Below are 144,179 nucleotides of genomic sequence, written 5' to 3' on the forward strand. Positions count from 1 at the left end.
ACAGAAGCTGTTGGGAAATAAAGTCCAAGGTTTCAGACTCACTATAGTATTAGGTGATCAACAGAAACCACAAGTTTTGTGATCCCTGCCACATTGCGACCAGTTAGATTTGCAAGCCATATCCAGCGGACTGTAACCCAACCTTCTTTGTCATCACCAGCTGTGGATTGCAAATGACTTTGGGAGCTTGTTATTACTGGTTGAATGGCTATAAAAAGTGAGTTGAGACATGATGAGTGGTCAGTCTCTCTAAATAAAAAAACAAAGCATTGGGGAAGTGTACTGAAATATGCGTTCCACCCAACGTGAAGGTGTAAGTGGGGGAGGGGAAGCTGGGATGTTTGCAATTTGAAGCAAAACATTCAGGAGCAGATGGGGAGAGGTTGTAAGAATCCCTGTGTGAATGCTTTGTCACCTAATTCTGCTGCACATAACCTTGCCTTTCACCTGGACACAGTTCATCCAAGGTTAGCACTTCTCAGGTGTCAGATATAAAATAATCAGAGTCAGCCAACTCTCACAGGAATTTAAAAAAACTAGATGCCCAAGAAATGAAAGATCTTGATATGGTATCTGGAGAACTGAAATTTTACAAGTAATTGACATCTCACATTTGGATACTCAATTTTTAATGGAACATTTATCTTAAAATTCAGGGAGCTTCAGATCCATTGTCTTTTCTTCTAGCGTTTGACATGTATCAAACATGAAATCTCAAAAGCTGTTAACTGTCAGTGTCAATTACTAATATGCTTGCATATTATATCACACAACAGTGAGAATTAATATTATTAAGTGTTATCAAGTACTAAATACTGTGGTGATGGTGGTTCGGTAATGCATTTACATTTTATACCAACTACTGAATTTTTAATAATTGGCAAGTAATAGTATTTAGTATTTACCATTGTCTACAACAAATATTATGTCTTGTCAGGCAGAAGCATCAAATATTTGGCAGTTCTAGAGAATGGTCAGTGCTAGACTGACATAGAACAAGTAACAAAGAATTGTACGGCATTTTTAAAAAACACATGTAAAAAAACAAGTGGAGTTTCGATTGTACCACCATAACCACCATCCTGAGTTGTTCTTGGACCATACCCTATGGATACTTTGACCCTAATAGATCATGAATATTTCTGAGGTGTCAACAAATATTTCAAAATTTGGAATGAAGTAACTATTTTCAGATCTGCACTAAAACTAATAAGATACAACTAATCTCTCTTCATGTACAGCCTTTAATTGTTTCAAAAAGCTTCCCAAGGCTAGACAATAACACTGTGAAAATTAATTTGTTGCTCTGTTGATGCTCAGTGAAATGACCCAAAACCAGCATCAGCACTAAACTGTTTGTAAACCAGGTTCCTTTGAAGAGTGCATCCTCAGTCGTGGTTGTGAAAGCAAATGGCCGCCAAGATAGATCAATGCATAGCTTACTGCAAACCCACTTTACTAGTTGTTTGATAAATCAGCATAGCCCACTGAGACTCAAGGGCTAGGGGCAAATACAGTATTTCCATCTGTGTCATTTATGAGGTTCCTTTCTCCATTTATATTCGTTGGTTTAGAGAAGTGTTTCTCAACCTTGGCAACTTGAAGATGTGTGGACTTCAACTCCCAAATTTCCAAATTTTGGGAGTTGAACTCCACACATCTTCAAGCTGCCAAGGTTGAGAAACGCTGGTTAAGAGCCTGAGCTTCTTGCAAACCATTAGCCCAGAGCCAAAGACTGGGGACACTCTGCGGTGTGACTAAGACCACACAGGTGAGGACAAGCAAAACAAGAAGAGTTATCATGGCCTGTTGTTAAAGGCATTGCAGGTTGGATTTCAGTTTTAAGGCAGCTTGTTATCGTGAGGTTATAGAGACAATATCCACCCTGAACACGCTCAGGGAAAAGTGACAGAGCTAAACAAAGTAGAGAAAGAAAGAGCATAACCATTATATCCTTTCCACAAAGTATTATCCAGATATTATCATCCCCTTCCAATGGCTACAGCAGCTCTTAAGGGACATATCATCAGCTGGAGGAGGCAAGGAAATAAGATCAGTACCTTTCCTTTATCATTTTGCAGAAATAATTGCTACACATTATGCAGCACTTAACAAATTGCTCTATTTTTGGGAAATCACTATTTTTAAGGCCAATTGCAGGATGATTAAGGGCTTGAAACTCAACCCAAAACTTCCCTCCAAGTGTGTCAAAGGCTACAAGAAAAAAAGCTAAATATACCACAAGAATCTACTCCCATTTTCTGAACAGTCATGAGAAAAGTTGGCTAAAGCCTGATATACTGGTGGTCAGTCATACTCGTTTTTTCTTTCTTCTTCTTCTTCTTTTCCCCTTTTCCCTTGGAGTAGTCAGAAGGGCCCACCTTATCATATGATAATTTAATTGCCCCAAGGTGTGAAACTTACCACTTCAGAGAAGTGTTGTTGGAGGCATGCAGGGAAGCAATGTGTTTACTACAGCTTGAGACAATTGTGTGAGCTGACTTCATTTAAAGTTGCTAGGCAAGTTGCTAGGCCTCACGGGCATATCTGAGAAACTGCAAGCATTTCCTAAAAGGGGCCATTATCAGTAGGGTATGTTTCACTCCCTCTTGGCCTTCCATAATACTCAGCTAGTCATATTTCCATTCATTCCCTTAAGTCTCTTTTCTGTGACTACCACCTCTGTTCAGCTTGAAAAACTTAGTCATTGAGTTCAGAGTCCCACTTGCAGACTGAGCAAGTTAATACCACATGAACAGCTTTAAGTCATCCATTTTATTGCATTTCCCAATTCATTCTTGGATCCTCGATGGAATCCAAACTTGCTGTGACAATCCAGAAAAACATTATTGGAGAAATCTCATGAACAGACAGCTTAATCAAGCCCCATTTCCTCTGAATTCAGGAAGACCAACTTCTGAATAAATATGACTCTCATCAGTCTTTCTGTAAAATAGCACTAACAGTTTCACATGGGTAAATATAGAAATAGAAATTAAAGATTAAGAGGGCAGTTCCATGAAGGGTTGATACAGGTATTGGTACAACATCTTCAACATTCTGATTGCAAAAGAACAAAAAAGGGAAACAGCATCAGAAAATCAGCCATTATCTTTGAGAAGGGCTGCAGCTTTTCTTTGAAGATGCATCTGTGCAGGATAGCTGTTATTTTCAGTAGTACTAAAAAGGAGCTTTTTAGTTGTATACTTGTTGGGTTTTATCAAATGAACATCTGCAGGTGATCGAAGCAATATTTTCCCTGTTTTGAGGGGGAACGCTGTATCTTTCTCCTGCTTTTGTCATCCATCTCACAAATAGCTGTCATGGAAGAAAAAGGAAACTGGGTTGGGGGAATTGAATAAAAATCACAGTGGTAAGAATATTCAATCGTATTCTTTCTTCTGAAGCCACCCAGAGTTGTTTTGGGAGTTGGGTGGCCTAGAAATTAGACAAATGAAGGAATAAATTCCCAAAGAGTACCTTCCTGGTAGGGAAACAAAAATGATTTAGACTTTTAAGATAGTTAAGGAGAGGGAGGTAGAGACTGTATGATTATGACTTGGGAAAAGGGTCTCCCCCATCCCACCCCCACTTGCGTTTGTCTCACCACTCTAGATCAGCTTTTCCAATCTGCTGCCTAGGTTGGAATTGCTTTTGCTGTTGTTTATGAAGCCAATTCAGTGGCCTGCTAGAACCACTGAAATGGAGCAGAGCTTAACGCAGCTTAGAAGCTGGCACAGAAAAAGAAAATTATCTTAGGTAGCTTCAGTGAGCATGCCAGAGAAACACAGGTTATTGCTCTTACACATTCAGCCCTCCCAAGCATAAAGACTCACAAGCTTAGGCACATTAGGTTAAGATAAGTAAAAAGAAGCTTACTGACTTTATTCTTTGTTGCTTCTGCTACATCCATCTTGGTGGAAAAGATGAAATTCCTTTGTTCTTCTTTTCTTTCTAATTACATAGTTTGCTCTAAACTCTCAGCTGCCAAGAGGTATGTGAAAAGAAGGGGCAGAATCCCTCATCAAGGCCCAAGTGCATGACCCTGATGAAGAGAGCAGCATCCATGCTACCTCTCCCTGGGTGGAGAAAGGGCAAAAGAGAGAAAAAGGAAGCAGGAGTGGCAACAAACAGCTTCCTCTGAGTTGCATTGTGGGACAACTTAATTCACATGCAAAATGAGGCATGCTAGATTTGCCAGAACCTCCAAGAGTTTACTGCTTGTTTCTTTGCTTTAGCAACCTCCCATTCAACAATATCTGAACCAGGATAGCAGGCTGAGCACTCTACAAACACATCCTCTTGTGTTCACCCTCCACACTCACCTGGATGTCAGGACACACAAAGGCACCCTCCATCTCAATGCGGCTGAGTATTTTTAGTCCTGATTTATGAGGGTCATTGCCATGTTTCTTCCAAGTCCAGCAGCCATCAAGCTCTTTGCCACCACTCCCAGTTTGGCATCATAGCCTGTCATCTTTGGGCAGCCAAATCTTCTGGCTTCACTGCCCCAAACCTCAAGTCACAACTTTTCTAATTGGTATTTTGAGATGCGGAGATCAGAGGCTTGATTGGCAGGAACTCCTGCTATCATCCACCTCCTGGATCCACGGTTCTTTCTCCTCCCTTAGCTCTGATGGCACCAGAGGCTTTCTTCAGGCAGAGGGGCTCTTTGCAACTTGCCTTGCCCCAAACTAAGGCAGAGGCCAGGGATGGGACAGCACTCGCTGCAGTCCAGGTTCTGAGCTCCAGTTTTGGTCAGTTGGAGGAGCACAGGTTGAACATGATTGCAGGCCGCTGTGAGAAAGACAGTTTGGGGAGTGTTTGGGGGAGAGAGGGTTTACACGGAACTGCCTGCTATTCTGAGAAGACTCTGGGTCTTGTAGGAAGAGGCTAATTTCTTGAATTGCTGGAAAGGACCAATAAAAAACATCTATTTAGTACAGAAGAAGCCAAACATCAGACATGGAGAGGAACCTGTAGTTGTTAAGGCTATTTGGAACAGTTGCTACGTTGCTAAGTTGGGAGGAATGAAAGAAAGGGGAAGGGATGCCATGGTCATCCTCAATTTGTCCCTCCCTGTTATAGTGAAGATGTGGGATAAAAGCCTGACTTTTTCTTTAAACGCAAAAAAAATTCGTATTTTTGACTAGGGCACTGTGACTTGCTAGCTTCTTGACCTGACTATGTAATCTGGGGCAGAGAATGTGGAACCAAAAACATTTCCAGATTCTCACAGTTCAAGCCAGTACCATCAAACTTATTTATACTTAGGGCTTGCCTATAAGGCAAAGTATTAGTGGGGCAAATCATCTATCCTGGGAAAGCATATTCCATCAGTACTTGCCCAACACTTGCAACAGGTGATGACAAATGGTCAAGGCAAGGGCAGAAAAACAAACAGGTTTATCGCTTTTGTTTTGCTTTTTTTTCTTCCTGCTCTTACACCTTTGAGATGGAGAACCAAGAACCCTTCAGGTGTGCTGAACCAAAACACCAAGCTGCCCCACCACAACATCTAGAAGCCCCATTCCTGACATGTAGCAACCTTTCTACAGCATGAGGCCATTGCTCTGCCATATGTGAGATGGGCAGCTATATAAATTGAATAAATAAATGAAATAAATAAGTGGGCTCCAACAGCGTCCAACATTTCAGAGGCACCAACTTTCTTCAAATATTTTGTCTTGCTTTGTTTTGTTTCGTTTTCTCTAGGCTTCAGATTATGTATCTGTAAGAAACAAAGCATATGGGACACACATACACACACACAGCTCCTTTGTGGAAACCAAAGATCAAGGATGATTATGCAGAAAAAGTGTCCTTTTGTTTATTTACCATAGTATTGAAAAATACATTCTAAATATGGTTCAGTTTCTGAAGACCGATTTTTATCAAGCAATCGACAGGCTTCTGGGGTTGTAATTATACACTGTTCTAGGTGATAAAAAAGGAAAGTTGATTTTTAGAGGTGAGAATCACATGTTTGTTTGCCATCAGCATGATCAGGATTTACAGATTTCTCTCAATATATTCTCTCCCCATCCCTTTCCTGGGAGTTTAGTTATCCAGCCTGGAATTAACTCATTCACTCCCTGCTATAGAGAGAAGGTGTATCGCCTATCAACTCTCTCTCTCTGTTTCTTACGGAGACCAGGCTGGGTGCTCCGCTGAGTAGACTCTGTGTCAGGAAATCAGCAGCTGCTCATATATCACGTTAGTCATTAGTGGAAGATCATTCTGGACCTTTGCCCACAGCACCTTGCTGTGGCAGGAAAAGGGCTATAAAATGCTAGGCCCTGTCAGCTGTTGTCATCTAGGTGAGAATTTATCTGGTCTTGGGGTGCCCTCTGACTGATTATGAATAATGAATGAAGCTCTATGCCACGCTGAAGCATTAATAAGACTGGGAGAAATTCTACACAGGAAGGAAATAGCACCTGGGCTGGTCAAGTCAGAGGCAGTGGCAATGTTTCCCAGGATTCTAATCCAGGGAAGAAAAGGAGGTCGTCTTTATCACAAAATTCATAGGATTAGAGTGTTTCTGGCTTTGTCGATCGGTAGTCACTATCAAATCATTTTTACTGCATGGATGAAAGTATCTATTTTGTAAACGTAGAAATTCTAGCTCAGACTGTTAGTTCACACATTACTTTAGTTCATATTTTCCTGTCAAAGGTGTCATCCATTCACAAAAACAACAGAGTATTTTTGTTAATGAATTATGGCCACAGGAACTTCCATCAATGCTTATGCACAAAAAGGTGCCCCAAGAAGTTGCTGAAGCTGAGGTCCATGAAATATGGTAGGAATGGGCAGCTTTTGGGACCCAAATCATATGTGATAGTAGATGGTTAAAGGCTGCACATACATATTCATTAGCTTGTTGCATGATGTGGGAAACCTTATCTCCCTCCTGGTGATCCTGTTTCAGCAATGGGGACTAAGCAGCTTTGAAGAGGGTGGCCACAAGGGAGGAGGAACCTCTATCCTAGTGATAACCAGATTACCATTTTTGTTGGATTTACCAAGTTAGAGAAGGCTAGTATAAGACATTGTAGTTTTATTATTATAATCTTAGGTAATTTCATTTGCACTTATAAACTTAGATAATTTCACTTGCAGAGTGATATAGCAGATAGAGGGTCATTTAAGGATTACGAGAAGATACAGCAAAAACCTGTATAAGGATGCTGGCAACAGCAAAGTGCACTGAATTACAGCCATGGACCTGACAGAAAAAGCTGTGAATCCACAGATGCAACTTCCCTCCTATGTTCCAGCTACAGAACAGAAAAGTGAGAGAGCCATATCAACCCTGGAGCTGACACACTTAAATTCCCAGCACATCCCAAAGTCCACAGAATTCTTTTGGATCTCCTATTTCCAAAGCTCATCCTGGAAAAGGTCTATCTATGTGATCACTGACAGTCAACACCCATTTGATGGCACCAATCGATCAATTCCCAAAACAGAGAAAAGTCAACCTCAGAGGAGTCTTTCTCAGAGTCTAGCCTCCCAGCTGTCCCAGAAATCTGTGCATACTTTAACTACCCAACATCAGAGAAGCAAAACAAGAATACAAAACATGGAAGAACTAGGCTTTCCCTGGAGTTCCTAGGATAAGTTAGTATGAAAGTTAGTATGAAAGACTGAATCAGTCTTCTCCAACTTAGCACCTCCCATGTGTTGCATTACATCTCACAGAATCTTCACCCAGCATGGTTTACATAGAAGATGGCACTGTATTTGGGAAAGTTCTTCTAAATGAAGTAGGCAATGTATACATATAGAAAGCAATTTCCTTTTTTTCTTCCATCCACTCAATTATGTTGATGGCAGAGTAGCCAAACTAACGAGGACAAAAGAAGAAAATCAGTTGAGAACTTTACTCTCTCCTCTCATAAAGGTACTTCCAGACAATCAGAAATCTTCTGATTTCAGTTAAAAGTGCATCCAGGATTGATCTGGCTTGTTCTGACTTGTTTTGACTGGCTTATAGGGAGGGAGGATGGGAGAACAGTAAATGAATTGCTGGTAATTCAAGCAAGCTCTATTGCCATCAAATGTTCTTATTTAATAGGCATTTTGGCTACCCATCAGGCAGGCCCCTTCCAATGACACCACAGATGTGCTCTGTTGTAGTAGAAATAACTGGAGAATTGCACACAGGTCAAACACAACTAACTTTTTTGTATCAGCCAGAAAAGAATGCTGATATAACTCCAATCAACAAACAGGTTTTCAAACTACATGAGCTGAAATAGACCAAAAAGTTGTTAATAACATACAGGATTAAAAAATACACTGGCTACTGAAAAGCAACATAGACTAGTTTTTTCCTCAACTGACTGTCATGTTTTTACTCTATAGTAGCATTTATTGTAACAAAAAGTGTATTATAAAACCATGCTATCATCTATGATATCCTTTCAAATGGTCTAATTTTGTCCTTTGGGAACTAGGGAAGCATAAATAGCATTCATCATCATTATAATTTTCTGCCAGAAGCTCTACACATCTTTAACGCCTTTTGGGGGGCTGGGGAACGAAGTATGTCTCAATAGCAAACTGCCAGGAAGTTTGCATAGGTTATCATCCCCAAATACCTGAAAACCCAGAGTTTTCTTTTAAAAAAATCTTCCATCCATTCAAAAGTTCTAAAAATATCCAGCTACTAATACTGCTATTAATAAAGCTACTGTGTTTCCATTTCTGTGTGTGCCTGTGTGCTTGTAATAGATTGACATATTAAAGTTGTTTAGATTTGATTTCAGTTACTAAAACATTTTCTACACGTTGGTAGAACTGTGTACTATTGTATTTGAGCTGAAATATAAACTGACGGACATCTGCCGAAGAAAGCTAAACAAATTTTATTAACGTCTTCCCAAATGGCAAAGCTTTTAAAATTGTTTTCAACTGTTATTTGAAAACCTTTCAAATTGTATTCCACCAGAAATTATCGTATTTTTAAATTTTGTTTTTCCAGCTTTCATCATTGCCAAGTATTGAAGAGTATTATTCATGTTTCAGCAGTTTAAGCCATATTACTTTAGCTTAACTGAGTGGTCTTATCAATAAAAATGCCAGCTGGACAAAATTTGGGGACAGAAATCCTAGGGTCCAAGTTAGGAGAATAACAAAAATGCCTGTTAGCTTACTAGAGTTTGGACACATATACAATGTTTAAAAGATCTAATCCTATACCTGCTTGTCTGCTAATTATATTTTATTTTTTTCAGTGCTTTTTAAAACAACTTAGCTGTGTACATAACCTATATCCCCACTTCAGCCTTTGTTGCTTCTATGCAAGATAAGGAAACAAGATTCCAAAAAATGATAGTCATATCTCCTCAACAAGAAATCAATATAGTGCAAAAGTGATGGCTTCTATAGATTCATTATAGATCGTTCTTTATGTTGATGCCTTGTTTAATGTGCACAAACCTCATTGAGTTGGAATCCCTTGATCAAAGAGAGGTTATGCATGTGAAAGCCAATACATTTGTATTGGCTTTTATTCTTCCCATTTACAACCCTTAATAAAATTATTTGAAAAAAGAGTTATGCATGGGAGACCATGCATATCAATATTCCTGTGAGTTAAAATGTATGGTCTCTGCATGAAGGATAGTAAATACATAAACGTAAGATGAACTGGGAGTCAAAACAGGTTGTTCCGGCAATATGAGTATGAGAACAAGTATAAGCAGTGTATCATCTCCTCCAGTTGAAATCTCCTATTTCAAAACTAGCACAAATACAAGATGGTAAGTAGTTTTTGCTATTCATATTCATATTTTGGAAGCCTAGTACACGGTAAGCTTCTGAGACAAACTATCCATTTTCTAGTTATATGTTCTTCCTAGGAAGAAGGTATCTCAGTGATTAACATCACTATTTATGATGTGCAAGGAGTTTCCATATATAGTATATGATCGATCTGTGGAAGAATTCAAACTTTTGATACTCCCAGAACAGCCTACAGTGGCGTATAATGTAAGCGTGAGATGTATCTAAATAATGTGCTGCCTTATGGGGTCTGTATGAAGGCTTAGGAATAACACACTGAATTATATAAATTGCATAAAATCCTTTCTAGATTGACCTGCAAGTATCTTCTTTTATTGCTAGAAGAAAAAGTCCTCTTTTTTTCCATATCATTGGCTATAAGAACCAGGCTTTTTTCCATTTTTTCATCAGTAGATTTCAATAAGTATGCACTATAGATACTAATTAATTTTAGAAACCCATATACAGGTAGTCCTCATTTAGTGACAATTGGGACTGGCAATTTGGTCATTAACCAAAGCACTCTCTAAGTGGAACCATGACTGTGCTTATGATCTGACCTCAGCTTTCATTTGCTTTACAAACCTGTGAAGGTCATAAATGTGAGGATTGGTCACAAAGTTACTTTTTCATCACTGTCGTAACTGCGAATGGTCTCTAAACAAGGCAGTCGCTAAATGAGGACTACCTGTAGATTAACTTTAGCAAACACTAAGGTAAAGAACTGGACCACTGGCTCATCTAGCTCAGTACCACATCTTCTATGTTGCTTGGCAGCAAATCTCTAGGTTTTTAGACAGAAGTTTCTCTAACAGGATTAACATGCACACACCCTGCAACAACTCAGTCTCCACATTAGCATTCCAGGAGAAGCATGGAACTGGGAACCTATTCTGTTTTTAAATTATTAAGACTTATTATAATTGTGTTCTGAGAGCAAAGAGCAGCATACAAACTGCTCCTCTCCCTTTTTTTTTTGTAATTGTCACAACAATCCTGTGAGGTTGTAATAAACAAAAAGTCATCCATGAATATTGGTGAATTGAGATTTGAAGCCAGGTCTCCTTGATCTTTGCCTACTCTGTAATCTACTGATAGACAACCTACTGCCTTCCAGATGTTTTACATTACAATTCAACCAGCATAACTAAGAGTTAGCATTCTAGGCATTCCTACTTCAACTATTCCAATCTGTTATCTTCTTAATATACAGTTTGGACTTTTTAAGAAAAGACATAACACCTCTTACCCTGTGGGGCAAAAAATCTTTTTGCATGGTAAGACTTCTCTGTGCAGAAGAAATGGACAGCAACAGATCTCAGGGGGCGAGGGTAGGCAATCCACCATCTGTGAGTCACACATATCCCCCCAACCAATATTGGTGGGAGTGGGGGTGTCTACAGGTACAATTTGACACCTAAGTAGCTATTTGTCATGGCATAACTGTTGCCCCATTTTTGGTAAATTAAGCCATAAAACAGATAAATCACCCCAGACCTCAACAAAGAAAAAGGAGATGAATGTTTCATCCTACCCACCATTCCCACACCTCACATGGCTCAATCAGAAGCCATTAAAATGAAGTGTCCCTCTTCCATAAGGGAGAAAAAGTGCTCATTCTTCCCTTAGGTCCAGCTACCAACTGAGGAGTAAGAATCCTAAAGAAAGGACTGTGTGATATGTAATATAAAGCCTCATTACTGTTCAAACCCAACATTCCTCAGAATTTAGAATCATTAACAACCTTAGCACTTCCTAATATTTGGATTTATGAGATCCAAGAAGGGGGGAAATGAAAATTTTACATGTTTTAATTCACAGATCTTTTCTAGAGAACCTGACCCCCCAAAATGGATTTATTTCCAGCTACTTTTGTTTTCCTTGAGGGACCTTTGAAATGCTATATTGCTACTTTTCATGTTTTTTATTTGCCCTTTGGAACAATAAAAGCTCAAAGGTTCATAAATATGCATTCTGTAAATGTATTATGCTGACAAAGTGTTGCTCAGATAGCTGTTTTCGCCTTCAGGGAATGAATAAGTTTACAGCATGCTTAAACAACAGAGGAAAGGAGGAAGGGGAATGGGAAGAGAGCTGCGTCAGCGTTGGGGCAGAAAATGGAACAAAAAGGTATCTAGGCTATCTACTGAAGAACCAGAAATAAAGTAGGAATGTTGATGTCAAGGTGCAATAATGAGAAAGGGGAGCCAAAAGCATTATCTACTAATGGGCTGGTGCTACGAATGATTCTCCTCCAAAAAGCCCTGCACAGCTAAATCATGGTAAAAATGCCCTAACTTAAAATCTCTAATTTCTGTTCAGCAAGCTTACAAGGGGGCTCCCATTCTCCCAGTGGGTAAACAGGATTTCTGGCAGTTCAGCCTTTATTAGTACCAATCCCCATGAACCTGAATATAGTTTGCTGTTCTTGTTTTTACTGTTTTGTCCCTCGTGAATTTGGTCAACTGGTTCTCAATACAGGAGACATTTGAATGGATGAGAAGAAGAAAGTATTTTCTCTGCCCCCCACCGCCCTTCTCCCATCATGTTCCATCCACTCTTAAAAGATCCCACCAAGAAAATATAGACCACAACCTCCACTGTGCCCTGCTGTCTCCTACGGTAACTCTTCTTTTCAGCATTTTCTTCTTTCTCACAAATCTTCAGTCTTGTTTATCTGCCTTGCTATTCATTTTGATTAGCTGGGAGATAACAAATACATTGTTGTGGGCAAACATTTGGGATGTCATTACTGCAAGGCCATTGGCAAAATCGTGTAACTCACGACATCCAATAGAATTCCAGCGTAGAGGGAAGAGGAAGAAAAGTTGCCCAAGAAAAACAACATTGGACTTACTGGGAAGGCCTCTTTTCTACAGTGGAAATAGAGGGAATGCTTCAAGGACTTGGTTAGATGCTTTGGGAAAGGGTAGGCATGGGGCCTGTTAGGGACTCTGAGGACTTTGGATGGTGATGGTTCTGATTCTTTCAGGCCTCAGGTCTTGCAGAGTTTCCTCAGGCAGGATGTAGAGGGAAAGAAATGGTCTTGAGGGCCAGGAGGAAGAACTGCTACCAAGGCAAAGGTCAGATAAGAGAGACTTAAGCCTGGGCTAAGGAAATAACTTGAGAAGCTGTCTCAAACAAGCGCTCCCCTACTTCACACAAAGACAAAGGGAGGGAGGGGGGCAGCACATTCAGACTTGCAGGATTCTGTTGCTATGGCTGTTAGAATGAAAGTGGCTATGACCTACAGTATATGACATTAGTTCCTTAGTCTGGTCTGCCTTGTAGGGCTAACCCAGGATTGCATTTCTTATTGTTCCCAACTAGTGCAGGTGATGGGAGATACCCTCTGATAAATCTAGATGGCTGGGAAATCTCATATGCAAGGGTGACACTGTATTTCAAAATTAGCAGTGTCTCAATACTTTTAACAAGTCCATAAAGCAGGCCAGTAATATTACAGAAAGGATATTATGATAGAAAATGGCTTTTCTGAGAATAGTTATATATCCAATTCTAAATGTTTATACTAAAATCTAAGTCTTCTAAATGTACATATTAAAGTATAAGTCTTATCTGTAAACAGACACAATATTGCTTTTCTAGTAAATCCAAGGCTAAGGTACATTTTGCATTTGGGGCTGGTGTAGTGCTTAAGGTGTTGGATTCAGAGTAGGGAGACTGGGTTCTAGCCCACCCTCAGCCACAGATTTGGGCCAACCTAGCTCACAAGATTATTGTTATGGGAAAAAAACAGGAGGAGGGAGCATTGTATACCCTGCTTTGAGCTCCTGTACAAAAAAGGCGAGATATAAGTCTAATAAACAAACTAGCTAGCTAGTAAACCTGCTCAGTTCTTACTGGGACTGTCACAGTATATAACACTATACACGTATACTTAAAAACACAGATCCAGATCTGGAATAAGGCTTCAGTTCCAGTGAATTAGCTTAAACATTCTTCCTTGAGAGACATGCATAAGATACCACTGTCCCTTGTTCAGGTTTGGTTAGTTGAGTTTTGTGATGTTTATTTTTGGCAAAAAAGCAACAGAGGGACAGCAACAGATCTTTTTTCATCTTTCTATTCCACTGCCTCTTAGTTGTTAAAAAAACAATGTGACTTTTTACAAAGCTTCTGACTTCTGTATATTTTGATTTCAACACTGTTTTTAGCCTGCAGCTGGCTGCACCAAGCATTGCATTTGAGAAAAGAATACCTGTTCCATTCACATATATCAATCAGATGCTATCAAACAAATGGAAATGTGTCCAAGCTTGAAGTTATTTTCTGATCACTTCTAGATAATAGTATGTGAGCTAGACAAAACCTTATATATCTCTAATCTGTTTCTTTCTGTTTGCTTCTGCATATGCCATCGTATTTAAAGGTTATTCCAGGTTTTTTTAAATGTATTTATGTATTTATCTGATTTATTTACTGTAGCTGCCCATCTCAGGTTCATGACTCTGGGTGGCTCACAACATTAAAACAAATAACATATATATAAATATTAAAATAAAACAAGAAATAAAACACACAGCAGCCAGATAATCATAAAAAGCCCCCAACATTTTCATATGTTGAACATAAGAACTCCACATGATTATTTACAGACACTTGGTTGCAAATTTAGAGGAGTGAATTTTGCACTGTATTTGGCAATACATTATAATTTTGAAAACACTGTAGCACATCTTGAGGATGATTAAGACATTGCCATAAATCAAATTCATATGTATACTCTCCCATCTATACACTGTCACACCAACCAGCTTTACAGCAACATCACCAATCCTTGTCTTGAACTGAAATTCAGACAGAACAATCAAAACTTTAATAAAGGGGTACATTAATAAAATAACAACACTGAACAAACAACTGATTCTATGTTAAATCTATTGAAAAAAGGTCATGCTCTGCCTTGAAAATTGACAGACTTGAGAGACTGTGGCAGGAAGGAAACAAACTGAAATGTAAATTAAAAGAAAGGAAGAAGGAGAAATTAACTAATGCCTTTCACATATTGGTCATTCCATTTACACTGAATTCTATTATGCCAAATTCCATCTTTCTCCCACAGATTTATCTCCAGCGAATCCAGCTGAAGATAAGAGTGGTGATTTAACAAGTAATTCTAAAGTAGAACTTAAATTTAGCAAGTAATAAAATCCAGTGTTCATGAGATTTGCTCACCAGGCAGAAAAGAAAGTACATGTATCTTTGCTAGCATGGCACTCAAAAAGATGCATGTTTCCAAAGTCCTCACTCCCCAGGTTTGCAAGTTGCAGCATGTGTCAAAGGAAAATCTGCTTGGCAAAACCAGATCAGACTGCACTTACGGGAACATTAGCCAGGCTTCCTACTGTTCACTCCCCAGAGCTTTATTTCAACTTAAAAAGAAATGCTGGGACATACCCTACTCCTAATAAGATGCATAAACATTAGATGAATAAACAAATACCAACTAAAGTCAGATGATGGGCAGTCTATCTGAGACACAAAAGAAAGACAAGACTGGGACTCAGTCAGTATTTGCCTTTGCACAGTTGGTGTAAGATTGGAATTCAAGTTGCAATATTAGGCATAAACCAGTGTAACAACTGCCAGCAAAAGACCTCCGATGGCTTGCTGCAACACTACCTTTCCTTTTCCTTCTTACTGGAGAATAAGGAGATGAAGAAGCCTTCTCTGGGCTGCACAATATCCAACTGTGAGGGCTTCCAAAGTGTTTTTTCCACATATGTGCACATACACACACAAACAGACATAAGTACCACCAGAGGAAAAGGAGAAAAGAATACTGTCCTAACCTTCTGCATGACATTATACTACTGTAGCATTTGTGGGAACAAACTAAAGCAGTATGATCGACACACTGCTTTAATTCCTCAATTCCTGTTTGCAAAGCTTGCATTGGGTAAGTTGCATGTCTATTTTTTTCCCCTAAAATAATGCTGGCACTGGGAATGGGGTTAGGACTGGGACTGCCATGCATAGAAAGGGAGATTAACACCTTGGTCTGAATGGAAATCACCTTCTCCCCTATCAAAGCTGTTGTTAGCTTCAATAGGAAAGTACTGCTAATAGGTGCAGTTAAGATTGTAGAATTGTAGCAATATTGCTTCCAATGGAAGAATTAAGAATATCATCAATCATCATCATCATCCATGATCACATAATATGTAATATAATAGAAACAGGCCCCAAAACATTACCATGCAGGAACAGATGGAAATAACATACAAATAAATATGGTCTCTCTTCTGCCAATCTTGCCTAGCAAAGCCCATCTGACAATCATGTTCCTCCCTTTTTATCCATTGATACGGTTTTTTTCATCTATTTAAGTGTTTCTTAATCAAAAGAAAGGTTTCCACATAGCTCCAGACATCAAAAGAGTACTTTTTCCCCTTTACTATACTTTTCTCTTTTTTGAAAGCTATTACAGTATCAAAGACTTATTCTGTGTGGAATCTAAGGTGAATCTCTAAAATAATCCTTCTGGGATACAGATGAAAAATGCAGCATACCTGTTGGCCAGAAATATCTAATGCAATCAATTTCAAGAGGGGGAAGGGAGGAAAAAGAAAAAAGCTCTAACACTTCCCTGATGCAGAAACTGGCAGCTGTCGCAGGTGGTTTTCCAAGTTGGTTGGGCTTTCTGGACTGATAATCTTGCTTCTGTTGAAAAGTTCCTGCTGAGTGCAACATAACAATACCTTCTTAAAATCTTGTCACAGCTGATCAGCAAGGCCTAGAAGGAAGTGATCTCTCATTGCTCAGAATATTTTAGAGCCAAACCAGGTAAGAGTTTGAAAGGATGTCAGATGAAAATAGCAGAAGTGTAATAACAATTACCAGGACAAGGTTGTCTGATAAGGACACATGGAAAGGTTTTTGTTGGACACAGGATCTCCGTGTGTCCAAGCCAGTAATTTGAGCCTTCATGCCCAAATCCTTGCATGTGGTTGTCATCACTAAATATTGGATAACAGAGTCATTTTCCTCCCAGTGACATTTGGGACCCCTCAGGGTATTTCCTTCATTAGCACAGATCGGGTGATTGGCAGATTCCCTTCCTAGATGCCTCTTAGCTGCTCAGAGTCATTGGGAGTCAGGTAGCATACAAATTAAATAATAAATAAATATAAAAATATAAAAATAAAATAAACTCCCCTTTGTACAAATTGAGAAAGAACAGGGAGTGGTGTATGTGTGCCTCTATAAATGTGTACTTGATAGCACTGATTTGGGAGTTGAATGGGTTGGGTGGTGGTGTGCAGGAGAAGGAAAGGTAATTATTCAAACCAGAAGGCTGCATCTATTCCCAGATGGCAAGCTTTTGGCTTGTTTCTTGAATATAGCACCTATTAACTTGTTATAGCTTTATCTTTTGCAAAGCAAAGGTGGGAAATACTGATCAGGTAGGCAGGAATAGCTCAGAGTTCTCTATGAATAAAACCTGTGCCTTTTTAATGATGGGATGGGATTAGCTTTCATTCATACATAATGTTCCAATTTGCACGCAGCACTTAAACATGTTTTAGTGCAAGGGCCAGGAGGCACATTTGGAATTTTGAGAACCTGCCATGGGAGCTTTTGCAGAATGGTTGCCATGGAGGATGTGGTGAGCCACGAAATACCCTGTATACAGGCTGAAGGTGGCGAGGCAGGATCCAACAGTGCTCAGGTCAAAAAGAATTGTCATGTAAACATGCAGGTGCTTCCCTATCTCTATGCTTTGTTCTCTACTGGTAATTTCTGAATATCCCTGAGTACATTAAAGACCAAAATAGTATTAGTAATAACTTGGAAACCACAAGCAAACAGTCTTGCAGAATGAAAGGCATCTCTTCCAGGCTGGAAGCAACATTTGTTTCATTGACTCCTTAGACTAAATTCAAACTGATGGATTACAAAGCATAGGAGGATCCTTTCCAGGGAAGCTTTCCACCATTTTTCTGTTTTTCTTTTTTTTCATCTTACGCTATTCTGTGATGGAATCCTTAGGTTCTTAACAGAACACTGAGATATGAGCTTAGTGATATAGGAATAGGTGGCTATCAACAAAAGGCTTAAGACCATTTCTCCTCCTACTCTTACAAAGTTCAAAAAAAACAAAATATTGCATGGAGTCTGTGTCAGTCTTGTTAGTATTCTTTGTTACTTGCCAGAGTTGGTAGGGAACATGGAAACTTGGCCTAGGGATTCTGAGAGTGCTGTCCCCATGCATTTCAAGGGTCCCAGATACTCTCATTGATTTCAGGTATTGTGCAAAGCTCTGTGTTTTAGACCCTGGTTTGTTGACTAAACCCTGATCGGCTGGGTTCACAAATTGCACTAAGCCCCAAATCACAGTAGCTAAATTCTACTGGTTTGTGAGCCCAGCCACCCTTTTCTTAATCTCATGGGATGCTTTCTGTTCTAGACATACAAGGTCATTGGTTCACTACCCCCTGGTTTCGATCTGCAATAAGCAGAAATACTTTTATGTAGTGAAAATCTAAACTGACTGTGAAGAGACAAAAACAGATACGCCTGTTAAACAGTATAAGAATAGGTGAGAGGTTTTAAACAAAAAGTGACAGATAGGAATCAGCAGAACAAAACAAATATTTGTCATAATGTATGTTACAACTGCACCACACCCTGTAATAAAATGATAAATTCACTTTTAATGTACAGTGTTTATTAGCAATAAATCTCTGGAAAATGACTGTCAGACATATATACAGCTTAAGAAGAAACGTTCCTGTATCAGTTTTTGAATGAAACTAGTGTTTTAAATGGCCGTTGCTGAATATTGGCTCGTTCTGATCCTAATTATTATTTCCTTTAGATTGGGCTAAAGAACCTGTAACGCTCCAGTTTCCTGTTAGACTCTCACAACATCCCCAACTAGTATGGAGCAAGGCCATACTGAGGTCCACAGATTTCCACTTCTGACATAAATGAGAGGCAGCTCTTAGGAAAAAGGAAAGCAATACATTCAATGATTAGCTGGGACTATGGAATTTGGGCTGGAAATATAGTGGAAAAAATAAACCTAACAAACAAAATGGAGCATAAATGTAACAAATAAAATGGAGACTGCAGTCCTTCACCCCCCCCTGCCCCCTCCTTTAGATATTACAAGGGTTAAACCCAGTTCCTCTCTTTGTCTAATCCCATCAGATCCAAATTGGCCCTGCCTGCCCCAGACAAAGTCCCCTGCAATTCCATCTAGACCAAAGAATAGAAGCCTCCTCACCAGCTCACAGCACAGCCCAAGGGCAGCCCTTACAAAGAAATTGCAACCTAGAGAAATATCAACCTTCCATCTTCTTACATACCAATGCAGACAAACAATCAAGCAGTAAACAGCAGCCTAATCATGGAACTACCAAGGAGAGAACAACAGCCCCACCAACACTGTCAGGGCAAACTACTGTATATAAACAGAGACCCACTCCCTTCTAGCCCTGAAGATGTTGCCTAGTCAGGCAACGAAACATCTGCAAGCAAACCACCAAGTTCAGAGAGCACCAAGGATTCCACACTTTCCTCTTCTGATCGGCTGGTGACTCCAGCACTCCAGCTCCTTCACAATGAACTTCCCCAGCTATGCTGCCCTCCTGAAAGGCCCGCTTTGCCTAACAGCAGAACTCCCCCCAGGTACACTGACAAAAATCATTGCAATAAACATGGTTCTTCTCCTCAGTGTTGTGCTCCTTGCGTTGGCAAAATTCTACAACAGGAAAAAATCTGAACAACCACTAGATCACAGCAAAGAGAGACAGAATCTATCTAGGGGTTAGACAGATTTTTGTACCCCAGAGATGGCCCAGAGTCCCTCTTGTGAAGGGGAAGATGGGCAGTGGCAAAATTTGAAATACATACATACATACATACATGGTTTAAGGAAGCAGAGTCATTAGATCAAGGTTGGATTTTTGGTCATTCATAATGGACCTACTCAAGTAATTTTCACCTCTTAAAACTAGATGGGAGACTCAGGGCTACCATGTCTAAATTAGATCTGCAATCCATTTAGTTCTACTGCTGCTGGCAGTAAATGAAAACAAACCGGTGAAATAAAAAATTCAGTCTGGTCCAGCCATTCAAACAAACCCTTAGCTGACTGCTGCAAGAAATAAAATGTTTACTATGGGAGTCTTTACTAGGATTGGCTGTACAGGGGATTCTTAATCCTGTGCTTAAAGTTATAATTAGGAAAAGGACAATCTGAACAGATGGTGTTGTTTAATATACTCATTAACAATGTGAAAACAGAGGGTGAACAATTTGCAAGTGACATAATTATTTAGGATAGATATAATTAGAAGCAAATGGGCCTTTAAGGCCAAATAAATGGTTGAATTCATAATGGCCAGTGGTAGTGGGATGGGAGAATCTGTATTGATCAATTCAAGGTGGTAGACATAAAATCAAGGAGTTGAACCACTTTCATACAGGGAGTGGTGGGCCCAAAGTGGCTGTATTGAAATCTAAGTAGAAATGCTAGCATGTAGCTCCTGAGCCAGGAGAGGTTTTATGTGTTTTGCTTTGAGTGATTTATTTTGTTTTTTGAGGGCAAGGTTTATGATGCCTTGGCATAGTAATGTTGCATAAAAACAACCAGTTTAAACATGAGATGTGTGTATTTAAAATATATGATGTCAAATTTTAACCAGACCCAACTTCAGACTCTAGGCACAACACAGTAGGAATCAAAGGATAAATAGATCTTGGAGACAGATTATTTAAAGAGATATAAATCAACACAGGGAATTTTTGAAGCTGCAGATTGTAAATGAGCAGAAGGATCTGTAAGAAAGACTTATTTATGATGAGATTAACATTCTTGGAGTTCATTAGGCGGGTCAAGACACTTATAATTGGAATAAAATCAATGTAAGTCAGTTGCAAGTAGATGCATTTCTCAGAACAACCTGTATATCAGCTGATACAATTTGCTGTGTAAATACTATTTCATCAACTGGAAAAATTGATTGGTTGAATGACTGCAGAAGTTTATACCAGGAAAGGATAGGCTATTTACTGTTGAAGGCCTGGCTCCATCACAAATCATCTGTTAGAAGATGGTTAAGCCTTAAACAAGGAGTAGGTGGGGCAGAGTTAGAAATGGGTGAAAACTAAGCCTCTTTTTAGAGGAGTAACTGTCACAGGCCCTATACGTGGAGGGACCCAGAGCCAAAATAGGGTTCTATGTTCGATTGAATGTATTGACATTCTGAATTCAAAAAACTAAACTAAGGAGTTAAAATTAAAATATAATCCTAAGAGTTATTATGGTATTTTAAATTTTCCCACATGCTTCTATTTATTGGGCCATTTACTTAAAAAATTAAGAAAAAATATTACATTGACATAGAATAGATTCATTTCTCTGATACTAGCTTTTTCTTCAACTACTTCCACCTCTCTCTCTCTCTCTCTCTCTCTCTCTTTTTCATGACACTGTTTTAGGCCTACCATAGCTGGGTTGTGGAAATCTGATGCAACATGAGAAGGCAGCAAAAACCTGAATATTCTGTATGCTGCCATTTACTGATTCTGCAGCCTAGATACTATGAGACCTATGCCCTCTTCTCTCTCTTTCTCCTCCTGCCACACCCAAGGAGAAAGCTCCACACCGCAGGGAATCATTAATCAGTGATCTGAGTTGCGAAAGGCTTTTGAAATTAAAGGAAATTAAAATGAGGTCCACATAAGCCCCTGAAGCACAAATTACTCTCCCCTGCTTGAAACAATGCAAAAAAAAAAAAAAAAAAGCCATTGCCTGCAGGATTCTCAAGAAAAATCTGATCCAGAGGCAGCTGTTACTGAGATAGCAAAAATCCACTTGGCAAAGCTCTAGCATCTACAAGAATGATCTGAAAAACTTTACTGGGCATGGACATTTGAAATGTTTTTTCTGACATGCTATTTTGATGGGGAATAAAGAAAAAAATTATTGAAGATGGTTCTGCGTTCACATATGTGGTAGCTTCCATTCAAACATTCCTGTATTCACACAAAAACCTCTCAAGGATGAAGAATGAGGTCACCATTCCCAAAGAACACATCCAGTAATGAGGGGGATATTGTCTTGCCAGTCAGTCATCTAGCCCAGTCCTTAAAACTGGAAATCGATAACTAAGGCATTCCTATTAGATTGTTGTTTAGCTTGGTCAGTAAGGATATGAAGTAGAACAAACGATGAGAAGAGTAAGACTAGGCTCTACTTGAAGACCTTGAGACCTGGGACTTAAGATAGAACTAGATGCTACTGAAGAGCTGGTTTTGGAATCAAAGCACCACATGAGATAGATGCCAAGAGTTCTGATAGTAGACTGAAATTCACCATTATCTGGGGTAACTTCAAACAATATGAAAAACTCCAGCTGGTATACAAACTGAGCAAAATATCCCATGTATTTGGTAATTTGAATCCTAACCATTTACCTGTAGATATACTGTATTTCCCCGTCTAACAATTATTTGAGAATGTTTTAAAATAAGACACAATGAAGTGTTTCTTTTGTATGTCCTGTTGCAGAGTAAAAATAATGCCAAGATGTTTTCTAAGAGGAACAGTCTTCCTACTATGTACATAAATCTTTGAAAAAAATAATGGATCTCCAAGGACTCTTTAATAGATTAAATGTCAAGAACCAAAGACTGTATTTTGACTTTGCTAGTATACGAAATTATACTGAATAGAAAAAGGGAATAATTGTGATCTCTGAAAAATGCAATTTTACTGCCATTGCAAAAAGCCTAAGCGTTGTACTGAAAGAACTATATACAGCATTAAAAGTAAACACATATACATACATATTGCATACACAGAGACATATGGAAATAACTGTAAATTAACTGTCTACTTGAACTTTAATTTTAGGATTTGAGCTTGAAACAAAAGAGTTTGTACAATTCTTGGATAATTGTGTGGAATCTTGCTGTCTTTCAGATCACTGTGGGACCTGCTTCTCCTCACTTGTGCCACACAGTGACCGAGTTTTAAAAAGTACAGAATATGCACTAAACAAATGGTATTGCGGAATGGCATTCCAGAACCAAGGTGCCATCACACTGAAGAATCTTTCCCCAATAGTCATCTGCCATAGCCCAAAGGGTATGGGCACATGTTATAATCATTATAGGTACTAAGGCTGTTCTTGCTTCAAAAATGATTTGGAAAAAGTGCTTCAGCATTTCTCTGCTACTAGTTAAAGCAGCCACATCTTTTTTTCAGACTTCTGCATGAAAATATATTATTGCTTTAAGCAAGCAATTCATGCAGATGTCTGGATAAAGATATGTCTGCTTTAGTGAATAACACAGAGGTGCTGTCATGAGTGCCGTTGAGCTGAAGACATCAGCGCAATGGCACACATGACAATAGCAAGGAAACAGGGGAAGGGGCTCAAGATAAGTAGCCATCAACTCACAAAGACTGAAGGACAAGAAACAATGGCTAAACGGATCGCGAGGCACACCCAAGCTGTTAGCGCTAACGCAACGGAGATCGCCCAGCTGACAGCAATCAACGGAGGAATAGAGAAACCGATGATGGGCGATCCCGGAACGCCAGCGGGGCCTCGCAACCCCTCACCTACCGGCAGGACAACGTGTTGGACAAAGGGGGGTGACATAACCGCGAGTGAGGGGGCGCTGACCGGCGCGGGGTATTTAAACCCCGCACCGGCGCGCTCCTGTCACTCTCAGCTTTTTTCCTATACTGTACCTACACCGTGAATAAATCAGAGCCTGTTCCACAGAACCAGTGTCTGAGCATTATTCAGAGGTAGGCAGCGCATGACATAAAGCTGAGAGTCATAAACTCAGCCTCGCCGAGCCCCACCGGACGACAACGAGCCGCGGGAGGAGTAGACAGCGAGAAGACCAGGAAGATGAGGCCGGCGCGACGCGGACAAGGAGGGCGAGCCGCACGGCAAGAAGCAGAGGAGGACCGACCGAGGCCAGAGGCACCGCGGACTCCCGGAGCCATGGACGCCCACCCGACCCAACCCGAGCCTCAGCTCCAACCCCAAGGGGAGATGGCGACGGAGGCAACCCGACCACGGGAAGGAGCAACATACCTTCCGAAACCAGCGGAGAACCCCGCGCCCCACATCGCACCCCAGCAACGGGCGTGGAGCGACAGCCCAACGGCGGTAAGCACGGAGGAGGACGATGGAGACACCCAGCAGACGGCGGAGGAAGCGGACCAACGGCCGAGAGAGACTGAACCCCACCGGCAACCCACCCCCGCCGACACACCGACGGAACCGGCCCCAGCGGCGGCGCGGATCGTGGACGAGGAAGCACGAGCTGGTCTCGCGGCCATGCAGACCCAACTGGAGGAACTCCGGACCATGCTTCAGTCGCTCATGCCCCCCGCGCCGCCCAACGACGTCCCCGCACAGGTCCGCACCCCGAGCGAAGCGCCGAACCCCCACGGGCCAAATGAAGGTCAACAGATGGCCCAGGCGGACGACACCACAGGCCGGGAAGCGAGAGGAAGGGCCGCACAAAACGCCCGGGCCCCAAAGGACTTCCCCATCTTCTTTGAGGCGAACCCCGCGAAACTGTCGTTCTTTATCACGAACGCCAGGGAGTTCATGGGGAGGCACAGACACTCCTACGACTCCGAAGCGGACAAAATCGCTGCCGTGGCGATCAAATTACAAGACCGGGCGGCGGACTGGTACGTCCAACTGTACGAGTCCAGCTCCCCCGCCCTCGCCAACTTCCCCGCCTTCATCAAGGAGATGAGAAGCTACTTCGAAGACCCACTAGCCAAAGTGAGGGCGAAGAGCGCACTCCAAAGACTTAAACAGGGCACACGCACTGTCCCAGACTATGCCCTCGAGTTCAAAGCCCTCGCGGGGAAGGTCAGCGACTGGTCCGAGACCACCCTGCTGGAAATGTTCAAAAGGGGGCTCAACCGTGACGTACTGCAATGGGCCCTCTACCGCGACGACCCAGAAACTCTACACGGGTGGATCCACCTCGCGGGGAAAGCCGAACACGCGCACCGCACCTTCCTCATGACAACTACGGAAGACGCGAACTACAGCTGCAAAAAGGTACCCGCACCACACGTGGGGACGGCCGGCCCCACATACCCAAAGAAGAAATTTAATCGGGAGCCCTGCGGGAGGTGTGGAAAACTTGGGCACAAGACGGCGGATTGCTTCGCCAACCGACTGCTGACCAGTGCGCCTAAACCCACCCCGAAAGCTAGCCCCAAACCACCTAACCTGGTGCCGCCCCCTCACCGCCGAATGACCGTAGCCACAGCGACACCAGAGGAAGGCTGGGACGCCTACTGGGGGGAAGAGGACAACGTAGACCCAGACCAGCCGGCGGGAAAAGCTCCCCGCCTGCCCTGAAACGCGTTGCGGGGCAGGCGGTGGGACAGCAGCGCGGACCACCTCGACGGAACGGCGAAAGCTCCGTGATAATGGCGGCAATTAAACTCTCTGCCGGCAACGGAGCCACCACGGCTGCGGCACTAGTGGACTCGGGGTGCTCAAAAAACCTCATCCACCCCGACTTAGTCGCCAAACTCAACCTCCGCTGCTTCCCCCTCCCCACGCCGCTGGCATTCCACCAGCTAGACGGCTCTACAGCGGGAGGGAAACCAGCTACGATGCAAACCGAGCCGGTCACCCTGCAAATGGGCACTCACACCGAACGCACATCATTCGTCGTCACCCACATCGGACGGCCCATTGCAGTCCTGGGAATGCCATGGCTCGCGACAAACAACCCGCGCATCAACTGGGAGACCCGCACCTTCACATTTGGCGACGGCAAGTATCGGGCACCAGTTCCAGCAGGCAGAACCAACCCCACTGTGGGACGAGCAGAGGCGACTACACAGGACAACGCCGCTACCACAGCAGACCTACCGGAACAATACGCCGACTTCTCCGAGGTCTTCGGAGAGGCGGAAGCTGACCAACTACCCCCCCACCGCAAGACGGATTGCCGGATCGACCCAAGCTGTTAGCGCTAACGCAACGGAGATCGCCCAGCTGACAGCAATCAACGGAGGAATAGAGAAACCGATGATGGGCGATCCCGGAACGCCAGCGGGGCCTCGCAACCCCTCACCTACCGGCAGGACAACATGTTGGACAAAGGGGGGTGACGTAACCGCGAGTGAGGGGGCGCTGACCGGCGCGGGGTATTTAAACCCCGCACCGGCGCGCTCCTGTCACTCTCAGCTTTTTTCCTATACTGTACCTACACCGTGAATAAATCAGAGCCTGTTCCACAGAACCAGTGTCTGAGCATTATTCAGAGGTAGGCAGCGCATGACAGGTGCTTATGATCTAAAAATCTTCTTCCAAATTATTTTTGAAGCAAGCAAGCAAGCTTTACAGGTATGTCCAGTCCCCCTCCCACATTTTCAGTTCATTAATCACTATTTTGTAATGTGTACATAACAGGGAGTTACACTCATAGAGGCATTCCACATGCAACACTTTGCCTTAACCTGTTTAGAAGGGGCTTAGATGCATTTGTAAAGAATAGGTCACTTACAAAAAAAGATAGCTGAATCTCTCTCTGAGTCATTAACAGATCTAAAAGGTAGTAAATTTATGGATGTATATGAAGCTTTATTAGCCTCATTTCCACGTCTGTTTGCTTGAATAGGTTTCAATCAACTGAAAAGTCAGGTATTGATTATAGAGCTTAAGTGTACAGTCCCATCCTCACGTATCTGATATTATGATTTATTGGAATCACTGCAACTTACTATATAGAAACGTATCTCATTTGTTGGCTCCTTTCTGCTTTACCTAGACAAATACGCATAACTATAAATGCTTGTTTTTAGAATATGTTACATTTTTTTTTATTTTTCTAGAAAAAGTTAATTGCAAAACCATGTATTTTCCACTGGTCATTCTAAATCAGGGTTCCGCAAGAGGTCACTAGGAGTTCCCTGGGAGATCATGATGTATTTAGAAAATTATTTCAGATTCAGGCAACTTCACATTAAAGAAGTAAGTTTCATTCTTCATTTTTAGTTTAAGAACACTGTTAATGCATATATACAGACCTACACATGAAATGAATAATTTTGTGACTTCTGGGCTATATTTGAGCCTGAATGTGCAGGGGCTCCCCGAGGCCTGAAAAATATTTCAAGGATTCCTGCAGGGTCAAAAGGTTGAGAAAGGCTGTTTTAAAACATGATATTTAGGGAGACCATATGGAACATTTCTTATTCCTATGGTAGATGGGATACAGCCAGGACATCAGCAGATGAAAGTTTGACTTATTTAGTATTAATGTTACTGCCATTGTTAATTAGGCCACTCTTCAAATTAGTCATATGTAACAAATAACTGCAGAAGCTACAGTGCTTGCAGAATTGGGATTTGATTTACAAGGTTAGCAATCAGGCTGACAATTGAAATCAAACTGCACATTAGTTTCTCCGCATTCTAGGCAAGTGGGTCAATTCCTCCGATTGGTTATCTCAAGAGGGAAGTAAAGAACAGTGGAGGAAGAACTTATTGTGGCATAGTACACCTGTGCTAGCTATTGGATCAATAGCCTCTATCAGCAGGACTCTACTTAATGAAGCCTGAACTGGGTGTCGTAAGTCTGCTAACAGCTGTAAGTTAACACCAATTCCAATAGAAGCAGCCATTGAGTCCAAATAATTGCTTCATTTCTTTTCCTACTAAAGAGATTTATGAAGATATTGTACAATGTGCATAAGACAAGTGGGCATCAGACTCTCAGAAGTTTAGGGAGAAACTCAGGTCATCTGAAGGACAGCAAAATAGAGCGCAAGGACAAGAGCTGATGTAGCTAACTATTTTACTTTCCATACGGATAGCCAATAATTTTACAATCATGCTGATTTCATGAACCATAAGTATGGCTCATTTATGCCTAGTTTTAAGACTCACTTACCTAAGAAGTTGGAAGGTGTCTGTGGGAACAGCCGTGTGTGTGTGTCTGTGTTTGTGTGTTTGTGTGTGTGAGACAGATGTTATCTAGAACTCACAGGGCATTCTGTAGAAATAGTGATTGGAAGATCCAAAGTCAATTCTGTTATCAGCACTGCAAAAAATAACAACAAAGAAATAAAAAATCACACACACATCCTTATTTCAAACTTGAATGGAATTGTAGCTATATTCCTCTGATTTCTGCAAGATACACGACAAAATTGGGAATATAGACTTAACAGAGTTTCAGCTCATAGTTTAGTTACTTGTTGATAATTTCTGAATATTCTAATACTTACCTGATTATGTGTTAAAAACAGCAAGTATTTTTAACAAGGATTTAAGATCTCTATTGGTGTTTGCTTTTAAAGAACTATTTCTGAAGGAATTCTCACTGACTAATCTTAGCCCAACATTTATACTACAAGAAGATGTAATACTGTATGCTTACTTGCAAAACGGTGAAGAGTTAGAAAATGGATGTAAATGCAACAGCTGAGCTTGAACTATATATTACAAAACTAGCATGATGCTGCTGCTTTGGCCACAACTGTCTCCTCATAATTGGATGTGATGAAACATCTCCATAAAGTCTATTGGAAGTCATTTGGAAAGCCCACCATCAAAATCTACCCAGGTTAAAACAAGAGTTAACTATATAATGTAAATCCAGTAAGAAATCTAGAATAATCTGTTCTGTGTAATAGTCTCTATTTAAAATCTTTAACTACCACCAGTCTTTATTATTTTTCCTTGCTCTGATCTTACTGATTCTTGTTGCTTAACTCTAAACTTAACTTGGCCTCCTTTGTATGTCTTCTAATTTATACTTTGTTTACAAGAGGTGTTTGCTTGGTCTCACTGTTATTTTTAAAGATGGCACAGAACTGTTACCATATTTAAATATAGTAGTGGCACAGAGCAAACACCACTTGAAAATAAAGATGGTTGCTTGTGTGTATGAGCAAAATTTGCAGTTTGCAAAACGGTTAAGTTCTTTCTGGCACCACGCTGTTCTTCTGAAGCCATATTGATAAGGCCATAGGAAGATATTTTATCAGTATCTACATTATTTTTCTTAGTCAAATCCACTGAAATGTGCAGCCAAGGACATACACTGAACTTCTTTCAGATTCCAAAATGCTGGAAGGGGCATTTCCCTGCTTTATCCTTTGAAACTCATTTGCTTGTATTTCTATGCAGCAACTGACTGAAATAATTGTATAAACAATGAAGTTGCATAAGGGAAGTAACTGAAAATCTACAAAACCACCAATTAAACAGGGAAGCAGTTGGGAAACTGGTTGTGTGCAGGTTTACTCAGCAAATGCAACCAGCACAATTTTCATTTATTTCCTTTAGAGCAGCTCCTCTAATTAAGCACTGAAGCTTTCTCACTCAGAGACACACAGAATGTTAACTATATTGTGTTATATATCCACACTTCAATTTGGGAGTGATGTCCCCTCAGCCTGATTTCATCTAGTTGTCCCCAAATCATATCCATGTTATACTAAAAATGATAAATTAAGTTTATTGTGGTTTTTGGTTACTCTATTTCCCAAAGGTATAAAAATAGTAACTGCTAGGAGACAGAACAGTTGGATCTTCGATTTTATGCAGCACAGGCCAGTTTTATGTTGTTATCCTAATTCCATTATGGACTAACATTTGGCAAATGCGTATTAGGAAAGTTAGTGATCTGTCCTTTCCAAAAGAACTAGACAGACATATTCATGTTGTTGTTGTTGTTTATTCGTTTAGTCGCTTCCGACTCTTCGTGACTTCATGGACCAGCCCACGCCAGAGCTTCCTGTCAGTCGTCAACACCCCCAGCTCCCCCAGGGACGAGTCCGTCACCTCTAGAATATCATCCATCCATCTTGCCCTTGGTCGGCCCCTCTTCCTTTTGCCTTCCACTCTCCCTAGCATCAGCATCTTCTCCAGGGTGTCCTGTCTTCTCATTATGTGGCCAAAGTATTTCAGTTTTGCCTTTAATATCATTCCCTCAAGTGAGCAGTCTGGCTTGATTTCCTGGAGGATGGACTGGTTGGATCTTCTTGCAGTCCAAGGCACTCTCAGAATTTTCCTCCAACACCACAGTTCAAAAGCATCGATCTTCCTTCGCTCAGCCTTCCTTATGGTCCAGCTCTCGCAGCCATATGTTACTACAGGGAACACCATTGCTTTAACTATGCGGGCCTTTGTTGTCAGTGTGATGTCTCTGCTCTTAACTATTTTATCGAGATTTGTCATTGCTCTTCTTCCAAGGATTAAGCGTCTTCTGATTTCCTGACTGCAGTCAGCATCTGCAGTAATCTTTGCACCTAGGAATACAAAGTCTTTCACTGCTTCTACATTTTCTCCCTCTATTTGCCAGTTATCAATCAAGCTGGTTGCCATAATCTTGGTTTTTTTGAGGTTTAGCTGCAAACCAGCTTTTGCACTTTCTTCTTTCACCTTCATCATAAGGCTCCTCAGTTCCTCTTCACTTTCAGCCATCAAAGTGGTATCATCTGCATATCTGAGATTGTTAATGTTTCTTCCAGAGATTTTAACTCCAGCCTTGGATTCCTCAAGGCCAGCTTGTCGCATGATGTGTTCTGCATACAAGTTGAATAGGTAGGGTGAGAGTATACAGCCCTGCCGTACTCCTTTCCCAATCTTAAACCAGTCTGTTGTTCTGTGGTCTGTTCTTACTGTTGCTACTTGGTCGTTATACAGATTCTTCAGGAGGCATACAAGATGACTTGGTATCCCCATACCACTAAGAACTTGCCACAATTTGTTATGGTCCACACAGTCAAAGGCTTTAGAATAGTCAATAAAACAGAAATAGATGTTTTTCTGAAACTCCCTGGCTTTTTCCATTATCCAGCGGATGTTGGCAATTTGGTCTCTAGTTCCTCTGCCTTTTCTAAACCCAGCTTGTACGTCTGGCAATTCTCGCTCCATGAACTGCTGAAGTCTACCTTGCAGGATCTTGAGCATTACCTTACTGGCATGTGAAATGAGTGCCACTGTTCGATAGTTTGAACATTCTTTAGTGTTTCCCTTTTTTGGTATGGGGATATAAGTTGATTTTTTCCAGTCTGATGGCCATTCTTGTGTTTTCCAAATTTGCTGGCATATAGCATGCATTACCTTGACAGCATCATCTTGCAAGATTTTGAACAGTTCAGCTGGGATGCTGTCGTCTCCTGTTGCCTTGTTATTAGCAATGCTTCTTAAGGCCCACTCAACCTCACTCTTCAGGATGTCTGGCTCTAGCTCACCGACCACACTGTCAAAGCTATCCCCGATATTGTTATCCTTCCTATACAGGTTTTCTGTATATTCTTGCCACCTTTTCTTGATCTCTTCTTCTTCTGTTAGGTCCTTGCCATCTTTTTTTTTGATCATACCCATTTTTGCCTGGAATTTACCTCCAATGTTTCTAATTTTCTGGAAGAGGTCTCTTGTCCTTCCTATTCTATTGTCTTCTTCCACTTCCGCGCATTGCTTGTTTAAGACATATTCATGGCCCATGGCAATTCAACAATTGGAAATTTAGCTGTTATGCTATTATTTTTAAGTGGCTTTTTTCTAAAGAAGGTAATTCATTTTAGTTGCACTTCCATAGGGATTTTTTTCCCCCCAAAACAGGACACCATACCACTTGATTGACCTCCTTTTAAAACTCGACCAGGTATCAAATGGGACTGAAAGCAGGGGCTGGAAGAACCATTTTGCCCATATTCTGGAAATTATGGATTTACAAACTGCTATTGGTGCTTCCAACAATTTCAATCCACCCTCCATTATGAGAGTGTGACCTTGCATTTTCCCTTACCCCACCTTTGGCTCAGATGGAAGCCAATGTGGGTTCACTTGTATCCATGAAAGCTGTTGAAGTCACTAGCATGGAATACGTGCCAAAAAAAAAATGGTATCTGGAGCAATGTTGGCTGGGGGGTGGGGATTATATGGAACATTTCTAATATGGCAAGAAGCCAACAGTCATTTATAAATAACATGACTGTGTAGGCAGTTAGCAATATTTTGATGCTGTTTACGAGCTACAATGCTGAAGGATTATTTTACAGCACAAACAGGCCATCCATGTAAACAGTACCCCACAGAGTAGGATCATGTATAGAGGATGTGTGAATGACAGCATACATGTATATGTTGCATGACACAACCTTTTGCTTCTCTGTTCTACTGTATGCACTTTTCAGTATACAGAACCACATACAAAAAATTATTTTCTTGTGCTAGAGGCATATAGCATTAATATTCAGCAACTGTTAAGATTATAGAAACAGAAATTTAAATATACAAGGGGTTGGGTTATTTCATCTTCATTAATGCCAATCTGTTTTCTAAAAACTGCAAATAAAAATGCTTAATTTTCACATCATCAAATCAACACAGGCATTCTAATAAATACAGAAAATAAATATAGGTGGGTTTATTTTACCATATATTTAATCTATGTATTTCATAAAGATATTGTACAACATAGAACTCCAAACATTGAGTACAATCCTTGTGCAAGAGTAGATTTAGAAAGCAAACACAACACACAAATATTCATAAAGCCACAAATATCACACTACCACTGGATATAAAACTGAGACAAATTATGCATATTTTGTTCTGTTTTGTTTAGTATAGAATACATTCATTTTAAAGAAGCAACTTAACACAAACAGCAGTTTGGTTAAAATAAATATAGCAAATGTATTACAGTATCTATCCATATGTGGAATCTAAAAATATATGTATTTTCTTATAGTGCAGAAGTAAAATTAAGGCATTTGTTATCTAGCAATTGCTAAGTACATAAAAGAGTTTAGCCTGGACACAGGTGGGCTAAACTACTAGACAGCAGCAGAACAATACAGAAATATGCTCTTTGCTGCCATTTAGTGATTGTCCAGATATTTGCAGCCCAGATGAAGTAACCCAATGATGGAGGAGTAAATTGTTCTCCTGGTTCTTAGCAGGGAGCCCTGTTGGTCCTTGACTAGAACAGACGATGCAGCTACTAAGAATGAAGGCCCAGGGCAGAAATGCCACAGCTAGCCACCCTACCTTATTCTGTCAGGAACTTGACTTCTTTTTTGCCTCTTATTCAAGTTACCACTTTCCATTACTTCGGTGAGATCAAATATGTGATTGTCATACCCCACACACACCCCTCCCCCAAAATCAAGATATTATTAAGAAATCTATTTTATATTCCAAAGCATCATTAATAGTTCAAGGAGGTTGTTTAACGGCTCCTACTCTGCTCTAGCACTGTTTTGATGGTTCCTTCTTCTCTTAGCAAGGCATTGATCGTGATCCAATGATGGCATTGGAAGCTCCTCCACTGCCAGTCTTGAATATGTAATTCATCTATGGAGGCTTCCTTAGCCTAGGAAGCTTCTCCTCCCCAACTTCCCCAACCAATATGGCCGCTGGGTATGCTGGCTGTGGACAATGGGAGTTGTAGTCCAACTTGTTTGAAAACAGCTGTTCCCATATCAGAATGTTCTGTATGGAGCTAGTGCCCTATGAATAGGACCTTCACTATTTATTGCAATGCATGAATGGGATTTCTGTGTCACTGCACAGTGACTTGATTCCTGAGAAAGGGATGGTACTAGGAAGGAGAAAATATTATCTTGATCTTTGGTATAGCAAATGGTTTTGCCAGTACTGTAGCGGGATCAGGGGCAAGCCTGCTCTTCTTAATAAGGCTTAAACTTATCCACTACCTCTGATGCTAACAGCAGATATATGAAATCTGTAACTTTTTCTACTTATGCAATTAATTTCAGTACTCATTCATCATACTTTATTATCAGTATCAGATAGATTTTTACAAATATGTCTTTGGTTTACATTGGCATTAACTTCATAATTATTCCCAACATTTATTTTTAGAAACAACTCCCTCAAAGCATTTTGTATAAGGTAGTCATACGCACACACATACACATATGCATGCACACTACAATTAGTGCCATTAGGAGAAAATTCAGTAAACCTTTTTTCAAATAAGCATGCCAGAAGGCCACATGAAGATTATGTCACTTTGTTAAATGCTACAGCTTCTTCCCTTCAATGGTGACAGAGAAAATATAGACTTAAAGAATTCTGAAGTATTTTTGCACAGTAAAGTGTGAATGTGGTGGTGGGAACAAGGGGTTGGGATATTATTTTATTTAGTTTTTTAAGCAAATATTATGTTAGCCTCATCCCTAGGAAAATATGTAAAGAATCTTACAGACATCTTTCATTTTCCTTTGAAATCTTCCTGTGAAAGCAGACATGCACTAAGGGAAAATACATAATTTCAAGCTGCTCCCTCACAGCTTATACGACTATATCTTGTAGTACAGTTTTAACTCTATTCCAAAAATTACTGGACATAGAATTTAAAGTCACATTAACATAAGCTGATGCAACAAAAAACATGTTTCATACCTGTCCAATTAGTGACCACCAATCCTAGTTATTCCCACCAATCATATATAAAAAATCTTGATTAAAAAATCAGTTTTCTATCTAGGATAGAACAGCAGGAACAGGGGGATGGACAATGTTGCTAAGCTTTTAAAAGACAGCTGGGTATGTATCTTATGTTTTATTTTAGAGCATTGCAAGGTGGACAGATCAGGGCTGGCTGTAATCATGAAATTACACATAGTTTTATGGTCATGAATGTGACTGAAATAAAAGGTGAACTGGTACTAATCTGTTGAGATTAATATTCACAAAGCAAGTTTGCAAGGCTTCCTCATTACCTCTTTCTTATGATATTCTAGACATCAACTCTATATGTTCCTCTAATCTCAAAATGTCTGCCGCATGCTAGGATTATGAGAATTGCAGCGTGTCATCTGGGGGACATTATTTTAGGGAAGGCTTCTTTATAATTTTCAAAATGTTAAACAATCAGACCTTTATCTGCACAAGCAGTTGCAGTTATAATATTCTTCCCTTTCATAATGACATGCCATTTATTGTTTTATTGATCAATTTCATTTTAGGACATTCTAAAGGCTAATACAAACTTCACCAATTTGATTTTTTTTTTTAAGTTCAAGCCAACTATTTTCAGAAACAAAAATAATGTTTCCTAATAAAGTGAGATGCAAAACATTACTGTCCTTTAAATTAATAAAAGATTTTCAAACCAGATGATTCCACTGTAATAGATAAATCATATCAAATCCTGCCTAGGGGTGGATTATCTATTGCCATGAGGCTTAATCCTAGAACAGTCATAATATACTCCTATCATTAGGCTCCAATGACATAAACACACACAATAACCTCCATTCAGCATTAGGAGTCACAGCATACGGAGACATTATCATATGTAGGCAATCTGAAGGATCCTCCAAATGACAGCCATTTATTTTAAGTCTCCCTTATAATTTAAATAACTTGGGTCATTTCCCCACTTACAACAGTTTCTGTGACTTGTACCATCTTCTATAGCCATCCAAGCAACAGAGTGCCAAAATAATAGTAATAAGGACAGGTTTTATATCACTTCAGCAATGGCTGGGTGTTACTATGAACAAACTACATTTCACAACTTGGGAAGTGGCCTTGATTCGTCCAATGTGTGCATGTTGTAGAAAGTATTGTTCTTCTAAGCAAACTTCTTTTAAACCCAATCTCTTAGATTCTTGGAGTCATCTATGCCAGTGCAATTAACATACACAACTATTCAGCCCAAAGTTAAGTACTCTATCAGTGCACTGATTTTATGTGTTTAGCACTCTAATACTGACTTGAAAACTAATTTATAACTGGAGCTTGCTTTTGGTAGCTACAGATTTGGAGAGTGATCCCACCTAGCAACAAGAGCCTTAGGGCAGTAGAACAAGCTGACTTGGGAAGTTGTTAAGTGCTCTTTTCTGAAAGGCATTTAAGCCATCTGTCTGGGACACAGCAGAGGCAACCTGCGATACAAATCAAGCAGGGAACTGGACCAGGTGATCGTCAAGGTCCCATCCAACCTTATGATTGATTCTGACTCCTAGACATTGTGCAAATCCTCTCAACTGTTGAAATCAAGGTTAGGGATTGGGGTTACAATACTGCACAAGACTAGATAACAAACAGTTTGACAGGATTTCTTCTCCTTTTTTCCCCCCAGTGTTGGACAATCTGCCAAAAAAACAGAAAAAGAAAAACCCACTTTTTCACATTCAAAAACTGCATTAAAGCTCAATGGCAAATAAATATACATTTTCTTGACAAGCAAAACTGTAACAATTATTTTTTAAAAATTCTATTAATAGCCCAGGAAAGGGGTAGAAATAAAACCAACAATAAATTTACTAATGAATAATAAATTCAGTAATTATGCTGATTCATCATATCCATATCCATAAATTATTACAAAAGTCAAAGAACAGAATTTAAAGTTTTGCTTGTAGCAATTAAACAGTTAAGTTCATATGCAAATTTGCAACTCAGATATGTTGGACAAAAATTGAAAATATATAAAAATGTTTGCCCTTTATTCAATAATTATATAATATATAAATGAAATTGCAATTGCCCTAAGTTGTAAGCATAATTTACTTATTAAAACCATTTCATACTTTATATCTTAAAAATATAAGTAGCCTTTACTTATAAGTTCGGTAACAAAAGTGTTAACACATTCTTGGCACATAAGTCATAAGTCATACTAAATTTTGTCCAGCAATAGACAAAAGTAAGAAAAATGGGAAGAAAGCACATCAATGCTTGAACTTCCCCAGCTTGTTTTTGTTCTTCCTATGGGGCAAGTCTTTTAGCTGGTAGCTGTGTGGGCGTGCATGCGTTTTGCTACATCATAAACATAGGTTATATCCGGTCGTTTCTCTGGATCTGGGTTGATGCAGATATTAACTAATTGTCGGAGCTAGAAAAAAGAAGAAAACAGCATATGAAGAACAAAATATTAAAAATAAAAAAAATGCACCTGCAGGCAGAATTATGAGAACCCCTTTCTACTACAAGTTCCACTGCCAGTTATAAATGCTGGAAAAGTAAAATAGCACAGCAGTAACTGTTAAAGAACTGCTTTCTTATAAGCACAGTAGTCTTTAAATCACTGCATTTCCTTACTATATAATTCTTTACATACTTTTAGTCACAGTACTATCAACAATAATTTTGCAGGACTCCAGACTGTATTTAATGGGACAAATCTCATATCTGAGTGCAAGATTCATACAATGGCCATACTGCACTGAAGGGTGCCTAATGATGATTCCATGATGGATTTTCACTAACCTTAAAGTTGGAAACATAAACTGAATTATCTTTTCAGTGCCTCTGGGGAGAGCTGTACACTAACTGGGTAATGCCTGCATGGGGTGGAAATATTCTCATGGTTTCTAAAATTTGCTAAGCAGAAAGGGCAGATACATGATTTAGGTGAACATTATAAAATGAATACTTTAGGCTATAAATCTATTATACCTAATACCCCTGAAGTCAACACAAAACACTGTTAACTATTTGGTCTAATATGTGATGATAGTATCTAGTCTTGAGTTTTATTTTAGGTATGTAAAAATGGTACAAAATATTTCCACAGAATGGATACTTTTTTCCTGTCTTCTGTTTTCAGTATAATAAAGAAACAAGGGAAGTATGCAACTCATGATTAGAATACATATTCAGTAAATAAATAACTTTAAAAAGATAGCAATATTAAAACAAACCATATAGAAACAGTAACGTTTATTTACTTAATTGTTCATCCGCTAGGATTTGCAGGCCACCTCAGTCCTAAACCATAGGAGGCTTACAATATAATAAAATACAATAGAACAATCAAATTTTAATCTAATAATAAAACATAATTTCCTTCAACGACATCAATAAATCACCAGACAACACAGGAGCATTTTAATAGTACTCTTGAATATCAATAGAAAATAGCCATCCTAACTTTGGGCAGTAGACTGTTTTAGAGAGAGATGGCCATTAGCAGAGAAGACCCACTTCTGGCACCCACTCTGTATCTCCCAGAGCATAAACAAGGTCAGCAGCATACCATCCCAGCCAGTCCATATTTGGAGCAGACAGTCCCAGATACACCCAGGATCCAAGACTCATAGAGCTTTATAGACAATAACCAGCATCACAATCATAATCATAATCATAACAGATATGCTGCCTGTTTCCCTTGACTTGCATCTGGAAGCAAACTGCAACCAATGTTATCCAGACTCAAAGGCTCTTACCTATAAACAGACAGTTGCACTGTGCAGCTGTAGCTTCTGAGTGGCTTTTATTTATTTATTTCTCATATTTAGCCACCGCCCATCTCCCCCAAAAGAGGGACTCTGGGCGGTTTACAATAAAATCCCACATAAAACAATTATAATAAAACACAATAAATAAATAAAATCCAAGAGAAATGTAAAATCCAGGCTGGTGGGAGGGACTCTAGGGTGCGAGCCATCCCCAAGAATGGCTATTCACTTTCCCGCCCCAGGCGAGATGGCAAAACCAGGTCTTCAGGGCCTTCCGGAAGGTCAGGAGAGAAGGGGCCTGCCTCACCTCCGGGAGCAAGATATTCCAGAGAGCGGGGGCCACCACAGAGAAGGCCCGCTTCCTGGACCCTGCCACATGAAATTCTCTTATGGACGGGGTCAGTAACATGCCCTCTCTGGATGATCAGGTGGGGTGGGCTGATGGAATGGGGATGAGATGGTCCCTCAGGTAACCTGGCCCCGTGCCATGTAGGGCTTTAAAGGTAATAACCAACACCTTGAATTGGACCTGGAAGCAAACTGGCACCCAGTGCAGTTCGCGCAGCAATGGTGTTATATGTGCCCACCTAGGTGCACCAAAAATAGCCTGTATGGCTGCATTTTGGAACAGCTGAAGCTTTTGGATACTCTTCAGGGGTAGCCCCATGTAGAGCACATTGTAGTAGTCTATACGGGAGATAACCAGGGCGTGAGTGACTGTTTGGAGGGCTTCACGATCCAGGAACGGGCGTAACTGGCGCACAACCTGAAGTTGCGCAAAGACCCTCCTGGCCACGACTGCCACCTGCTCTTTGAGCAGGAGTCGTGAGTCCAGGAGAACCCCCAGATTACGCACTGAGTCTGCCTGGGGCAGTGCCACCCCATCCAGAACTAAAGATGACAATTTCCCGGAAGATGAAGCCCCATCAACCCACAGCCACTCCGTCTTACCAGGGTTCAGTTGAAGCCTGTTGTTCCCCATCCAGACCCCCACAGCCCCCAGGCACCGAGAAAGGGCAGTCACTACATCACTTACCTCACCCAGGATAGAGATGTATAACTGGGTATTATCAGCATACTGATGATACCTCAACCTGTGGTGACGGATGATCTCACCCAGTGGTTTCATGTAGATGTTAAACAAGAGAGGAGAGAGAACCAAACCCTGCGGCACCCCACAATGGAGGGGTCGAGGGTCGGATCTCTCCTCTATCACCACCGACTGGGACCGGCCCCGGAGGAAGGAGGTGAACCAGCGCAGAACTATGCCGCCCACCCCCAACTCCCTGAGCCGTCTCAAAAGGATACCATGGTCGATGGTATCGAAAGCCGCTGAGAGGTCAAGGAGAGCAAGGATGGATGCACTGCCTCCATCCCGCTCCCACCAGAGATCATCCATAAATGCAACCAATGCAGTTTCTGTCCCATATCCTGGCCTGAAACCTGACTGAAAGGGGTCCAGATAATCCGTTTCCTCCAGGACCCTCTGGAGCTGCAGTGCCACCACCTTCTCAACCACCTTCCCTAAAAAGGGGAGGTGGGAGACTGGACGAAAATTGTCCAGCACAGTTGGGTCCAGAGATGGCTTCTTGAGGAGGGGGCACACCAGTGCCTCCTCAAAGGCGACCGGGAACACCCCCTCACTCAAGGATGTATTTACCATCACTTGGACCCAACCACACATCACCTCCCGAGCTGCCTTCACCAGCCAGGAGGGGCATGGATCTAAATAACAGGTGGTGGCATTCACAATCCGGAGGATCCTGTCCACTTCCTTGGGTCCAACCGGATCAAACTGCTCCCAGATAACAAGGCTAAAATGTTCCCTCGGTATCTCCACTTTCAAGTACTACCCCATATAGATAAAATTACAGTCGTTCAAGCATGAAAATGACAAGGGTGTGAACAACTGCTGCCAATGCATCAATAACAAACATGCATGCCACAACACCATTTCTATTAAATTGGTTCACAAAGTTCTTAGCAGTAACTCTTCAAGCACTGCAAAGATGGGGTCTGAGTTCTGTAAGTTCAGTAGGACTGACAAAAATCTCTGCTTTTCAGTTAGTTCTCAAAGCCAGGCAAGCAAAGGAGTTAACTTACTGCTTAGAATAATGTGATTCAATTAGTTGAGCTAGCTCCAGAAAGACAGTAATGTTTTTTGCATTTCCACAGGACTTTGCTTAAAGAAACAGGATACACACTATGGACTTCCTCAAGCAGCCATATTAAAGGAGTGTGTGAATATGTGCAAGAGAGAAAAAGCAAAATAATTATTTAAAGTGTAAGTCATTAAATATTCACTAATGAAAATACTGTATGTCAGCAACATCTGTAATCAAACTTTCAATTACAGTTGAAGGGAATGAATATGTGCACAGACACACATCACTTAATCCTGTATTCTGACCAACATGTTATCTATGCTGATTAACTGGCACAGAAGAAAGAAAGAGAAGAGATATAATCCTGTTCTGAATATCGACTCTGGGTTTGATAACAAAACCAAAGGCTGAGCTGTTTCTTTAAAATTGGAGTAGAATCAGCCTTTGGGCAGGTATCATGTATTTTCACAGTTGTAATTGGGAAGAATGGCCAGCAGATTTGATTTAAATCTTTCTAAGTATTATCTCTGAAAGCCTTGCCAGGGTACAAGCATTCCCGCTGTACTCCCTGAATGCCCACTATGACCTTGAAGCACAAGAAGGCACATGGAAAGACCATGACTTCTTGCCCAATAGCCCAGTAGCATGACAAACAAATCTACACTGTTCTAAGAAACTGCCAAAGAGCTATTCTATTAACATGGAGCTAATGGCATCATTCATGCCTGGCAGAGCTCAGAAACAGTAATGTGAACTGGAGAAGTCAGGATGGCCGCTCATTGCCCTTAACTTTTTCTGTGAACTTTGCTCAGTGACAGTATTTTGCCTGAAGCTTAGCGTGATAGTGGGACAATTCTCTTTTTTCCTTTAACAGGTTTGTCAGTCTCCAAGAGAGTTAAGAGGAGGAGAGAAAGTGAGAAAATGTCTCCTAGGTCACAAAACGGGACTAAAGTACCCCAGCCATGACACTACCAAAGCGGATTTGGAAACCTGTGCAGGTGAAGTACTCCAGTTAAAGCAAGAAGAATGCATGCATGCTCATTCCAGTGAGGGTGTAGGATGGTGTTTCTCAACCTTGGTGGCTTTAAGATGTATGGACTTCAACTCCCAGTGCTGGCTCGGGAATTCTGGGAGTTGAGGTTCTTACATCTTAAAGTCACCAAGGCTGAGAAACACTGGTGTAGGGTGTACTCTACTCAATGTATTACTCACTATGAAGTAGGGATTAAAGTGAAAAGAAAGGGCTCAGTGGAAGCACTGTCAAATGACATTTGTGGGGATGGATTCCCACAGGAGAGTTGACAGGAGCCTCCCAGAAAGCGATCTCACGGTTGTGTGGTAGATAGTTCAGAATGTCGGCCTTCTGCACTGAAGCAGTATAAATATACTTAATTGTATGGAATTTAAGTTCTATCAGTTTTTCCCCTGAATTTTAAAATTTTAATAAAAATCCTAAGGTTATATATTCTTTACTTTTCCAAAAAAGCTCAAATCGAACTTTTCTAATCCCCCTATGGCTGCATTGCCCTCTTTTTCCTTTGTTGTTGGATTTGTCTGAAACCTTTAGTGTGTGCTATTAGGAACTGTAGTAGGATTTCTGGTCTGACACAGGCAGGGAAGAAGTGTAAGTTTGCTGGTGATACATTGATTTGACTGATAAGTCTGAATCTCCCACTGATGGTTTTGGAGTATTTTCTAGATATAATAGAAATTACCCTAATTCTGAACGGATGCCTCTGATAGCTACTGTTTTGTCAGAATCAGCTTTTTTGCTGTGGTTTCAGTGGCATCCAGAGGCAATATGGAAGTATTTAGAAATAAATCTCAAATGATATAAACTGAATTTAAAAATACTATCATTTGTACATATTTTTATAAAGAAGCCTTATTGAAATAGAGTAACTGAAGTGAACACACTTTTAAAGTGAATGTTTTGCCACAGATATTTTATATAACACTTGGCATTCCTTTATATTAGAAGTATTTTAAGAAATTTAATGCCCTATTCTGGAGGTTTATTTTAGAAAATTTCTCATTTCTTACTTTATTTGAACAAGTATTTTACCTTCAGGACTTCTATTCCAAAGACTTAGAAATATGGACTGCATATACAGTTTGGTCTAGTGGTTAAGGTGCTGGGCTAGAAACCAGGAGTCTCTGAGTTCTAGTCCTGCCTTAGGCCTGAAAGTTGGCTGAGTGACCTCGGGCCAGTTACTCTCTCTCAGCCCAACCCACCTCACATGGTTGTTGTTGTGGGGAAAATAGGAGGAGGAAGGAATATTAGGTATGTTCGCCGCCTTGGGTTATTTGTAAAAATAATAAAGGCGGGATAGAAAATAAAATAATAAATATACTAATTTAGGAGAGCCAAAAAACTGCAGCAGCTAATCCAGTCAGTCGCCAGAACTCAAAAACTGACTCGAAGGCACCAAACCTTCCTCCCCAAATTTATATCCTTAATTTCCCATTTTTCTTACTGTTAAAAATTGATTTAAATGTTAATAATTTAATTGTATAATATTACAAGAATGCATATCTAAGGCTAGTTTTGTTTAGTAAAGAGATGTATCTTTTTGTGGTCTCAATTTTCCCTTTCTGTTTGCATATAATAAATAAAAAAGAGAAAGGAATTATAAATAAAACTGCCGATATCATATAAAAATCTATTTGTGAACTGCATTTAAATACTTTATACACTTGCAATCAAAATATAAAATGCCCTCATTTTTCCTCCTCCAGGAAATGGAGTTTTTGCATACTTAATCAATGCAATCAGATGGAATTGTAGTAAGTGTTAAATACCAGGAAGAAACTTATTTTAGATGGTCTCACATTAACTATATTCCATTCTGATTTATATTTCATATTTTGCTTTGGAAATTGAGCCAATGCTAAATGCTAAAAAGGCATTGAAAATAACGGATTGAAAATAAAGTTCATAGTACTGTAAGTCCCACTTAAAACTGGAGGAGGTTTTGATTGTCATATCTTAAAACGGACTTTTTGGAGTTGGAAAAATATCAAAAAGGGCAATAATCCAGATACTATTCCACCATTCTTCATCCTTTTGTAGAGGGAATGCATATTATTCATCTTACATAATAATGTAATTCTTGACCAATGAATTTCAATTGTGGAATAGCTGGAACCAAGAAAGCACAGATCAAGATTTTCAGCCTATTTGCAACTGGGCAATTTGTAAGAAGGCCAATCTTTAGTCATTAGCAGTATTACAAATAAATATAGATACAATTGGAAGAAGCTGAAATTTTTCTTTTCTGTGAACTTCTCTTCCTCTCCCTGATGATATATGTGTGGTGTGGGCCATTTCCTACAAGGATCCCCAATATCAAGTTAGCCCTCATGTGCTCTTTCTCCTTGTCCCCCTCTCACACACATACACATATTCCTTGATCTGTCTCCAACTTGCTAAATATTTAAATAATTATAGGTCTCACCTATGCCCCATAAACATGGATAGAAAATTAGAATGATGGGCAGTTACAATTCATGCTTTGACTGGATTTGTGCCTGCATGCCCAGAAAAAGGTCAAAGATAATCTAGGTAGCAAGACACATGCTACAAGAAGAAAGACCAGAAAAAGCAGCCTATATGATAACAGCCTAAGAACAGCATAAAGGAAATACGCAAACTTTGGGGGAAGCAAACTTACTATCTTTTTTTTTCCTACTGTATATCATCATTAATGGAAAAATAAAAAAGGCTCCTAAGACAAGGCTGTCAGAGTTCTCTGCTAGTGAAATTCTCATTAATGAGTTGACCTTGAGATATAGCGCATATCCCTATACTAGTTTTTGGATGGTATCTATTCATTTGCAGTCAAAGCCAGTCAGTGCGCTTACTAGAATTATAGAGAGACAAATGGTATATATAAGATTACTGCCCAGAACACAGATTTGTAAAACACTGGTTTGTCAATTTCTATCCTTCCTCCTCCAATCAAATATTTTTAACAACAAAAAATGAAAAACAACATGCAATCTTTGAATCCTATACAGTAATTAGGTAGTTTCAGTATACTGAAATGAGACCTCTCTTTTCATCAATTGGGAGCACTCCAACTGTTCAGATATTTAAAGAAAAATGAAAATTAAATGCAGTTGGCATAAGAGGTCTAAGGAAGCAATGGAACTGTTCACAGAAATGGCTTCAGATAAGGAAAGAAGTAACATTAGCACATCATATTGTTTTGGCATGTGAAAATGAGTGTGTGAACAGGAGTATACATGAGAATAAGAAATAAAAATGGACACCAAAAATTTTACCAACCAAAATCCTCACTTAGGAAGTATAAATTGGTTTAAATGCTGAAAACTAACATATACATTGGTTCAAATGTATCGAATAGAATAAATCTGTACTGCATCTACCCACCAAAAATGGAAGTACATTAAAACAGATTTTGTGATTAATTTTTTTCTTTTCTTTATCTAAAAGCCTTGTGTCAAAATAGGCAGAGGTTGATGCAAAGTAATTTACACCATCACCAAATGCATGTAAGTATGTGTGTACTTCTTTGTTCTGTGATTCCTTAATTCTGCTGCTCAGCTGGGTGAACTTTTCAATCTAGAGAAAATTTAGTCTAAATTTTCTAGAAGTTTTTTGGATGGTGTGGGAGTGTAATAAAACACACTTCAGCTTATGTCTTCCTCTTTAATATAGAAACTGTGCAAAACATAGAACATTAAAATGTACAGTTAATGAAGATCATAACTATAGTCCTTTTTTAAAAAAAAGAGTTTTGTTCTAAGTACAATTTTGGAACAAAGAACTGTTCAGAGTAACAGTACATCCTCTATTACTGAATCATTCACTTCATCAGGAAATTATTTCCATACCTATAATATATCAGAGTTTTCATTTTTCTAAATATTACTGTATAGAAATAGGATTTTTAAAACAAAGGCTGTGAAAATAAAGTCCTTGTTTCTGAAAGAGGGGGAAATGCAGCATGATTTGTTTTACAGTTCCCCCTCTCCAATCTGTATAATAATAATAATAATAATAATAATAATAATAATAATAATAGTAATAGTAATAGTAATAGTAATAATGATTTCCTTTTCTGAAAGCAAGGCTTCCATCAGGCCTGGACTTTGATATCTGCCCCTTGGCTGAGAATCTATATATCCAACTTCACACTTAGCTGCAGTGAAGTAGCCCTCCAGGCAGGCCGACTTCAACGAACCACTAGTGGTATCATCATTAAAATCCTGCTGAAGGTCACCATGGCAACCGCCTGCTGAGGCTTCACTGCTGCACGCGGCATCTCCTAATCAGCTACCATGTGAAATGCAAATTCAGACAGTCTGAAAATTAGTCAAGAAGAATAGAGGATGAGGATGCAGGTACGTGAAATATTCATGTGCTTCGTGGAAAAAGGAAGACAGCATGAATGACACAACAAAGAACGGCCCCTGACATTCTTGCTATCATTTTGCATTATTGTTCACACCCTACTGTATTTCTAGGCCTCCGGTTCTGAAATTGCCTATATGAAATGCCATATTTATATTCTGCACAATTGTCATAATTAAAAATGGCCACTGAAAAAAGAGTTAATTGGAAAAGCTACATTAAGTCTATGCTGCACACACCAACAGAGACCATCACATTCACTTCGTCTTCCTAATCATCTTTAAAAACAAATACACAGAATTCCATAGTCAAATTCTCCATGTAATAAAACTACAAATATCATGCAAGGATTTTTAAAGAGACCCTAACTTCATGGACCACAGTCTAATTAATAACTAAAACCTTGAAAAGCAATGAGATTCAGGGTTTGGAGCTACATTATTCCCCAATTCTGTAAACACTGTAAAATTTTACAGTTTACAAAATATGAGGATTTTATATGCATTTCTATGTAAAGTTTAATTTACTTGTTCTATTATTTTACTTTGTCCTATATTTCAAAAAATAGTTCCATACATGATACAAGAATTACACAAACACACAGTCACCTATGTATTAGATACAAGAGACATGAACATGTCTACCTCATACCAGCTTAGATCACGTAACAGAAATATTAAGCCTTTCTTTATTGTGTTGTGGGTGTGGATGTGAAATGCTCAGTATCTAAATCAAAACAAATAAACAGCAGTAGAGGTATGCCACAATGTGTATACAGTAGATTCTTATCCTATGACTTTGGGGGCATGACTCTTCCTCTCAAAGGCACAGCACGCTGATGGACAAGAATCCCTGTAAATAATAGAAGCATATTTTTCCCTCTCCTCTGCAGTTACATATGGATATACAAACATGTACTGCATTGATTGTCACAGAAAGGGAAAGCATTTCCATTGTCTGTCAGTTTTGTCCAAACAGCCAAAATTGCTAGAGAGAAAATACCATAGGTACCGTTTTGTTGCAGCCTGATGTGGTAGTTCCATGTACATCTTCGAATCTGAACTCAGAAAACAGAACAATAAATAGGGTTATGGTGATTCCTCTATACATAAGTTCATGAAGAAGTACACCATGTTGGAAATGTGCCTTGCATCTGGAATACAGTTTGTGATATAAAAATGAGCTTTCCAAGTTTTTTGTATGTGTGCTTTTTGTGGGTTAAGGGATCACACATACTGCAAAATTGTTACTGGGCTACAAAAGGTATTTCAAAGGATTGATTTGCAAAACATTAAAACAGCCAATGTGAGTATTTCAAACAGTGTCTTCAACTGTCTTCACATGCCTCTGCATGCACAGCCACATTCCTTTGTTCATTGTTCCACTGAGACAACCAGGGTAAGCCTTTAAAACAGCCATGCTGAGCCTTTCAGAGGACACAGTTGCTTTAACACTTCAAGAAATTCTTGCCTGCAACAATGCACTTGATGGTGTTCATAAAGCACCCCTCTCAATAGCACAGCTCTAGTCATTACTCCTGAACAGAGCGTAACTACTTTTTCATCACATCCATGTTGGTACTTAGATCACAGTAAACTGAGGGAGAGTCTTATTGTTTCACAAAGTTTTCAAAAGGGTAAATAAGAACTCCACAGGATATATCATTCAGAAGACATGCCATATAGCTGAAAATCAGAAATTCATGTTGTTCACTGTGGTGTAACCAATATAAGCAAAGAGGATTCGGGGTTAACTGCACTCAGTTTAAGCAATTGTCCCCTTATAGCTTGATTTTTAATGCCTTGCACAGAGCTGCAACTATGAAGAAGGCACAAGCAGAAGATACAAAAAGTACTATGTACAACACTACAGCAGTTCTTTCAGAACTATGGCACATTCAAGGTTCACATTTGCAGCCATATTTAAACAGTAGAAATTTTTTTTGAAAGGAAGTTCTGCTTGCAGGAAGTCCTCTCGCGCGAAGTACTAAAATGAACGAGAGCTGTGCAAGAATATCCCAGCTGTACGAAACTGCATGACAGATCCCAGGAGAAACAAGATGCTGTTAAAAAGTAAAGCAAGTTCAAACAGCCCATCAAAAAGGAAGTTACTTACTTCTTCTGAGTAGTGGTCTGATGGAAGGGGTGGATAGTCACATTGTTCTATCTTTTTACATAAGGAATACAAGTTCATTTTGTCACCATAGAAGGGGCTTTGCAATGCAGCCATCTGTATGGAGTGACAGAAAGGATATACTTTTACACTGGTGTGGCAGAGAGGACACAAATACAGAAGCTTGGTGTTTTTTTTTAATCCTGTTTAAATTTGAGGCAGATACTTGTTTTCTCCCTATCCTATTCATTTGAGTCACCTACCTTTTAAATCTGACATTCAGCATACTGGATTAGGTTCTTTCTATAGCATTACACTCAGCTAACATTCCTCTTGCATAAATTAATTGAAATTTCTTCTGAACTCAGAAGATTATTCACAAAATTTGATTAATATAATATTGTCCCTATACAAAAACCAAGAACCATTTAGAAACACCTATACCTTGAAATTTTAATCAGGAATCAGAGGAACTTTGGTAGAATTCACCTAGCTCACAAAGGCTCTGAGTTTGTTTTTCTCTGATAAATTTTCTGCTCACTTTGACACAACTTGTAGCAAGAAAAACTATTTTTTAATATGAAAGGAGTTTTTAAAACAATTTGAATATGGTATGATACTCTGTGTTACAAATTTTCAATGGGCAGGTAGAATTATATTCAAAACCAGAAGGTGTTTTCTGCATCTTACATGCATTTGTTCTAAATTTTATATAAATACCCTTCTTTAAAAGTTACGAGAGCTATGAATAAATATAATCCAAGATATAACCAATAATAAACAGTAAACATGAATGGGAAAATATTATTTAGAATGGGGATGGGGATATATATAAATATTATTGTATGCTCAACTTTCTTCTGTTTGTAGCCCATTTTTTGCCTAAAATCTTGGTCAGCTTTCAACTGGTAAGGACATTTCTGAAGGTTGTAAAGCCATCAACTGATATATACCAAAATATATTAAGAAGGTATGTAGTCATCCATTAATTTAAAAATTACTTTTCTAGAACCATCAAGAAACTGAAAACACCATGAATCTGTTAAAGAAATTATACATTTACTACTCTCTTTGTTTGCATTTGGCTCGCTAAACTGTAGTGTCATAGAAATGTTGTGGACACCTTACTAAGTTCTTAATGGAATATGGAAAAAGACAGCATCTAATTTTAAGGCAGAAGGTAATTTGATTTGATATTCAGAAATCACTTTGCTCTCCACAGGAGGGAGGGGGTACAATTCTGCAAAGAACTGCTTGCTTTACACCCCCCCCCGAAACTAAACATATGCACTGTAAGTGCATGTTCAAGTTATATTTCTAGTGTTTTTCTAATAAAAAATGTAATCTATTGGAGCAGCCCATTTTGCAAACACAATTCTGGTTTTAAATGCACCCCCAAACTTCATATATTTGGTACAATTGTTTTAAAAATTCTTTCACAATGTTGGAACTATTATCATTAGTGTCTCCACTGCTTATTTCAAGATGTTATTGCTTGGCTTTTCAAAAGCAAACAAAAAGTGCAGCAATACTGCTGAGCTTCAAGAGATTTGTACAGAAATGTTCACATTGCCTTTGAAAGCCTTCAAATCTCTGAACCACAGCAGCATGAGCACTGCTCAGAGGGCAGTACTGCCCCAAAGTCAGTCACCCTTTTCTACATGTGCTAATAAGTTTGATTTTGGAAGGACAATGTGTACATTCCCCAGACAGGCAAAGTGTGTGTGAAACACGCTAGTCCATGCTGAGATACTCAGTGAGCTTCAGCAGGGACAGGACAAGCTGAAAATGGCTCTCATCTGTCTTGTGCTCTTTGAGACAGAGCATTAACTCCTTCACTACCAAAAAGGGGTACCGGTAGAAAGGCAAGAAAATGTGGAAAATAAAAAATAAAAAATTAATTTTATAGCAAGAGTATCAGAGTTGCATACATTAACTGGGTATCATAATTGCTGAAAACCAGGAGTTTAAGGCTCTCAGGGAAAACAACATTTTCCAATTGCTTTTCTGCCATAACATTAAATCTTGAAACAACATAATTCAGGCAGCGTATTTTCTTTCAGTGCAATCCAAAACAAAATTAGAAAGTTTTGCCACACAATCAGCACATATGCACAACTGCAAAATAAACACAGAGACAGTCAGCTTTGTACAAAACACGTTCATTAAAAGTAGTTCTGTTTCAATGCTTTAAAAAAGGGAAAGAATGAAGGTAAAAAAGAGAAAAAGCTGAATGTCCCCTAAGGAGTTAAAACAGGACTACTATATTTTCATGCATCTCCTGCTTTGACAGATGAAAAATGTCAACTGTCCTGTTTTTATTTTCAAGCTTTTGCACTATTCATCTGGTTCATTAGTGCATCTTGCTGTTGCCCCTGACAGCTGCTCGCCCTCTCTCCCAGCAGCTGAATTTTTCAGGCTAATTTGATCCTCCACACTGAGGCGATCGCTAGAATGATTGACTTGCTCCCTGACCTCCAGGGTCTGACTCTCCTGATTAGTATTCTAGGGGTGTCTGAGGGACGAAAGCCCACTGTCTGTCTTCAGGGCTGGTGGCAATGCTCTCCCCCACCACCTCTCCCACTCACTCCCATTTTGGGGGGGGGGGAACTGTAAGCCACCAACCTACGACCCTGTAAGGATGCAATTACTGTGCTGAACAATAAAGAAAATGTGTAATATCTACTTTTTCATGTAAAGGTCCATGTAACGAAAGCATGGCAAGTTGATTTTAATTAGTAAAGTCTACCTTGTTGCATATCAATTAACACAGGGTGATTAGAGTGTTTTGGATGTTTTTTTTAATCATTTCCAGAATATTTGAAAGTCTAATTTTCTGACTGTAAAATGAACCTTCAACAACAACAACAAAAATGCAAGTAGTTAAGGAAAGGAGAGAGAGAGAGCTTTAACAAACTGTAAAACAAGCCTTCTCCAAGCTGGTGTCTTCCAGATGTGTTGTGACTTCAACATCCAGAATTCCCAAGCAGCAACTCCAGGAATTGTATTCTGAACACATCTGGAAGGCAGCAGGTTGAGGAAATGATAACTCATAGAACAGCAGAAAATGGAAAGCAAACTCAATTTTAGATTCAGTTAAAGTCCAACTAAACTGTCGGATATTAATATTCAAATAAAACATTAACCAAAGAATGGTTTACTGGGAAGCTATGTAATCTTTTAGGAAAATCTCATGCACATGGCTACAAATTTTCCTACTGCTAATTTGAAAAGAATATAAACCTATGGAACTAATATAAGTTAATCAGAAATCATTAAATTCATTTTGTGTTGAATATATCGAGCAAGTCAAGAGTAAATTTAAACATTCAATCTGTACCATAATTAAGTTGCAATATTCATGCTTTTCAATCCCACTGCTGTTATTGTAGCTACATTGAATAAAGTCTTATTGTTCTGTGGACTGCCCTACAATTACTTAATTTTTATTACAAAACTAAGGGGCCACAAGTTCCTGCTCTTTACAGAAACAATGGCTGAATGGATTTTGAGTGAGTAAAAACTGAGGGAGTGAAATAAAATTATAACCACTTATAACATTAATACTGTAATAATTAAAATGCAGTATCATATTTATCATTTTGCTGCATAATATGCCATTAATATGCTCCAATCCTTAATTTGTTTGCTAAATTGCAAATCTAAAGAGTGAACAGCATCCTATTCTTAAGGCAAGTAAAAAAATTAAATTCTTTAAAACTTGATCTTACTACATAATTATAATTCTCTGTCAAAAAAAGTAGGTAACATAACTGTAAGAAAGGAAAGAATAATGTAAATACAAATCTTAGTTACTAATTTCACAAATAGCACAGTTATACAAATAGCAGCATCACAGAAAAATGAGATTTTTAAAAAATCCTAATTTAAGATATATAAATCTCCAAAGGAATTATCTCATTAAGTTTTTATTTGATTATTGAACATGCCTTAGTAAATAGTCCAAACTATATATTAAACAGAATATGCACCCATATTATATTTCACTAAAAACCTTATTTCAATGTTAAATTCTACCTATTCTCATGTCACATAGCTAGATTTATTTTACATCAAAAAAGGATGAAAGCTTTAGGACAAAGTTATTTTTGTAACATTTCTTCTTCACACTATTTTAAAAATGCATTTTATATATATATATATATATATATATATATATATATATATATATATATATATATTCACAAAGTTATTTTTGTAACATTTCTTCTTCACACTGTTTTAAAAATGCATTATATATATATATATATATATATATATATATATATATATTCACAATACCAAATACAAAAGAGAATTTGAATATCAACTTGTTCCAATGGGTTTCCCTGTAGGTGCTAGAAAAGTTGCTTTAATTGACATAATGCAGAGGGATCGATTTAAAACAAAACCATAGTATAATTTTAAGAATTCAATCATCAAGTGGTAGCTGAGAGAAGCAATTATATACAGGGCTAAACTAGACCAGGTATCCTTTCTTTCTGTCTCTTACCCTACATAAATGTATGAGCCTGAGAGGGGAGAATTATTTTAGCACTGTTTTTTTTTTAAGGAAAGTGCTTGTCACAGTATATAAACAGTCAGAAAATTCTAATATTGTAGTTTTTTTCTTGATAGAGAGCTTTAGTGAGTTCTGCTGAATCACAATGCAAGTGGTTTCCCACTTCAACTTGCGTCTGAACTACAGAAGCTTTTCTAGAGAGCATTTAAGTAGAAGATTTGCAAGATTTACCTTATCAGTAAGGTAAAACTTTTAGAGGTTAGTTATAGACATCCAGAAGCATTTGGTAGAATTTGGTTATCTTACTGATCTCTGTATAATTAACATTTTACAGGCTAGAATTCCGGCTAGAATTCCAACTAAAATATCTGTTCCTAGTATTATTTTTCTTCAGAAACTTTAGCTCTGTATTAAAGTATTAATGATATTTTTTTTAAAAATCATATGGCATAGCAGTTCGGTGGTCATGCTGCTTTTTCTTGCTGGGAAATCCTTGTGAGGTCCAGCAGCCAGATGTGTAAGCTATTTAACCAGGACAAGTCACGTTGCCCAGGGTGCACCATGAGGAGGTAGTCTACATTGCACTGAGTTGGGCTGAGAGAAAGTGACTGGCCAAGGTCACCCAGCCAGCTTTCATGCCTAAGGCAGGACTAGAACTCACAGACTCCTGGTTTCTAGCCCAGAACCTTAACCACTTGATCAAACTGGCTCTCAATGATCTTGTGTTTAATCAACTATAAACAAATGGATAGCCCCGATATACCATATAAAAAGGACAGAATACCAGTTTCCCAAGTTATAATCAGACTTAGCAAGTCTTTATAAGATTCTATACTTTAAGATTCAGAAAAGAAATATTTCATAATTAATGAAATAACAGATGACACTACAACTGTTGGTTCTATTACAAGCTTGATATGTCCATTTCATGTGGGGATAATGTTTTCAATTTCAAATTGCTACCTTGGCAGCTAGCCTTGATACTGAAATATGAAGACCTTCAAAGAAATCATTTCTAAGGAAAGGTATGATGCATTTTGAGAAGTATGTGCTCAAATTCTTACAAATATTTGTATTATATTCTCTTTATATTTTGAAATAAGGCATATGGGCAAATTTTACCATGCATATCTGTAAAATGTCAGATTTCTTTACTTTCAGCTAGTAGTAATTTATGGAATGAAATTTCAATAGAACCATAACACAAGGAGAAAAACATTTTGATCAACAAAACACATCAACAAATTATGCTTATTAAAAGTTGTCAGTATTACCTCATATAACAGACATCCTAGAGACCAGATATCTGATTTGAAGTTATATCCATTTTCATGGATTCTCTCTGGAGACATATAATAAGGTGTTCCCACTACAACAAATATAAATTCATAATAAACAAAAAAATTAAATCAACTTTAAACAATATATATACACCAACATTTGCCTTGAAAAATTACTAGTCAATGTTTAATTACAAAAGGGTAAAGTAACTGAAAAATTATTCTAAGTAATCTAAGCTTTGTTTTGTAAAATTAATTTCATGATAACCCATTTAAACAATAGCAAAGTTTTCCATAATTATCAATAAATTGAATTTTAATGATTTAGCAATTTAAGATTATATTAATTAATCTTACCAATGTGATAATCACAAACTGATGGAATTCTATATTAGTATTTTTTATCTATGCAACATTTATCAAATAAAAAGATATATTGGTTTTATAACTAAAAGGGTTTCTCATTTATTTTTATTTCCTTCACTGAATGAGACTAGTTAACATGATTTTACTATGTCTACATCCTATCTTAAAAGCATACCCAACAACCAATCCTATCTTTTTATTATTTAAAATAAGCAGAAAAATGCTTTTTTTCATGATCAATAAAACCTTTAAAAGGAAGTAGCATCCTCATGTTATTAAAGCAAATCTTTTTTTAAAAGTCTTTTGTCCTAAAATGGTGGGTTTATGTGTATATGTGTCTGTTTGTCTGTCTACCTATATAACTCCTTTTAAATCAGTCTAATATTTGTCAATTTACAAAAATTAACTAAAACAAAAATTAACTGTGGTTAACAGGAACAAAAGGGAAATATATGATACATATAAAAAACAGGAAAGTTTAGTAAGGCATATATCGTCCTGCTCTAAGAGGATTTCATATGGGATAGCAACCTGAATAGTGTCTCTTATAAAACACTAGATACCTTGGATTACTGATTCATGATCCTGCTTTCAGAAATAATTTTGTATGTATCTGTATGACTATGTATATAAACTTTATCTCTATGTAAGTAAGATGAAATGTATTACAAATAATTTATATTTCTAAATTTATAACTGATAAATTTGTTTTTAAGCAAGTATGGAAACATTTCAGAACAAAACAATGCCACAGAACGAAACTTGGAATGTACAGTATCCTGTGTTTTGTATGGAATAAATCTTGAAACATGTTGAATGTTCTAGTTGTAAGAAACAAGGTAACTTGGAATAAACCTTTGTTCCTTTGCTTTTCAATAGTCGTATCCAGATAGTGTAGGTGGAAAAGATTTATCTTAGGAAGATGAATTAACCATCAAGTCAGCATCAAGCTGTGGCTAGAGTATCATCATATCATGTGCCCAAAAGGGAGAACCCTCTCTTGTCAGGGACACTGGTTGGTGGGCAAGATACATATTCTTGTCCATAACTGAACACTGTTGTGTAAATCAGAGCAGGTCTATCTACATGTCTTCCTCTGGCTCACCAAGATAATGCAAAATTCTCTGAGCTACTACCTAAACAGATAGACACAATCCTTTTTCTCCTTAGCAAGGTCCCAAGTATGGTCCCACGCAAAGAGGGGGTCAGGATGCTTATGCTTGCCAATACTGAAATCAGGGCTCTGACTTACACTATTTCACTAAATGGCAAAAAGCTGCCATTCAGCAAATCTAAAAGGCACAAGCCTCCTGGCTATTTCAAATCCTTTCATATTTTTGACACTACGTCAAAAATTCTCTAACAAAGGAGCTCAGAAATTTAGACAATCTACTGGAATTTAGGATGGATTAAGTACAGCATTTTTCTTAACTTTCTAATAAAAGTTTTTTGGCTTGAAAAGGCCACCTAACCCGACACATCTCTACTGATGAAAACTCCAACTATGCTGTTGTGTTTTGATAAAACTTCTAATCATACATATTGCTTCACAAGAAGAAAAATGAAGTAATTCTGATCTCAGTTTGGAGAGAATTGCTGAGAAGAGACTTTGCAAAGGTCAGCCTAACAATGAAATTTACAGGTTCTTATTTTATCAAAAGCACAAGTATCTTTTAACTAGTGGTTTTCCAAAACCTACTGTTACATTAACTATAACACAAACTGAAGTTTTCAGTACCAACTTTCTACTTCATTCTCAGAAATAAAAGGAAGAACTGCCATATCCAAGATCGGTTTAACAACAAAGATAATTGAGGTCTTTTAAAACCATTCTAAAAGCATTCAAACAAAGCATTAAAAACCATTCATCAAAAAGGGTGGGGTGGGGTGTCATCTAGTAAAATGGTTAGCAATAAACATTGTAAAGATGGATAAAAGCAATTATGCAGTGTACAGTTAACAAGACAATTAATTGCCACCGGAATGGATGGACAGTAGCAAAACATTGGTTTTACAGGGATTAGACAAAGTGCATTGTGAGGTGACCATTAGTCACAAAGCCTAGAAATGAAGCATTGCTTAGAGTAACATACATCTATGCATACCAAATACTTCTAACAACATGCCTGTGAGCTTTTGCCACTCTAGAACAAAATGTTAGACATGGTTTGACTCTGGGAACTCTAGTGCTAGATATTTAAATCTGAAGCTAAGAAAAATGTTACTTGGATTCAACATAACTGGCTGCTCTATCTAGAAGCCAGAGCACAATAAGCTACTTTTTCATGCACTATTGTATAATTTTGCACAATGGCACAAACACCAAACAAAACAAAAAGAAAAAAAGGAAAATTGAAAATTGAAAAAAGGAAAATTTTAGCATCTCCATCTAATATCCTATAAATTCTCATGTAAGAATACTGTGAGATTCTATCAAGATTTGAGTCATTTTAAAATTGTTTAAAACAGCATTTAGTTGATTTTGGATTCCACAAGATCATCTGGGATGCTATCGCTCTCTATTGGTCATGGACATCTCTTTAGCAATCCTTGATCTAAAGGAGTTCACTTTATATTTGCTTCACTGAAAGCTACCACTTTAAAGAGGAACAACTTTAGATAAAGTTTGTAAAGGAATGGGAGCAGGACACTATACAAATACACCATAAGCAAAGAGAAAAGCCTCATGAGAAACAGAATTCTAGAATCCTATCAAAACAGAATCCACTTTGGGGTAAAATCAATATACCTTTGGCTTTAAGCTAACGTTTTTGGAAGAAGAAATCAGCTTAATGGCACTTGACAAAGAACTAAATCATTGCTGCAAAAGGCAAGAATATCCCAATGAATACACTTCACGTATCTCTGGATTTGAGTAGATGAAGGCAAGCTGAAAATATGATGATTCTTAATATTTATTTCCAAAGCAGCAAAAGATACTGCAGAGTCTAAAAGACAATAAACAAAGATCCCTTTTTCCTTCTGGGCCAGGCAAAAGCAGACCCATTTTTATCAATTTATGAACTGTCAGCCATAAGCCTAAAGCAGAGCAGCACATGCATGACAGCATGAAACCAAGAAAGAATCTGCAATAGCAGCTCAAAGTCCTGATTACAACAGAGCATGGGCATGAGGATGACTAAGCAGAGTAGAGGGCCAAAAGTTACCTATTAAGACCTGTCACTCTGAATCTACTTTGTAATCAATCAATCAATCAATCAATCAATCAATCAAAATCAGTAAAGACCTAGAAGGAAGCGAACTGCTTTGGCTGTTAGGATAGAGACTGAGTCTGAGAATGACGAGGACAGCCCGGAAAAACTGCTAAGTCAAACCGAGGAAGAAACAGAAGAAGACTTATGAGGGAAGAAAAATCTTGAGGGGGAAGAAGCAGAACAGCTGAAGAGGCCAGGCAGTGCATCAGGTTCACCACCACCAATCAGCACGCGAGAGCGACGCGTGGCAAGGAGGGCCGAACAACAAGAAGCCCAATTGGCTCTCAACCGGCAACGGAGCAATCTTGCAGCCTATAAAAGGCAAAGGAACGCTCAGAAGGCCGCCGGAGACAACTGCTACTTTAAACAGCCTCACGAATTCGGCTCAGTACCTTCAGAATCAGCTCTAGACTTGGAAGGCTATCTTAATCCTGATAGCCCTGGTCTTCCTGTAACATCCTCAATCCTCCCGCCTACTTCTTCAGTCACTTTAAATCCTTTAGCTGCAACTCCATGAATTGACTCCCTCAATAATCTCTGCCGCTTCTCGGACTCAGAAACCTCCTCAGCAGTGGAGCCTTAGAGCTGTCCATTCCTGACTGTTGACAACCATCCACTCCTGCATTCAGCTCTGTCACAATTAATTCGAATTCTTCACCTCAGCTTATGTAAACTTACCTTAGTTTCTCTCCGAATCGCCACTGTCTTTGCTTCATAAATTCTGTGTCAAGCCTGTCAACATTACCAACGCTCCTTCAAGTTCCTTACTCTTTTAATCGGATTTCCTGCCTCAGATTCTACACTGTGTCAAGCAATCAGAGCTGCCTGTTATTACCTCAGAGTTAACAACTCCTAATTTTCAATCAGTTGGTAACTCTGCACTACGCAATTAATTGATGTAATCTTGTCTGTATTTCCTGTTGCTTATAACTCCTTCTATTGTTATTTTAATTTGGGGAATTAATTACCTCAGAGTTAATTACCTGGTTAGTAGTATTTCAATTCTTGTTACATTCATAATTTCTATTCAATTTACAGCTTGCTAAAAGAAATTAATAAGTTTCAGTTTTATTATTATTACAATTTCATTTAATGTAAATTTTTGTTCAATAAAGAATTTGAATTTGAATTCATAGTCAGTTAAACAGGACATCAGCATCCAGATCCGATTTCTCCCATCATCCCTAACCAGGGCTTGGTCAACCTGGTGGTGTGGGTTTAAGCTAGATTGTATTTATGGAGCTAGCTTTGCATAATAAAACCGATGAAGTTTTATTTTTGCTTTCATTTCACTCAGGTACACCATATTTGAGGGGAACCTCTAGTCTACCTTAACAGTATGACAGTTTACATGCCCAATCTCCATAGGATCAATGCAGGAATTTATGATCCAAGCACATATCCATATAGGTTTCCTTACAAGATGAACGTACGCAGGGTAATAGCAGGAAATATTGACATAAGGAGATCTCCACCTGCTTTGGATCCCACCTCACCAATAAACACACTTCTTGTAGAAAAAGTAAACAGTCCCTACAATGTGTTGCATTAATCAAGCACTCAAAACCAAAAGTAAAGACCACCACATTTGAAAAACTAGATTGTTTTGTAAAGTAACCTATTAAAAATCCCATTCAACAAGAGTGTCACCAAAATCAGTCATAACAAAAACAGCTTAATTTTGAATGAGTATTTTCCAATGCACAGTAAATAAACTTCATTTACAATTAAGCATATTTTAATCTGTACCAACAGACAGCTGAAATTCTTTAATTAAAAAATACATCAAACAGAAGGTTTGCTGCATACACTATGGATATATATAACATTAACTTCCTCATTTAATTATACAAACAAAGAAATCTTTCTGACCTAGAGAATGTGCAGCTGTGGTTTTAGAGCTGAAAAATCTTCCCAATCCAAGATCTCCAAGTTTTACTACTCCTGTAGCAGTAATGAATACATTTGCTGGCTTTATGTCTGAAAGGAAAAACAAAGTACGGCACTATACTGTTAACAGAAATGAAACCCAAAACTTGCAGCATTGTCAAGTATTATTGTTTGATCAATTTCTGTTTCCTTTTTTTTAAAATACAACAAAAATATTTTAAAATTATGACCTGTTATCTGTGACAAGTAATATTCAAACTCCAGGCACAGTTGAATTCAACATGCAAGTTACTAATTAACAATAAATGTGTTTATGACTGCAGTAGTTTTAGGCTGAAATCTTCTATCCAGTTTTGGGGAATAAATGCTATGAATTCAAAATGACTTGCTTCTGCAAAGAAATGAATTGAATTGCATAGTTCTGTATAGTGTGTTCTATAAATAGTGAAAAAATGATGCTCTGTGGGTGGTAACAATGACTTTATTAACCATGTATCACCTGAAAAAAAATTGGTATCATGGTGGTTGTAAGAACTGTCTTGGTGCTGGACCTATTAAAATAATCCAATCCCTGAAAGTTCTGAGATATTTCCAGAATTTCTTTGGACAAATGTTTAATTAGCACTGCAAGCTATGCCGTTGAATGTTTGAATGATGACATAATGGCCTAATCCATTTTGAGACCAGATTATACAAAGGATTGTCTTCTCTGTGATTACTCTAGCTGTCCACTCAAATTAACAGGAGACACGTTTCTGTCATGTTCTGAACACAGTTGCTTATGTCCAGATATGGAACTCTTGTCTTGAGACATCTGTTAGGCAGCTACCTTAATGGTAAAACAGGATCTAGACCAAGTTGGTTTAATTTAGTTTCTATGAAAACCTTAAGTCATAATGAGGTCATTTTACTGATGTCAGAGGGAAGTGAATTTAACCTGCTCTGGATCCACCTCACAGTGACTTTCAACCTCACTAGTATGTATAATCTATATGTCTCGCTGTCAGAAATTATTTGCTCTTATGTTTATAATATTTTTAAAAATATTTAAAATGGAATGGAAATTCTTAGTAATGAACAAGGGTGGAATATGCACATTTAATACATACTCAGCTACAAGGTATCCCTATTTCATAGGCTGGAGTTCATATCCCTCCTGATTATCCAAGATACAGAAGGAACCACAATTCCAAAATGGTGAAAAATTTCCAACAAATTTTACAAAAACAAACTACAGTCCATTTGAAGGTCTGTACAAGAGCAATCCATAAGTATGCTACCTTTAAATGAGTATTGACTGAGATGATACAAAAATGCAAACCCTTGGAAATGAGGAAGCATACTCTAACCCAATATGAACCCAAGCCCTGCCTATCTGGGTTAGATTGTACCACTAGGAAAGAACCAATTAGTCTGATATACTTTATCAAAAGGGGATGATTCTTACATCTTTCAAAAAGTTTTTTTTTAAGATTTAAGGGGACCCATATGTGAATAACTAGTGATTAAATTCCATTCAGTTATTCTTCAGGATGGCCATTAAATGTTGATATCATTTTTTGTTTTGTTTTTAGAGCCAACTTCATGTAGGTAGTTCTTCTGTTTGGATCTAGGACAATAATTTCAATTATTCAAATATTACAAGTATAATTTTCATAACTTAATTAAGAAATTGGAGATAATCTGATTTCTAAAATCAAATCAATTTTATTTTCAACCAGCAGTAATTGATATTTGCACTTCAGCTTGTCATATTGCTGTATTAAAATACCACTGACTGATCAGGAATGGTATTTCCTAAAGCAAAATATAATTATTCAGTATGTTACAACTGTTCATAGTTGATTTCTCTGCCATGATTTCAGATGATTTCTATATAGTAAGATTTTTAACAAGCCCAAGATATAATGCTAAAATCTAGGCTCACGAAGCTTATCAAATGCATTATGCTTCATAATTCTGCAGGCCAATAAACAGAAGAGGAAAAGTTGTTTCCTAAACATTTTTAGTTGGAAAACACAGTTCTAAGAAACTTGAGATGGACCATTCTGCTATACATAAAGCCTCACTGGTAAAGTTGGGCCTGGGTTTTCTGCCACCATCCAGGGCACCAATGACAAGGAAAAGACAAGCCTTGCTGCACCTTTGGCCAGTGAGGGAGCAGCTACAGGAAGTATGCTTCCTTTCTTCCTGCACAAAAGAAAAGTTTGATCTAACTGACAGTTGTGACAGGACTACAGAGCCCAAAGAGGTATAATCTGGCCTCCATATACCAGTCACAGATACAGTAAAAACAGCTCCTGGATTTTGTATGTGTGCATACATGTGCAGAGACTGGAGTGTTTCCATTTTGGAAGTGTTACCTGTTTTGTGTAGGCCACTCCAAGAAGCATGTAATCAAAAGGCAGGGTACAAATCTTCAAGATAAATCAAAATAAGTATCTACCACACATAAAACAGCATGCATATGATTGTAGATTATTCATTTTAACTCAAATGTTATTATATGCATCTATATCTATTTCTATTTCTACACACACACACACACACACACAAACACACGTAACTGATTGGGGCGGCCAATAAACCTCATAAAAATAAACAAATGTAACTAGAGAAGAGAGAGATGTTAATGATTTTTTTTAATTAAATACATAAAAATATATCTTAGTTATCTACCTTAACAAATAAGAACAACTGGAAAAGGCCATCACCTACCTTTGCAGTTCATGTAATATATACTGCAGTCCCTACATCTGTACTACAGTAGTTTGGATGAAACGCAATTTAGTTACCTCGATGCATGACACGCCGGGAATGCATATGTTCCAAGGCACTGCACAGCTGAACAAAGTACTTCCAAACTGTCCTTTCTGGGATCAGCCTCTTCTGCTTCTTAAAATGCTTTGAAATAATAAAATAAAATAATACTGCAATCTGGATTTGTTATTCAAGTAATGTTGCAGAAGATTATTAAAATGAACAAGCCTTCAGCTTTTCAACCCAGCAATCATTAACACAACTGAGAAGGCAGGACCATGTTTAACAAAGAGAGAGACGGTTCCCTAGGGATGCGCTTTCCATGAAAAGAACAAGAGTTGAAGAAAACAGCTTGGACCAAAGGGAAAGACTGATAGGTCAAGATGAGACTGGGAACTTATGTGTAACTTAAACTGAACCCCTACTTTCACAAGTGATAATCCTCATTTGGTTATGTCTACCTTCTCCCCTCTTCCTAATAATGAATATAATTAGATATTAGATCATGGTTTAGCATAATATGAATGAGACAGAGGAAACCTCAGGCTCACACATTCCCCTTCTGGGGCATTCTTCCAGTACAACTTCATGCAAGAAATAAGAAGTTGCTGTTTAATTTTTTTAATTAATCAAAATTTAATATTGTTTCTGAATCTTAAATTGCAATGAATCTTAATAATCATTGGTTGGAATGGCACAGCTTCATAAATCATGATTTAGTCTATGCTGCAATTTAAGTGCAATCAGTGTCACCCCAATTTTTTTTTGTTACATACATTTAAAATATATATTGCCCTTCCTCCAAGAAATATACAAGCATTTGCTCCAGTATTTTCCTCTTAACAATCCTGGAGGAGCAGCTTAGGCTGAAAATAAAATGCAGATGAGACTCTCAATATAAAAATAATGTAGTGTAATATTTAAAGTACACTAGTTTGGCAACATGTATGTTCATGTATATATGTATATGTTTATATATTAAGCAAGTGCATCAGAGAGAGCTAAATACTGAAAGATCAAATTAACTCAAAAGGTTAAACTAAGGTAGGGCTATTTAAAGGAGGCCAACCTAAAACTGAATCCTCCAGAAGCTTTGTGATTCAGACTTCAGAAGGACACAGAACAGTATCTGCAAAATATCTTCCTCACATCTCCCATCAAGAAAATCCCAATAAAGAAAAATTTGAAAGTAGGAAGATGAGAGTTGAGACTGTGTGATCACAACTAAGGTTTACTAAGGATCTTCAGTAACAGTATTTCAACAGATTGTTCCAGTATTCAGTGATTTTTTCCCAAAAGTTTTGTAGGAGTTTGCAAGAACCATGAGGATACTTGATTGCTTGGAATGGGTGGATGTTCATACCCTTTGCTGCTCTCCAGCCATCATTCAAGCCATCCTACTTTGCTTTCTGTGACTTTGGCATTTACTTAGAGGAGCACAAAAAGCCTTGAACTGTTTTTATTCATCATAATTCGCTTGTCTCTGCACCTGGTACAGACCAGATCATGATAGATCAGCAATCTAAGAACTGCATTTTGGCCCCTTTGCTTCAAAAACAAGTAGTTTTCACTCCTGCCCATCAATTCCTTCTTAACCAATTAATTAAACCAAGCTTTGATCATAATCCAGATCTGAACAAAGGTATTCCTGATGGTTTGACCAAATTAGCTTTTGAAGGGAATCTCGTTAGCCTGGCTTGTGGCAAATGAAACATTTATTAGTGGGTAAAAGAAAGAGTAATAGGGAGAAAGTTTCATGCAACTGGAAACAAGCAAGGAGGTGCAATCCTGCAACCTTTTTTCACTCCTTAATTCAGCCATTTGAGAGAGTGAGAGAGTGATATTATGACTGCACTTTCCTTAAGACAAGCAACAGCATAAAATATTTAAAGTATTTTATATTTATTTTAACATCATTTCCTCTTACAATTTTTAAAAGCTCAAATGAGGCAATTAAATGCCAGTTCCCTGAATGGTGCCATTGCTGAGACCTGGATTGAATCCAAACAAATTCTGTGAACTGTTGTCCCCATAGCTGAAATTTGCATATCAGAGAATTGTTTGATGTTGACAAGAAGACAGAAACCAGAATTCTTTTTATATACAAGTGAATACACAGCTTCAAGTATATGAATATAAAGCCTACTTCTTTGTTTTTAAAATTATCCCTGAAGATTTTAGAATGTACTTCTAAACAAACTTCCCTAAAAACAACAACCCCTTACAAAATGCTTACCTATCTGGATATCCCATCCCTTGCTTACATCTTTAACAGTATAGTATGTACTTCTGTTTTTGTACTTTGTATTTGTATTTCTATTCTGCTTTGTGTTTCTTTGTGTTGGGAAACTGCATGGAATTATTAACGTAATTACCACCACTCAAAAATTTGCTATGGTAAATTCCTGTTGTGGTAACTCTATTTTACCAGTCACATAGCAAATACAACATCAAATATCCATTTGTTAACCAAATATCTAAGTCATCATTTGCCTGACTTGAATGGAAAATGTTAAAAATAGATCTGCATGGCTACTTCTCTCACCTGCAAAGAGTAGCCACTGCATCAGGAGACAAAATTAACTTGTCTCAAAAGGGACAATTTCATCTTCCTTGAAAGCATGATGAAGAAGGGCTCTTTTCCTAACCTAAAGCAGAGGCTAGAATTTGAGCAGCTTAGTTACGCAAGATAATATGAACATTAGTGCACACAATGCTAGCATTTACAGGTAGTCCTCACTTAGCAACCACTCGTTCAGTGACTGTTTGAAGTTATGACAATGCGGAAAAGAAGACTCACAACTAGTCCTTGAAGTTGCAGCCATCACAGCATCCCCATGGTCATGATTCGGTCATTCGGCAACCAGGGCACATTTACAATAGTCGCAGCATTCCGCAGTCACATGATTGCCATTTGTGACCTTCACTGCCAGCTTCCAACAAGCAAAGTCAATGGGAAAGCCAGCAGGAAGTCACAAGTCGCAGTCACGTGACGTGCTTAACAACTGCATGCAATTCGGTTAATGTTTGGAACTGGCAGAACTGCCATCGTAAGTTGGCGTGGTCATGTGATTTTTTTTCTTTACAGCTGTGTCACTTAGCAATGGCATTCCTGGTCCCAATTACAATTGTTAATTGAGGACTACCTGTACTGCCCTCTTTGAACTTGACTGGCTACTGGCAATGCAGCTAAGAAGAATTCAGAATTGACCAGAAGAGGCAACAGAAAATTTAGCTTCACTTACTGAGGCAATATAAAATTTAAATTAATATTTATTTATACCATTTACAACAGACTGACTGACTTCATGAAATCTCTCTTTGTCTCTGTTTTAATTAAAGATAAAATTAACTGTATCCAGTAAAAACAAATAGGCATAGAGCACCACAACAGAAAAATCCAAAGCTTGACCTCATGGTGTGCTATACAGAATTTAGTAGAAGTTTAACAGTGGAAGACACACTTTGTGTGCAGATGGTTTTATGTCTGACTCCTGGCATCACCAGATAGAACTGGAAAAGGCATCATGGGAGCAACATACATTCTTGATGCTACTAAATTGCTCTCAAGAACCTCTAACGTTTCAATTTTTAAAAACAAACAAACAAGCAACCAACCAACCATAGCATGGTGAAGAGGGAAAATGATTGGAGAATTAATGTAACTCTGTTATTAGGAAAAGTAACAATACATGATAAAACAGCTCCATTTGTAATACTAGGAGCTGGAAACTGAGTGATCAGAGACTTAGGATAGATGGTGATAGGCTACTTTCTGACCTAGCACATCATTGGATTACATTATTTTCATAAAACGTAGCACCAGCTTTTGCATGAGGGGCACAAGAGCATGAGGCTTGTTGTGCTTGTATCCCGCTTATAGACTTCCTATAGGTATTTGGGGGCAGGGATTGGGAGATGGAACAGAAGTGTTAAAGAGAGGTCAGGAATCAGGGTAGTGACGAGCAAAGGGAGATATGGTGGGAAATGGGGAGTGGGCCACTATTACGGAAGGGGGATTAGTTACTTCAGACCAATTCCCACTTCCAGCCCCTTCATCTTCATCCCAAAGGCCATCTTGCCAGATCCTCAGAAGATCTAGTGGTATGTTTGAGCTTACTGTGATACCAGTCATAACTTACAGCCAAACTGAAACATTTTTCTTTACATTTACAAAGGCATAAAAACCGGAAGTTGCTGCACTTTCTTCTTAGTGTATTAGAAATTGCTACACCACCAGAAAGGTACAAAACATAACAGGTACAACTTACACCTGTCCTATACTTTCTAGTGTTTCTGGACAAGTGGAGAACAGGACCTCCCTCTGCACATTTCCCATGCTCTGGAAGTATGTCAGATGGAATGCTGAAATATCAAGCAGGCAAAGTCCCAAGACTGTCTTTAGAAATCTTCCTCCAGGTGCTTCCAAATTCTGAGGAATGGGATCCTTTCAGTGGTGGCATCAAGTTCATGGCAATCACTTCTAAGTGAAGTGTACCTTACTTTAGGTACCAGATAAAGCTGCTTTCCCAATTGTTTAAATGCATTATTATTTTATTTGTGTGGTGAGGTAATAGATTCTAATTAGGTTTTCTTTTATTTTGTATATAATTAGCTGGAAATGCTGCCAAAGAGCAGCATATATGAGAAGAGGAAGGGAGGGAAGCTGGTTTTAGTTTAACAGTGTACCCACAATATAGCTATAGCAGCAGTACTTTTCAAACTGTTATTCAACTCTCGCATCAATACAGAGTCGTTCAAATATCAAGATGGATTTACACAAAAAAGTAACTCAAATATATGCCTACTCTTTCTGGTTTCTCCTGCAGCCTCAAACCTACTCAGGCTTTCTGAGGATTAAAGCCTGCCTAGTCTTCACTGTAAAGAAAGAAAAGTATTACTTTTATATCCTATTATTGTGATGGGTGTGAGTAATTTTATCCTGAAAGTGCTTTGCAAATATTCACAGCAGGCATTTGAGGTTCTCTAAGATAACCCACGGGATCAAATTAAAGAAACCCCTTAAGCACTCAAAACAGCTTTACTGGACTCTGCTGTGCTGATACCATAGCACTGGAAAAATATTTCTTCTTTGTATTGACACAGAAGTAAGCAAAGCTCTTAAGTTATGTTTCCTCACACTTGGTCTGAGTTTTCCCCCCATTTGCATTCTGGCTATTACCTTACTACTACATCACAGCACACCCCAACTGCTTGCTATACAGAAGAGCCAAATGAATTCTATTTAGTGAGAATAACTGCATCAGACTGATCACATATATCACTCTGAGTCATTTCTGAATTCCATAATGAAACCAGCACTCTGGTGGGAAAGTCAGCTATGCTGGCAGGAAATTTTCAAAGTGTTCTCAGATATTACCCTGCATCCATCAGAGAGCCATCTTATTAGGCCATCATGCTCTTGCGGAGGAGCACTGCCACAATAAGCCCAAAATTCACAAGAATTTTATTACCAGAAGATGAGACTGAATCCAAAATCCTTTGGACTATTGTCACCCAGTGTTACTGTGGCAAAAAACAATAAAATTTGTTGCATTGATTAACTCAATGACAAACATAAAAATCCAGAGCTGCACCAGAGAAAGAATACTCAGAATGGTTGTCTGAAGTCACTATTCTATATCTGTCACAAACACTGTTGTCTAAATGTTGCGTTTGTATGTGTGTGTGTTTGTGCATATACAGTCAACACTTCTGCTGGCATTATGCATGCACACACGTGCAAAGATAATCAGGAACAAGAGCAGCCATATGAGCTTGCGAAGGATGCAGCTGTTTTAATACTTCAAAGAGAGGTGCTTCATTCATATAATGCACTTTGCAAGACATCTCTTTTGAACATTTTTTCATAGCCCTAACTAGCATACAACCTAGCATATTTTGCTTTGCTCATTAAGGTAGGATGCTTGGTACAAGGGCTGTGAATATTTAAAAATGAACAAGAAGAAATGTCTGAATAGCCTGATTTTATACTTTTTCCCCTTTTATTGGATATCTTTTCTTCTAATTTAGGGTGTTTCTTAGTTTTGTTTGCTTCGGAGTTTAATGGGATTTTTCCCCAAGTATTTTGTTTTTTTTCTCAGATAGCCAAGTATAAGTTTTTAAAGCCCTTTTATTATTATAAAAGCAGGTTAGAGGTTTTTCTTTTAAAGTATATAATCATACACACACACACACACACATACACACACACACATATACATATACATACAGTATATGTGTGTGTATATAATAAAGTTAGTTAAATAGATATATATTACATATATATTGCATAATAGATATTCATTATGTTTTTAACGCACTCTCTTTCTATATAAACTTTTTTCTGACCTCATGGAAGCACAGCACCTCATGGCTATCATTAAAGGAGTCTAATCTTTTCCAGACTTCTATGAAAGCATGAAAAAAAGGATGCCACTGGTCTAAGGAATACACTTGTTACAGTTCAAGGAAGTCTTAAAACATAGCACCATTTTTTTCAGGCCTGTCCAGAAGCCTAACATAGATTGGGCTCTTTAATGACTAGCCAAGAGGTGTGATGCCTGCAGTCACCACAGTCTCCAACTGTTTTCAGAGAATGCACAGTGCTACTAGATAGCACAATTCCATGCTAAACATTCACCGAAAAAGTCTAATGGAAGTAGGGACAGAAGCCCATTAATACCCTGATTGGATTCCAAGAGCCTGCTTCTTGAATTTAATTACTGATTCTCTCTATTCACATAATAAGCAACATACATTCAGAGGCATTATCATTTTTCTATTGTGTTATATCCTGTCTCTTCAAATTATCATCTAAAAAGTAGCTGGAAACATATTTACTGCACTTCCCTCCCTCCCTCCTTCCTATATTTTTAACATAAATTCATAGTACAAGATCTATGAAAATGTTACTATACCATGACACCTTATGCATATTTAAACATAGCCAGATAAGCTGTCATTAACTTCAAACAGTAATCTGAACTCACTACATAAAACATGATGTATATGTGAAGAGGCAACTTAAAATACCATGGAATGGAATAGAAAAAAATGGAATCAAATCTGATTGTGGGCTACCCTGGATTAAAACAGCAAGGGAAAAAATTAATAGGCTTAATTAACATATTGATGAATTCACTAACCACAGGTTAACACTGTGATTTACACAAGAATATGATTATAATCAGAACTGTCTTCACCGAAGAACTAACAAAGAGTTAACAGTTGCTGTTTATTCGTTTAGTTGCTTCCGACTCTTCGTGACTTCATGGACCAGCCCACGCCAGAGCTTCCTGTCGGTCGTCAACACCCCCAGCTCCCCCAGGGACGAGGCCGTCGCCTCTAGAATATCATCCATCCATCTTGCCCTTGGTTGGCCCCTCTTCCTTTTGCCTTCCACTCTCCCTAGCATCAGCATCTTCTCCAGGGTGTCCTGTCTTCTCATTATGTGGCCAAAGTATTTCAGTTTTGCCTTTAATATCGTTCCCTCAAGTGAGCAGTCTGGCTTTATTGCCTGGAGTATGGACTGGTTTGATCTTCTTGCAGTCCAAGGCACTCTCAGAATTTTCCTCCAACACCACAGTTCAAAAGCATCGATCTTCCTTCTCTCAGCCTTCCTTATGGTCCAGCTCTCGCAGCCATATGTTACTACGGGGAACACCATTGCTTTAACTATGCAGACCTTTGTTGTCAGTGTGAGGTCTCTGCTCTTGACTATTTTATCGAGATTTGTCATTGCTCTTCTCCCAAGGATTAAGCGTCTTCTGATTTCCTGACTGCAGTCAGCATCTGCAGTAATCTTCGCACCTAGAAATACAAAGTCTTTCACTGCTTCTACATTTTCTCCCTCTATTTGCCAGTTATCGATCAAGCTGGTTGCCATAATCTTGGTTTTTTTGAGGTTTAGCTGCAAGCCAGCTTTTGCACTTTCTTCTTTCACCTTCATCATAAGGCTCCTCAGCTCCTCTTCGCTTTCAGCCATCAAAGTGGTATCATCTGCATATCTGAGATTGTTAATGTTTCCTCCAGCGATTTTAACTCCAGCCTTGGATTCCTCAAGCCCAGCACGTTGCATGATGTGTTCTGCGTACAAGTTGAATAAGTAGGGTAAGAGTATACAGCCCTGCCGTACTCCTTTCCCAATCTTAAACCAGTCCATTGTTCCGTGGTCTGTTCTTACTGTTGCTACTTGGTTGTTATACAGATTCTTCAGGAGGCAGACAAGATGACTTGGTATCCCCATACCACTAAGAACTTGCCACAATTTGTTATGGTCCACACAGTCAAAGGCTTTAGAATAGACAATAAAACAGAAATAGATGTTTTTCTGAAACTCCCTGGCTTTTTCCATTATCCAGCAGATATTGGCAATTTGGTCCCTAGTTCCTCTGCCTTTTCTAAACCTAGCTTGTACATCTGGCAATTCTTGCTCCATGAATTGCTGAAGTCTACCTTGCAGGATCTTGAGCATTACCTTACTGGCATGTGAAATGAGTGCCACTGTTCGATAGTTTGAACATTCTTTAGTGTTTCCCTTTTTTGGTATGGGGATATAAGTTGATTTTTTCCAGCCTGATGGCCATTCTTGTAAGAGTTAACAGTACTAAAGGTAAACTAGCATTCCCATTCTCGTACTCTCCAAAAATTGGAACTGAAGCCCAACATCTCTGTAATCATCATATTACAGGAAGCTCCTGTACAAAGTAATTTTGTAAATCTAGAAAGCTATACAAAATGATTTTTACTTTATAAAGGATATATCTGTACTTAATTTTTCAAAAGAAACTGCTAACCATCATTAGGTAGCCTCAAAAATATCACTGGAATCAAAATAAAAGAATATTTATTTTAAATATATAAAAAACAAGGGAATCTAACCAAAGCTACTACTTAATGCCTTGTGTCTGCCAAAATAAAATCTATCAGGGAGACAGATTACATTAACATGCATTGCTTATTTAAAAGAGAAAAATGTACCGAAGTATTACTTCTTAAGCAACTGCATGCAGTTTGGTTAATTTACCAACACATCCATCTAATTTACCAAAACATTATCCATTTATGTAGCCTATTTTTAATTAACTTCAATTAAAACTGTCATTTTGGCAAGAAACAATATTCAAAGTAAAAAAAAAATTATTATACTCCCTTCCAAGGAACACGTAAAATAAATTTCTATGTTCAAAGTGTAAGAGCTAAATAAAATCATACTTTATTTTTTTATATTCAACAAACTTGAGATACCTATATATTTAATTGTTAGCTAAACTAGTCTGGAGAACAATTCTATTATGGTGGGAAAAAATTATCTAGGATGAAATGAAGCAAAGAAATTGCATAGCTATGAAATATACACTACATCTTGTAGTTATTTACTTGAATACAAAAATCAGAAAAATGAAATGTTTGGCTTTTGGGGGTGATTTTTTTTATAAAACATATCAATTAGCAAAAACAAGAGTAGACTTCCTTAGAATATAATTTCATGTAAGTTGCCAGTCTGTAAATTCACGAAATGTTTATTTTTAAATTTACTATCTAGTTACTGAAATATTTTATAATCTTGGGAATATGTTTGTGTTGCCATAATTACCTGCTTTTATTGGTAAATTTTACATATTTTTAATATATTAATTCATTGGAAAATCTCCATTAGTGATGTGAAATGGTAGTAAGGTCATAGATCATTCGTGTTCAGTCTACAACTGCCAAGTAATTCCAATTTCTATATCTAACTTTTTGGGGTGAAGATGGATTGCTAGTTTGCAAAACTGGGTCACAATTTGTTTTGCTATGAATAGCAAGCAATGTTTCTCTGAAAACTGTATTTCTCCTTGAGTATGACTATACCCTGAGGAAGACAGAATTTGATTTAGAACCTGATTCTAGAAATTTTTCTGAGTTTTCCTTTCCTGAGAACCAAAATATAAGAACATTTACTGAAAACTTTGAATTTGATGGAAAAATATCAAGACTTAGTTGTTTATAATTTTGTTAATCTGATTATTAAAATCAAAAGCAAACCACTTAAATTAGTTTATTTTTAATTAGATATCTGAATTCAGTGTAATATAAAAATATGAAAAATATGTTAAGGATTGTCATTTACAGCAGAGAAGTGCAAATATGCAAGGACAGTCTATATTGATTCTCTGGTATTAATTTCTTTGGGGATTCACAGAATCCTCATATCTTATACTTATGTACTTTTCCTCTTCAATATAAAATCTCTTAGAGATGTGAATAAAAGCCATATTGGAAGTGTGTGTGTGTGCACATGTACACAAACATAAATAGTATTTATTACTGTCACTGACCAGTAAACAGTACTGAAAGATAAGTACCTCCTTATTTTGTATGTTGTATAAAATATCTATTGCACTGATTTAGAAGGTTTAGCCAAGAAATGTTTCATTTTGCCTACTCATTATCAATAGTCTACTTTTAAATATCACTAAATAACCATGTTCTTTTTGGAGCACAATACATATAAAATAAAACTGCAGAGATTAAAAGTTAGTGTTCTAAACTTAGGATGTTATAGAAACAAGTCAAAAAAGGAAAAATGGGAAGGGGGGAGAAAGAAGATTAATAGAGGTGAAGAGACAAGGGCTTGAGACAGGTTGCTTGCCTAGTACTGATTCCAATTCTGTTTTAGGGAATCCAAAACTAGCTAGAACACTCTACTGACTGCCACGCTGATTCCCAATTCCTCTTTCACCCAGTCCCAAAATACAGAGAGATTGTAGAGATTTACAAAAATCATAGAATTTTTTTAGCAATACCTTCCAAATGGTAGACTGGAGAGTGACTGCTGTAAAGTATCCAAATGTCTTTTGGAGCGCAACACATGCATTCAGATGACACACTGCTCCCAAATATATTCTAGCCATAAATACTGTATATCTGGTGGACCTATTCTTATTCATTACATGTTCAACTTCTAATGAGTTTTCATAATTGAATTCTGGGTAAAACATGAAGGGAAGAATTAATAAGAGAAATCCAATTATTTTCTCTCAATCTATATTTTCTTATAATTGTATAATTTACTAGACATTAAGATATAATCTTTGGCAACTGGTTATATACATAAAAGTCTCAATTCACTAGATAAGATGCACATAGACCTATTATCTGAAACACAACAGCAGCTATTGTTTCTATTTTATTCTATTTTATTTTTAGATTGAATGGATGAAATAAACTCTTTGTAATTAATCAAAATAAATACCTATGTATAATGCCTTCTAATAAGAAAAAGTCATACCTTGATCATCCTAGAAAGGTCTCCAGCATCTGCTAATTCCAGCACTATGTTTAGTTCATTGTCTTCAATAAATGATGCATAATATTTGATTACATTTGGGTGGTTCAATTGCTAGGAAAAGAAACATATTTCAGTCTACAGACCATTCACAGACTCAAGAAGCCAGTAGTAAAAATGGTGACATGTATCTTTTGCCATTTAAATCTCCCCATTTGGGAAGAGGGCTTTTCCTATTGTATAATTAAAAGATTATTTTCATATTCATTCTTTCCACACTCACCAGTTTTAAAAAAAACAAAACACTGAAAGAACCCCTGACTTAAAAATCAGTGTAAACCTTGTTAAGGGAGCCAATTTAAACCAAAATTCAAGTTTTCAGTCATCTAGTCAGTCTTTATTGTATTCTTATAATATAATATATTATAAAATAAAATAACAATGTACTTTATGTTTAAATATATATTATATTTTAAAATATTTATTATAATACAGTAAAATGCATTTTGTTTTTAAAATGTAATAAAATATATTTATTATATTTTATTTACAGAGCCAGTTTGGCATAGTGGTTAAAGGCACTGAGCTAGAAAGCGGGCGACTGAGTTCTAGTCTAGCTTTAGGCATGAAGCCACCAGGTGACCTTGGGCCAGTCACTTTCTCTCAGTCCTAGGAAGAAGGCAAACTGCAGGGATTTCTCCAAGTGGTCATTAGGAATCAAGACTGACTCAAAGGCTCCAAAAAACAACCTCCCCTTTTTTCTTTTACTGTCCTCATAGCCTCACTTTTGGCAATAATAACTCAATGCAGCAGCTAGGTTATTGAGTAGGGTGCTTTACTGCTCTTATACCTGTGCTAAAAGATCTTGCACTGCTTTCCATGTTCAAGATGCTGACCTCTGTACAGAAACTGGAACTATTTGGGATGACGTTACTTCAGATAACTTCACCAGTTACCACATGTATACAATCTTCTTGGAAGGCCTTGCCTGTACAGCAGTATACAAATAACTGCTTAGTAACAATCAGGAGGTAGGCTTTCTCTATGCTGAAACTTGGAAGGATCTACCTTCTGCCAATGCCCAATGCTGGTGTGTTTTAGGGCAATTTTTAAAACTCCCTCTTTTTTCTTCCTGACAGTAGCCAATTCCAATCACTAATTCTAACTAATGCAGTTGTTTTTAATGGAGTGTTATAGCACTGTACATAAAACAGTACAAAAAATAATTTAAAACCTAAAGACATTAGCTTTTCTAGTGTAAAGCACAGATGCTTGATATATCATTTCAAGCTTGCTGCAGAAGAAACTTCTGAGATTTAAAATTATGGAGAGAGATTAATGCATACTACCTTGAGTTCCTTGTCAGAATGAATGTTGTAAATATAATAACTAAAAAACAGTTTACATAACTAACTTACTTTTAAAATCACATGGTATAAACATTTTAAAACAAGCAAGAGATATTATTTCTCTCTAGCAAACACTATCTATTAGACAGATTTTAGAGACATCTTAAAAATAAAGCAAAAATATAATTACCTATTACTTTACAGTATTTGACAACAAAAAATACAGTAATTGGTGCAAGTATAACACAATATATCTAAATATTCTCTCCTTTGTATTCCTCTATCTGCACAGTTTGTGGCTAAGCGTAGTGTAAAAGATTTGGGTATGCACATACATTGTTTTTGTCTTACTGCAAATCACAACTTTTTTCTGCTACATTAGACTTTGATTTTAACCTTGAATCCTAAAGTTTATCCTTTTTGTGAACGTGTTTACGTTCCTTGAACAGTGAGTTTATACCCTTTATCACCACTCATACAACAAACATCTTTCAAAGTAAGGGAAGGCGATAAAGGGAGGTAGCATCTTAAAAATAAAGAACTCTATAACTCGTGGGTGAACATTGATTCCCATTTCAAGTGACTCTTAGACTTTAACTTAAAGGACAGAATATCATCTATTATCACGTGGAGGGTGAGGCCCCCAAAATTGATAACGTGTGTTTAAATTAATTTCTAGATAGAGAGGCATATTAGTCTGTAGCAAAAAAATAACAAAGATTCATATAGGATCTTTGGATTAAAGGGTAGATCAATTTATTGTTGTGTAAAGTTCTTAAATTATAGCTCACTTCATCAAGTACATCTGGTGTATAGTAAGATCAGTAGGCAAGGCCTGTTCAGTCATAGTTTTAAGTAGCTGGAAGACCTGTGGTACCTTTTCATGAATCATTTTCTCTCCTACAGGAAGAAAGTCACTGGGCCAGATTTAGTCTGTTTTGAATTCCACAGACGTATGTGGAACTGACGTAAACATTTTAATTCAAGATGACCTGCTGACTACTCAGTGAAGCTCTAAGCTAATATACCTTGTTACTCATATGAAATGACATGCATAAAATTCCTGTATCTGATAACTCATTGCTTCTTTTATTATCAAAATTGTAATGTTGAAATATATTTAATTCATTCCACAAAAGAAAAAATTACCTTAAGAAGATCTATTTCCTTGATACAATCAGCACGAGCTTTTGCATCCATTAAATCAAATATCTTTTAAAGAAAAGAAAGGGGAAAATTACTAAGCGATAATATATTTACAGGATATGCGTCTTCAACATTTTCTCTTAAACTGAACATGTCCGAGGTAAAAGCAATCCATTACATAAAGAACAAATTCTCAAATGGTGGGCCATGAGATATACTGTACATTACACAAATTAAATTAAAGCCTTATGGAAGCCCAAGGTATAAATCCATGAGACAGCACAAATCTTTGCAGCACTTCAGCATGATTTGCTGTTCCAGCTCTGCCTCCTCCACAGCAGGAGGGGTGAATAATACTGCCCAGCATTTCTGAATGAATGGATCATTCAACCACAGTGATGCAGCAGAAACATGTATTCTTAAAGGAAAATCCTGGAGTCAGTGCTCTATGATCCCTTCCCATTCATGGCAGATGTTCAGAAACTCGTAACTATATTCTACCACAGGAAGTTCTATACGCTGACAGTGTAAACTTTCCAAAATCATTAAGACAAGGGCCTTGAATTTTAATTCAGAAAATGAATGTATCTCAGCTGCATGGCATTCCAGAAACACCGTCAGGTACAAAATTATGAAATGTGACATTCATTTTTTAAAAGCATTTGGAATTATAAGATAGTGACATAATTCTGGAGCTGGGTTTCGATAACCCCTATTTCATGCAAGGAGAAGTTTTAACAGAGGGACTCCCAAGCTTCTATAGGGGCCCCTATAAATAAGGGTCAAAAGCAGAGGCTGTGTGTACAACCTTTGGGGAAAACAAGGGACACCATGCACATGCTAATGATGGCAAGTGGGAAGGGTCAATTCTCATACATCTGTGTAGAGTCATGAGTTTTCTACTTCCTGGGTTTGTTTTTTAAACTACACTAAGACTACTTAGGGCTTACATCACTTTTTATGTGTTTCCACCCAAAATTACAGAAATTATGCTGCCAATTTTCTGCAACTGCTAAGGAGGCTCTGAGGGCAATTCACACACTAAAACTAACCTTTCAGGGTAATGATGCAAATTATGAAAATGCAAAATTTTCATAAATTTTGAAGCAACCAGGAAAAAACTAGAAATGTTGGAGGAAATGCAAAATATGCAGCTCATTTTCAGCATTATTGTAACTTCATTTCGTTCTTAACTGTATTGTATGTAACTTGATTTGTTCATAAAATCAAGTTAGTTGCTTTATAACTTGAAAAAGTATACTTTGCTCAGATAATAATTGTAAACCTACTGTTTGAATTTACTTTGAATATTTTTAATTTTTGCTGTAAATGAACTACAACCTGTTGAGAGAATAATATTATTTCATTTTTCCTATTTTAGGAAAAGCAAGCAGACAGAAATTTAATGTTAAAACAGTAAACAACATCACATTAAAATAAAGAGACATATTTTTAAGAACTACAGGAACCACTAATTGACAGAAGAAATGGCTGGGGGTAAACCAAATCTCAGAATACACATTTTACTACATGAAGCACCCTATAATCATTTTTATTTCTGACTCTACCACTATTTTCTACTCCTTTTGTAAAGCATATCTATATTAAGAAAAACCTCTCTACCCTTTCACTTGTTAATTTGATTTGGTGTGAATATTCCAAACATAGACCAACTTTCTTCTCATCTTAATTACCTCATATATCATTTAAAAAGAAAATATTAGGAAATATTCATAATACCGTTTTTTAATCTGCCAGAAACAAACAAAAAAAGGCCCTGGAGTTTTTTAAAAATCCAAATTATTTCCTTCCCCCCCCATAACTTTAATCAAGAATTCAGAAAGCCAAACTTCCTCATAATTAGCTTCTGCACAGGGCCATCTAATTCATTTTCACTGTTTCACATAAATTACAATAATGAACTAAACGATGTTTACTGGTGTAAGGGTCCGTATCTTCTTTTTTAAAAAAAGTGGTGAAAAGTTTAGCCTTCCCCACACATGATACATTTTCTGGACAAGGATTCCTCTTTAGCCATAAGGAACCAAGGGCAGTATTCTTCCAACTGTTCTCTCCTTCTGACTCCATTCCCAATTCTTCTATCCTCATCAAGTTTACATTTCCTTTCTTCTGATAACTGTTACAAGACCAGCACTACCAAGGGTACACATTCAATCCTTAAAACAAAAGGAAGAAAATAGAAAGAATACAAATCATAGGACAAGAGTGACTGCATGCAGCGCTAAGCAATCATTAACCTTTATTGTAAACTATTTTGAGGTGCTTCAGCACAGGATGGGGTATATATTAAATAAATACATAAGCATGTGTGATAAACATTTCTATCTGCTAACAGATACAATATAAAGAAGTTGCCAGTGCATCTTGGGAGTTCAGACAGTAGGGGGACAATAAGGTTAGACCTACTAACATTGTAACAAGAGCAGTATAGAAAGGTGTGGCCTAAAGATTCTACTAGATCAAACTCACAAAGATATGTGCTGTCTTTTACTGGCATTTTTTGAAAACACCCTTTTCTCAGTGTTAACCATACATCAAAGCTTGCTAGTGCGAATGTTCTTTCAAAAGCTTCCCTTTTAAATGTTTTCAAAGTTTGTTTCGTTTACAGGCACCTGCAGCTTTAAACTACCACATTTTCTCTGTGAATTAGAAAGGAAATATGGAAGTTCTCTATTTTTGTCTTTATTTAACACACAAGACTTCTCATAATTATGGGGATTTTAAGGTAAAATTGTGAAAATTATTATGCAATTGGTGTAACTGATTCTATGTTCTGGTTTCCCCAAAACACAGAAAGGGCACAAAGCCAGTTGAAAAACATACATCCTGATTAAAAAGCACTTATGCTTGTAGAGTATATGCTCAGTGGAGCATCAAGCTCTTATGAGAATGTTTCCTTACACTATGAGATTCTGGTATTATAATACACTCCCGGAGTGCCTGTATGGTGTCTATTGGCCCCAAAAGAGAGACTTGCCTGTAACAGGTGATATAAAAGTCTGGAAGGAAAGTTTGAGCATTATAAGAGTATAACAGTATATGGAGTATATGGAGATTGTCACATCTTCCTGGCTGCACACAGAGAAACTCCCAAGATGATACCTCTTGGAAAACACCAAGCTGTTGGAATTTAGAAGACGAAGATAGATGTATCCTAACTCTTGTTGTAAACCGCCCAGAGTCCCCGCTTTGGGGGGAGATGGGAGATGGCTAAATTTAATAATAATAATTTAATAATAATTTCCAGGAATCCTGAACAAGTTGTATTTCAGAAGTAGTAAATTTCTGATTACTGAAAAGGTATAAGGATGACACAGGACTCATAATCAACTTTCAATATTTAACTTCCTCCTTTGTTCCCTCCAACAGACTAATGCATCTAATAGAGAAAGCATTACAAATATATATTTTAAGTCATTCTGTTAAAAAAAAATAACAACAGGAATACAACCCTGAGTTTTCATACCTTCATACATTATAAATGTGATGATGGTAGAAAGCACCGCCTCTAATCTGGAAGTTATGACTCAGGAAGGAGACTGAGTAACAGCGGTACAATGGTAGGATATGTCAGTCAAATGGAATGTTAAGATTAAAGCTTGAACAAATGGAAGGGGGGAAGTATTTTTTTTTTAATGAGTATTATAAAACAAGCTAATGTGGATGAAAACACAGAAGCACTGATTTACAATTTCAGGTTTATAAGTGAGCAAATACCTGCAGTTACTTCAGGCCTCAGGACAAGAATGCAGAACACAGTCTTACTTAGAACACTGTGGCATTAAAATCCCAAGATTTGGCACATGTAGTCAGGTTCCAAAGATCTGACTGCCTCTGAGAAGACCAAATGGGCACATTCCGCTATTATTTGCCAAGAATAAATCTCTAAGTTGTTGAGCTATGCTCCACCTTTGGCACTTCACATCTGATTTTGGCTTTTTCAAATGTATTTGTACACAATTATCTCTCTAGCTTCATAACCCATTCCTTAAAAAATGGGGAGATGAGTCAGACTACTTCAAATAAACTCAGTGAAGACTGAATGGGAGAAAGAATACAAGAGCAGCTTCCAACAGCTCTTCGAAATTGAAATTTTATTTTCTCTGGTAGACAATTTTTGAACAGTGCCAATGATAAACTAAGTAATAGAATGTCTGAAGTTCATGACAACTCTCAGTAGCTTATGGCAGAAAAATGGCATTGGTGAGATATAGAACTGCTCCCTTCTAAGCTACGGTCTTGATCTGGACTGAGTTACTCTCATCCTACATTTTGTTAAGAAAACAGAAGTAGCAAGCCCTGATTCATTTTGAACATGATGTATTGACCTAAAATCCAGAAATCAGTTAGGCACATGAGATCCTTATAAAGGAAAGAAAACCAAATAAGTAATTAACAGTCATAATCCAAAGACTCAAAGAAAGTGAGTAAGAAACAGTAATCTGCTTTGCAATATCAAATGATGTTTAATATGTTATTCTTTAATTATATCAAGCTTTAAAGTAAAACAGGAAATAATGACATTTTAATTATCATGTATTAATGAATACATGGTTTTTAAGAGAACTTGCATTTACTCCAGGAGCATTCTTCTCCCTTTCAAAATTGTAATGCAATATAAACTGAACAAATTATTTTACATGGTTAAATGGTTTACCATGGTTTACATGGTTTTACACCTAAATCTTATATGGTACAAATTATACATCATGGATTTTTTAAATGCATTATAGAAAAAAACTTTAAAAAGTAATTTTTCTTTGCAAAGTACAACAATATTAATTTCACCTTCCCAACCTAAAAGCCATAGCTCAGTTCAAAAGTCAGTTCATAAAAGGTGAATTACTAAAAAGGCAAAAATATCTTGGGGAGTACCCATGATAAACCCCAATATGATTCTATGAAGCAGTAGTGATAATTCTTTTACTTAGATATAATCTAATGCAGAATATTAGATTGTATCTAGATATCTATCTGGGTTATCATTACTGAGTGATGTTTCCATCAGACTGATGAACACCGGGTTCTTGTCAGCCTGTTACAGTTCTTTCGCTAGAAGAGATTATTGTAAACCTGTTGATCAGCAGGTATGGAAGCCTCTTAATGTATTTATTTATTTTACAATAGTTCTTTGACTATCCTAGGTTTCCATAGTGGTGAAAAAGAGGCATGCTAAGGACACACTGGTCTAACTAACAGAATCTGTGAACTGCTTCCATGTATGCAATTCTCTTTCCACTTGCAAAGAAACAGCAAGATGTATGCCCTGTTGCATACAAATTTGCTATTTATGTACAAGCTGTATTATGACTCCTATCAATTAGGATAGCTCCTACATCATACCCCTAGTGCCTATAATCTACGGGGGTAAGCAACAGAGGAAGAGACAAAAGACAAATGGAAAAGCCAAAGAGAACAGAGGCAGAACTGCTTGTTCTTGGGATGACAGTCAGCAAATTGGAGTGTGAGAATAGAGAGGGAGGCTCTGGCCCAAGTGAGTGAGAGCCAGCTGGAGACTGATGGGGGATGGATGAATGACTGGATTCGGGAGGATTAGCTGTGGTATTGGTAGAGTTGGGATAATCAGACTTGTTTTAGCTGTCGCTGAATCTTGGCTGGGTGTTGTATCTGGCACTGGGTGATTATGAAGGAGGCTAGATAGGTACAAGAGGCAGAAATTGAGAAGAAGATAATGGAAACAATGGGAAGGGAGAAATACGGTAGGAGGTGGGGGGTAAGCCATTCCAAGGTAAGAAAGGCTGGAAATTTGGCACTATTCTATACTTCAGGTCCCACTATTTTATTTCATGAACCAGGTATCCAGAACACTGAGTGCCCTAGGCTCATATTAATGCTTCTGATCACCTGTCTCTTTATAATAAGCCTAATCTCATCCATAATGAAGTTAGCAGACTTGGTGTGTATCACCAAAACCTGGCTAGGTAATGAGGAAGTACTCTTCACTGAGATCTGTTTGGCTAGGTTTTGAGCAGTGTACCAAGAAGCCTGAGCCGCAGCCTGGCAAGCAGCCCCAGAGCCACACGGTTCTGGGGCTGCTCACAGCACCGTAAGGCAGGGTGCAGGGCAGCCAAAAGGGCAGAGATGGGGGGGAATAGGCAGTTGGGAGGAGTTGAAGGGAAGGCAGTCCCTTACCTTGGAAGAATCGAGGCTCAGGGCTGGGAGGACCAAGCCCAGAATGGCTTGGATTAGGGTGGGTCCTTGGCTAATAACCGGTGGAATTCAGTTAACAACGGCAATGGGGAGTGCCAGGGTTGCCGTTGCTAAGCGATGCCATCACACAATGTCATACTTTACTACTGCATCACTTACTGATAGAAATTCCTGTCCCAATTACCGTTGTAACTCGAGGATTACCTATAACTAATAAATGTAAAAACAGAATTCCTGTATAAATATATATGACCATCTCATTAAAAAAAATGTTCTATTTATATCTTGATGGGACCCTGGAAGGACCCAGGTAATTTGTACGGTAAGCTTTAATACTAAAAGCTGAGAATCACTACCCTACTGAAAGATTAGCAGCAGGGCAAGAACAACTTTGGGAAGATGAGGTTTAAATCTTATCTTCTTGGCAATTTCACCTGCCTCTTTAGCTACCTGCTCAAAACAGCAGAATTCTCAGAAAATGATGGGGTTGCCTTTTCTTTGCAGCAGGCATGGGAGTTTTATGCCTCAGCTGAGCAGCCTGGGGTGTGGAAAAGATTTGAAACTTCTCCTGAGGATCTATTTCCTAGTTCCTTCTCTAGAGGTTGCAGAACGACTATATTCAGCTGTCACATCAATTATGACTTTAGGCTATCGCTCTGGCCTCCAGACTTGCCCTCTTCATCGTTCCAGGTCACTTCTGCCTTTTCCAGCAGCTTCAACAGCTTATGGGATTCCAGCTTTGTGAACCTGAGAGATCTTACTTCTGCAGCTGAGGGACCTTTCACACAAAGTTGGAGAAGCTCCTTCATCCTTTAGGATATCTAATACAAAACAGCCCACAAGCAAGCATGGGTAGAAGCTTATCTAAGAACCAAAAAGAGCTGTTTAAAAGCAGTCAGATGCACAAATGAATGTTTCTCCTGTTGTTTCTCCAAGCAGCTGGAGTGGGGGGGGGGAGATATTATCTTTGGCAAGACCACAAATCATTTTTGATCCTAATTAGTCTCCTCCAGGCCACCATGGCTTTATTTGTGATAAGAAATAGACATATTAAATTACTCTCATGTGCTAAAATGCAATTTGTTTTGCCTCCAAAGCCCACACACACACAACATACTTCAGGTGAAGAATCTATCATTTGTTAGTTGCTGGGATATTAGGATTTTGGTCAGAGTTAGTAGACTATGTTTTAAGAATGTAAGCCAGTGATGACTAATATAGATACATTGTGTCTTATGCATTAAGAGATGCTAATAAAAGCTGAGAAGCAGAAGAATGTTATTTTAAAAAAAAACTAAACTGAAGCTATATTCAAGTGTTGCCTCCCTCATACTATTTTCAGTATTTCTGACTGATCAGATTTAAAGTTTATTTATTTATTTATCATATTTTTATCACCGCCGATCTCCCTCATATGGGAGACTCTGGGCGGTTCACAATAAAACAGTTTAAAATTAATAAAATCATAATAATATAATTAATCTACAAATACCTATATCAATAAATAAATGTAAAATGTAATGAGATCCAAGTAATGGGAGATCTAATACCACCCAGAGGGGAGCAAGATCGGCCTCGGCAGGACTAAGGAGCCAACCAACCCCAAGCGTGGCTCTTCCTCTCCCCACTCCAGGCACGGTGACAAAGCCAGGTCTTCAATTGTTTCCTGAAGTCCCAAAGAGACCAAAGTTGGGATGGACATGGTGTAAGAAAGAATTGAATACACTCTAACAGCAGGGGATGGAATAATAAAACTAAAATGACCGTACTTGAAGTGTGGAAATTAAAGGACTTTTAAGCAGGATATTTTTTTCAGGTTTGTCCAAGCAACACACAGCAGTTTGGACTGATTAAATTGATTGCCTTGGGAGAATTCCAAAGGCTATATTACTATTTAAGAGAAGTTGGTTGATTTATTGTAGAAGATCCCATTAAACATTATTAATAAGACTGCATTCCTGCTTCCCTCCACAGATTCTAATTATCCCAACCTACCAACTGCCAAATGCATCCAATTTCCTTGGCTCTTTATCAGCTAGAAAGGAGTCTGAAATACTCTTAATTGGGTTAATTTGGACAACCTTAAAATAGGTATCATCCTTTGTTACAATTTTCTGCATCAATTTAACAGCCAAACTTAAAACTCCCTTAAAACCACGAAAGGAGGCAAGGAATGGAGAGCTTTTAAAAATCAACACAATTTGTTGTAAGAATGTAAAGTGATGACTGAATATTTACTTCATTATTTCTCCAGTGTAAAACATAACTGTTTCTAGATCCATAAAAAATTAATGCCAATGAGCATTAGGTAATGTATCTATAGAGACTTGTGAAAAATAGAAACCTAATCTTATTATATCCTTTAAATGATATAAACCCACTTTTCTGACTTTAAAAAGAATCAAAATATGATGGAGGATCCAGATTTTTTTCAGATCTCTCATTGTTTTTTTGTATTATTATTGATTGAGGAAAACTATTTTAGTATATGGTTTGTATAGAAAAAAACAGTTAATGAGGTAGAGGAAACGAAAATTTAGAAAAGAGAGAAATTTGTGCTGAGGCATGGCTTAGAGTGAAATACTTTTTCAGTGAAAAGTTGAGAGTGGGTGTATTTTGGGTTCTATGGAAATCTTGTCATGATGGATGAGAAGCAGATATCCACCTCAATAAGATGCATAAAGGAACAAGTATATAGCTTAAAGAATGTGGGATTTTTGAGTTACTAGACTGTATGTTTGCCTTAGAGTCTAATCATCTGTAGGATATAAGCTTTAACTAGATCTAAACCTAGCCCAATAATGTATATAATTTCAATATAGGGCATAGCTTTTGTTTACTTATTACGCTGAGTGTTACAGATACAGTAGAAAAATTAAAAATAATTACAAAGAAGTATTACTACTCATATGCAGTTACTGGGATGGGAAGGATAGCCTTCAACACCCAGTCTTTCAGTAATGGTCCAGTACAAGGACAAACTTTGAATAAGACAAAAGCCTAAACTGAGTGGCTGTGATCTCTTTCTTTTTTAATTACAAGCTGTACTGCCCCACTTTCCAGTTTAATATTAAGTAGTTGAAAATAATTAAAACAAAAAATTAATAATCACATTTAATCAATTAATCAATTCATAATTTAAAAATGCACTAGGGTTACACTATTTGAGATGCAAAAATCCAGACAACCACTAGACTGCAGTGAAGAGAGTTTTCTGTATATCTTTATTGCCATCTAGTGGTCACCTAGATTTTTACAACCCAGATATGGTAGCCCTACTTTCAGATGAACTGCATGTTAATGTTTCCTCCTACAGATTAAGGTTGCTATTGTATCTAATGTCATGTTCACTGTCCATACCCTGGGTTGAGGGAATGGAATATGTTTGGGTTTTCTCAAATGCTCAAGGTTGCTTTCCCAGGAATGGTGAAGACAGTTACTGGCACCTGGGTGGGGGGGGTTAGAACGGCTGGGTGGGGGGAGGTCTTACGTTTTGAGCCGAGGGTTCTTAATTTGTATTTGGCGCGCTTTTGCTCATTCTCAGCTTTCTCTGTACTTGCATACTAATCCTTCAATAAACCAGATTTCATAGAGTCCACTTGTGAGCCTGGTTTTGTTAGGTTAGGCAACCATTACATCTAATCATTTTGGCCGGGTGCAAAGGTTGAATTTAACTGCCCCCTTTTTGAACGTTAATTATTGCACCTGGGGGGAGGAACCTGCCCGGACTTGTTTCAGTTCCTCTTTTCTTTTTGTGCAGGCATGTAGTAAGCCAGGCTGCTCTCATTGAGAACCAAGTCCTTTAAATATGTTTTTGCTTTCGTTTTGCTTTCTGTAAATAAAATTATTTTTATAGAAATGCCTGGTGTGTGTGACTTTTCTGATCTCTCCTGGGCTAAAGGCTTTCCCAGCAATCTGCCAACAGGTTATGGGCCCAGTAAACAGCTCAGTAAACCCAGAGAGAAAAGAGAGATCAGCTCCACACCTCATGCACAATTTAAAGGCAGGTAGCAAAGACCTGTGAAGATTTTCTTTGGAGCCACCTGGAGATTTTCCAGTAACTGCCGGTCTACAGGACAAAGAAGCCAGCTGAGGTGACTTGCAAAAGAAGGAAGAAGCCATGGCTACCTCCCAGCCCTCAGCGATGCCTCTGGAGCGCCTATCAGAGACCAACTATTTGAATATGGCCCTGAAGATGGAGATGTATCTTCGCAGAGAGAATCTTTGGCTGCCAATTGGTGAGCAAAACCCCCCAAATCCCAGTGCTGAATGGCTGAGACAGGATGAGCGGGCTAGAGCCACCATTATCTTGGGAGTTGAGGACAATCAGCTAGTCCACGTGCGAGGCATGCAGTCTGCAAAGCAACTTTGGGACACTTTGAGAGACTTATATGTAAAGGCAACAGCAGGGAGTAAAATTACCCTGATGAAAAAGCTGTACAAAGCCTACCTTGCAGAAGGAGATAGCCTTCCTGAGCACCTGCATTATATTCAGCAGCTGTTTGTTGAGTTGCAAGAGAGAGGAATGGAATTTACACCTCTCACAAAATCATATATCCTCCTGTCCTCACTAAATGCAAGGTGGGACACACTGATTTGTACCCTGGAGGCTATGCCTGAAGCAGACCTCACCCCATCGTATGTTACACAGCGCTTACTCCCTGAATGGGAGAAGAGAGAGGAAAGATCCCCCTTCATCTCTTCTGGAAAGCTGCAGTACCAGAAAACAAGGGAAAAGAAGGGAAAGGAAGCTGAGGCCACAGCACTAAGCCAGCGATGCTTTACTTGTGGTTCAGCTGGACATTTGCAGAAAGACTGTGCCTTGAGACCCAAGACTAGAAAGACAGAAAAGAAGAGCACAAGGGCAACACAGAAGAAGGCTCTTCAGACAACCCAAATTGCACAGGTTGCTGAGAAGGGTAATTCTGATGTATGGGTGTTAGATTCTGGGGCCAATTGTCATTTATGTAATTGTAAAAGCTCTTTTGTGTCACTGTCTAAAACTGAAAGACAAAGTGTATCTTTGGCTGATGGGTCTGTGACCAAAATTATGGGACAAGGTGACTTGTATTTATCCTGCTTAGGAGAAACTGTAAAAGGTGTGTTGTATGTGCCAAATTTACAATCAAACCTTTTATCTGTGGCACAATTGGCTGCAACAGGGTATATCATAACATTTAAGAAAAATGGTTGTGAGATACGAAAAAATGGGAAATTGTGTGCTACTGGTATGTTAAAAGACTCCTTGTACATTGTGCAAAATGCAAGGAAACCAAGCTGCAAGGCTGCAGTTGGCAACATGCCATATCATGACCAATGTGTACACGTGATGCACTGGAGATTTGGTCATGCTAATTTCAAGTATATAGCACAAATGCCACAGCTGTGTGCTGACCTAAAGATAAAACCCTGTGATAAATACTTAGACTGTGTAGTTTGCAAAGAATGCAAAACACTAAAAGCTCCTGTGAGTAAGCACAGTGACAGAGTTACAACTAGATCTTTGGAAATTGTACACTCTGACATTATTGGTCCTTTTGCTCCAAGTCTTGGACAAGCAAGGTATGCAATGACCATCATTGATGATTTCTCAAGATACACATTTATCTACATCTTAAAACATAAAGATGAGGCATTTGAGAAATTTAAAAGTTTTGTGACATGGGCAAATGGAAAATTCCCTAGACCTGTATCTGCACTCCAATGTGATAGAGGAGAAGAATACCTTTCTCACAAATTCAGAAGGTTCCTAGTGGAAAAGGGGATAGAACAAATTCTTTCTAACCCTTACACCCCTCAGCAAAATGGTGTTGCTGAAAGAAAGGGCAGAACCTTGCAAAATGCGATGGAATGCATGCTAAAAGATTCGTATTTATCTTTTAAGTATTGGGGAGAGGCCATATCTACTGCTTGTTATGTACAAAACAGATTGTATAACTCTGTGATTCAGGACACTCCATTCCATTTGTTTTATGGTGTGAAACCAAAGGTAAACCATCTTAGAGTGTTTGGTAGCACTGCATGGGTTCACATTCCAAAACAGCAGAGAAGGAAAGAAGGCCCCACAACAAAGAAAGCCATCTTTGTTGGCTATGAACAAAGCCAAAGGAGCTACAGGTTCATAATGGGAGAGAAATTAATAATTAGCAAAAGCGCTTCTTTTGCTGAACAAAACTGGGGGAGATTAAATTCTAGCTCTCCAGTTGATCTGACCACCACAAGAGAACAGCAAGGACTTGCTGATGGTGATCTTTTGCCTGATGAGGACATTAAACCAGAAAAGCAAACTGAAGATCTGTCTGATGAGACAGATGCTTCTCAGGAAAGTGATAGGAGTCAAAATTTAAGCCCTGTATTACCTCGCAGATCTCAGAGGAGTAATAAAGGCATTCCTCCATCACGTTTTCAGGCTGAAACAGTAAAGGCTTTTCACATATTCACAGAATCTGAGTCTTTAGAACAAGTGAATGCTTTACCACCTGAGATTGCACAAAATTGGCATTCTGCCATGCAACAGGAATTAGCATCCTTGAAAGAAAATAAAACATGGAAACTGGTAAATCTACCTCCCAATGAACGCTGTCTGGGTTGTAGGTGGGTTTTCAAACTGAAAAGGGATGCTGATGGCAAAATCCAAAAATATAAAGCAAGGTTGGTTGCAAAAGGGTTCACTCAAAGGAAAGATTTAGACTTTGACAAGACTTTTGCACCCGTTACTAAAGGTGAATCAATTAGATTACTGTTAAAAGTTGCTGCACTGAAAGGAATGTCAGTTCACCACTATGACATTCAAACTGCATGTCTCTATTGTGATTTAGACCACAAATTATACATGCAGCAACCCCCTGGCTATGAAAAAGGGGAGAATCTAGTCTGTGAACTGCAGAAGTCAATCTATGGGTTAAAACAAGCTGCTAGATCCTGGAACCAAAAAGTAGATGAAAAACTGCAGAATTTTGGTTTTGAAAAAGGAAAAGCAGATCCATGTGTATATATGAAGAAAGACAAACAAGGCTGTATGTATCTGTGCATTTATGTTGATGATTTGCTGCTGTTCACATCAACAGAAAAACAAAGGCTTGATTTTGAAGCCTGCATGAAAAGCCATTTCATATTAAAAAGCCTTGGAGTTGTGACAAATTACCTAGGTTTGGAAGTACACAGGGAGAAGGATGGTAGCTTTCTGTTAAACCAATGTAGTAAAATTCAAAAGCTCCTAGAAGATTTTAATATGCAAGACTGTAAACCAGTCTCTACTCTGATGATAATAGATTTTCAGAAAGATATAGGAGAAACTCAGTTAACTAAGGCAGAGAAATATAGATCTGCAATTGGAAGTTTACTGTACATTGCAAATCATTCTCGCCCAGATATCTCAAATTCTGTGGCCATTTTAAGTAGACAGGTAGAGAAGCCTACATCTACTGGAAAAGCAGCACTGAAGAGGTTAATGAGGTATTTGCAAGGAACAAAGAATTATTGCCTGAAGCTAAATGCCTCTGGAACTGAGAAATTGCAGGCTTTTGCCGATTCTGACTGGGGAGCAGATGTCAGTGACAAAAAATCCACTTCTGGGATTTTAATTCAATTTGCTGGATCTAGCTTAGGTTGGCATTCTAGAAAACAAACACTTGTTGCTCTTTCCACTGCAGAAGCAGAGTTTTATTCTCTAACACAAACCTGTAATGAGGTTACATGGTTTAAACATTTGTTAAAAGATATAGGCATGGAAATGAACCAGCCTATAACTGTTTATGAGGATAATCAAGCTTGCATTGCTATGGCAAAATCTGAAGCCTGCAGAAATAGAACAAAACATATCGATATTAGATATCAATATATCAAAGATATGATAAGCAAAGGAGAAATAATGTTAAAATATTGTGAATCAAAAGACATGATTGCTGGTATTTTAACCAAACCTCTTCCTGTACCAAGACACAAAGAGTTGATAAAGCAAATTGGTTTGCATCTTAATCTGTAGTATAAAAAGGGGAGTGTTAATGTTTCCTCCTACAGATTAAGGTTGCTATTGTATCTAATCATTTTGGCCGGGTGCAGAGGTTGAATTCAATCTGCCAACACTGCAACTGAGGTCTCCCATGATTTGAAACAATATTCTTTTCCTTATCATGAAGAAGTTTCAAGCTTTTAATTAGTGGTTGCTATTAATTTATTTAACTTGGGCTTCCACAATTTAATAGCTTCAAGACTGCTGTTATATTGGGGATTATATTGGGAATTTATAGGATAAATTATAATTCCCAGTTATATTGGGAATTTTAGAAATTACAGTCCCAGCATAGCTAGAGGCAACCTACCATTTAAATGTGTTTACCTAGGCAGCTTTGACCGTCTTAAGAAAAGGTAACCAGAGTATATAATAATTCAAAATAAGCAATTCAAAACAAGCAAAATAAAACTATATACAATGAAACCAGGTGTTTTCCTGTCAACATACCTTTCATGTATGCTTTACCATGCAAGGCTGTTAGAAGCCAAGCTCCAGAGAAAATGCTGCTGGAGCTTCTGAATTAGCTTCACATTTTTTAAAATGAAAACACACACACACACACACACATATATACACACACATACACACACACATATATACATACATACATATATATACATACACCAAATATGAAGCAAATCAGGTGCTCATTTCAGCAACACATACTCATAACAACATTCAGGTCTTAGATATTTCTAGATTTTAGGACCTGCACAAAATAACAGACAGCATTAGCCTCCAAACCAGCCTAATGCACTGAATTGAAGAGCATAACAACTGGCAATCTCTCGATAAAATAAAAAAGTGGGGATGAGCAAATGAGGACAATAGGACAAAGACAAGATAAACAAGATATTTAGAAGCTTCACAGTGCAAAAAAGCACAGCAGTATTTTAGGGAATGAAAGATGACTCCTTGGTATTTACATATGAGGTATAAACGAGCCAAACAATGAAGCAACATATTGTGAACTGTACTTAGAAGTAGTTCGAAAGAGGCTAAGATGCAGAGTCATCTTGGTTTTCAAATCCAGAATTTATTTCTCTTAATCCAATGAGCAAATTTAAGCCTCAGCTTTTGAAGTTATATAATATAAATCAGTTAATCTATAAGGGTACTTCTTTTGGAAACCCTGCCTAGAAGCAATTATAATACTTCTGTAAAGTCACAGGAATTTGATCTCACAGAGCAATGGCCTTTTTATTAGAATGTACAGGTTACAATCCAATCTTTGAAAATGTAAATACTGGCAACTTAAAACTGAATATTATTAATTAAGTTTTACTAAGGAATGTGGCACAATCTAATGGGAATGTAAAGAGTTCTAGCAAAAGCTCTTGGAATTGCTAGAAATACATAAACAATAAAGTGGTTGCCAAACATTAAAATGAAATTGCCAGACATAACTTTATGAAACGATAATTATCTTTCTTAAGATCAACATAATCCTCAAGAGGCAATTCACTGACAACATACAATAAATAATTAATCTTGCTCCAAGATAAAAGCAACCCTTTGTTTGCACCTTCTGACAAAAATGTGGAAGTAAAAGGGGAAAAGCACTAAACTACTTAGGATGTAAAATACAATGGAGTTTCTGGCAAAGTTCCTGGGTAGACCAAGCATACTAAAAACTGCTGCAGTGCACAGAGAGCAGTACATCTTAAACTTTTTTTTGTTGCTGTTACTGGGCAATTCACAATTCTGCTAAGTTCTTAAGTTTAAAAATAGTTTTGTAAACATACAGCATCGGGTTTATTTTAGCAGTTCTCTTTTTGACTCATTTATGTGGTGATTTAACTCTACTATACCCTACTTTCTCTTCTTCATCCCTTTTCTCTTATACCTCAATAAAAGAGTTCACTTAGGTTGGGGAGGGGAGGGGAGGGAAGACACTTTGAAACATGGCCCATCCAAAATTCAATAGAAGAGAATATATGTAACTCAGGGTTGAACTGTGGAGCCCTTGGTGCTCTTTGAGCTTGGTTGTTTGCCTGCAATGTTTCATTACCCAACTATGTAACATTATCAGTGCTAGTGAGTGTGGGGTTGGCCTTCTGTTTAATAAATAAGTAAAGATTAACACCAGACAAACAATCAAGTAGAAAACAATAACCTAATCAAGGATCTACCAAGGAGAAAACCATACCCCCACCAACACTAGCAGGACAAGCTACTGTATATAAACAGGGAGCAAACTCCACACTCAGTAGCACAAATGATGTTACCAAGTCAGGTAATGAAACATCTGCAAGCAAACAACCAAGCTCAGAGAGCACCAAGGATTCCACTATCCAAGTAATGCTCTATTGATCTACAGATGTCCTGATGAGAAGTGGGCTAACAATTCAATTTAAGAAGTGAATAATCTTTGTTAAATAAACTAGTCCAGTAAAACATTGAGATTAAACTATAAAACCATCCCATTCAAATCCTGTTATGATCTGCCCCAGTAGGACCCGACAGGTAACAGGATAGATTAGCCTGATTACAGGATGGCAGCAAGACTGGGCAATGACTCATTAAGACAAATATGGGTAGGGATTTTCCATTGTCAGGAACATATTTTGAAAGTTAATCACCACACTATAGCACATGGGACTTGGAAAAAATTAATACAAAGAAAATGAAGCAACACTGACAATACTTCGTAACTATTAAGTAGAAAGGGAGGAAAAAACAACCTAAAAGTTGGGGTGGGGAGGTGGGGAGGAAATGTAAGTTGACACAGACATAATACACACTAGAGATCATTGTGCTTTTGTTCTCTCTCTCTCTCTCAACATACATACACAGGCAATCTTCTTATCAAGAGTGCCCACTTCCTGACACATTTATCTACATATTTGGCAATATAAGAACCTGTTCTAACAATCTTAGGCTTGGTTCTCTACAAATCTTGCCTAATTTGCTTTAGTCTGCAACTGCAAATATATTGGAGCAAATTATATTGACACCTATGCCTTAGGACCAGAAAACATAATGGTTATCAGCAGTACTGGTGAAGGGTCAGTTTCTTACTTTAGTCCACAACCTGTAAGATGGTTGAACTCTTAAGATTCTTTTCTATCTATTTCCCCAGCAATAGATAGTAGTACTATTTAGTGCGAGACATTATCTGCTAGAAACGGACCTAAAAACAATACAGAAATTGCTATCCAAGGAATAAATGGTAAACAGATGTACAGCCTTTTCTTAGATAGGATTTTCCAATCAACGTTAGAGAGGGTAAAACAAGTTTACTAGACAGCTACAATCCTACAATGAACACAGGAATAATAAAATGTATTCATTGTGGATAGAATTTCCCACAATGGTTGTACATCATGTTGAGTTGAAATAAAATTTCTAGGGCTCTGTAATGCTTTCGGATTCTTGCTTTGATTAAGCAGGAGCACAGACATAGCACCCTTATTTAACTTCTTAAAGCAGCTGCATCTTTTCTTGTGTGGCAACTGCACAGAGCAGCCACATGATTCCTGGAAAAAAGACAGGCTACATTTTCACTATCACATGCTTCGCACCCCATTTTCCTTTTTTCCCCCCAAAGCACAGCACAGTTTTAGTAAATTCCATTATAAAATGTTATGAATGTTATGTTCAACATATTTATTGCTGAGAATCCACCTGCTTCCTAAAAATGGAAGGCCTTTGCTGATAATCATTTTATATAATCACTATTCTTTTTACAACATTGTATTTCAGCAACTTGGCATTATTTACTTATTTATGAAGCATTTGTAGTTCTTCAACCAGAACTGACTCTAAGGGGTGAGATTTGGAAGGAACAATTAAATAAATACATGAAATAACAGTTAAGCAGCCATCTCAGAACTGACATGGATATTTTTCACTTCCTCCTACCTGACAGATGCTTACCTGCACTTTTTTTAAAGCTACTGGCACACCATCCAACAAGCACGTTGCTCTGTACACTTCACTAAACTGTCCACGACCAATCTTCTTTTCTATCCGAAAGTTGGCTAGAGTATTGTAGCCCATGTCAGGTCGTAAGGCTTTCTGCAGTCCAAGATACAAAAACAAACAATTAAATAAACTTTCTTTTCTCTCTCCCAACAGAGCCAGCTGTTCAGACTATTAGCTCCAGTAACACAAATGTGGGAGGAGATATTCAGGGAAAGGTAAACTTGTGGGTGTGAACAGGAACAAGGAAATACTCTTTATTGCCAGCTATACCGAAGTGGGTGCTTGAAAAACACTAAGCATGTGTTCTCAATTTGAAATGCTCATTTGAGAAATGGGAATATTATCCAAACTTGAGAGTCTGCATATATCTAATTTTAAAAAATGAATTCTAAGTGTCTACAACTCCTCTGTCTTCCCCAAACTGACGAACGTGTCTGTATTAACAACGGAAAGTTTGATAGTTTCAGCATACTTCCAGGTTCAGTTTAAGCTACTAGCTTTGGCCTTTGAAATCCTAAAAGCCAAGGATTATGGTTTTGAATAGACGCGGAGAAAGGGAGATACAAGTTCCCACTCAATCGTGGAATTCACTGGGTAACCTAAGGTCAGTCACTTTCTCAGCCCAGCTATGCCACGAGGTTTCTCAAGTATCTGATAAGAATGTAGGATTTGTCCAAGTACAACAGGCTGCCATATGAAGCAGTAAGTTCTCCTTCATTGGGGGTCTTCAAACTGAGGCTGGCAATCACTTGTTTCAAAAACTGCTCTAGTGGCTTCTGCACCAAGCAAAATGCCTCTAAAATCCTTTCCAACTCTGATTCAATGAAAACAAACCTTCAAGAGCTACAGATTACACTTCTATCAAGAAAGGACACCATGGAAGGAAAAGGTGCCTCTTAATCTTTTCAGTTACCATTCCTTGCTATTTGCCATGTTGGATGGGCTTGGTGGAATGTCTGAATGTACGAGACTTGTGCCTGGCTTGGAATATTCCTTCTAAATATTTCCATCCAATGAAGGCTCCACAAATTCTTTGCCTTAAGTATGGTACTATGTGACTAAATATATATACATGCTTGTGCAAATTGAGAGGAACACATATACGTTGGTCTATCAGTCAGTTTAATATTGTTCATATAGGTTCTACATTTAGAAGATATCTCCTAGAGAGAAAACAAGGCTTTCTATGATCTACAGCAGATGAAGCAGAAAACATGAAGGAGAAATGGAACCCAACATGGCATTTAGTTACTCCAGAGAATAACTAAAATTTTAGCTCAGTATTGATGTAAATACATGGAGAAATTTGTACTGAACCAGAATCAGGACCTGTGTGAAAACATTATGAAGAGATCAAAATTAAGTAACCACTACTGTGTTGCTTTAAACGAATCAAGAAGCTGAGCACAGTATTAGAATCTAGTTTTCCTCCACTTCCCTTCTTGATGTTCTTTTAACATTTCCTTTTTAAACAGATTCACACTCCACTTGATTAATATACAGCTGACATTTTAAATGTACAGGGCAAGACAATCAGTAAGATAATACTCCAGACTGTACTCTGTTCTGTTATCCTGTATGTCTGTAAATTAAAGTTTTGTACATTTCTCCACTAAATACAACAGTCCAAATTAAAATAACAAGAACAAAATAAAGATCTGAAGAACAACAGCAACAACAATTTTCTCATTTTCAGACCTGATACCTGAATTTCCAAAAAAGAAGAAATAATAAAAAATGATTTGGGAACACAAATACTCTTCTTAAAATTTCAGTGGCTACTGAAAATCTACCTAGACTTTTGCCTCATCCATTACTCAGCCCCAGAATCAAAAATATTCACCAGATGAACCAGAACCCAAACATGGAGCTGCTTTGATAGGAATAGCAGTGTATCAATTCAGGAAACTATATTCCAAGTGCCTATGCAGGTTTAATGAGCTTAGCTTTAGCAGTTAGAGAAAAACACTGAAAGTTGAGGAGTTCTCTCTTATTATTCAAATGCTCAGGCTATAAAGAAACAGGATGTAGCTTCATTAAGTTTGGAGCTTTTCTGTAGTTGTTTAACCAGCATATATTTCAAAATTGGAATAGGGAATTGCATCCCCTGTCTGCACAGCAACTTGACAAACATTAGCATGAACTACTAAGGCAGTGTGACAGCCGCATGCTGAGAGCAAAGTCTCCCTAATGTGTTTTGGCATGCAGGTTTGTAATCACACATTTACATATGCAATGACCTACATTTGCATGTCAGATCACACACTGTCTGGCTTTATTAAGACCGGGCACCTCTCTGTGTTTGGCGGCCAGAGTGGCGAGAGAGGGCCAGAGGGTGGTGGGGTTTTTTGGCAGTTGAGAGATGAACTGCCACTGAGAATTAGACTGAGATAGCCTGAGCATTAGACACTTCATTAGAGGTAATCTGTTTAACAGTGGGCACTGTATGTAAACTTCACAGCCCATTTGCAGCATCTTCTCTGCCCACCCCAACCCCAATGGTCTTCCTTCAAAGGGCAGTGTGGCTGACTGACAGCTTGTCTCATCTGCTCCCTTGTTCTGTCATACAATTCAGACACAGAGACCTGACATGAGAAGCAACATAGCTGCACATCTCCAACTATATTGCGGGACTCCCTCCCAGACATAAAGGAATTTGGAAAAGGAATAAACTCATGGCTAATAGGGCCATCAGTAGGTCAGAAATCGTATTATATAGTAATTATTAGATTGCATTGTAAACCAGTGTATTTTTGTAAATGGCAATATCTTCTATAGTATGTAACAAGGAGCTTTTGATTTTTTTTCAAAGAAAGCAGGAATTCATATACTGAACTAAAATGACCTATTTTAACTCACATCCATGTTCAGAATAAACCCCTAGTTTGTGAATGAGATAAGAAGAGAACTAAAAGAAGACACTCTCACCCTCCTTGCCTCTTTTGGCATGAATTCCTTCCTCCTTTCCTTTGTCAGTCTACAGCATAATTTGCCCACTATTACATGTAAACTCTATAAAAGAGATGAAAATGTTGCGGAAATGCCATAAAAAGTGTAAATGATCAAACAAGCATCCACAGCATATCAAGAAGCACATATTTTCACATTATAGTTGTTATAGGGAGGAAAACATGATCATTATGTAAAATATGGTTCCAGTCCAAATCAACTGCTTTGTTGAATTTGGTACCTGTCAACAACCTTCCATTCCTTACTTAAGAACTGCAACTATAGATCAAGTTTTCAACATCTTAATTAAATGGTTCCATTCCACCACAGTGGAGGTCCAATCCTCCAACAATGGCAGAGCATAACACTTTTATGGCTCCTTGAAAATGATGCTTGCAAAAAATTAAGAGAAGTACATTCTTGTTAATAATGTCCAAAATCCAAGAGGCAACTTTGCTTTGGTAACCATTTCTTTCAATTATTTATAACTACACTATTTTGCACGGATTTAACATTCTATGGACCTAACATAGTACATTTTCTCTTTTAGTACACTATCTGAAATAGAAAAAGTTCTAGCATGTGGCTTTCCCTTGGGACTATGAAAAAATGCTCTAGGGATTCCAATTATATTAGCACATTATCTAAAAATCATCTTCCACACTGCCTTTCTCCTCATTACACTATTTTGCTGCTCAGATTCCATATATTCCAGACTCCTTATTTTCATCTCTGATATTATTCAAGCACGACACATGTCTCTTTTCAGTCAGCTGAGGTTCCAATATCTGTCTGACACAAACCCTGTTACAAATCAGAGAGCAAGGACAGTCTTCAAAATTATGATTTAGCATTCTGCTCTGCAGCAAAAGTCACAAGGCCAAACCATTCCTTGCAGATGTTTAATCACACTCTACCCTCCAGAAATTATGACCATAATTGTATCTTAAGCTAGATTTTTTTTCTTTCTTTACATTTATCTTCATCAGTCCTGAAGCACCTTAAAGAACTGTCCTGTTCAAAAGAGAATATGCTCTTGAAGCTTAGATTGCTGAGAAATAAAATTTCTATGTCACTTTCAATGGGGTGGGGAACCTGCAGAAATACTCACTTCCAAGCACTAACTGAAGGTACAAGATGTTTTCTCTACACTACATTGGGCAACTTCAACACTTTTGCACATATCTACTCTTTTCAAAATATAACAATTGTCTCCAAGTTTTGAAGCAATGCTCAATTCTGGAACCTGCCTGAATACTAATATTAGAACATATCAGTAGAAACCAAAGTACCTTTGAGCAACTGCACATTCTATTGCCAAATAACAAAATCTACTCCTATCCACTTCAGCAGATAGGCAATAGGTTCAGCTATATGAATATCCTGAAGGATTTTTCCTTAAAAAAAAAAGACATATGAAGTAGAGAGGATAGACCAAGAATAAGAGTGAGGTATACAAATATGCAGATGATACCACTTTGATGGCTGAAAGCGAAAAGGAACTGAGGAGCCTTATGATGAAGGTGAAAGAAGAAAGTGCAAAAGCTGGCTTGCAGCTAAACCTCAAAAAAACCAAGATTATGGCAACCAGCTTGATTGAGAACTGGCAAATAGAGGGAGAAAATGTAGAAGCAGTGAAATACTTTGTATTCCTAGGTGCAAAGATTACTGCAGATGCTGACTGCAGTCAGGAAATCAGAAGACGCTTAATCCTTGGGAGAAGAGCAATGACCAATCTCGATAAAATAGTTAAGAGCAGAGACATCACACTGACAACAAAGGTCCGCATAGTTAAAGCAATGGTGTTCCCTGTAGTAACATATGGCTGCGAGAGCTGGACCATAAGGAAGGCTGAGAGAAGGAAGATCGATGCTTTTGAACTGTGGTGTTGGAGGAAAATTCTGAGAGTGCCTTGGACTGCAAGAAGATCAAACCAGTCCATACTCCAGGCAATAAAGCCAGACTGCTCACTTGAGGGAATGATATTAAAGGCAAAACTGAAATACTTTGGCCACATAATGAGAAGACAGGACACCCTGGAGAAGATGCTGATGCTAGGGAGAGTGGAAGGCAAAAGGAAGAGGGGCCGACCACGGGCAAGGTGGATGGATGATATTTTAGAGGTGACGGACTCGTCCCTGGGGGAGCTGGGGGTGTTGACAACCGACAGGAAGCTCTGGCGTGGGCTGGTCCATGAAGTCACGAAGAGTCGGAAGCGACTAAACGAACAAACAACAAATACAAATTGTAGTTTAAGCCTTTTCCCTGAAAACAGCACAATGGCAAAAATCCCTTCTCTCCATAACCTGGTTCCTGCTGGGATAAACTGTTAGGCTTCACAGCCAAACTTAGCTGTAAATCACCAGTCTCCAGCTATCTTACCCTTACTACAACTTCTCATCTCATTCTTGGTAGAATACTCAAAGACAATGCTCAGCTAGATGAGCATCTTTACTACAGACAAGAATGAATTCTTACACACAGATAACTTACTGTAGTCAGAGACTTTTATATTTTCTCAAGGGGCTTTTTCCTATTACACTTCCAAACAAACTTATTTATTTAAAAGATTTGTATGGCTGCCCATCTTAGAACACAACTCTGGGCAGCTCACAACAGCAATATATTTGACATGTCCCTTAACAGCCTTGGACAATTGTGATATATTTGCAGAATGCCCATCTCTTGCCTGAGAACCACCGGTTCCTACCTCATGAGCCTCAACTCTTACATAATGGGCATTTTTGTTGGAGCTGTGGTATAGATAAGGTCACTATTTCCAAAGAAAAAAACTGAGCAGTTAATTGCAATCACATACTTAAATTATGGAGCTCCAATTCATTCCCTTCTTTGAAAAAACCTGACTATTGGCTTAGACCAAACTTTTTAACCACATCGTTAAAAATGGGGGAAAAAGTCTTACCCACCAAAGATAACATGGGGCAGCTATTCTGCCACCAAAACTTTAAAATCATCATTATGATGAATTGAACTAAAAGAACAAAAATTGGGGGCAGAAGGGGCAATTATCTGAAGAATGAGGTTGGGATGCATATATATTCAGAGAGGCTTAAAAAAGCCTCTTCTATCGATTTGGACAGAGGAACTTGCACCCAAATCAGAAGTAAAAGAATATAGCATTCAGGTTTAATTTTAAGACAAGGAAATAAATACATACTTCTTGAAAATGTAAAATTTCTGTTAATGAGATTGCTAGTTTCAGGAGAATTATTTAAATTTGGCTTAAAAAAAATAAAAACTATCTCAAAAGTCAATACTTTTATTGTGATTTGATTTAACTATATAATTCTCCAGGAAACTCTGTTATTGGATGAATTAAATTTTTAATTCATTAATAAAAGCCTTCAATTTTTCATTGTTCTTTTTTTTTTTTTTAACTGTTCCTCATACTACATTACCCATTCAGCCCTGTCCATATCTGCCCATCCATGTCCCCTCTGCTTCTAGAAAAGGGAATCAGAGTTTCAAAGATTCTGGGATCGATATAGAACTGGCATTCAAAACACATTTCAGGCTACATGGTGACAGTTGTTCTTTTAATATTAATGTACTCCTGACTACCTGCTTGTATTAGATTAGTTTACCTGTGGTTGAAACTGAGACACGGGAGGACCTGGCAGGCCTTGCGACTGTTCATCCATTATTTCAAATCACAATACTTTTGAATAACCTGTATTAAAACAGGATACAACGAAAATAGATTATTTGCATTCTTATGAGACACTTTACAGGGTTCACATGAGCAAAGGATTATAATCTTAATACTGACAAAAGAGGAAACCACAGAAAAGACAGTGAAGTCAGTGTGTTTACATACAGGGAGAGCAAGTTCAGTCAGCCAAAGAAACATAAAGTTGTCTTCTGCATGTAACCTTTGGCCCAAGCATGTATTAAGTATCTGTGTCCTTTTCTTTTCCTTTCCTTTTCTTTTTCTAAAGATAAAAAGCTTGAGTCCTAGTAGCTCACAACGTCATTCATACAATCTTTTTGGAACTACAGACAGAGACATCTGCAGGATCCAAGGCATTCATCAAGATGATTAAACCAACATTGTACTATTGTACTGTGCAATATTATAACATACATACAAAAGGGGTGGGGTTTGTGTCAAACAGAGCAAAACGGCTTTCATCATTTGCCCCCTGCCACTCCACACCCCTCCCCAGTGGATACCTCTGAATACAGACATCTTTTACCACAGACTTTTCACGGAATATTTAATTTTCCAGTCTAGCCACAACCCTGGTATTTCCTTATGGTTCCACATCGATGTATCAACAAGATACCACCCTGCTTGACTTTTCAACATCAGCCACAGTCACCTATATGACGACACCTAGCTATTTTTTAACCTGTATAATAAATAAGTCTTAATCCAAAAATATCCTACTTAAAAAAAATGCATGGAATATACCAACCTCCAAATATTGATGAGCTACAACTCCCAATAGTTTCAGGTAGCATGGCCAATACAAAAGGATGCTAGGAGTAGTCAGTCAGCAATTTCTGCAGAGCTACTAGTTTCCCAACTCATAACAGAATTCATGAAAGCTTTCATACCGGCTGAGCATCTTTTAACTTCATAAATGCCGATATATTCTGCACAGGAGACAGTTCCTGTGAAAAACAGTTTAGATTTTCCTGATACCTTCCAGAATAGATGCCTGGATTTAAAGCATAGCAAGGGAAGGAGGACTGGCAATCATCATCTTCACCCAGCAGCATTCCATTGGCAAGAGCATCCCATGAATTATTTACTGGTTTTATTTAAACAATTTATATAGCCACCCATCTCACAGAAGTAACTCTGGATGGTACATAAAGGATTAAAACCATAAACAAACAAACAAACAAACAAACAATGGACAAAAAATAAATATCCAAAACCACTAATTTAAAATAGTAATTATAATATAACATATGCCTGGTGTCTAAAATTCATTCCATTTCAATTGATAAAGACCAGAACAGACAAATTCACTAACCGTGATGACTTAACTTCACAGCCCAAATGCCTGAGGAGACATCCTGGTCTTTAATGCCTTATAAAAGGCCAAGAGGTCAGGGCCTTTCAGTTCTCTGGAGGTATATTGTTCCATAGGAAATGACCTTCTCATAGGAACTCAGGGCCAAGCAGAAAATCTGTAAATGTAATCTATAATCCATTTATTCACAAAAAAAATCCTACTGAAATAGGGGAAAAAAATGTTCCAAAGGACATTTTTATTGCCAACGAAGCCCCGTAAACATCTTAGGAATAAGAGTTCAATTATTCTCATTCATAAATAAATAAATGGAATCCTCTCAAAGGTGAGCAGACACACAATTCTGCTTAACAAACTTTCTCAGGTAAATCCACTATAAATCTGTAAACTCTCTCATGTAAATCCTGGCAGGGCAAATAGGTACTGCCAATGAAGTACCTCTAAGCAAGTGTACATAGGATTGTAGATTTGCATGCATTTTTTCTGAGACACTAACTAGAAAATAACAAAAGGTTAAGTGTACATACAGATTTGCCCAGAATTAAATCATATGGATGGGTTCCCAAAGGAACAGGATTTCTTCAGTTTCTCCTACTTCCAGAGCCCCAAAGGCAATAAACATTTAGATCAGCTTGACAGTTGGTCCAAATGTATTTCCTCCCATTGGAAGCAATGAGAGGAAATATTTTTCCCAAATCAAAAAAAGGCAATGACAATGTTTTTATCCTGCCAGTCTTGTTAGCAAATGGGCATCGGAAGCTTTTGGAGCAAGATTTGAGAGTTCTGTTCAAACAATAAGAATATTCTGCCAGTAGCAACATGGAATGACTATTTTTAAAAGGTGCTACATATCCCTACAAAGATTATTCCTTATTATCCATTTGTTCAAGAAGAAACTATGATTGAAAGTCAGCATCAAGTTAAATGAAAAAAAAATGACTATATTTTGTTAAGTTATAAATTTTTCCCAATAGTATTGCCTCAGGTCATGTACATCTGAAATAGCATTAAAGGAGAAAACACTAGCATAGATATTTAAAAAAAGTGTTGCAAAGAACAATAACAGCAGCAAAAACATATTTCTACAGTTCCTTATTAAAGCCAAGTCAGAAATACAAATATATTTAACCTAGAAACACTGAAAAAGAGAAATACCATGTAACAGCATTACTGACATAGTACTTGCATTTTTAAGATTGAAAACTTCCTTCTAAAGTTTTAAGGTGCTGTAAATAATGTAAATTAAACTACAGTACAAATAATCTTTCCTACATATTTTTAGGCAACATCTCTATTTTCACCTTTTAATTTTAAAAACAAGCTGCTTTTCTACAGAACAGTCCTTAAGCCTCTGCACTGTGCTTGAAATATGACAGGAAAACTGTTCCACAGCAGTTATTTCCCTCTGCTTTTAATCTCAAAATAATTGTCACTGAGGCAAGCAGCACACATCTTAACAACAGTCTATATATATATATACATACATACACACACATACACACACATACATATACACACACACACACACACACAAGCACTCTTTGTACCAAGGAATCCTGGGGTTTCTTGGAAACATTAAAAGTTATGACACATAACATTTTCCTTGAAGACACTATCCATCTTTCCTGCAGTATGTTCAATAAAGAGGCTTTTGAAAACCTGATCACTGTCACTGATTTAGATCAATATGGGTTCTGGGGGGAGAGAGGCCTTGTTTGAACTTTATGTACTGAAAAAGCAGCTCTTAGAACACACTTCAGAATGTTCTGCAATCTAAAAGAATTCCATTATTAATATGGACTTTCAGTGGCAGAGAAAGTTTATTAAAATATATGGTTATAGACCAAGCAAACTGAAGTTTAAAAATACATTACACTGTATCCAATTTAAAAAAAGAAAAAAAAACTATTCATGCCTGCACAAGATACACCTAGGCAAACAATAAAGTACAGAAACTTCTAATGGACATCATTTTGTACAATGATGGTACAAAATTTAGCTATAATTCTAGAGGCTTCCGATTCCTGGTAGGTAGCACATGACTGCCGTATGAAAGCGATCTGGATAGTTTGTAATTAGAGGGGAGATTAATTCTACTCTCCAAAAATGATAGATATGGCATTTCAAAAGCAGGTGCGCGACTGTCTCAATTTCTAAGTCTGAGCAGATACATGAATACTCTTAGTAAGAAATACTATTGTATCTGCCCATCAGTACCTTTGAGGGAAGAGCACCCAAACATGGCAATATAAAAGCCCTCCTATGAGATGGGACCAATAAATGATACAGATGCTGCCAGATTGTAAAAGGGGAATCTGTTAGCTCCTTGTAGCAGAGGTGAGTAGCGCTGATTCTATCTTTTTGTAAACCAAGATCTAAAATTCTCTGTTTTGAGTTCTCTCCAGGTTTCATCCAAGCTAGCATGGATACAGACTAGGGGGGTGAGCCCACAATGAACTGTGTCATCCATTATTTGCTTCTTCCAAGAAGACTGATATCTGTCTGTCAGGACCAGTTGGAGTAGTGATTCACTTCCCCAAATTTGTTTAAGCCAGTACTTCAACTGACTCAGACAAGAGAGAGCAGACAAACTGGGCAAACTCTACAGTGTTAATGAGCCACAAGTCAGCAAACCACTGGTTTAGGCAAGTAGTGTTTTTTCTTACTTGCTTTGAACACTTAATTCAGAAGCACAGTTTCAAGCAGTGCTAGTGCACCTCTCCAGGCCTTTACTAAGACATAATATCTCAATCCAAACTGAACAAAAATATATTTGTGAGGGGGAGGGGGGAGGGGGGAGGGGGAGGAGAGAAGTAGTGGCTTCTTGCTAAGCACACTGAAAACTTACTTTTGGAAACCTGCCTACTTTCATTTGAAAATGCCTTTAGAAGCCACAGTTTCTCCAAGTTTAGTTCAGCTTGTTTACACCCACTGATCAACTTAAAACTCCAATATGTTTGACTATGACTGTCATCTCCTTTTTAATTCATTTAGTAAAAGGCCTGAGAATTTTATAAGAGGTCTAAGGAATAAAAGCCAAGAGAAACCATTTTCCTCTTTCTGTCTCCTCCACCCCCCAACCCCCAACCCCCATTTTTGACAAACACAAACTATTTTGGATTCGTTGACAATTCTTTGCAAGATCCAATATAGATTTTCAGCGCAACGCTTTCAAAACAGCCAAGAACTCGGAAGTCAAATTCCCAGAGTTCAGTGGAGTTCACTCCTGCATAAATGACTCTAGGCTTGCAAAACCTGGCACCATATTCTTCGGAAAAACCCCTCTACTAGCCTCAGCCTGATAAGGCTGGGTTAAATACCGCAGACCTGCGGCCGTAGGGCCTACGCGTTGCCTTAAAACTAGGATGGGGAACAAGGACCAAATTCGGGCTGGGGATACATTCCCGCTAAGAAACCTCCGCTTCCAGCCGTCAGTTGCGAATGCCGCCCCAGCAAATCTGGGGAGGATGGGGGTGCCCGTTCGCGTACTTTACTTACTAGCTGGCCAAGAATTAACTGGCTGGCTGTTCTCTTGTTTTCTTGCAAAGCCAAAACAACAGCCGGGAACTTTTTCTCTCTTTTCAAGCTACCGTCCCAGCCGGCTGCACTCGCAGGAAGTCCGGGTCCTTCCTGCAAGTGCTGCCGACTGGCGACACTACGGGCTGAAGGAAGAGAGAGAGAAACGCAAGAAAGCAAGCAAGCGCCGGTTCTTGAGTCGCACGAGGCGTTTTCCCCTCTTTCCAGCGAGAAAGAAAACGGGTAAACAGACCCTCCCTCCCGGCGGCCACCATGTGACCAACGAAAGTCCTGTCACCGTCTCCGAAAACTGCAAGCGAGAAGAGGCTACCTACCGCCCGAAGAGGGGCGACGGGGGCCAGCGGGAACGAGTCGCGGAGGAGGAGTCGGGGAGGCTCAGCAGAGCGCACGCGTCACGGGACCCCCGGGAATCGCGCGCTGGCTCGGCCCTGGGTGGTGTTTGGGGAGGGGCGACGGTGGGATAAAAGCCCCGGCCCCCGATTGGCAGCTGAAAGGTTTTCTTCTTCTAAGACCTTGTCGGCCTGAACTTTTGTTTCAGCTCTGAAAGTGACGGACTCATAGGCTGCAGCCACCTGGCTATGCGCTTTTTCGGATATCCTCTTAAGGGACAGCCGTGGTGTTTATTTCCTTTTCTGCGATTGCAATTCGTAGTTGTTTCATAAGTCAGTACGTATCGTGAACGTTTATCTAGGGAGGTGGTGGGGTCCGCTTGTGGAGCTTCACTAGACGATTGAATTTGGACGCCTCCACCGACCGGGAAGCTGGGCTGGATGACCTAATATGACCTTCCAGTTTGTTTTTTTTTAATCGTATGGCATAGCAGTTCGGTGGTCATGCTTTTTCTTCCTGGGAAATCCTTGCCAGGTCCAGCAGCCAGATGTGTGAACTATTTAGCCGGGACAAGTCATGTTGCCAGGGGTGCACCACGAGGAGGCTAGTCTACATTGCACCAAGTAGGGCTGAGAGAGGGGGACTGGCCCAAAGTCACCCAGCCGGCTTTCATGCCTAAGGTGGGACTAGAACTCACAGACTCCTGGTTCTGTGATTTATACAAATGAAAATTGGAAATATCTTTAGTAAAACCTGGACTTTAGCCATTAGCTTTCACATTCAGAAACTATTAACAGCAAGGCACTGATAGGAGAAAAAAAGCACAAAGGCCTTTGCAAACAAAGCATCTATATATTGTTTACACATAATGTTAGCCATTGATACTCTTGTTACATATCTAAGTATCAGTTACAATGATCATAAGTGAAATCCTTATCTGCAGCATATCACAGCCCATTAAGCATGGTGGCAAACAGTTACTTTTTAATGACTAGAATAAGTTCTCTGTAAATTTATCTTGATTTGTTTTGCCTCAGTAATTTTATTGTCTTTTTTAGTACAATGTGTAAGGGACAGAAAGATAGACATTGCATATGCCACGCTGTCCCTAACCATTTTTGTTCCTATGCTGGTATACTTCTATATCTTTGTTTTAGAAATCTAAATGCACTACTTAGAACCTAAATTCTATGAAAGCCCTTCTTTACTAAAGATCAATCTCAGTATAAAGGAATTGTCTTTTCTGTCTTAGAACACCCTCTTGAAGCATCATCTTTCAACAATCCTTCAGTAGGATTTAGCAGAGGATATTGACATTTCTGCATCCAACCACTGACCCCTAATCCTTCTGACCAACATGTAACTGAAGTTAATACCCATTCTATGGTTTGAGTAACAAGGGGAATATGCTGACCACTGCTTATGTGTGTATTTACTGGAAGCTTTACCCAAACACTGTGTGGCAATGGAAATGTGTGGTGTGCTACATATCAGAGAGAATATTTGGGACCTTTGAGGTGGGTCTATGGTTTGCAAACTTCCTTTTGCAACATTCCAGAGACTGCTTACCCACATCTACTGGAAGCCTTACTCTAGCACTTTGTAATATGGGAAAGTACTGGGAACTCTATGTACATTTGCATTATTAGAACTTTCTCCAGATTCTATATAGCAAAGGAATGTATGGAGCCCTGAAAGTGCAGTACTGGGTAGTTAAACCCTACCCTGTTCCTTCCAACTCTCTACCCATATGTACATTAACTACAGCAATATTTTGGGGGCTGACAAAGGGGCAGAAAAAAGGCTACATCCCCATAGATCTGACATCTACAGTAATGATGTAATGTTACATCTATTTGCCCCCAACTGCTAGAGTCTTTGATTTACATTCAAACAAATACATAAAATTTCCTTCCCCTTCAGACTGTGTGTGAAACATCCAGTGCTATAAATTCAAGGACAGAAAATGACCTGGAAAAGCACCTCCATTTCTGTCTCTGATAGGGGAGTTTAAATACTTCTGTAAACTGTATGAATCTCATGTGTCCTTTATATTATTTGGCTTAAAAAACTGAAGTATGGCAGTTTAGCCATATTTTTAAGAGATGCTGCATTTTTCTGCTAACAAGAAAGACTAATATTAAACACCCATAAAAGAAAGTTGTATCTTTATGGTGCTGCCGACTGTTACGTTTTAGAAAAATGTTTTTAATTCCCTCACTGTTTCCCTGGGTATGGGGACTTCTGATTCATTGCAGCGCTCACTTTATTACGGTACTTCTCATGTAACAAAACTTTTCCCCCAACCCCAAGAAACTTTTCCTTGCTTTTGGCTCATCTGCGAGGAGCCGTCATAGAGGACCAAAAGATGTTCCTTACTGCTGCGTACATTTCATAGCCATGCCCGTTGGACCTTACCTCTGTATACCACTAAAAATCTACAGATGCATTTCTTCCTCCTTTCTCAAATGGGTGAGGAATCTGTGGCCCTCTAGATGAATTCCATTTTCCATTAGATGTCACAACCAATTATGAGAATTGCTGAGATATTTTTCAGTGAAAGCTACAAAGGTCCCCAAATCTCCTACTACTGTAGAACTTTTATAAATAGCAACCACCCAGAAAGATGGGGGGAGATGCAGATGAAGACTGCAGAGTAAAACAAAGATTTAATTTCCCATGCTGTTTCCCTGGTGAAAATCACATTGCTGGAACTACTATTTGTTCCCAACAGTAAAGACAGGTTTCGCTCATAAGATTTTTTCAAAAGGGTATTGGATAAATTTATGGGAGAGATCTATTCTTCTGGAACAAGAGTGTTCACAGGATCTTGCTGCATTCATCAAAATGATGGAAACAATGTGCCATTATTTGGGGGGAAAATAGGAGGAGGAAGGAGTATTAGGTATGTTCCCCACCTTGAGTTATTTATAAAAATAAGGCAGGATAAAAAGTCTAAAAAAAAATACTTTCAAGTCATGAATAGCAGTTAAATAATTCTCTACAGTATTTCTACATGGTAAGAAACCACAGTGTACTGCTTTTTCTGGATCTAGAACTGAGTTGTAGTCCTAGTCTGAGCATGGCTTTAAGCCATAATTTGTTTAATCATGGTTAACAAATCACAATTGGCTGAATTCATACAACATGCAATTTCGTAACATGCAATTTGCAAACCACAATGGCTGAATTGGCTAAAATGTTAAGCCAAAACAAAATGAGACCCATAATGCCTTAATGCAAGTTACGAAACCAGCCACAGTCCCTTTGTAGAAATTAAGATATGAAGGCAGTTTTCTTGAGTATACTTCACAGAAATATCCCAGCCATCTGTCTTAATTGTTATCCAGAGATTTATGAAAGCTGCGCATCATTTAGACATAAAGCAATAGTTGATGTTACGTACCTTTTGCAAGATGCCCAAAGAGATTTTTTTTCCCAGAAAACCAGGTATTGCTCTCTTTCTGCTGAGAAGTTTATTGTATTACAAAGGTTAAACAAACTTTTAGTTTGCCAGACCATCTCGCTTCTCTGTTCAATAATTACATACTGATTTGACCTTGACCAGTTGCTCAGGGCAAGATAATGAATCAGCTGAAGGAATAGAGGAATAAAAATATGTTTCTGAGCAAAAGGTAAGGTAATATCTGTATGAAGACCATTTAACTTAGGGTTTTTGTATTTTGTTGGATCTGCTAGTTCTAATTCGATCTAGAAATTCAGTAATCGCCTCTTGTGGTTTTATTAGCATCAATAAATGGAGTACAGCACCCGATTTTAATGGGTGTTGTCAGCTGATGTATCATCTGTTCTTTAACATAATTATTAATTAATGATCTGTTTCTTTAATGGCTCCTTTATCTTCAGTAAGTAATAATCACTATTAAATCTATGAAAACAAGGTTTCTAGGCCAGATGGCTTTCCTATCATTGTATAAGACTTTTACTGATTTCTTTGCTCCAATATTGTATGTGACAGAATGCTGGTTTGACTCAGAGGAAGGGGAAGAGAAGGCTGCGTTATTACAGAAAGAGGATTTGAGTAGTGGGAAAGTAGAAAATATGGGTAAGAAACCCCATGTAACTCTACTTTAATGCATTAGGTATAAGTTGAAGTAGAGAGGGGCTTCAATAGGCTTTCAAGATCTTCTTCAATATCCAACCACGTTAAAGTGCATTCCAAGAGCCCTAGTGATACCTGTTTCCTGATTTTGCTACTTCAGGGGACTGACATTGTTTATAATGTTGCTTTTTTGAATAAAGCCTCCCCACTTTTCCTCACTGAGGCTTATATAACTGGGACGTTAAAGGCTGATAAAAATTTGGCTCATTATGCAAGCTATCTCCCAATCTCTTTGGTCAGTGTTGATGCCAATATTTTGATAACAACATTAGCGTGCAAACAACAGATAATATTATCTTTGATTGTCCATCCTGCACGAACTGGTTTTATAAAAGGATAACAAGCATAGTATAGTAATAGATTATTAATTGATATTTTGGACATAAATTCAGAAAAGTGGGAATTGATTGCAGTGGTCTTGTTGGACATGGAAAAGACCTCTTATATCATGCAGGTGCCTAAACACAGATTTCCTTCATTTATTAATTGGATTATAAAATTATATTGTAATCCTTTGGCCAGGATTATTACAAATGGAATTATTGCCTTATCTAGTAAGTTATCACATGGAATTTATCAAGGATATATTTTTTTCTCATATGAAAGTTGATAACTGGAACCATTGGCCTGTCTTACCAGATAATCAAAGCACATTCTGGGTATAAAAGCTGAAACTGAACATAAAGTATTGTTATATGCTGATGATGTATAACATCTTAAAGATAATTATGAATATCCTATACCAAAATTCATCCACTGTTCAGTCATCTGGTAAAATATTAGGGTATTTGATTAATTAGAGTAAGTCTCAGATAGGTCTAATATATCTAAGAATATAGTATATTCTAAGGTCTAATATATCTAAGAAAACTTGTAAAATTGGGATTTTATTTGGAGTTTGAATTATTTTAAATATCTTGGAGTAACTACTGTAAAACATGTATGCATCTGTAGATGTAAATATCTCAGACTAATCATCTCAGATAAACACCATGTGGAAGAAGAGCCTTGAATGGTCATCATAAGCCCTTCCTTCTCTTTTTCTTTTCTTTCTCTCCAGGACTTTAAGGCAGCTGAATTAGCTGGACCTCACTTGTGCATAAAAGTATAAAGCCTTCCAGACCTGGAAGTGGGTGTGTTGGGAGGTGAGGTTGCATCTCTGTGTGTGTTAGAGAGAAGAAAAGTATAGTATTTCAGAGCTGAGAAAAACAAAGACACCAAAAGTTGGCTTGGTTAGGACACGCATGCCTGGATTCAGCATGCAGGGTGTGACTAGAGGCAGGGAAAAAGTAGACACTGATTCAGAAGCATGAGTAGCTACATACTGAGTAAGAGGTAGAGCCTAGCAGCCAGAGGTGCCAAATCAGTGCTGATTACAAATTTCCCCCTCCTGAGCCAGAGTCTAAGAGACACTAATACAGTGTCTGCAGTACCTCAGCTACAATTGTGATGGGGTTTTTGTCTTTTTAATCCTTGTACACTGCCCAGAGTGACCTGTGAGAGATGGGTGGCCATATAAATCAAATGAATAAATACCAGCCAGCAACCAAAACAGTCAAACTTGGGATGGCTAAGGCATGGCTAGAACTCAGGCTGAGGAGATTCCCCACACAAGAAAGCTGCCAAGAAGAGTCCCTGCTAAGCTCTGGTAATTAACACAGGTGTGAGTAGTTAACAGAAACCCATAGAATCTATAGAAAAAACATTATTAGACTAAGACGCATAATAAATATAGAAACCCATAGAAATTACAGGATAGGCATAGTTAAAAGCTCCGTATAGTTATATAAATATATCTGTTAGATACATATATAAAGAGGTAAGATTTAGAAAATAAGTAGGCATCTTCAATTTTGTTTGGAAAGAATCATTATAGTTGCATATTAAATCTTGCCCTGCAAAACAGAGGGAGGGAAAAAATGAGTCCTTGTCTATGATTTGCTCCATTACCCTGAAAGAACTGTCACACATTGATATAAACAAATCGAAAAATCCCAATGAATTTGGAGGAAGGTTAATATTTTAAAAAATAATATTGCTTCAAGATTGATTTATGTACTTAGAGGTATTCTACTGTTAATAACTTGAAAGTATTTTAAGCAGATTGGTGAATTATTAAAACAATTTCTCCATTCAAGCTTTGTCTTTGATTCCTCTTCTGCAAGCTCCTGAGTGCAGTTGAACTGAGTTTCTAAAGATATTTATTTCTGTCACACACACTGGGTAAAGCTTTGACACCCCTGCTGCTAAACCCAGAACATGCCCAGAAACAGACAGTCGAAATTAACAATGGCAAAAAACTGAATGCAACAATGTTTGCTTTTCCGCAAATAGGAAAACTGTTCACATTCATTTCATAATCCTGTTATTCTTGATGGGTCCTAATACCCTGGCAGCTTACTCAGGAGGAACATTGTCTCTGTTGATGTCCTCCTTTCTTCCAGTCCTTTATATCAGCCTTATATTAGGCAAGGTGGTAGTCCTAGACATCAATCCCTTACTTCAGGCAAGTTGGTGCACATGGCTCCCTTTTCTATACTTGCCTTGCCATGTACACTATCTTTCCTGTTATCACACACACACACACACACACACCACCCTCCCTCCCTCCCTAGATGTTGACCATCCCCAATCTAATCCCATTCAGATGTTTTGGAATTCTAGGGGACAGCAGTTTGGAAAAAGCTACTCTATGTTGATACTGTGCCACTCATTTTTATGGGGCTAATTAGCATCAGGCACAGAATATTTTTTTCAGATATAGATGAGATGTAGATGTAGATATAAATCAGGTATAGATCAAGATAATTTGCCTTAATTTCAAGATTCAGCCATTTATTCTAGATGTATGTCTTGTGCCCTTTCCTGACAAATACATCTCAAAGGAGGGAAAAAAAACATTGTGCACAAGGCAAAACATAAGCAAACAATGATTTTATGTCATTCAGAGATGTCAAAGCTACAAGCTACATGCTTTCTAAAATTTGGACTCTTTTTAGAGGAGACAGGAGCCAGACTGATTACTTTCAAAAGCGATGTCTGAAAATGCTATGATTTTTTAAAATTCTCTGCTCATATAAGACTGCTAATTAACCACACCATTAGATCAACTTATTTATTTAAGAGATTTATATGGCTGGCAATCTTAGAAAGCACATCTCTGGGTAGCTCACAATAGCAATAAAAATCAAAACATAATAAAAGCAAAACCACCAAATGTGGCATCCTCCTCTGATGCGTCCAACCTAACCATTCTTAGGCTTCATCTTTATGGGCTTCCAGAAGGGTAAGAGGGTGGTGGCCTGCCAGATCCCAGGTGGAAGAGTGTCCCACAGGGTAGGGGCCATTACTGAAAAGACATACTTCCTAGGTCCCACTAAATGGCAACATGGAAGGGAAGGGATATGGAGTGTGCCCACTCTATCTGACATGGTGGGACAAGCAGATACGTTCAGGGTTCAGAGAGAGGCCAAATAATCTGGCCCTGTGCCATGTAAGCCTTTAAAGATGAATACCAGCACATTGAATTGCACCTGGAAAGACACTGGGAGCCTTTGCAGCTTGCACAACAGATTTGCAAGATGGGCAAACCAAGAGCGCACAACACTGCACACGCTCCCTCATTCTTGACCAGTTGTAACTTAAGAACAGCCCCATGGAGAGCAGGTTGCAGTAGTCCAACCAGGAAGTGATCAAGACATGAGTGACCATGAGCAAAGCCTCCCAGTCTAGGAATGGGTGCAGCTGGTGCACAAGATGAATCTGTATGATACCTGTCCATTCTTGATGATGATGGTGATGATGAGCCATCAAGTTGTTGTTGACTCTTAGCAACCACATAGATTTTCTCCATGATGATCTGTCCCTAATCTGGTCCTTCAGCATTTCCAACAGTGCACTCACTGCTGCTGTAATGGAGTCCAAGTGAGAACTCTGGGTTGATTAGTTCAATGATCCATTGGCTTGTTTTCCTGGCTGTCCATGGTATTCTCAGGAGTCTTCTCCAACAATGCTTCTCCAGAGTTCAAAAGTGTCAATACTCTTCTGTCTGTTCTGGGTTTCTTTGAATGACAGTTCAAAGCCTCTAAACTACGCATGCGTTTTCCCCCCTGGATAGGGGCTCTCTCCTGCTCACCATCCATACACTTAACAGAAACTGCCTGGATAAGTCCCTGCAGTTTTCTTAGCAAGGTTTTTCAGAAGTGGTTTGCCACTGCCTCCTAGGTCTGAGAGAGAGGGACTGGCCCAAGGTCACCCAGCTGGCTTTGTGCCTAAGGCAGGACTAGAACTCACGGCCTCCCGGTTTCTTGCCTGATGCCTTAACCACTACACCAAACTGGCTCTTGTATTTAGTATTTAGATATAGATATTGTAATTGCCTCTTCCCTTGCCTGCCTTTTTACCTGCCTCCCAACCTAGCAATCCCAAAATTGCATTCAACTGCTAGCAGAAGCAGAATGCTCCTCCCATAAAACAAGTAACTTTTCTGCCTTTCGGTTGATGGCCATTGTTCCCTTTCTGCGATTCAATTCCAAAACTTCTTACAGTTTTACAGGACAGATCACCTCATGTCCCACGCACGGACAATTTATTGCTTAAAATAAAACATGAAAACCTTCAGGCAGATTGTTGACAATGGAAAAATGGTGTCTGCCTGGCCAATTCAAATTGACGAGGTTGGCACACTCCATCTTCCTTTGATTAAACAATGCCATCTATCAGGACCCAGGAAACATGCTTTCTCTGTCACAGGGCCTGACCTCTGGAACAAGGTTTCCCTTGAGATCCAGATAGAGCCCCCCATTGGTGTTCTGAAGAGCCATAAAGATATGGCTGTTCTCCCAGGCCCTGGGCCTAGTTGCTTCACGGATGTCTGTTGCCGGTGGGATGTGTGGGGGCTTGCCAAGTTCCCCATTTGCTTTTCTTCTTTTTTTTGTCTGAGTCTGGTTTTGTTGTTGTTTACCTTTGTTAGGGTTAGGGCTATTTTGTCTTGGGGTATTGTGAGCCACCCAGAGTCATCTGGAGTCGGGGGACATCAAATTGAATTAAGTGAATAAATAAATAAAAAGGAAACCAAAGATATAATTTGCTAAAGATCAGACTTGTCTACCTATTATTCAGTACCATTTTGCACAGACAAAAAACAGTCTTAATCCTTCCAATGCTGTTGTGAGCGTGAGATTTTACGTTTTCTTTTTTTGCCCAAGCTACTGCAATCATTTGTTTTTATTTAATTTACTACTTTTAAAGCTTTTTTTTTCCTAGTCAAACAAAATTGTATTGTCAAAAATACTACAAGGATAAAAACCGACTAGTTAATTTTAGAATTAATGGCAACAGGTATTTTCTTTACCACTTTCTTTTTTTTATAGTAATGTTATTAAAAATTATAATTACAACAATAAAGAAAATTAATACAAACTTTAAAAAAAGAAAATAATAAAAAGAAAAAATAGAAAGTGTAGAAAAGAAAAAGAAAATAGAAAATAGAAAAAAATAGAAAAGAAAAAATAATATAGTAAAGAAAAAGAAAAGAAATATATAAAGAAATGACTTCCCTTTCATCACAAGTATAAAAATTTTTAGTAACTTTCAAGTTCCTTTTTTCTCCTTCTTTTTCTCATCTCTCCTTCTGCCTTGTCATTATTTCATGCAAACATGCAAATATTTGTGTGTACACACATTCACACACACATACACACACACACTTGAAACCTGCTGCAGTCCATGGCTTGGTTAGCATGATTGTTAAGATCTTTAACATCCTGTTCTTCACTGCCTAAAATATTGTTTTGTATTCTCCTTATTGGGATGGTGGAGAGCTTCATCTTGTGACAGTAGATTAGGAGGCAGAATAAATGACAGGAAGGTATGATGTTGGTGAGAATTTCAACAGTCAGATTTGGTCTACTTCTAGAAGAATCTGTTATTATGCCTTGCACTGTACCCCATTCACTAAATTTTTTAAAGAGATTCAGACCTAATATCAGTTTCTGACATTTGAAAGCTTCCTATGTTTTGTTACTTTTGTTCTTCCATAAAAGGTTAGGTTAAGGAAGCAAAAAGGATAATTGCACAGCATATGTTTTGACAGTAGCATCTTTGGCAACAGCGTCATTTCAGTTCAATATCAGATCATCTTACACAGAAGTACAGTAATAATGAAAGTGAGTAAAAACCTTAAGATTCTGTAGAAAAGGATTTTATTTGGAATCCATTCTCACTACTAGGCCAAAGCTTTAAACAAAAGAGACAAGACTATTCTGGATATGTATTTTTCAGTGCATTCAGAACATCTATTCAGGAAGAAGTTTTTGTGAATAAGGAATAAGTAAAGGTAAAGGTTTCCCTTGACGTAAAGTCCAGTCGTGTCCGACTCTAGGGGGCGGTGCTCATCTCCATTTCTAAGCCTTAGAGCCGGCGTTGTCCGTAGACACTTCCGGGTCATGTGGCCGGCATGACGACATGGAACGCCGTTACCTTCCCGCCGAAGCGGTACCTATTGATCTACTCACATTTGCATGTTTTCGAACTGCTAGGTGAGCATAAGGAATACATAAGGACAAAAACAGATGTCTTGGCTTCCACAAATAATAAAGGAGACTTCATGGTTATTAACTTTTAATTTGAGTAACTGTGATTTCCCCAGCCTTCTACTTCCACATTCTTTTACAAAACCTTTAGCTTTTAACACCACTGTTCATTTCAAAAACAAGCTTTCTGTCAAAAGTAAATAATGACTGATCAGAATATTTATAGCAACATAAAGACATATCAAAAGTAATTTATAAAATCTTTCCTCTAAGGTCAATTTAATACTTTCAAAGTGAGACTGCTCTCTGTGGGTTTCAATTTAATTTCTACATCATAACATACATTTATTCATACATACATATTGCAATACACATACACAAAGCACTCTGTCTCCCCATCTTTCTCTCTCTCTCTCTCTCTCTCTCTGTGTATCTGTGTGTGTGTGTATACTCTGTGTGTGTGTGTGTGTATTACTGTTACATCATTATATGTCAAGATTTCTACATAGAGGACATCTGTGTATACTATATTAATAGCAAGACATACTTGCTTCAAATAACTAAGGCTAACTAATCTAAACACCAGCTCTGGTACTTTGATTTTTAAATCAAATGTATGCAGGCATTTCTTCTATTACAGAGTAAATTCACAGGATTAGAGTTATGCTGGACAAAACCATTCTAAGTTATTTTTATCCCCAACCTTGCTGGGTTCAGGGCAGTCATCACGTACTATAAAAGAGATATTGTTATTCCTCCTTTTCCCTGGAGGCACTTTTTAAAATTTATCCTCCCTCTAACCTCATTCCATCCTGAACTTTTAAAGTGTTTCTAACCTGCCCCTGAAGTGCTTTATTTTCAGGGCTTTCTGGCTGCCACTCCTGATACAAGAACTGCTAGCAGCTGTTTTCTGCCTGATAAGCTTTCCATTGTCACTGCTAGAATCCTCTGCCCTCCATGCCAGAGGTTCATTTTGCAACCAGAGTCAGGTGAAAGTTCACTGTTGATACATCTTAATGTCTTCCAGGTAAGCTTCTGAGATTCAGCAACACAACAGATGAAGCTAAAAAACAGTATTTCCATATTCCTTTTTGTATTCTGCATATTTCCAGGAATATAATCAAAGGAAAGTGTTTGTCCTTCAAAATATTAAATTATAATTCCCACTATCCCTACCAACATGGTCATAGCTCATGTGGTTTGGGGATGATAGATATTTTAACCCAACATCTCTGGAAGGCAACTGAATGGGAAAAGCTGCTGTAGAATGTAGTTATTACTTACAAATCACAGAAGTTAAGGAAAGCAACTTACACCACAAGGTCTATGCTTTGGGGGACATCCCTGAAGTGGTAGGTTCCTTATACCTTATATAATATATTCTAGCAATGTATTCCAGACTGTCAACTTCAATTTCTGTGAGGTTTGATTCTGTCAAGGAACACACTTATGCTAAAATATTCTTGATGCTGGCATTAATCAATAACTATCACTGAAGTACATCAAGCATGACAGGGAAAGGATAAAAATATTGTGCACCTCCTGGAACTGTGGCTTCATGTTAAAAAAAAAGAGTTCTAACAGCTAATGGAAGTTGCAGTAAGACAATCTTATTCATCCTCAGAGGCATTTGCCCCCTTCCATCATGGAACTGAGGAGAAAAGGAAAATGAAATTCAACAGCTAAAGAAAAGCCAGAACTTCAAATTTTATAATTAGCCAGTATTATTTCTTATTTATAAGACCTATAAACCACATCAGTTTAGAGGCTTTGGGTGCTGTACAAGGTCAAAACACAATATAATAAAACACCAATACCATTCTAAGCAACGGGATGGATCTTTTTCTAAGCAGTCTAAGCCCCAAAGCCCTTCTGTAAAAGTTGGGTTTTAACTATACTTTGGAAGACCATGAGATTGGAGGCTATTCTTGCCTTGAGGAGAGGCTGTTCCAAAGGGGAGCAGCCACCGATAACACCTGCCTTCCAAAATGTGGGTTTTTCTTAACATAAAATCTTAATATCTTGGCTTTTATTTCATTTGTTAAACTAGGATAGAATTTTTGTATTAGACAGAAACTTTCGTTAATTCTTAATTGACTTGAGCTTCATATTATACTGACAACATTTATCAATTTCTGAAGATTGAATTGACTTTAATAATGCTTTTGAATCTTAAATTGATACATGACACCTTAATATGAAGCACCAAATTAAAGTCACTTAGAAATTTTTATTCAGTTTTATACTGCTTGTAAATCTCTTTTCTATTTTCTTTCCTTTTTACTGACTTTATTCTTGATTGTGTTTTAAAATAATTAGCAAAACAAATACATCAAAAGAGAGAGAGAGAGAATGCCTGCCTTCATGCCCACTCCCTTCATAACTCTTGATAGGAGGAAACCTTTAGTAGGTGCTCATTATTTATTTGGGTCAGATGGGCAGAATAGATTTGGGACTGATGGCTTCTGAGATATCCAGGCCCCGAGCCATTTAGGATTTTATAGGTAATATCCACTACCTTGAATTGCACATTTTAAAAGTCTATTACAGAACACTTCAGGAGTTGCTGTAGTTTCAGGTTAGGGCTAAACAGATACATTTTTGGCTTATCTTTAATATTGGTTTGATCTAGCTTTGTATTGATTTTGTAGTTAACCTTTCAATAAAAGAAATGTATGTGGCAAAATGTTATATTCTGTCTTCAGATTCTGCAATCCTGGCCACTTTTTAATTCAAAGCCCACATTTTATAACTATAAATCTTACAGACCATCTACCCTGCATATTGGCCTATCAGGGACTTGATAAACTGTTTTGATTCTTCATCTAGAACTATGAAAGGCAACGTACTTGAGTCAGAGTCATGCACTGATGTCAGAAGATCATATGCAAAAAAACCAGCTCATCAGCCATTTGGTTGTTACGTCAGCTAGCCCTGAATGCTACCTTTCCAGGAAAAAGAAGGCTAGAACAGGCCTATCTTTATGTATCGCTCATAACCCCTGTGGAGCTTTCCTATAGCAAATCAGTAAAGGGCAGAGTCCTAACTTAGACAAAGCCCAGCAGGGAGTCCTCCTTAGGTAACAATTCAGATAGAAGGAAACCCTTAGGGAGTTGACCATGTTAACAAGTAAAACTCTTGAAACACACACTGGAGAGATCCCCCATATTACATAGTGGCAAACACTCAAAAGTTGTTTTTCACTGTTATCTCTGCATGTACAGTATACCTTGCAGAGTTTATCTTTATGTAAACTCCTGTCAAACACATGTAGGGCATGGCCTCACACATAAGAGGAGAACAGAGAGAAGTAGAGAGCCCAACACAAATAATTTAACATCTTTGTCAGCTTTCCCCCCAGCTGTGCTCTAAAGTATGTGAGATCAATGCCTGCACAGTATTGGTATGAGATTAGTTTGAAATTTAAGGCTTTAAATTTAGAGATTGGTATGTTATATTAAAGCTTGCCATATTGTACATTATTATTATCAACTTCTTTCCTAAAGAAGTAGTAAAGTTCTTTCTCTCTTATGACCTTTGGCTCATGGCTTTTCTCTTTATGGGCATTAACTATCCCATACATTGAAGCACATAGAAACCAAAGCCCATCAGGTCCTACAGTCAGTTTCTACCCTGAAGCATATGGTCTTCTGTGTGACTTACTCATGGAATATCCTGATTCTCAGGAATCATTTCAAGCAGGGACTGAGAAGAGATACATTGTTAGACCTTTAACCTGGCACTGATATAAAGGCTGAAGGATATTACAAATTACATGGACTTTATTTGATCATTTAATATGTTAAGCAAACAGAAATAAAGAGGACTTTTCATCTATTGTTCAACTAACTTCCCCAGAAAATGGTATTTTCTTACCACTGCAAATATCGTCTATTATTATTATTATTATTATTATTATTATCATTATTATTATATAGCAGCTCAAGAAAAGAAAATTAAGAGAACCTTTTCAAGTCCTTGCCCACATTAGAGGTATAATGGGAAATAAAGGATCCTGAGGTAGAAGAGGAACTACACAAATAATAGTAGGTAGAAAACTCATTAGCTGTATAAAAAGAATTCTGAATTGTGTATCTGTCATGCATCAAAACTTTCTGAAGCACCCAACTGGAACATGCAACAAAAAAAATTGAAAAACCCTGGGAAAACTGGAAAAATAATTTAAATCTTCAACTTTTAAATAACAGTCATTCTGAAGTACTTCAGCAAAGTAATAATCCATTAATAAATACACTGTGAGAAAGCTACCCTTATTAATGAATGATTATCAGTTCTAGAAGAAAGTTTCAGAGACATTACAGCATGCTGAGAATTTATCAATTACCTTGTTCATTATAAACAAATAGCATTTACTTACTACATTCACATCAGTAAGTAAGAAGACATAAGCTATATTTATTTCTTACATTCCATCATTAGCTTTTTCTAAGACATCTGAAACCTCAGTATAATAAAATCATCATAATAAGGAAAATATTTTCAGTTCTGAAAAGGCAATAAATGATGGGCTGATTAAAGATGATTAATGGGTTTGTGCTTTAATGTTTTCCTTTGTTTCCTTTTTTATAAAAGCACACAGACAATGAAATATATATATCATGTCAAAAAAATTAGTTTTATGGCGTACAAATTTTATAATTGGATGAAAAACAACACTATTGCCACCCAAAGAAAGTTGTTAGTGTATAAATCATTATAAGGAATCCAGCATTTTAATCATATTAGAAGATCCCCATGACTGCATGGGGATTTTAGCCCCTGGTTCTGAAGTCTTTTGTCCTTTCAGTTAGAAATTCAGATGAATCAAGAAGTAATTTGAAAGTAACATTAATAAAATTACATTTGGTATTACAGCTGCATCCCCAATCCTAGATAGCCAGGACAGACAAAGGTTGTACTGGTTTACAAAATTAATTGGGAGAAGGGTACAGCCAAAGGCCAGTGTAAATAAGGAGGATGGTACGTAAGTAGGTGGCACTGGAATTTCCAGGTGAAGTTGTATTTTGGAGATTGGTGGAGTTTGGAACAAGAGGTGTCTTTTTTTGTGGTTTAAGCTTAAAATAAGGCTTACACAACTTGTTAATCTTTCCTGCCTCCCAAGGCAGAAAATAATTCCTCCATTTCTCGGGGGTTGGCCACCCAAAGACATTAGTGTAATTTCTCAGCACTTAGGGAAACTCAGATAAGAATTCAATAGCATATTCAGTCTCAGGGCCATTGAGAATCCATCCCTACTTCCAAATCCCTTTATTTCAATAAGTATGCAATGTGATTTTATATATTTATACTGAAAATTCAGGCATCTAATACTGAAAAGAATATAATTCTAAAAAAAGTAATTAGTAATTATTTTTCCATAGTCAAATATGCTTAACAAATAATGCAGTCCTATGTATCTTTACCCAAAAGGCCTATTGAACTAAGGCTGAAGCCTTATGAACAGGTACTTGAAAATAAACTCTATTAAGTTTTGTAGGAATTTTGTTATAAGTAAGCATTGTTTTAAAGATCCAGCCTTCCCATACCTACATCATAACTTTCTGATGCTTCTAGTTTCCCCCTCTGCTTTCTTTAGTTAAACAGGAACTTTTGGAAGCCTTGTCTTTTACCAACAAATGAGAGCCATATGTCATTGGAGCATCAGTTCATCAGGACCTGGAGTGGAGTAAACAAGAGCCAAATACTGTTAAAAAGAAGTAGAAAGGAAAATGGAAAGAAAGGAAACTGCAAGGAAGGAAGAAACTCACCTTCCCCCCTAAGGTTAGTGAAGTTAACAGGCAAGGATGGTTCCTAAAATGCCATCAAAGCCCAAAGCAACCTGCTCAGAGTATAACTGAAATACCTAAGGCCTTGCTTTAAAAAATCAGTGATGTTTGTTTAAAGTGAAGTTAAGGACTTGTCAATATGTTTGCTTACCAGGTAGTAACCTCTGGTCTTCTTCAACTTGGTATTAATTATATTAGGATTTTATTTTATAATGATTGTAAACTAGCCCAAATCTTGAGAGCTGGGTGGCATAAAAATGTGTGCATGTGCATCTATAAATAAATAAATGTTTTCTGCACTAAACCAACTATGTTTACTATTTATGGCTATTTATGGCCATCATCAACTCAATAAGCCTTCTAAGACTACAAAACCAATGGGGCAAAAGCTAACAGGATGTTTTCAGATTGCAGAGTTGTAATTTGCTTGATGAAAAGGCTATTCTAAATTTACAGCAGATTACTATATTCTCATTTCCTTTGGATTCAAGGCCTCAAGTCCATATAAGAAGATCCATGTGTGCATAATTTTTCTAGTTAGAATTACTATATACTATATCTTAGTTTATAAAAAAACATCCTGTTTCAGAGGCCCCCAGAGGCCCTTCAAAGCTGACAGGAAATAAAGAAAAACTGAAGTGAAAGGCAACAGTGAAACAGCACATGGATAATTCGGAACATGGAATCTATAGTCCTTGAACAGGAGAATAGTGTATCAGGATAAAACTGCATCAGGATGGCAAATGTTGAGGTCCTTAAAGTTTTAATGTGGGACAAGTGAAGAAATGCAATTGATGGATTCTCCTGGCTTTGTTTCCCCTCCCACTGTCACCCAGGGGATCCACTGCAAGCCCAACTCCCAACATTTCAATGCTGACTTTAAGTTTTATTTAAAGAGAAAGAACCAAAAGGACTCAGAGCAGTACTTGAATTTTTCCAATCTTCTATGTAACTTTATTATGCTACACTAATTAACAAAAGTTTCTTTACTATTCTTCATTATTTGGAGGCCACCCAACTCCAGAATGACTCTGGGTAGCTTACAATTTAAAAACAGAAAAATAATAGAGGAAAAATCTGAAGCATCTGGGCAGCAATATCCCAAAGGGGTAAAAATACCAACAGGGCTCCACAGTTACTCTATTCCAATACATGGGAGAACAAGCCACATCTTTAAAGATTTCTGGAACATCATTAGGGTGGAAGAGTCACATATCTCTGGGGGGATATCATTCCAGAGAACGTGACAGAAAGCATGTTTCCTGGATCCTGAAAGATGGCATTGTTTAACTGAAAGGATTTGAAGCACACCAACTCTGTTCATTCTTACCTGATAGGCAGAAACTATGGGAAATAGATCGTCCCTCAAATAACCTGGCCCTATGCCATGAAGCACTTTATAGATGATAATCCACACCTTGATTTACATTTGGAAGCCTACTGGCAACCAGTGCAGCTTGTAGAGCACTGGTGTTTCATGGGCATACTGAGGCATGCCTGTCATTGCCTGTGCCGCTGCATTCTGGACCAGCTGTAGCTTCTGAGTGGTCTTCAAGGAGAGCCTCATGTAGAGTGCATTGCAATAATCCAACCATGAGATGACTAGGGCATGAGCGACTGTCTAAAGTACCAATAGCATTAATGAAAAAGTACTGTTTCAAATTTAATCATCATACTTTTTTAAGAGTTAGCACCCAGACAGCAACTGATGGAGGATATTGATATGTTGTATAGAGTCTTTCTCACAATTTAAATATTAAATATTTATGCAAATCTGGGAAACATCTTTTTCTGTGAAGTGTTTTTGTGTGTATGTGTGTATGTTTGTGTGTGTGTGAAGTGTCTTTTTGAGAAGTGGGTGGGGTTTTTTGGGTGATTATTATTAGATTTGGAGATTGCATAAATGATCAGTGTATCCTTGGTAAATAATTCAGCCTAACAAACTAAGAAGCAGGAAATTAATTCATAAATTCTGTATCAAAGTATGAATATAATGGACAGACTGTTACTTTACGCAGTGCACTACTACCAGGAGACTGTACAAAATTCTTTGAATTGTTTGTGGCCCTTGGCATTGTGGCCATTCATATTTAAATGAGCATTTCACTGCAGCCTTGAATACATACATCTCTAACCTTAAATCCACATGTCTCTATCATTTTTAGAATGCCATGATGATAGTTTCTAAATATTTCAGAATGTCTAAACCCATATACAGCTGGCAAAGTTGTAGAATTGGAAAATATGCATGGAATAGATGTATGAACTTACTGCATGCTAACAAATGGAATAAGAATCAAGAAGATGCAAAGGAATATACAATATATGCTTTTCTGTATTTCAGAGAGAAGTGAATATGTGCATGCAAGGTCATAGTCTATATAAAGATAGGGACATTTTATAGCCGTTGAGATTATCTAGCATAGGAACAATTCCTGCCACAATATGATGGCACTTATTGTTGGAGATTCATGTTGCCATGGTTTTGAATTGGCATGGAATTTTATCTACAGGCTTGTGGCATTGAAACCTAAAAGCAGGTTATCCTTTCAAATCTAGCTTGGTCCTTGAAGGGAAAATAAAACACTGGGAGGTCTATACATGCAATAATAGTATGCTTCCTTGCTACAGACATGACTGCAACTCTTTCTTTTGTAGGCATTCTAGAGAAAAGGGAATGGAGATGAGTTGGGTGTCAGGAAGAAAAGTCATCTAGACCATGTCTGACACCACTGTAATAATCAACAGTATTAGAAGTTTTGGAATTCAACCTTTGCCACCATTTCATAAAACACAATATAAACTGTCTCTAGCAGAGTTACAAGGAAATTTATGGGTGTGTGAGAGAAGAAGGAAGAAATAAGGTCAGCAATAAACTGATAATGAATGGATTGAATATAAAAGGATAGAAACGTGAGAAGTTTAAAGTATAAAAGGCAAGATGTGAAGTGGAGTATAGATGTGGAGGAGCAAAGATGGTTCGTAAGGGTAGAAAGGTATGGAGAGATTTATTGAGTGAGCTTGGTGTCCACAGGGTTTAGCTATATTTCCTTTTCTTTTTATTATCTCATGCCTTTAATTTATTTTGCTTATTATTTTTTTAGCTTATTATTTTTTTAGCATATTTCTTTTGCTTATTATTTTCTTTTCTTACTATTTTCTGTGCTTTGCCTAACGTTGCTTACCCCAAAAGGGTGTGATAGGTATGTAAATATGTAATTATCCACATATCCCCTAATAACAAAACAAATGAATAAAAGCAATTAGTGTCTAAAAAGGTGAGTTTAATTTTGTTTTACCACATACAGTATTCACTATAACATAGAAAAAAAGAATATTTCTCTTGAGCATGAAGAGAGCATAGCATCTTTTACCTCTGGATGGCATCACTGAAATGTTATTAAGCAAGTTAGTAGTGAGATGAATGAATTGGTATCCCTGTATATTTAAATGAGATTTATCTCCTTCACTTAGTCTCATGAAAATATCCCCACAGCAACCTCTTTTAGTTTTTAGATCAGCTATTTATGCAGTATGGGCAATGATATCTCTAACAAAGGCCCGGAGGAAATTAGTAAGTCAGTCAGCCTCCCTTCTCTAGAGTCACAGAATCATCAATAATTCAGGAAACGTTGTGTTTAATATCACATTTAGGTAATTGGGCACATTCAGCTGAAAGAAACAGCCTTGACGTTGGAAAGGGCTGCAGTTCTGGAAGTGGAACTGCCAGTTCTGCAGCAGGGTTTTTAAAGTGGTCCTGCCTCAACTATTTTACTTATTTCTGGACATGCATCATTTTAAAATTGGTCATTGTGGGGGGAAAAAGGGGGGGGGATGCCCTACGTGCAGGACCAGACCATGTTTTTGCTACAGTGCGGACACAGCTCAGTAGAGTACAGCAGGCCCTTTGCTATTTAGGATATTAAACAAGAAGAGCCAATTACTGGCTAACAAGGTCACCATTCATTCATTACATTTAGACTCCAATCTCAAATGCACATAAGAGACACAGCAAAACTGAACTGAGATTTGTTTCCAGACAAACTTGCAAAATTTTGCAGTTTTAGTTTCATGTAGAAGAAATATAGTATATTCAGGCAGACAAAGAAGAACAAGTTTTAAGGACATTCAGTGGCTTTCCCCTTCATATTTTTGCATATATTCCATCATTATAGTGGTGTTATATTCTTTGTGTTTTTTACAGATGCAAACCTATCCAAACCTCTTAGGAGCTTAAGAAGCTGCTTTACCTATCAGACTTCAAAGTAAAACAAACACTGAAATCCAAAACATAGGTCTCTTAAATTATAGCATATGGTTCTCAGCAGCCTCCTATTTATTTAAATTAATAGCCATTCTGGAGGAAGTTGCCTGACAATTTTGTTTTACCATTTTAATTTATATATCATGTTTTCATGAAAACATGCCCATGACAGGTAAGAACCATAAACTAAATGCAAAAAAGAATATTGTTTAAGTGCAGATAAAACAAAACAGAAGCCAATTAAAACCAACAGAATTTCTTTTAAAAGACACAGTGAAAAAATATCACCCATAATGGCAAAAAAAATCTATTTAAACTTTCTTTCCGACAAGGGAACTAGCATAGGACGTTTCCAAACTTGTATTTGTTGCTTTTATATTTTACATGTTATATTTACACTTCAGAGATAGGCAAGCTTTCCCAAGCTCAGAAATGATCATGGTTCTGAAAATAATGGGAAGAAGTCCAATTTTTCAACAAGGAGGCCTCTAGTGACTAGTGAAAGCTAGTATGCACTCTCTGGAAATCCCATTAGCTTTCAGTCATAGAATAGTGGTACTGTATGTAATATTTATATGCAATGCATGTTGTAGTTTTTGTATGCAATACTCATTGTAAGATTACATGTAGTCTTTGCCACCCTCTTGCACCGCCATCCTAGATTTTCAAGCCAATTCTGGGCCCAAGAAACATGACTTTCCCTAATTTTGTGTATGTGTAAGAACTGCTTTCAGAGTTTATAATGGAACCAAGGGGGGAAAAAAACTGTAGAGGATGGGGTGGGGGGGTGGGGTGGCTTTTCTCTCAATTCCCCTACAGAACTATCAAAACGATAACCTTTTACAGTAAGTGTCCTAAGCCGAGTTTGCTGCTTTGACACAGTCAAAGCTATTATGCTCTGGGCAAAGGCCACAATGGGAGAGTATGTGCTTTGCATGCAAAAAATCCCAAGTTCGATTCCTACATCGTCAAGTAAGGCTGAGAAAGGCTTCTGTATGAAACCCAGGAGAACCAGCTCCAATCAATGGAGCAAACAGGACAAAACCAGATAGATCATTGGTCTGATTCAGGATAAGGCAGCTGCTGCTTATGTCCTTAGAATCCAATACTCATCACTGACTGCAAAAGGCCACACGGTCCCTGGTGGTAAAAGTTTTGCTGAGACAGTAAAGTTCTCTCTCCTGTGAGTCAAAACTTTTGTCAGCCAGGATACAGTATTGTCTCTAGTGAATTCATAAAACATTTAAACACCTTTGCATTTTAGGAAGCAAAACACCGTACATTAAATAAATTATAATAAGAATTAAAATACAGCAATCTTAAAATGCAATTAAAAAGACAGGCAAGAATATTTCTATTTAAAATCAGTTAAACCCTAAACCGGTCTGAAGGAAAGACTTCAGCAATTGGGATTCTTCACTTTGAAAAAAGTTAGGATAAGGGAGGAGAGAAGTGTTTCTCCTTCTCACAGGGTCAGAACTTCAGGTCATCCACAGAAACAAAAATGGGGAGATTCAGATCCCACGGAAGGAAATAACTTCTCAGTCAGCGGGTAGTCTGCAGAATTCACTGCCCCAGAGTGAGCAGTGAATGGCAGTCAACTTGGTTTGGCTTTAAGAGGTGAATTGGGCAGGTTCACAAAGGATCAGGCTATTAGCAGCTAATAATACAGTACTGAAGGTTGTTCATGGCCTCATAGGCAAAGACTTTAAATACTGGTTGCTGGCTAGCACTAGTGGAAGGGGTGGAGGGGAACTGTCACCCTTCATATAGTATGAGCTTCTTGAATTGTATGGGCAACTCTGACAAGAATGCTGAACCTATGGCCTGATCCTGCCAGATTTTTCTTTCTTATGTTAAACCCTTTTAAATGCCAATTAAAAATCTACAGGGCCACTCTGTTCCTTTAAAATAGACTGTTATAACCCCCCAAATTTATAAGCCTCCATGACCAACCCATGAGAACTTTCCTAGCATTCTTAGAAAACTTTAAATATCTTTAAAAGACTTGAAAATGCATTAGTTGCTTCAGCTTTTACCTTCATTCAGGGCCTCTTGATCACATAAGCTCAGAGCTTTGCTGGAAACTTCTAATTCTTTAAGGATGCAAGATAAAGTATGCTATACTGCAGTATACTAAACTTTTATCTTCTCTAGCATCCATATTCCTACAGGGGCCAATCAGATGCTTGTGAGACTCTTACAAGTAGGCTTCCTCCAACTCCTGATCCCCACTGATTGATATGGGGAAACATACTGCCTCTAGTACTGAAGGTAATATTTAGCCATCAAGACAAATAGCCACTAATACTATTGTCCTCAACAAATGAATACAATCTCCATAAAAGTCATACTTTGCTCTTAACTACACATCTTGGTTGCAAATTTTGCAGGATCTGCCAGATTTGACCCATTCCTTCTGTCTTCCTGTAAGCTGTCTTGGGTCCATTCAGTCATCAATCTGGAACACTGATTAAATATTTCTTAAAGATTTTGCTATAGTTTACAATCCCACTAAAACTAAGAGAAGATGACGATTTTCAGTTACTCCTCAAACAACAATATCAGGCCAGGAGGAACCCCAAATTACACAGCAATTCCACTTAAGGAAGTATAACAACATCAAGAACTAGAGAGGGAAAATCCACAGAAATGAAGGGTCCTTGAATCCACAGCCACTCAGCCTTGCAAGGATTGAAGCTAAACCTATACCACCCCATCCAGACCACAACAGCCTCCAGGCATCAGGACAGAACTTTGATAGCATCACCCAGTTGGCTGGAGACTGAGATTTACAATTGGGTATCATCTGTGTATTGATTATATCTGACCCTATGCCATTGGATGAGAGGCCTCATGTACTTGTTAAGCAAGAGTTAAACAGGAGGGTAGCTCCAACTCTGAGGAATCCATGAAGAATTAAGTGCAGGACTTACTTGGATGAAGTCATATTTAACTGTATAGAAGTGATAAGTATTTAGCATTTGGAAGATGAGTTAAAATTATACTAAAAATCATATTTAGGAGAGTTGGATTTTTCCATTCAGGAATTTGAAACCACTATATAAAATCAGAGTATATTTATGCTATCATTTATAACAAATCGCATTTAAAAATAATTTAAAAGTTAGCTTATGATAAAAGCTAAACAACTACATGAAAAACTACTTAGATAAATATCTCCCACTACAAAAGGTTTTGAAGATGATGGATCTTTTCTTCATATGGTCCAATGCCTATGTTTTGCTTTCCCAGCCTCTGCATTTGCTAGCAGAACTTATTACGGCATTACATTCCAAGCCTTAGATATAAACAGTTTAATCCCCAAGGAATTAATACCGGTTTTGCTCTGTGGATTAGCTGGCCAGTATGTTGGGATTTGCACAGATGCCCTCCACAGGGCTAAGCATATAGCTTCCATGATGCAATTAGCAAAGCGAAAGCTTGAGCTGTTCCTAAAAGTTACATTCTGTTTGGAGGAATAATGCATGGGAATAAGACCAAATTGCATCTTAAGTTTGAAAAGAACATGCATTATGGAATAGCTCCAAACATCTTTAAAGCAGGGTTAGACAGGATGCAATCCTTTTTTTTTTTTTTTTTTGGTAGCTTCTGAGCATGATTGCTGAAAACCACATTTCTCATAAAAAGTGGGCAAGAGATTAAAACAATAGTTTAAGCCCTAAAAGGAGGATATTAGAGTTTAAACACCCAAGCTCTCCCCCGCCCCCGAAAAAACAGTTCTGCCTATAAGGGGCACAGTCTGGGGTGAACTGGGATGAGTATGAGTTGGTGATTCCCAAGGAAATGGACAGGGTTATCTGTACTGTCAGCTCAACCACCTGTTTACTGGATCTGGGCCCCACTCAGATTGTGAAAATTGCCAGGGAGATGACCCACAGTTGGGTCCAGACTGTGGTGTCGGTCTCTCTGAAGAAGAGCCAGTTTGGTGTAGTGGTGAAGGTACTGGCCTAGAAGCCATGAGACTGAGAGTTCTGGTCCTCCCTTAGGCATGAAAGCTGGCTGGGTGACTTTGAGCCAGTAACTCTCTCTCAGCCCAACCCACCTCACACGGTTGTTGTTGTGGGGGGAAAAAAGGAGGCAGCAGTATTAAGTATGTTCACCACCTCGAGTTATATATAAAGAAGACCAGATTAAAAACAGGAGGAGGAGGAGGAAGGGGTGGAACCTCCTGCCTTGAAAGAGGTAGTAGTGCGCCCCTTCCTCAAGAGGCCATCCTTGGACCCAACAGCTTATGACAACTACCAACCAGTCTCCAACCTTCCCCTTTTGAGGAAAGTTGTTGAGAAGATGGTCAGTCTGCAGCTGATGAGAGGAACCTGAGAAAACAGATTATCAGTCGGGTTTCAAGTCAGGATTTAGTACAGAGACAGCCTTGATTACACTTGCTGATGACCTGTGGCAGAGCCAGGATGGAGGTGGTATGTCCATCCTTGTGCTTCTTGATCTCCCAGGAGCTTTCAGTACTGTCAACTATGGTATCCTTCTGAGCTGGGGTTGGGGATTGGGGCAGAATTTTACAGTATTTCTCTTCCTTTCTCTGGGGCCAGTTCCAGTCAGTGGTGGTTGGGGGGTGCCACAGGGTTCTACTCTCTCTCCCCTCCTTTTCAACATTTATATGAAACTGCTGCATGAGGTCATCCACCAGTTTGGGGCTCAGTATAATCAGTATGCTGATGACACCCAGTTATATCTTTCAACAGCAGGCTAGCCAAGGGAGGCTGTCAAAGTTTTGTCCCAGTGCCTAGAGACTGTGTGGATTTGGATGGGGAGGAATCATCTCCAACTCAATCCTACCAAGACCAAGTGGCTGTGGGTGTTTTAACTCCCAGATCTGGGGATATTCCATCTTTGACTTTGGATGGGGTAGCACTTCCCCCTTCATGGCTAGTGCGCAATCTGGGGATCTTCCAGGACTCACAGCTCCTGCCTGAAGAGCAGGTGGCAGCTCTGGCCAGGAGGGTCTTTACACAACTTAATATGGTGCACCAGTTGCATCCTTTCCTAGATCAAGCACCCCTTCAGACAGTCATTCATGCCCTCGCCAGCTCACAGCCTGACTACTGCAACATGCTCTACCTGGAGCTATCCTTAGAGATCACCCAGAAGTTTCAACTGGTCCAGAATGCAGCAATGCAAGTAGTGATGGGCATGCCTCCATATGCCCATGTAACACCTCTGCTTTGCAAGCTACACTGTTTGTCTTTTTTAAAAAAAAAAAAGACAAAACAAGTTAGCCATGACATGATTGACAGCTGAATCTGTAGAATGCAAACAATTACTTGTTTGAAAGAAATCTGAGCAAAACCAGTTTGCATTGACATTTAACTCATTTCTATGGTTACTTGCTTTTTCTTTTAAAGTTACATCAACTCCTTTAATCTGACAGTGGCCATTTTAACATACAAACCTCTCCTTATAAAATCAGAAACAGTAAGATGTTTTTCATATCAAAGTATTTCTAAAAAAGATAAAATGGAAGTTTTAAATGTCATGGCTTACTGTGTAAGACTGGGCATATTTTGCTACAGGATTTGCATTTTATGAGTCAATACCGCAGTGATAAGCATAGCCACTAGTTGCCCATGGGACTAAACAAAATGATATGCTTGATTCCTTTAACTAGAATATTGCTGAAGCAAATATAAGCTTATGTTGCTTTATTCACAGATGAGTGTCCTTCCAACTTATGAAGAACCATACGGGTAGTCCTTACTTAATGACCATTCATTTAATGATAGCTGGGAGATATGACAAGACTAAAAAATGTTACTTACGACCTGTCCTCAGAGTTACAACCATTACACACACACATACACACATACCCCACAGTCACGTGAGCATGATTTGGGGTTAGCTTGGCAACTGGCTCACATTTACGACTGGTTGCAGCATCCTGTGGTCATGTGATTGCGATTTGCAACCTTCCCAGTCAGCTTCTGACAAGCCAGATCAATAGGGAACTGTTGATTCGCTTAATGATCACCACAATTTGTTTAACAACTGCAGTGATTCACTTAATGACCAGGGTGGTTATGGCCCTTGTGAAAATGGTCGTAAAATCAAGTCCAGTCACGTGATGCCTTACTTAATGACTATATCACTTAGCAACTGAAATTCTGGTCCCAATTGCAGTCATTAAGCAAGGACTACCTGTACTTCTCAGCCATATTTCTGTATACTGCACCTGCATGAATCAAATGAATTTTCCATAGGAAACAATATTATAGAATGTGGGTTAAAGCAAAAGGTCATTCAAAAACTAAACCATTGACTCAAATCTGGGGCCAAACCAGATTTAAGCACTCTGACCAACTATAGTGCAGCAAAGGTAACATTTTCATGATAGGGTTTTTTACAGAAATTGATTAAAATTTTGCTCTTCATTAGTGAAGAGCCTCTGTAACATACAGTATAAATGAAGTCCTTTTTCTATCATTTTGGTTAATTTTGAATTAGCTGGTACACTATTCCTGCTAATACTCTATACTTGCATTAAATCTCCCATGCACAGGATATATTGTCCCATTCCCTTCTTCCCATTCACTAACCATCTGTTTAACTGGGAGACTTCCAAGGCCAAATTTAAAAAATGATTCAAAGATAAATCCTTTTTTAAACCATTTAAAACTGATCCAACATCCTTAACAAAAGAAATGAAACATCTTTGGGAGAACCAGTTGGGATCAGAGTAGTGGCAAGTTGCTTGTTTCTTTTGTTTTTTCTCTTCAGACAATAGCTGGGTTCACATAATTTAACAAAGCTATGGTTTAGTTAACTATGGCTTATGTATAAACCACATTTGGCTGCATTCACATGATATGCTAAGCTATAATCCATGCTTAATATACCACGGTGGCATAACGCAAAACAAAACACACCACATTCTTGCTTAATGCAGTGTGCCACATCTGCCAATATTTCAGTTTTATATTGGCATCCTATTATTGCAGTTTTCCTTGGGAGTTCCCAATCTAGTTATCCCCAAGGCCAAAAGCGTATGTTATACAAGTAAAGGAATAATTATAACCCTGTTTCCCAGGTGGCCTTAAATTATTTGGGATGATGGACATTAAACTGCCATACAACTTTCAGCATTTCCTCAAAGAATTCTCATTACTAGACCTTTTTTCTCAGAAACTTCAAATATCCAGAAACAGAGCAGCCAAGAAAGATAAATTTTCAAACTGACGGCATCATGAAAAAGTTCTAACCAATATTCATTTATTTCTTTACAAAGAGATAGCCCATATTTTAGAAAAGTTTTTCTCACAAATAATCACCATAAAAGCCAAAAAAAAAAATTCAAAACAGTGCCACCTCTACTGGATCAAGTTTGGTAGCATTTACACAGAAATCCCTCATACAGACCCTTTCTTTCAAAGACAGATAAACCACTGACAAAGCCTGCTTAAAATTAGACTGACAGACAGTGACCTTGTAACAACACAGTCACATCTGCCTCTCCCACTCCACAGATTGCTCTTCTCTTGAGCAGCAGAGAACATTGCAAGGACATCCCTGCAACACACAGGCTAGACCTTGGTGGGTTTTTTATGGAAGCCATAAAATCCAGAGGCTTCTGATAAATGTGGATGTCAAACAACTTTATTTAGGAACTGGTAGATCGAATGAGAGGACACATCACCTTGCTGCCAGGCATCATTTGTGCAATGTTAGAGGTGGCAATTGATACAAGTTAATTAAAATGGCAAGATTTTCTTAAATCAGCATATCTCTTAAGTGATCTCATCTCTGAGAGCTGACACGTTCTCAAACTCTCAGATTTCAGTCTTTTCGTCTGAAATGATTTCAGGCAAAACCACCAAAATGTTGTAAGATTTTGCTCACTTTTTTGAAAAAAGAATGTATCATGTTGAAAATCTGAAAGTTGCACAGATCCCCTTTGGAGGGTGGGCCACAGAAATTTTAGCACCTGCAGAAGTCATGTTGCTTACCACTGCCATACTGTAACCCAGAATGCAGAATTTTTATATGACTTGACTTGACTCCTCAGGACTTTGCATTATTTATATAATGATGTGAAATAAATTTGGTGTATCAGAGCTGTCTAACTTTGCTGCATTCACCTAAAATTTAGCATCAATATAGCATCATTGACATAATTCAAATAAGCCTGCTATGACAGCTGAAACAACCCCAGAAGTCCTTGGTGAGCCCATCCTTGGTGACAATGTCCAAGGGATTAGTTCCTTCTAAGTTCTCCATTCTGCATGGGAAACAATTACTTTTATGAGATAATTTTTTCCTCAACCAATATTGTCATCCAAATGCTATTCCAGTTAGCAGATTATTCATACAAGGTTTTTCGGTGGGGTTGGGTTTTTTTTTTTTGGCCTCAAATTACTTTGAGCATTTTTGTAGGTGCTACTTGTAATTCATTTAAAAAAATGTAGCAGAGTAATTGACAACTTGGGCTTCTGACATGTAACTCTTTGACCATATACAATTAGTTAGGCAATATCGTTACAAATTATAAAAAAGTGATTTGGGGACTGTCATGGCCCAGAATGCAGACTCTGACTCAAAAGAAGCTGCTCCAGCTGAACCAGTGGAATGTCAGCCTCGGGACACCCCAAGCCAGGAACCACCTGAGGCTGATCAAACAGAGGCACCATCGGAACAGCTGAAGCAGTCAGATGATGAGGCACGGCCCCCAAGCCCTTGGACTCAGCGAGTATACTGTAAAGCAGAACAAAGATGCTTGATGAGGCTCCTTGCCAAGCAAAGAGAGAAACTATCTTAACTGAAGACAGCTGGCTGCAGCCTGACTTAAGAGGCATCCCTGACCTATGTTTCTCTGTTGGAAACAACTGTCTGATCTCCTGCTCTGGCATGTCATTCCTGTGAATCCTGCTCATGAAACTCTGGCCTTGGACTGTCTGACAAATCTGACTTGGCTCTCTGAACTTCAGACTGGATTTTGACTTCTCTTCTGCGTGCTCCTGTTGCAAGTGAAACCACCCAGGCAAGCTTTCTTTCCTAGCGACTTTGTTGATTTGCATTCCTTCCCTTGTCTGCCATTATCTGCTCAGCCTTGAGTAAACTGCTCTTCTCACCTAGCAACTGTGTGTGTGAGTTTGAAGCCTGAAATAGGACAGGGACAGAGAACAATATCAAAGGTCAGTGATTACTCTTTAATTTATTCAGCATTAGAGATAAGACCGGTAATTGATAATCAAGAGCCAGTTTTGTGCTGTGGTTAAGGTGTCATAGTAAGAGTGTTAGAGGACCAGATTCTAGTCCACCCTCAGTCCCAGAAAATCATTTGGGTATCTTTGGGCTGGTCACTCTCTCTCTCAGCCTAACCTACCTCACAGGATTGTTGTGAGAAAAATAGGAGGGGGAAACGTTGTATCTGCCATTGAGCTCCCAAATGAAAAGTGATATATAAATCTAATAATTTTGAAAAAGGTTTAGTAATATTTGAAGAAAAAAGAATAAAAATAACTGCAAGGAAGAAGAAATGCATCCTTCATCCTTCTAATCAACTCAGGGTCAGTTGCTGTTTGAAGCAGCATATAAACCTAATAAATAAATAAATAAATATCCTTGGCTTTCTGAGGAAGTCTTCCATCATACATGAAATAGGGTGTTTACATTCTGAAAGCTAAGAAGTATAATTAACCCGGTTTAAGCAGCATTGAGGGGCCATGAGCAAAGTGACTGTTGGTAGGCCCTGATGGGCTTATCTAGCAGCAGTGATGTCATCAACAGCCCTGATGATCTCCTTATACTCACCTGACCAGCCTGGCTTATCCTCACCACCTGACTAGCAGCAGATTAAACTTTCTCTTTTTTCTCCTACTGTCACTTACCACCACTTGCCCATAGCTAACACTATTGCCAGTTTCTGTTCCTTCTCCTAAGTAGGTGAATCCTCAACTATACCCTATGGTCAGTCCAGAGCAGCACTACTGCCCAACGTTGTCCACAATTTAAGCCAACAATTCACTGAAGCTTTTCCTATTCTTAGTGGTGCTCTCAAATCTGAGGCAGTCCTGGACAAGCTGCTTTGAGCGAGTTTATCTTACCATCTGTTGGTGCAGCTGTCCCTCAGATGCCTGCCTCACTCATCGCTCCTTTCACACTCATTCATTTGTGCATCTGATCTCACCACCGCCTCCTCTTCCTTTTCTACTTCACCGCAGCTTCCAGAATGTTATACAATACACTGTTTAAAAAAAATCCAAGGAATATAAACAGCAGGCAGCCAATGCTATCAACTGCATACTACCACTGGAAACATGCCGCCAATAAAGGCACAGGTTTGATAAGAAGGTGGCCCATACTTGATCCAGTGTCCTTATTGGCCACGTACCCACAATGGCAGCATCTCCTCTGCTACTCATATTTCTAGTATTTACCCTTAAAAATAGTACATGATTGCTTATCCTTGATCAATAGATCATAACTACTATGCTTTGAGGAACTGATGGGGGAGGGAGAGGTGGAATGCCATTCTGGATTGTGTACACAAGACTAGGATTACTATATACCCACATTTTCCCCAACATGTCCTCCATTCTATTCTTAAATTTCCATCTGTCCAGATTTTTTAAATATCCAGAAATGTCTGGGATTGTTTCATTCTTTAAATCCATAGGTGGATTTAACAATTACAGTTTAGGAAATTGTAGCCAACAAATACTATTCTCCTAGAGAATTGGGACTCACATTATCATATTATCTATTACTGTATCTACCACAACACTGGCCATCCTTTTGTTGCCACAAGCCACACACTTCTGCAGTTCTGACACTGCTCCCTTGCCCCAAGATCTGAACTCTGGTTGCTCCATCGGCAATAACCAGGTGCATGCTCTTCTGCTCTCAACAGCTAATTTGCATAGAAGAAGCCAAGGCCGGCCATTGAAATCCAGCACAGACTTATTGTTGCCATACTAAGAGAAGAACCCCTGGCCTTCCTGTCCTCCTCTGCAAATGGGAGATTTTTCATGATACAAATTAGGATAACAATACTTATTTTGGAATACAAATATATATTTGCACAATATCCACATATAAACATATTCAAAATTTATCTAAGGATCTCCACCAGCACACATTATAGCTCACAATTTTTTTTCTGTTTTAATCAGTGAATATCTCACATAGACTAACGCTATATACAGGTAGTCCTTGTTTAGCAACCACGATTGGGACTGGCATCTTGGTCATTAAACAAAGCAGTCACTAAGTGAAACCACAACTATGCTTATGATCTTACTTCAGCTTTCCTTTGCTTTACAGACTTGCAAAGGTCATAAATACGAGGATTGGTCACAAGGTTACTTTTTCATCACCGTTGTAACTGCGAACGGTCGCTGTACAAGGCAGTTGCTAAACAAGGACTACCTGTACTCAGCAGTACCCATTGTATATGTTCACATTGTATTCGTTTGGATCTTTGTACTATGGCATAAGGTTAGAACTTTGTAACAATAATCAGGATATTCAAAGAATAAGTTTTTGTGACTTCTGATTAATACGAATAAGAATAATTAAGAAAAGGGTTGCGGCAATTCCAGCACGTACTTTTGCTTTCAGATGTGAACCTTATACATAGGCATTTCAAAACAGTTCACTTCTTTTTTTCTCCCATCCTTTTGATGAGGTAAGGAGGAAGCATGTCTCTTTGAAGAAGGCAGGCCAACCTGCACCTAGACAATGGCACCATCCTCACAACCAGTGAGAGAATCCACTCTTACATACATAAAAGTTTAACACAACATGATTTGGCAGATACTGATACTGACATATTGGTCTTAAGGGTATCCCATCTTTGGAAATTTCAAATAGGGTAATGTTATCACATTTTACATGCACACAGACACACATACACAATGATTTTGTTTTAAATTTACCTGGAAGATACAAACTACAAAACACAACCATTCTGGAAAATTTGCCATCCATCTCAAAATGTAGTGACAGCCAAGACAGTGAGCATAATATAGACTCAGGGGAAATATCTCTGTGTCTACACTGTGTGATTCAGCAAAACCATCTGAATGCAGAACGAAGAAAAACCTTGTACATTTGACTATCTCTATGTTTGTACCTATTTATTAACTTATATTTCTATTCTGCCTCTTGTTCAGGCACTTGATGATATTGTGTAGCTTACAGGAGACCCATAAAGTATTGTTTTCTGTATTCTTGAGTGATAACTGAGACAATAGGATGTGTTCCCATAACCCCGTGTGTGGAGGCATCCACAGAATCCTTTGGTTGCATAAGAGTGAAAAACAAGTATTACAATGTTGTGATGCAAGCTGTGCCTCATCTTACATGCACACAACATCATAACGTCCATACAAAGAGGACACTGCTTCCATTCTGACCCATGTTTTGTCATTTCCTCCACTTGTCCTGTCTTCCCGTGGATGCCCTTGCCACTGAGCTACAAACTATGCATCCACATTTTAGTCTATTACATTGTAGGAGACAACCAATTTGGTGTAGTGGTTAAGATACCAGGCTAGAAACCAGGAGACCATGAGTTCTACTCCTGCCTTAGCCATGAAGCCAGCTGGGTGACTTTGGGCCTGTCATCCTCTCTCTGCCCCAGGAAGAAGGCAATGGCAAACCACTTCCAAAAATCTTGCCAAGAAAACTGCAGGGACTATGCTAGGCCATTGCCAAGAGTCAACAGTGATTTGAAGCCCCCCCCTAAAAAAAAAAAGTTGTGAGAACTTGGTGTACAGTGCAGACCTAAAACATTGGAGTAACCAAGTAAATCATAGTTAAAGTGCATCATGTGACAAATGCAGCATAACAATCTAGTCTTCTAAAATGTTACATAGCAGACTATGATGTAGTCAGGCAAAGGTCACAAACTTGTAAAAGCAGTATTTAGGTGGGAAGTGGGCAAATAATTTCTGTCCACAGAGAAAGAAAAAGAGGTAGTGGATAGTTGGTGGGTTATGCTTGCAAAATCACCCTAAAGGAAGAGATTAAAGACGACTTGTATAGTCAGTTTCACAATCTCCCTGCATCTCCCCCTCCAAAAAATCAAAAGATATTAAAAGAATCTTGTATAGTTAGAGGATCAGACTGGTTTTTGTTTCAAAAAGTTGCAGCAGTTATTACTACTCCGGGCTGGCTAGTCACTGTCTGACAGGACTAGGGTTACCATATTTGTACTGCAAAAATCCAGATCAGTTGACCATTGGGCCCTTCTAAACTCCCTCAAAGCTCAAAGCCAACACCAAGCTGCATGTTGAAACCATTGACCTGCATGCAGACACATTACATTACATTACATTACATCTTTGCCTCTGCAAATTATTGAAATGCATCTGGTCTTACCCCACTGATGAGTTAGACTGCAAGTCACCTGTCCTTCAGCCAGAAGAACATTTCATATACTTGTATGAAATCTGCTGTCTCCTTTGCCAATCCTTGTCCTATCTCTATTATTGCTTCAGTCAGCTGATTTCCCTCCACTGTAATGGGTGTTGTCAGACGGTGTTGTAATACTGTTTTTAACACGCATACAGCTCACAACAACTTTAGCCTGTGTCATTCAGAAGCTCAAGACAAGATAAAGACTAATAATGGCAGCAGAAAAATGGTATCATCAGGGTATGTTTGTGCCGTGGTTAGGTGCAAGTGGGGAAAGACAGAGTAAAACTGAATAATACCTGGTTCTTGCTTTCTCCTGTCTTTGTAGCGATTATCTGCTTTATTTCCGTCACAGACCACTAGAGATGTAACAGGTGAAATGGTTGAAGCCCAGATAAACTAAAGTCAGCCTCTGACCTTTGTTTTACAAAGACCGCAACCTTCCTGCCTTCTCTCCTAAGGGCAAAATGTTTTCTGCTTGTTAACAGTTGACCTTTGTTTAACCCCTGCCAATATCCTGCAGCAGGTTATACTACAGTGTCAATTTCCCAAGGAAGGTCCTACAAACAAGTGAAAATTAACCTAAGATTATGCTTACCTTTTTGGAAAGTGCCTTGCATTGAGCTGAATTGATAAAAAGCTTGCTTTTCTTGGTGAATGTTGTGCTATATGTTCTGCAGGGGAAACAAATCATCCTTTGTGAAATGTGTATAGCTCCATGTAAGTGCACACAAAATGTTTTCCCATGGTAAACTTTAGTGTACTTTGCTCAATTAACCCAATTTGCTATGTACTCATTCTATTCTGTTCAAGGGTCTTCTCTTCCAGGAGGCTGATGAATATGAATCTCCTCTGGGTCCACTGGAACTCATGGTCGATTATGAGATAGCAAGATGTAGTAACTATTCAGAAAGGAACAAAGAACATTTAGAATTTGCTAAATGGTAATTTCTGACACCATTCACCATTGTTAATGTTGGTAGAACTGCTGGGAATTATAGAGAGCTGCAATTTGTACACCCCTTAATTATAGTTTCAAGAACCCCATTCTTTGTTTCCTCTGCCAGCCATAGTTGATATCCATGTTAAGCGATATTCCTCACTTAACAACCATTTGTTTAGTGATAGTTCAGACTTACAACGGTACTGGGAAAAATGACTTACGACTGGTCCTCACACTTACAACTGTTGCAGCATCCCTGCGGTCACATGATTTCAATTTGGGCACTTGGCGACTGGTTTGCATTTATGACCGTCGCAGTGTCTCATGGTCATGTGATCACCGTTTTACCTTCCCAGCCAACTTCTGGCAAGCAAAATCAATGGGGAACTGCGTGATTTGCTTAATAACCATGTGGTTTGCTTAACGACCACAGCAAAAAAGGTCATAAAATTTAGTTGGATTCGCTTAATGACCACCTCACTTAGCAACCAAAATTCCAGTCCCAACTGTGGTCATTAAGCAAGGACTACTTGTAAAGTGGAAATCAACACGGGGAAGACACTGCTCAGCTCTTTTCTGCATTTTTACATTGTATGTGAACCACAATATTAAAACCTAAAATCTTTGCATACAGCATCATGATTTCTACCACAGCAACACCTGACAGATAGATGGCCCCAAAGAGGAATCTCCCATCACTTGAATTTAGGACCTCAGAAAGAAATTCATTTTCTAATTGAGCAAAAAAAGGAGCATGAAACCAGATGTAAACCAGATAGGTTTACAGCATTTCTAGGGATTATGAGGCTAATCAAGGAAATAGGGTTTTACAGATACATTATTTTTATTTTATTGCTTTGTGTGCACAAGACCTCTCTGGATTTTCTGTTGACCTCTTTTAAAATTTTCAAGGGGAATATTTCACTTTCCAGGTTTCCGCCTTGCACTAAAGCTTTTAAAAACAAAATCACTGAAGGTTTATAATGATGGAGCAAGATTATAAGAAATACCATAATTATTCTTTCAGTCCTTTTTTCTTCAATTAGTATTTCTAATCACATTAGACATGTTTCTAGAATCCAGAGAGGATGCCTGATCCCTACAGCTATCATGAACCATTAACTTTAATTAAAATTTACAAGTCTAATGTTGTTACATCTGCTAAAAGCATTAACTGCCATGTTAATTACCAAAAATGTTAATGTTGCATTAAAATATGAATGCATTCCCTTTTGACAAATCATCTCTGCTTCCTGGACCCCCACCTTGCTGGAATGTGTCCTGAAACCTGCAAAATCTGAAGAAAAGCAGGCACCGAAATTATGAACAAAGTAAAACTTTTATTTGAATATTGAGTTTACTGGGTCTGATTGCCTGATTAGAAGATCTGGGAAAGGTTGATATCTAAAATAAATATGCATTGCTTTTTCACATGTGGTATATTGTTTTACAACTTTGATACTCTCCAAACACAAACGGCATGTCTGTATTACCTGCAGTATGTCCAACAATAGTGTTTTATTTTGCAGCTTTTGGGCAGTGCACACAATATATAAGCTTTGGTTTTGAACTTTGGTTTTACATCATTCAGAGTATTCAAGCCTTGAAGAGAGAATTAAATAAGTCCCCCTTCTTTTATATGACTTTCAAGTTGGATGTCCTAGATGAATGATATCACACCTCTAAATTGGGATACAAGAAAAAAGATTTTTGTAGAACTGTTATTCAGGAATGACCCTTCCAATGAGTATGCATTCACGTAACTGTTGCAACTTATTAGCAAAGGACACAAATACCTTTTCCTGGAATCATAGCAAGGGACTTCTGTACAACTCCCACAATGCATTTGCATGGAAGTTAAGTTGTAAAATATATAAAGAGATCCAGCAGGCTTATGTCAATACAGTACAGTGGGAATCAGCAGTAAGTTTTGAGCCATATCTGAACTTTTAAGTTCTTATTCTTTGTTCTTAAATATTTGGCTTATTGTCTCAAATTGAAGAGCAACACTATAAAGGAAAACACAAGGAGCTGAATTCCTTCTTTTCATTTCTTTCCCACAAAAGTATCAGGGCCCTTTTATACATGTCTATGTGTTACCTAATTTTCTAAGCGTTGATTATTCCTCATTTAATGTCTCAACTGATGCTCGGTTGCCTGTGTATTCTCTTGAAATGAGGCAGAAGCAAATCTAATCTGTAGTGTTTGACCTGAGATGGGTTGTTTACACACACATGGAAAGGAAACCGTCATGGTACACAGAAAGCTATTAGAATGTCGTGGCCCTCAACAAAAGCCCTCAATAGGTTATTTGGTTATTTGTAAGGGGGATAGACCACATACATCAGAGTCACCCCAGGGTCTCCATGCCCAGACACACTTTGTCTCACACTTTGGCACAGAGTAACAAGGTTGGAAATGGAGTGCTATTCATATTTATTCACTGATTAACCCTACTCACCTAAATAAAGAAGAAGTAACAATGTGATCTAGAGCCTTAATTTAGTAGCAAACAATGGTTTAAATATAGCAATGAAAGGCAAGCAATCTTGGGAGCCACAGGTATAGAGGAGTCTGCTGGGCACCTCTATGCCCCCCCTCCTTGCCTCGTGCTCTCAACAAACCTGATTACATTTAGTTTACATTTTGTGTTATTTTAATAGGTTAAGAAGGGCTACTAACTATAGTTGGGCTGTAAAAATTCAGCTCCCAGTAGATGGCAGCAAAAAGAACAGACAACTCTAAGTAGAGGTCATCAAAATTATGGCAGCTGAGATAGATTTTAAAGCAGTAAAGGAGAGGGTCTTCTGAATGGAAAATGGAGAGGCAGTACCCCCTAGGTCTAGAAGGGGGAACAGATAGTTTGGGTAAGTGAAATGAGGAAAGATCCATGCAGAACTCAGGCCCACTGCTGCTTTAGCAGGAATAAGGAAGAAACAGCAGAATGACCCCTTCTAGCCTTTCTCCCACCAACCGTTACTTGCCATAGCCTGGGGAAGAGTGGTGCCTGAGCTCTTTCACCATTTATAGGCTCCATCTGATTTCTAAGTATGACCCTGGCAGTGTTTGATTGCACAGAACATTCTACCTGCATTTGGGCCATTTAATGTAATAAGATCAAAGATTAAGCTGTAGGGTCTGCGTGACATGTGAATAATTAGCCTATTTAAGATAAAGGCTAAAATTATTTTGTACATGGGGACTGCCTTACTAATCACGATCCTGTTCATTTTATCTAGATATCTAAACAAGGCCCATTTATGTTTCTCCCCCAAGGAGGTAAGAGAAATGTGGACCAAGACATTTGTGTTTCTCACATTATGGAATGCATTTGTGTGGCCCATTCTCTTTTGACGTTTTGGAAAGTATCAAATATTTTCTTTCAGGATTTGTTGGCCTCTAGTAAAGAATTGTAGGTAACTATTTGATTTACTTTCTGGGATATTTTAATGAGTCAAGAAGGGCAGAGTTAGGGTAATTATATTAAGATTCTGTGCACCACCCAGAGACTAACATTAGACTGGGACAATATATAAATGTTGTAAAATAATAAATGAATAAAATCCTCCCCCTTATCTTTGCTCAACCTACCAGACATGGTAATTTCACTTGACACTGAATCACTGAGTGATAAACATCATCTGTGCACAAGTCCTTAAACAGTTTGATCTGAGTGTAGATGCAGTTGTCTGTTCTCTGTGTCTTTCAAAAGTATATTTAAGACAAGCATATTCCAATTTGATCTCTTTTTTTTTAGAGTGATCAGTTT

At 38.2% G+C, this 144,179-nt stretch overlaps 1 protein-coding gene and 2 long non-coding RNA genes across 4 annotated transcripts; all 3 read right to left on the reverse strand.

Moving 5' to 3' along the window:
• Positions 1 to 1,230: 1,230 nt before the first annotated feature.
• Positions 1,231 to 1,908, reverse strand: LOC134494907 (uncharacterized). Its single transcript, XR_010067723.1, has 2 exons — positions 1,686 to 1,908; positions 1,231 to 1,590 (listed from the first exon to the last, which is right to left on the reverse strand). It is a non-coding gene; the product is annotated as an uncharacterized LOC134494907 (long non-coding RNA).
• Positions 1,909 to 2,343: 435 nt separating this feature from the next.
• LOC134494908 (uncharacterized) lies at positions 2,344 to 4,705 on the reverse strand. Its single transcript, XR_010067724.1, has 2 exons — positions 4,326 to 4,705; positions 2,344 to 3,318 (listed from the first exon to the last, which is right to left on the reverse strand). It is a non-coding gene; the product is annotated as an uncharacterized LOC134494908 (long non-coding RNA).
• A 27,503-nt stretch (positions 4,706 to 32,208) lies between these two features.
• NEK7 (NIMA related kinase 7) lies at positions 32,209 to 105,394 on the reverse strand. Of its 2 annotated transcripts, none has more exons than XM_063298385.1 (10): positions 105,354 to 105,394; positions 100,102 to 100,187; positions 93,500 to 93,640; positions 75,418 to 75,480; positions 72,923 to 73,033; positions 61,683 to 61,791; positions 58,870 to 58,977; positions 53,411 to 53,505; positions 47,618 to 47,731; positions 32,209 to 36,672 (listed from the first exon to the last, which is right to left on the reverse strand). In XM_063298385.1, exons 2-10 carry the CDS (start codon positions 100,156 to 100,158, stop codon positions 36,562 to 36,564), a joined length of 909 nt encoding a protein of 302 aa, XP_063154455.1. In that variant the 5' UTR covers positions 100,159 to 100,187; positions 105,354 to 105,394; the 3' UTR covers positions 32,209 to 36,561. The 2 variants fall into 2 exon arrangements, with proteins under 2 accessions (XP_063154455.1, XP_063154454.1); XM_063298384.1 differs by lacking the exon at positions 105,354 to 105,394 and adding an exon at positions 105,001 to 105,184.
• Between the last annotated feature and the right edge of the window lie 38,785 nt (positions 105,395 to 144,179).

The sequence above is a fragment of the Candoia aspera genome, chromosome 3, assembly GCF_035149785.1.
Source record: "Candoia aspera isolate rCanAsp1 chromosome 3, rCanAsp1.hap2, whole genome shotgun sequence".
NCBI classification, from domain to species: Eukaryota; Metazoa; Chordata; class Lepidosauria; order Squamata; family Boidae; genus Candoia; species Candoia aspera.

Excerpts from the sequence above, each read along its gene's own strand:
- NEK7 (XM_063298385.1), bottom strand. The coding sequence starts at position 100,158 with ATGGATGAACAGTCGCAAGGCCTGCCAGGTCCTCCCGTGTCTCAGTTT. Across the intron at positions 58,978-61,682 it reads CCGGCGTGTCATGCATCGAG|ACATAAAGCCAGCAAATGTA; the intron begins GTAACTAAATTG and ends TTTTCCTTTCAG. Across the intron at positions 47,732-53,410 it reads TAGGATGTCTGTTATATGAG|ATGGCTGCATTGCAAAGCCC; the intron begins GTAATACTGACA and ends CACTCCATACAG.